This window comes from Pollicipes pollicipes, unplaced genomic scaffold, assembly GCF_011947565.3.
Source record: "Pollicipes pollicipes isolate AB1234 unplaced genomic scaffold, Ppol_2.1 Scaffold_5724;HRSCAF=6776_pilon_pilon_pilon, whole genome shotgun sequence".
NCBI classification, from domain to species: domain Eukaryota; kingdom Metazoa; phylum Arthropoda; class Thecostraca; order Pollicipedomorpha; family Pollicipedidae; genus Pollicipes; species Pollicipes pollicipes.
Genome location: NW_023596746.1, coordinates 10441323 through 10585501, shown reverse-complemented (window position 1 = coordinate 10585501; position 144179 = coordinate 10441323). Strand labels below are relative to the sequence as shown.

Below are 144179 nucleotides of genomic sequence, written 5' to 3'. Positions count from 1 at the left end.
GGGTCTGGGGTCTCTTCGGAGTCTGTAGACCGAGGGAGCGGCTCAGTGGTGCCAGCGGTGTGAGCGACACACTGTCATCACCTTGTCTCCCCACGGCCGCGCGTGACACAGCCTTCGACCCCCCGACGACATCAAGGCCCCGGACAGACGTGGCCACTACCACTTGGCAAACTTTTCGTACGAAAAGGCAGTTTTGGGATTGAAGCGGGCCAGTCCATCATTCTGATGAACCAGTTGACACAGATACAGCCAGAGACAGAGGGAGCCAGAGGAAGAGAGGTATATATATATATATATATATATATATATATATATATACATGCTTACCCAGGCTCGAAATTTATGCATTCACACTTCACAGGTAAACACAGGAAATGCTGAGGAGCCTCCGCGCATTTCGATTAGTCCTTGTCTACTGTGCGCCAAACACCACCTTTCCTGTAAAGTACACAAAGTGGCGCCTCCAATCCGGAGGTATCGGCTCGATGTACGGAGTGGGTTGCAGTTGACCTGCCAATTTGCACACACACGGGCTGTTAGAAGTGGGCTGCCCCGGAGGAACGTTAGCCGGTCACCGCTTTTGAAATTGAGCAGACCACGGGCGCTCAGTTTTCCCGTGAACATTTTCTCGTCTTTTGTGCTGTTTGGAGGACGTTATTTAATTTGTCATTGGCTGAGCGCCTGTTAACATCACGTGGAAACCAAAACAGCTGTCACGTAAACCTGACTCGAGCATAGCGAAGCCATGAATGCGAAGCCATGGATTGATCATTAGAGTCAGGAGCGTAGTTTCTCAGAATGATTTGGGATAGGGGTAGGGGCAAAGCTCAGCAGTGAAAAGAGGCAAAACTGACCCCGGAATGCGCCAGCAAATGGGCTTCTCTCTGAATTAAGCCCACTTTCTTCTCCAAGTTGGAGAGTTGGAGCCCTCCAACTGAATAAGAAATATACCCCTAATTGTAGTTCTTGGGCACGCCGACTGCTGGGGTCATTTTGTCCCAAACGGAAACAAGTTTTCTCTGAAATGTTTGGAATCTGGACAGTTGATATACACAAGAAAGGTCCTGAGCTCTAGGTTTCTGGCATTGCAAACCATAAGACTGAGCGAGGTAACCATGAACACAGCTTCAAACTTTCGAGTCTTGTCAATATAGCCAAGCCAACGCCTCCTTAATAACATTGGTTAAGCGCTACCTATTGCCATACGGAAGCTCGATTATTGTCAGAATGAGATCTCCCGACTTGATTGTAATCAGCAAAATCCAGCGGACTTATTATGGCCACCCCAGCCTCGAATGACCCCTGTGTGCGCCGGCCAGGTGAGCAGTGACATCGACACGCTGTTCCGGGAAGAGATCCCGCGCCGGCCGCGTGCCAGCAAGCCGCGCGTGGAGGACCCGGCCGCCTACGACGTGTACGTGGTGCCCGGCGCGCCGCCAGCGCCACCTGTCGCTGGCCCGCCGCCGCCGGGCCTGCCGTACGGGGCGCCGCCGCCGCCAGCCCTGCCGTACGGGCCGCCGCCGCCGCCCACGCGCCACTACGTGCCGAAGCCGTTCGTGCCCAGGGAGCGCAAACAGGTGAGCCACGCCGGAGTCCGAAACGGAGGGAAACGGGGAGGTAGGCCGGTCGATGTCAAAAACGAGCACCAAGGGACGCCCAGCAGCTCAGAAACATCGTGACCCACGCTCCTTCCAAAAGTGTCCGTATGCCACTCAGGCCAAGCAAACGAACGTGTGACTGCTGTGGAAAGCACTACCTGCTGCGCTGCAGAGCAAGACGCTGCGCTACTTCGCCCGCTCGATGACGGATCTTTCAGACGGCTGTTCTGCAGTCCCCTCCCTGACCCTGACCCGGCATACCCGGCGGTGACAGGTGCAGAAGCTGCAGCCGAGCGGGCCCGTCCTGTACACGGCGCCCGAGGGCCGCTACAACGAGCCGCGCTACGGCGGCATCAACACCCAGGACCTGAGCAAGATCCCCGGCTATCCCGGCAAGGACTACCCGCTCTACCCGGCGGTCAGTGACGGGCCATGCCACATCTCGAGATTAGTATGAGTGAGACTGATGCCCGTCCGATGATAACGTGCTTTGGGATAGTGCCATTTGACCACGGGCTCATCGCCATCGTTCCGTGTCCACGCGTTCATGAGGTTTGCCGATACTCGGATGGCGTAGCTCATCATGGGTGGAAGGTTTCTGATGATGGGGGATTCGAAATATTTCAGAAAGTTCACATTTGATCAAAGGCTTTGCATGCATATTGCACACAATAAACGTACCGACTTTCTTCTTAAGTTCCACTCAGAAGTAATTTTTGGGCAGTTGTCAGCGCTTTCATGAATGAATGGCTCAAACTATAATTCACCCACCAGAGCAACGTAACAAGAGAAAACCAAGCTCTTTTGAAATGCAACTTGAGACGAATGTGCCAGTTCCTGTTTATTTTATCTGGAACGTGCTAAATTTTCAGTAATATCATCCCAACACGGACACTTTCAAGAAGCTGGAATACTACCGCTTATGCGTTTTGCCGTCGGTCGGAACCCTGTTGATTAAAACACTAGTAACTGGAAGAGCCACAGCCGCATCTTCTCCCATAGGGGCCTTGCTAAAGCCAAAGCTTTACAGATTGTGGCAGTGCAATGATAAAACTCTCGGCGAGAGGAAATGTACCCACTGAATTGAAAATGCGCCACGACTTTCTGCGCCCTGACTAAAACCAAAACAGTTGGCGGGCCCAGTCCCCTTAAGTGTAGCACATAAAGCTGTCTAATAGCGCTATACAGCGCCGCCGAATTATAACTCGCAGCTGAGCCCAGCAGGCATCTATATTCGCAGTGAGGCTCCCAATCTCCGTCCTTTTCACGACGGGACCACCCAGCATGGCGTCTTGACAAGGTGGCGTTGCGTCACAGGTGCCGGAGACCGGCTTCACGTGCGACAAGGTGCCTCATCGGCCGGGCCTGTACGCCGACCCCGAGGCTGGGTGTCAGGTACGTATCTGTGATCACATGGGCAAAATCTCCTGTGCAGGGGGTGGGGGCGGGGTGCTCCAGTCCTCTAACTTTGAGAGGACAGTGGGTCAAATCTGGGGAGAAGCCAGCTTTTTGTGGTATGAGGACAGGTTCTGGCATTTCCTCCCTGCCTGGTTCCCCAACCTATTGTGCGGAACTACATCTATGTGTGATCCCATCCCCTAGCGGACGCCCAACGCCACAAGCTGTACCTATGCGGGATCCCATCCGCTAGCGGGCGCCGGACGCCATGTGTAGATCTCCGACACTGACATCAGTGTGGCAAAGGATTGCCATCAGGGCCTCGCACATGTCAGTGATTCCCGCGGTCCGCAGGCCGACTCCGGCCACCAGCGATGCGACCCCAGCGGCCCAACGACGATCCAGGCTATTTGTTTGCCAAATGCCTTTGATGTGTTTACGGCCCCATTACCCAGGAGTATGGGTGTTCCGTTGTGAGATGTGCTTCCTGACACGCCACCGTCCGACCCAGTGCGTACGGGGTCCGTGTTGACCTCGCCCGGCCGGTCACCACAGGCCTACCACGTGTGCGAGTTGGACAACCGACACGGGTACGCCGGCGCCTCCTTCCTCTGCACCAACGGCACCGTCTTCAACCAGTACGAGCTGACCTGCGACTGGTGGTACAACGTCAACTGTGCCGACTCAGTCAATCAGTACCAGTGAGTGTGCCGTTGGCCGATGTGGGCCCGGAGCCTTTCACCTGGCGCCGGGGCCCGATCTTTGCAGCCATTCACCCTACTGCCAAGGCAACACTGGTAAGGGCGGCGACATGGACCGGGCACCAAGGCTGGAGGGGCAACGGGCGGACTCAAAAGCTGAGCTTCGACTAAGCGTCTCCAGATGGCTCTGGCGCAGTATGCATAGGTGTACGGCGGTTAAGCGGCGTCCGTGCTGAGCGCTAACGTTACAGCGGGTTATCGACCCGCTGGACACCGACGTCACAGCGAGGTATCCAATAGCTGATCCCGTCATGTGCGGACAAGAAACAGCGGCTCGAAGCTCGAACCCATTCCTAATGCACGGTTGCTGCTCGGCTTCACCTGCAGGCCGTACCAGACCATCCCCCTAGTCGGCTTTTGTCAATTCAGACTCGTGCTGTTGCCTACAGACGCTGCCAACACAGGTTCTCACAGTCATGTTTCGTGCCCAGGGTGAACCTGGATCCGTACAAGAACCCGTACCTGAGCACACCGGAGAAGGAGGCGAAGAAGGCTGCTCTGCAGTACGGCGCGCCACCGCCGAAGTACGTCTAAGCGCCGCCAGGAGCGCTGCTGTAACCAAGATAGGAACCGCCTGTCTCCAGGAAGAGTGTGAAATCAGGGCCAGATCAGGGCAACTTTGAAGGCGAGGGATTCCGTGTTCTATTATCGTGTTTCCTCTGCATTGCTAAAAAACTTCTCCTATCCATGTTTACACGGAACATCAAACTGCTGTCAAAGTGGCTCACAACACCAACATATCCGGGATAGCTTCACCCTTGCTTGCGGCGCTACGACTGTAATGTTTGTAAGACCCACGGCTTTCTTCATGCCTGTTGCGCTTGCTTGAGCCAAGCAAAGGTGCGGATATTTACTGGTAGCATGTGGTTCAGTGCTATTTATGGTAGAAACAAAACGCAGAGTGCTGTTTATTGTGGCAACAAATACATTTCATTTTGTCCACTTCGTGCTGAGATCCACAAACGATGCTGTAGACCGAAGTTCATAGCAATCATCAATAACTTAGCAGGGCATAAGAAATGCAAGATGCAATTGCGATAATAGTCGTATGTAACTGCTGCGAGCAAACGACCTGTAGCTAAGTATCTGCCCTTATGCAGCCGGTAGGTCAGCAAGCGGCCGAGCGGGTTATGAACGCAAGAAAACGTTTAAGGGTCACAAGCCGGCGCGAGGACCCAAGGCACTGACAAGCCCGAAACACTAGTCCGGGGCCTACCCAGGGACGGACGTAGCCCGCACAGTACGAGAACTGAGAACAAAAACGAGAACCCAGCAGCGGCTTTGAACTCGCCAACGAGCCGTAAACCGACGACTGGTGCACGAGTCATCAATGAGTGGGATTCAAACGGCCCCCCGGTGTATTGATGGTTGGCCGCGTCCGAGCCCGGCAGTTATCAAGAGGCACGCACGGGGCACCAATAAATACCATGGCTTCAAAGCATTCAAACTACCGAGTTCAGAATGGACATTTCATTGACCAAACTGTTGTATTACATTCGCCCTTGGCATGGCTCCTAAACATCACAACAGATGTCAGCACATGAGCACTGGGGCAATAAGGCAGTCATAACGCCGCGCGCCGCACACGCCTCACAGAATATCAACCTCACGTCCGCCAGTGTCTCCACGTATCCCACACCGCCGCGCCCGCGCCAGCCCGTCAACGTCCGTCAGCGTTGGGCCAGGATAAGATGACTAGAGATGGTTAGAGTTAGCCTGCCGACCTACCGCCCATGACAGTTCAATGACGTCACCGGCAGACGTGAACGGGTGTCTGCGGGCGAGGCAGGGTCCGGGCTATAGCGGCGCATTTTGGATTTTGTGCCGTATCACACCATGTCCTCGGCGTTTCGGACGGCGCGCACCTCGCGTGACCAACAAACATTGCCCACGTGCCATTCTCTCCCTATCACAGCGCTGCCAGCTAGCGCTACGTTTACCCTGCGCGTAGTATCGCAACGCGTCTGGTGGCCATACAGATGGCCTAGATCAACAGGTCATCAGTGCTTAGGCCGAAACATCGCATCGCAAGTCATCGCATCGCAGTACAAAGGCCCGCACCAGCCACAGGTTCCACCCATCACGAGCTGCCTCGCTGTCTTCCCGTCACACCGCCACCCCGATGCCCGCAGCACGCCACGCCGGCGACGTGGGTAGGCCCTGAGCATGACCCGTCAGCCGGCGTGTCGCTGCGAGCGCAAGGTCGGTCCCGTGCGGGGCGCCGCCGCACCCGGCCCAAACCCCGCCCACAGGAGCACGTTCCGACGCGGCAGCTCCGGCGAAACGTACACCATCACGGCCTGCATGGCGTGGCGAGGCGGCACTACACAGACCGGCCACAGTTCCTGCGTAGGCACGATAGTTCCAGGCGACAAGTGGTCCATTCTACATGGGGTCGCCCATGAGTGGACAGGGATGTCAAAGATCGATGACGCGTAATCAAGGCGTCACAAGGGGAGGGGGTTTCGGGGAACGGAACGTCACGCTCAGGCGTGGACGCAAGTAATGCTGAAACCTCCCTCAAAGCTCGCCAGCGTAACCACGGGGGGTACGGGGTCAACATCGATTAAATCTGCATGACGTTATTTACGAACGGCCTCACAATAACCACCATCGACCACGACCGCTGCTCCGTTGGACGGAGACCAAGGCTGGTACTTGATCAACAGGCCTTCAATCCAAAGGACACACCTCCCCCGATCCCAAGTAGAAACGTGCGCTGTTCTGTGAGTCCATTCTATGTCTCTCGCCTACAATGCCCTTCGTCTTTGGTCCAAACGCTCTTGTTCCACGGTACACTCCACACGCACAGATGATTGGTGAGCGATGCCATTTGCAAACACCATGAGATTATCAAAAGTACGAAACATTGGTCTACACGTTGTTGCACGTCGTCACGAGTCATTTCTCACAGAAAAATATCAATGCGATGTCATCTGTAAACGACATGAGATGCTGGAATGATCGAGCATTGCACACCAGATCAGCCAGACAATCACCACAGCCCCACTCGCCTCACTAGACCACTGCATAGGGCTCACGCAAATGTGTGTGCTCCAGCGGCAAAGTTTCGTACAATGCGTTGCTCTAAACAATACTTGTTGAACCACAAGACAGGGCGGAACTATTGAATAGCGTTTACGTTTGAGAAGTTTCCATACGGGATCTGATATAGCGGCTAAATTTTCACCCCTGGTTACGCACAACTCAACTGGTGGCCGCTGTAGCGATTACGCAGGTACCTGAGTAACTGGCGCCTGGCGAACGTCGAGTGAGTGGGAGGACATGGGACTATCCACTCCTTATAGGTGTACGTGGTCGACATCAGTGGGAGCCAGAGATGGGAGGGAATAAGACCTCCAAAACTTCTCTAAATATATCTTTCTACGAGTGCTAGACTGATCAATCTTCAAAAGCTCAAAAATAGCCAGAGCATAAAGCATTCTCTTTCAAGTCAAAACTTAGTCCAATCGTCCCCAAAAAATCGCAAACACCGGAAAGATGATCAGTTTTGAGCCTTTGTACAGCCGTTACTTGATGTACTAAGCCGTTGTCGTAGTTAACCCAGCGGAATCTGCTGTTAATCATCTCCTGTTGGACCAGTATTTCGACCCACACTTTGAAAATCATTACAACATACACCGGAAGCTCCCAGCAAAAACGACGTCATCACGTGACCGAGAAGTTTGAATGGACTCTTCAATGATTTGACCACACGATTTTTGGTCGGCCCCATCTCTTTGGCGAGTTCCAGCTGGCCCACTGTACGCCCAGACTACCTTTGGCCGATGGATCATTTTGTACCCGGTTGTTCTAAAATGGCACGATTTTGATAGCCGTGCATGCAATGCCCGGCGGAGAACAAGTCAACAGATGGAGCGATGTGTGCGAGAAGAGATAACTACCAACTGGCTGCCATGCCTGTGACTGAAGACCGCCTTCAGCATTGCTCTATTAGAATCAGCATGCACCCGACCCATACGGCACTTTCGCATCGCAACATACATTTTTTCAGCCCATATTTCTGCCACCACTAAAGGCCTTTGCGTGGTTCGAGGAACGAATTGCGTTTACGCTAAGTTTATATGCAATGCTTGGTTTGATTTCGGAAATAAGCCCCAGATAGGGCTTGAGTCGCTGGTCGACGCCATCTAGGTACAGAGTGAATACTGACGGACCTGTGCTCAACTCATTTTTTTGCCGGGCTCAAGACCGGCTCACTTATTTTTGGATCCGATTCAGCCAATGACCCATACCCGTTCCAACTTTCCTGTTTCAGTTCAGTTCAAACCAATCGCTTGCGCTGAGCCATCTGGCTCATGACTCACGCGGCTTGCAAAATAAAAAAAAATCTGATTCAGCTCTGGCTCAATGCCCTATCCTTTAGCAAATGTCGACTGGCCACTCTGAGAGCTCTCTTACACACGTAGGTAGTCACAAGTACGTTCACACGTAGGTAGTCACATTTCCACTAGCTGGCTAGCTTGGCTGAGATTTGGCAAACTTTAGATCAGGATCAATAACATTGTGCTTGCTTTTTAGACAATATAACAAACGCGCCGATTTAGCAAAAACGCAACTTTTACCTAATGCCAGATGCTGCTCATTTTGACACTCTGAATTAGTTTGTTAACCTGCCTGGGCCGTGCTGTTTCCTCATGTTTCCATACTTATTTGAGCCACATGGCTCACTGACACGACAGTTAAACACATGATCGGATCACAATGCAGTTCGTGAAATTTATGAAGAATATGATTCCGCTCATGGCTCAAGGTGACATTTTCCCTAACGAACTGACTCGGGTCGCGGCTCACCCCAAAACGACCGGCTTGTGAGCCAATTCACGATTCAGCTAAGTCGAACACAACTTTGGATACTGAACATTCAAGTGTTTGTGCGCGCGTGTGCAGATGGTTTCAGGTACAGCGCAGAAAACGCACACAAAAGAGTTCTTTAAGTCGTCAGTCAACATCTACCAAAGCACAGTTCTTACAAAAATCCACTCAACGCTCGACAAGTTTCTTGGAAATGTCATTTTAGCTGCACCGGTGATGCGTCAGCTGTGTTCATTATCGCTAGCAATGGGGCTATGTCTTACTGGCTGCAAAGCTTCGATGATTTTGGCACATAGCTTTTGCCACGGGAGAGGAAACGAGCGAAGGTTAGTCAGGCCTGGCCCATCCCTTGCACGGGAAGTCATAAAACAGGCCAGACCACATTCCTTTTAAACAAATCATCCCCAACAGTTAAAACATACATGTCGCTAATTTAGAACGGAAGTGACGCACTTATTCAGTACTTTTTGATATCACACCATCAAAGCCAGCGTCGAGTCCTTCAACTAAGTTGCCCCCATGCAAAGTACTCGCATACATTCAATTCCTGTTGGGCCAAAGTATTGACCATTCCAACTATTGGGAATTGGGACCATTCCTCATGGGAGCGGCAGCGCGATTGAGCTTCATATAGCATGTTAAGGTTGGCCTGTGCAATAGCTTAAAAGCAGAACATACCAATCTTAATTATTTTGTCACGTCAAGAAAAACTGGTTAAGGACAACCGAAGTGACAATGCAGCTACGAATATGCTCCTTCAATTGCATACGACTTGCATTTACCCATGCCGCCTCACAGATTACAAGGATTTGCGATTTCAAGCTTTACGAAACATGAAACAAACAGCAGGAAACGGACGAAAAACGACAGATATGAACGTTGTGCCATGCTGAACGCATCGGCATACACATCAACAAACTCTGGTGCCTCAGTGCCATCACGACCAAACGACAAAAGAGGAAAAATGGTTAAAAACCCCGCTCTGACGTCCACATGAGTTGGTCCAGCGTCGCCTGGCGCGACGAGGCTCCAGCTGACCAGTACCCAGACTTACACAGACGACGACACCTCCGCCGAGACTGCGCCTCCACGTGTCCACCTGGCTCGGTGGCCCCGACCGGCGACCGTCCACCGGCCCGCAGACAGCGGGCCCACGCACAGCACAGCCACAACTCTGGCCCACGAGCACCGCGCGCACCACCGTCTCCACACAGCCACATCCGCCGAGAGAACATTTATTCGGAGCCGACGCCGCGGGGGAATTTGGGCGATACATCTAGACGGGACACGACAGGTCACGTCAGCGCTGACCACCGACGCCGCGACCACACGCCTGGCGCGGCCGAGCCACGCCTCGGCAACGACCCGTCCTGCCTCACCAGCCACGACACCGCCACCGCCAGAGACGGCACACACCGGGCCGGGCGGGCGGCGGGGCCGCCGAGGCCGCGGACCGCCGCCCCACGGAGGCGCCCCTCCCTCACGCCCTCCCCCGGTCGGGTCACAGGGGTCTGTAGACGACGGGGCACCTGGACAGCGGCGTCACCAGACGTTGTCACCGTCTCACACGCGTCCGGACGGGTCAGCACGACTGATGACGGCACCAGGAGTGTGGGTGTTTGTGTGTGACCACGTCGGACCGCACCGACCGCCGACGGAAACACGGGCAGCGTAAAATAGTCTGAACATTCAAAACACAAACAACACCGAGAAAATATCAAAACCTGCTGTCCCTGCCAGCAACAAGGCCGGCAGTTGCGACAGCCTGCGTTCGGTTTCAATTTGGAAGTGGATGGATGATTCCCGTCTGTACGGCGCACCAGTGCACCAACTCCGCCCACGGCCGGGGCCAAATGAACCCAAATGAACCCACTACACTGTGGGAATACACAGACGCGGAAAGCAGCGGCCAGCCGGCTAGCCGCCTCGACCCCCCCCCCCCTCCCCTCCCCTCCCCCGAGACGGTAGTCAGCGTTCTACACAAATACGTACCGCGGCCCTGTTGGAGCGCTGCGTTCGACGGCTCCGGCCGTGGTCGCCCCCCCCCCCCCCTCCCCCCCCGTCACGCAACGCCCACGATCGCACCTTACCCAGAGCGTTTGTACACGGGTTCCGCTGAGCGTCTGGTGACGTCACACCGACGCCAGACCCGTGGCGTCGGTGTCGCGGAACTGCGCCGCGCGGCGCGGCTTTGGGCGCCGCGCGGCAGCCGCGGACGAGCCCGAAGTCCTGCCGAGAGCCGCTCAGACGCCGCCTCCCGGGAATGGGCGCGTCAGATCGCAGCCAACTGCCTCAGTACGGCTTGGCGATGTCCTTCATGGAGCGCTTCGGCTGTACTTTGAGGCGTTTGGAGCCGATCATGAAGCTGTTCATTCCCTGAATGGCCGCCTCGGCGCTGGCCGGGTTGTCGTACGAGACAAAGCCGAAGCACTTGGACATATTCGTCTGCTTGTCGACGAACACCTTCGCAGAGATGACGTTGCCGAAGGGGGAGAACATGTTGGCAAGGTCGGCGTCATTGCACTGCTGCGGCAGGTGGTAGATGAATAGGTTGCAGCCGTCCGGCCCCTCCACTTGGCGGCCCAGCGGCGTGTTCGAGTTCGCCGGCTGCGCACGCGGGAAGTTTGACTGCTGGCCGCCGCCGAACGGCGGTGGGCTCGAAAACGAGCCGAAGTTGCTTCCCGGCGTACCATAGTTGTTGCCCGTTGTGCCAAAGTTGTTGCCCGGTGTGCCGTAGTTGCTGCCCGTCGCGCCGTAGTTGTTACCTGTGGCGCCGTAATTGCCGCCCGTCGTGCCATAGCTGCCGCCGCCGGTGCCGGGATTGTTGTTGAAGTTGCCGCTGCCGAAGTTGTTGGTGTTGGGCGGGTTGCCCGGCGGCGGGCCCTGGAAGGACGGGCCGCCGGCAGGCCGGGTCATTGCCGCCGCCTGCATGATCATGGCCAGAGCCGAGGCCGGGTTGTTCTGCTGGTTGAAATTGCCCTGCTGCTGGCCCTGCTGCTGGCCCATGCCGTTGTTGGGCGGCGGCATGCCGAACATGTTGGGCGGCGGCCCGCTGGGCGGCGCCTGGCCGGCCAGAGACGAGAGCGCCGACGCGGCGTTGCTCAGCTGCTGCAGCAGCGACAGCGTTTGCGGATTGAACGGGTTCATCATGTTGGACGGCGCCTGCTGCTGTTGCTGCTGCTGCTGCATCGGCATTTGCGGCTGCTGCTGCTGCTGGCCCCAATTGTTGTTACCATAGTTGGGCATCGCCTGTCGGCTTCCGCCCCCTATGGGCGGCCCGAACGGCGGACGGCGCGCGTCCCGGTCCCGCTGTGAGTCGGCGAACTTGACCACCAGCGGCGCCGAGCAGCCCTCCATGGTGCGCGAGTGGTGCAGACCACGGATGGCGGCGATCGCGTTCTGACGCGACATAAACGTGACAAACGCGCAGCCCTTGCTGTTGTTCTTCTGGTCGCGCAGCACGGTGCACTCCTCGATCGGGCCGAACTTCTCGAACATGGCCCACACGGCCTCGTCGTCGGCCTGCTTCCCCACCATGCCGACGAAGAGCTTACGCTCACTGCGGTTCTCGGCGTCCGCCGGCTTCATCTGCATCGGATGGTGCATGCTGGGCAGCGTGCGCAGGTTGTGCAGCTTGTTCTGCGCCTCGAGCGCCGCCTTGCGCGTGAAGAACGTGACGAAGCAGCAGCCCCGGCTCTGGCCAGTGGTGCGGTCGCGCAGGATGTTGATCTGGTACACGGGGCCGAACTCTTCGAACACCTTGCGCAGCTCGGCCTCCTCCATGCGCCGCGGGATCTGGCCGGCGAACATCTTGATCGTGTCCGGGTCCGGGTGGACCATATGTTGCGCCGCTTGGCCGCGCTCTCGCCGTTACTGGTGGGCGGGTCGCCGGCGGCCGTCTTGGGCGCGTCGTCGGTGCCGGCCGGCTCGGCCGCCTTGGCCAGCAGGCCGCCGCTGCTCGGCTTCGGCTGGTCGCCGCCGCTGCCGGTCACCGTGCCCGCCTTGCTGAGCAGGCCGCCGCCGGCCTTGCCGAGCAGGCCGCCGGGCGAGGCCGGCTCGGCCGGCTTCACCTCCACCTTCGACTCGCCGCCGTTGTTCGCCGTGCCCGCGTCGCTGCTCGCCATGCTTCTCTACCGCGCGACCAGTCTTCTGAGAAACTCGGCGAGAGCCGCGCTCTGACTAGCTTTGACTTAGGACTGGAAAACAAATACATGGCATGTGAGTTTACTGATCACATGAAGAGTGCTTGAGGTGCCAACAGCACATGGAGGTGCTGCAGAAACATAATGGATGACACACAAACTGCGAAGTAATGACGACGCTAAGGCATGTGCGACATTTAGCTAATAAAACTTAACAGTAACAGTCTTGTACACATTGCCCATATCTATACATAGTATAGCTGAACTCATCACAAATACAGAATGTACAATGCTGCATTACATTGCTCACTATGATCAATAATGTGGCTAATATCTGTAATTTCACAACTGCATTGGCAGAGTTGCAACTACATCCAACCACACTGACCAAAACGCAAAGACTTGTGTTCAGGTGGGTTACAACAAAGTTCGCAGAATAAAATGGCCTGCTTATATAAAGACAGATGGTACATTTCCTTCAACAGATGCATGTAAGCGCTGACATGGCATGCCTGAAAAGCACAATATGTGGAAATAAAGTGCCAATGACTTCAATAACAACTCTGGTAAAATAGTATTATTAATGTTATCCATGTTGCTCTGCCAGATGACTGAAATTACAGGAGAAATCATGCAGGTGTGGGCACAACCCACTTTTATTCCACAAAATTGACTGCATTCATACAGTAATATAACTTCGGGTAGTCAGCATCCTGACAAACTTGCACAAGTGATTAGCAGAGAATTTGCCTCCCATTGAGGAAGCTAAGCCAATGGATCATTAAAATGAAAGCCAATGTAAGTAGACAACAAGCAAGAATATAAATGGAGAGAGAATAGAAGTAGACAACATAAGTGCAAGAGCAATGAAGAATAGCTACAAACAAATTTAGCAATTTGACACCATACCACGCATATTTGCAAAGGAACGCATAGCACACTTCTCACAAGCAACAACACCTTGAAGATCACAATGTGGCAATCTCCCACAATCAATTTTAAAGAGAAGATTAGTGCCAACAGCACACCTTATACAGCCATGGTATGAACTCAGGGAAGGCTTCAACTTCAAATATTTGCATCATGTATAAATTATGTTTGCATTGACCTACACTGTGTGTGTGTGTGTATTCCACATGACCCAGCAAGCCTCTATCAGACTTGGCTTGTGGGGGTGTGGGTAGAACCCTGAAAAGGAAGGAAAGGATTTATTTAGTCAATGCTGTTTCCCTACATGCATGCTATCAGAACTGTTAGTATAAAACTGACAAGGGCTACTCTGCCCTGGAACAACAGACAATATGCTGAAACTACAAGTTTGACATATATTTTTGGGCATACTTTTCTATCTTGTGATAAGATGTGACCTGAGCTGATTTCAACTTTATCAAACATATTTAGATTGTGACTTAACACAAAAGCAAAACAAACAACAAAATTTGGAGGGTCAGTCCAATGATTTTAGTTAACATTACTGTTGAGCTAGCAATGGCTAGAAAAATGCATATTATCAATTACAGTGTGATCTTGTCACACAGCCATAGCAGGAGCAGAATCTAACTGATCTTTTCCCTGGTGCCACTTCTACATAGTGTCAACTATCAGCGAATGTAGTGCATGGTTTCATCAAGGTTGTTGAAACAGCTGCATGTCAGACGTGAATTGACATGCCGCAAGAATTGTGGCAATCTGAATAAAATATACAATGATGACATAACATTCTGCTTTCCCGTGATATCACAAGACAGCAAACCACAGATTACATGTATGTAAGGATGTAATACTTCTTGCTAGAATGTAAACACTATATATATATATATATATATATATGCATGTATATATATATATATATATATATATATATATATATATATATATATATATATATATATATATATATGTATATAAACATGTCAATATTAACACCCCAATGTACACATGCACTTACATTTCCCTATTCTCCACTTCCAAGAAGCAGTTGACCAAAAGATAATGACTTGTGGTTCCAGGTGGTTAGTCTGAGAGGGATTTAGTTTAAAAGCTTAGGCTGTCAATAGAGATTCCTTCCACCTGGTAGCTGATCATGACTACCATGCTCAAAAACACAGTCACATATTGCAAAAATCATAAAAATAGGCTGTCAATAAATTTTATTCTGACAACCATCAGAATTGGAAAATGGGCCCCTGCCAAATTCCCTATTAATGGGCAGGTTCAGGATACATGCAACAACCTTTGCTTGGCAGGTCAGGGTGTACTTTCCTACCTAACGTTAGAAAAAATCATTGTACACCATTCGTCGTGTTTAAGGCAGGACATATCGTAAATAATCTCAAAACAGGTAGAATCATACTCCTACCTTCGAATTTCAATAACTTCGATGGCGGGCCCCCGAGCGCCGCGCGCACCGCACCGCCTGGACTCCCCAGCGCCGTTTCTGCGTTGCTGTTGCGTAAATACAATACTTCTGCTTACCAAGAACTGTACAAAATGTACGGGACCAAAGTAAACCATTCGTCGTGTTTAAGGCAGGACATATCGTAAATAATCACAAAACAGGTAGATTAATGATCTTAGCATCAATTTTTTTATAATTACGATGGCGAGCTCCCGAGCGCCGCACACACACAGCACCCGCGACACCGGCGCCATTACTGCTCGGGTCACAACATTACTGCGCATCAAGCAGCATCAAGAACCATAAAAATGTACCGGGACGATGCTGGGTTGAAGGGGATATAGGGTGGGGAGGTTAGGTTAGGTTAGGTTAGGCTAGTTTAGGATATGTTCTGGACTACTCTGGCCTGCATGTTTCATAAATGTACCTAAACTCGATAAGAAACAATTTTGGTTGCTTTATTATTGTTACCTTGGTCCCGTACATGTTTTATGGTTCTTGATAAGCAGAAATATTGTGCTTTCGCAACAACGCAGAAACGGCACTTGGAAGTCGAGGCGGTGCGGTGCGGTGCGTGCGGCGCTCGGGAGCTCGCTATCGTATTTATTAAAATTCGAGGGTAGGAGCATGATTCTATCTGTTTTGAAATTATTTATGATATGTTCCGCCTTAAACACGACGAATGGTTTACCTTGGTCCCGTACATTTTGTACAGTTCTTGGTAAGCAGAAATATTGCATTTACTGCAACGGCAACGCAGAAACGGCGCTGGGGAGTCCAGGCGGTGCGGTGCGCGCGGCGCTCGGGAGCCCGCCATTGAAGTTATTGAAATTCGAAGGTAGGAGCATGATTCTACCTGTTTTGAGATTATTTACGATATGTGCCGCCTTAAACACGACGAATGGTGTGCAATGATTTTTTCTAACTGTTAGGTAGGAAAGTACACCTAGACCGCTTGGCACATACTCTTTAACTAACACCATGACTAGAAACTGATTTGAACCAATGTCACAAAAACTAAATAAAATTAAAAGAGATCAGAAGATAATGCAAAGAAGTAAAATACAAAAAAAATGTAATATGACTAGGATGAACATTGGAAAAGAACATTAAAATATTCTCACCTATTTTATAAAAACCTATTGTCAGCAATTCATCTGCAAATGATCATTACAAATACCTCTTACCACTCATCAACTAGTAGCACTGCAAATGGAAATCAGCATGGATCACTGTCAATGCTATAAATGGTCTCATCACATTTTAATCATGCCAAATGTAGGATACCCTTATCGTCAGAGTTCTTACGAAGCTTTTCTCATATGACACCAAAAATATTCAGCATATCTGCAGGCACATTTGTTAGGCAGCCAATGTCTGGCATACACTTCCCTTCAGCCCAAACATATAGAAGCCTGTCACAGTGGGTCCCAGCCAGATAAGAATGCCTAATATAGTAAAGAGGCAATGGCATCACTAAGTGGCCTATTTGATGCATTAGAATAAGGTTGATGTGAAACATTCTCATAAGCGGCGACAATGCTCTCTCCCTCCCTCCGCTTTAAACTCCCAAGAACAACTTTAAACTCCCGTGACGTGACATGACGTGACCGTGATGTCCAAAGCCATCTCAATCATTCGAGTCGTTTGAAAGCCATGCAAATATTGGCACGTAACTTTACGTACACCTGCAAGCTAAAAGATGATACTAGGAAATAATTTAATGCATTTAATGGCACGTTTTGGAATCATTTACTACGTTTAATACCGCGATAGGGTACCGGCTCAGCATTGCGCCACTTTCCCGCGACGAGCAGCGAAACAACCAGACCGGACTTACATGAACTCCTTGCAAATGTTGCACACGCCTCTTCCAGTTTTGTTCAAAATGGTGATACGTTACGTGATACGCGATACGCAACACGATTAGCGTAACAAGTAGCCTGAACATCAAGTCCACGGAGCCCCCTCACGCATGCGGACTTCGCGGCGCAGCCCAGGGGACGCTGTGTACAAGGCTGTATAAGAGGTAAGATCATCCGGCAATTTTAACGCCCCATCCGCAAACATTAAAGTGACGTCACTGGTGATCGCTGAGGCCTCAACCAGCCAGGCCTCAGTGACCACCAAGGAGCAATCTGAGCCAGGCGTCTCGCTGTGACCTCAGCAGGCTCCGCAAAGATCCAAGGCGACCGTCCAAAGACGGCCACTGTGACCGCAGAGGACTCCTTTACAGTTTACCTCATGCGTTCCAAGGTGATATAGGACCGAAGGTCAAACACATAGTCCGGTCCACGCATCTAAAAAGGTCATTGCCGCCTCAACTAGTCCTGCGTTCGTAAATCAGCGCCGCATGATAAAGCGGCCAGATGCCCCATCCCTCTTCTATTTGTCTAAGGCAGTGTGGACAGAGATCGCTGCGACTCGCTACTCTGCAGTCCCATCACGATGTGATTCTCAAACAGCTCCGTGCTGACGCCGAGGCACCCCAGTTGACCTAGTCAGACAGTGGTCACTGGCCAGACCTCCAGTCAGGTGACACTCAGGGGACGATACCGGCGCTGGGTCCAGTACAGCTACAAACAACATGCAAGTTAACTTACGGTCCATTACGCGCTAACCACGCCCCCTCACTTCTGTCACAAGAGGGCAGTGCGTACACTCCCTGGAGTTTCAAACGCATCCTATCGCAAGCACAGAAAGCAAACATCAGGTAAACGCAGAGGTAATTTACCGAACGTCAAAACGAACCACTGCGCCCAGTTTAATTTGTCCACCGTGATGTAGCGACGGAGCCGGCAAGGCGGCTGCGGCGGCGCCGGAATGCACCAGTGACGTCATCGTCCAGTCCTGAGCTGCCCGGGATCTCACTTAAGGACAATCCAATGATAGCACCCCTGAAGGAACACGTCCCGAGCATATTTAGTACGAATTCTTACTAAGAGGGGAGCGCGGTTACTTCGTATTTAGTTACGAACTAGTAACTGATTACTACGAAACCAATTCGTAATTAACTAATATTTTCGAGGATTGTTGACCAGTTACATACGTGCATGAAGTTCGCAAAACGCTGGATGAAATGTCCCGCGATTTTCGCTTTATCTTCGCTTAATGTTTTCGTGACGTCTTCAGCTCCTTTACATTAATCCCCGGAGGGCCGCTAGGCGCCGGACGCAAAGCTGAAGAGCAGCCGGAGCTTGTGGCGGTTCTAGAGTGGGGGGGGGGGGGGGAAGGGGGTTGTTAGGCAGTGTCCCTCCTTAGACCGGAGGGATCCAAAATATCATGGTGAAGGGGGGGAGGGGGCACCAATCTCGGATCCAGACGAGCTTTATTTTTGGGGAACCAGATCTCAGGGGCAAAACAAATGGCCCCACGTCTTCATTCCCTAGAACCACCAAAGTCTAGGGGCACCAAAGCCGTGGGCGTATGGACAGGGAGGGGGGGGGGGGGCAGGGGGCCATGCCCCCACTTTGAAAAGTGGGGCAGCAATGTTAAATGCCCCCCCCCCCCACACACACACTTTTCAGTTAAGGTTGCATTTGGCTTATTTTTGCACCACATTCAACATGCATGCCGATTTACCTAGTCCACCAGCCATCTCCCTTAAGATGCGTCATCTTTTTCGTTTGCTCATCAGCCATCACTTAGTGTTACCGTCACAAAGCAAACGCCGCACGGTCTGGAGACTGCAACGCCGGGCGCCGAGGGTGTTGTTGCTATGACTTGCGAGCGCGCATGTTCAAGACCATATTACGCGGTTTTCTTATCAGTTATCAGTTCTAGCAAGATCTTGAGCATTTCAAGACAAACATGGGTTAGCCATGCTAATACAAATCAGGAACCCCATTTCATTTACAATCTACTGTCAGGGAAAACTCAATATCCCTGGAGAACACAGAAAAACACGCAACTGGAGTCCTTGTGACAGTTATTGAGCTACCTTCGGTGATCAGGGATGTTGTTGCATCAATGAGGATTCCTGCACTAATCCGGGGATAACTACGCGGGTCAGAAGGCCTCCCGTGTCAAGGATGGGAACAATATGATATGATATATCCTTCTAATGGCCCCTGGATCGACCAGGAGACCCCCCCCCCCGTGTCACCAGAATGGTAGCCAGAAGACACTCGCGATGGAACGCAATGGCCCTTTAGCCGTTGACCGGAAACGGTAATGTACCATTGGTGTTCCACTCAAAAGGCCCCTTGCCCAGAAGGAAATAAGGGGTTTCATTATTGTTGAGCAGAGTAGGGGTCTCATTATTGATGAATAGGGTGGGTCAAAATGAGCTTGCAGAAAGCGAGCGGAGTCATGCCATGCTTGCCTGAGGACGTTGTTTTTCAGAATGTATTATTGAAACAAATTACATCAAAAGGCTTGAACATGCCCGCCCGCAACCTCGAGAGCAAGGATAAGGATGGTCTGTGTTGCAGCTTTCGTAAAACCGAAAAATTTCGGCCACTGCAAGTGCCATCAGACGTCGGGCGCCGTGTCAACTGTCTTTTAAACAGATAAACAGCTGCAAAAACACGAAAAATAGAGATTCTACCTTCACTATTTCAGTTCAACCACCAGCTTCCAGCGCCACTTCGCGGTGCTTTAAGGGCCAATCCGTCCTTTTCATTAGGCTAAAAATTGCACACGTGAAATATGCGCTCGGACTGCCCTTTGAATGTAAGATCTGATGTCATGAAACGCTCAAGGGTAATTTTCTAGAAACGTCATTTTCGTCCACCCGTTGGCCACAACTTAGTATTAACTGCATGGCCGACGCTGCGCGGCCTACGGAGACTGCAACGCCTGGGGTCGAGGCTTGTGTTTCTGAGATTCTCGAATGTGCACGCTCAAAACTGCGTCACGTAATTTGTGTTACCAGTGGATTCAGATTTTTAAGGTAATCATTTCAGAAGCGTCCCCATTTTCGTCCATCGGTGGGCCACGGCTAAGGGCTAGCTACTGAGGTAAGGTTCAGCAGACTATGGAGATGCAACGCCTGGTGTCCAGTTTTTGTTGCTAATATTTGCGGGAGCGCATGCTAAAAAACACGTTACATAAATTGTATCAGTAATCGATTCTGACCGAATGATGAACATTTTCAGACAAACATGGCTTGACCACGTTGATATGCATTGTTGACTGCTCGATCTGCAATCAATTTTCATCTTCAAATTTGGATCAAACATATCGGTCTACAGTCTACACTCGCACTGTCCTCAATGTCTGTGGGACCCAGATAAAACATTCTTACAAAGGTTCTGAATTCTATTGGTTTAGAAGGAGTCAACTAACCATTGTAAATTAAGAGCGCAGTCGTGACTGTGACTTGTTTCATGCAGTCGTTCAACGCCTGATTTCTGCAATTTGCTGATCCCAAAATACAAATATAATTGAGTTTACGGTAGCTCCTGGTTTCTATTCTGGTTACGAGGTCAAAATAGCAATAAAACGAAGAAAACCGTGACACTCATTAACAAATGAGCTATATCCAGGGACATTTTTTGGGGGGGGGATCACCATAAGATGGGCTTTTGTTAAGCTTGTGTTCCCCCTTGGCAATAGCCCTGGCTACGCCGCTGCCTACACACAAAAGCAGATCAAGTCGTATGCACACGTGGTGGGCACTGAATTGTCCGTTGGACCAATGCAGACAGCTAAGGCAGACAGCTTTCCGGAGGCTATTTTTCTGAGCTGGTGTGGTGTACGGGAAGATGATTCGGGAAAAAGATGCTGTTATAGGTGTCCAACATATATTTCATAAACCATGCGGTAGTAAGGCTGATCCAAAAGTATGCAACAAAGCAGCCATACGATCAGTTCGCAGTCAGTCATGCGGGGGACATTCGGGCCAGGGCAGTGGCCACCGACGGCGGACGGGAGCAGGGCCCAGATAAGGAACATTTGGCAGATGGGCCTCATTATGTGATCTCGTTCTTAAAAGAGAATCTCCAGTCTTATGGCTTTTTTCACATGGTTTCTGGCAGTTTTAAGCTCCCAAATTTGTTTCTGCCTAAAACGCTGCTACAAGTCTTATCTCTTGAAAAGCAGTCAGCGAAATAAAGGCGCATGAAAAATATGTCGCACTTCGATCCACTTTCAAAATTCTCACCAGCCTATATCCAGGCCGTATTTTGGTATCTACACTGTGCCGGCAGATACTTCCTCAATGACCCAAAATGGCTACCCGCTCGTGGAATTTCGCCTCTCCAGGAAATACAATGTCACAATGGACAAATAATCTTGGGAAGCTGGAAGAAGCCTTATTTGCCAAATGACAGATGAGTCGAATAGGCAAGATTGTGCACCAGTGAGAAACAGCTCTAGATGCATACTTAGCATAGCAGCCATGCCATGTGGACAGAGAGCGATAACAACCTCCATGCCTAACCCCCCCCCCCCCCCGATCATTGGGACTCGTTTTCCTGAAAAATTGCTGAGGTACACTCTGGGCTTGCTTCCCCACCCACACTTTTTGAAACGTTATTACGCCTATGACCACAACGAGCCATAAACCTTAATTCTCAGGGGGCACCAAGTTCCAGGGACCCAACAATATTGTGCCTCCGACCCTGACGAAATCCTGCATTGTCCACTTCGGCTGGGTGGCACCAAACCTTCCTTTTGGGGCACCAAAGACAATTATTTTAAAGAGAGCTACATGCATGAAGGACATAGGACAAGGACAGTTCAAGAGCCAAACACCTTGAATTCAAACAGGGACCGAAATCCGAGAGCACTGCAGTTGCTATACCTATAAACCTGACGAAGTTATGGTCCGTCCTTTTTACGAAGCGCATTAACAGCCTTCATTTTCGGGCATCATGACCTTTCTTGTACAGATACACAATCTACGGAGTACCACGAAGCAGTGACGGATCCAGGGCGGGGGATGGGTATGGTGCGGCGTTCCCAAATTATGTTTGGTAGGGTGTACAGATGTAAAAAAAAAACTTTAACGGGGATGTCGAAACCTGACGTCAAAATGGGCATTTCATAAAACCAGCAGCATCACAGTTGAAACGCATGCGCAAAGGACACACCGTGACGTCGATGTGCATACATACATATATATATATATATATATATATATATATATATATATATATATATATATATATATATATATAATTTATATATACTTATACCGGCTATGTGTGTATATGTATATACACACATATATAAATATATATCCAGTATGCAATATGCACCTAAGGCGTCCTTCCCGAAATGCATTTCACAAATACTAGATCCTTTTCCTTTCCAGACCGCAACCAAAACACCGGCACAATGTTAAACGTCGCATCAAATTCTTCCGCTTAAAGAAACTGGCGGAATCCTGCTGACTATCTTTGAAAAAGTGTTTATGATACTCCATTAGCATTGTTGATGTCCTGAAACCGTTGCCGGGTGTTTCTCCTAGATGATTACATCCCTCTTTATATTAATCAATGTCCCTAATAACTTGAGTTCAGGCGAAAAGTGAGAGGGTGGCTGATTAATGCCATCATTCATTTATCAGGCGCCAGTTGTCCAACAAGAGAGCACGTTTCAATTGGAGAGCACTGAATAATCGGCACGTTGCCAACATGACGCCCTCTTTTCGAAGAAAAAAACTCACTTAAATTCGACAGATTCTAAATAATAGGTATTCTCTCAATACATCTCTTCTTCAAACGAAGGTTTATATGCACGTCCATGCCATATCTAGTTCCAGAACCAGATGATAAAGACGTCACTGTCTGGTTATGTATATAGGTCCCAGCCATGAATATCTTAAAATTTCATTTCTGCTCTGTAAGGAGCAATTATCAACGACTTTGCGTGGCTGTTAGAGTTGCCCGCAATCCACCACGTGAAGGTCGCCACGACGGATTGCGTCTGCTTTCCTTAGAAAGAGCCCCTATTTCAGCGCAAAGCCACGCCAGCACAGGAAAGAGAAATATCTAGCTATTCCAATCTGACCATCATACCGGACAAAACGTCAGACACCTTTTCGCTGAGCACAACGGCACTGCTCCTAAGGGCTACACGAGGCACATACGAACAAGCCGAAATGTCTCAATGACCCATGCAGTGTCGCATAACGGTTATGTACAACCGCAATGTGGGTGCAACTGCTGGCCACAGTTCTGCGTCAGTCTACCGTCACCAGCAGCCGGCCCACGAGCCAAGAGGTCCAAGTAGCAACATCTGAAATCGGACGGACGAGCTTAGCAAACAAACGCGCTCGAGTGGATGAAAACTGACAATAAACACACGCGTCCTGCAGACAACCCGCGTTTTTATGCAATTTTCACGTGTTTAGCAGGCGCTGGATGACGTTACCACCTCGGCCGTCGCTATTCGCGGCTATTTTACAGAAACGCATGCCGGGCAGATGATCGGCGCTGTTGCTGGCAGACAGCCAGCCACGAGCGCTGCACACTGTTCACGGCTCCAACCAACGAAGGCGACGGCCCTGACAATCTTGGCTGACTTCCAGAAAAAAACTGTCTAACACGTGAAAATATATCTGCTTTAAAACGTATCCCGGTCTGCAATGACTTAAGTCCGAACAAACATGAACTGAAGCTTACGGGGCCTTCTGTTGAGCCTCTGCACTGTGAGTGACTGACGCATCGAGACTGTTCTCTTCAGAGAGGAGTGGTGAGCTTTTTGTCGGCAACTCTGTCCACATTGTCCACTGTCCCCAGCCCTCTGACATCTGTTGTCACATGTCTGCTCTGTCCGCTGGGCGCCACGTCCTGGTCCTGGATCATCTGCTCAAACATCGGCGAGTTGGTCATTGTGGTCATTGTCGCGGCTAGCGCTGGGGTCACCAGCATCATGCAGCATCACCAGCACAGCTATGGTCATGCTCATCATCCGGGTCAGGGCTTTAAGACTGTCTAATCAAAGCAAAGTTGATGTTACGCTGATACCATCGTTCTTTCATTGATCGCTGCTCGCACTTAATCCAAAATTTTTACCCAATTCTTTCAGTGTCACGGCTCGAGTGTATTCTCGTCATGGCTCGAGTGCCAAGCATTGCTTTGCGCATCAAGGTGTGACACAGGCAACATGCCAATTTCGCCGAACTTTCGAGGGAAACCTTCGTTCGCCCCATTTCGTGCAACGGTGCGTGACGGACAATGACAAATAAAGAGATGCACGTCAGAGAAAAAGGATCAGGCGTAGGATGCGTACTGAAACGCCCAGAGCTAATAAAATCCAGTGATAAAAAAGTCCAGAATCGCAGCATCCAGCATTCATAACATCCAAAAACCGTCCAAAACCCCTGGACAGAGGAGAATCATTAAGTCCAAGCTGGCAGTGTCTAGTGTTAATAAAGTCCAGTGTTCATAAAGTCCAGCGTGCGGGAGATCCATGGGTTGTGATACCATCTACTTCCTCGAAACCGTTCACCTCATGGTTCGGATATTGCCCGATAGAGGGCTACCGGAGACGATTTCGCCCGCCTCTACCGACGAGTGACGTCACGCCGTACAGTACTGCCCAGTTAAACCACTGCACATGGATATGGACAACGTTTTGTTTGAGCGCACATCCAGCTGCTTCCGAGCCACCCAGGTCGCGCACTGCGCGCTGCGGGGAGAGCCGGTAGGCGGCGCTGGCTGTCTGTGCTGCAGGTTAGAGCCGGTAGGTAACGCTGATTAGTCGGTCGATAGGTGACGCTAGTGGACGGCCGGCCGACTGCTGGCGGATCTGGTGATCGTTGCCCGGTCCGCGCGTGCGCAGTCTGTATGGGACTGGCTACCACGCGATGCCGGCAGGGATCTGGGCCGGAAAGTCTTCAGACAGAGCCCGTAGACGCACGGCGTCACACCAGCTGCGCAGGAACCCAGTGACCTGTCGTAACACGTCGACAGTAGTGGCGGTCTCGCATTTACCCTGAGGACTGTAGCGCCGAACTGGCATATACAGGTCAGAGGCGTGTTTCCAGAGGACGAGAATCTAGTTTCGTCACTTATGAGGCTCACCCAGCTCGCCATGACGTCCACGGACGCAGCCATCCCAGCGCCCACCATCACAGCTTCAGCCCCAGTATCTGGCGTGCATAACACAGCCGTAGAGCTCGCTGGGTGGCTGAGCGTCCCATCCACCCACAGCGTGGCTCACGCGGCCCGTCGTTCCACGCTGAGATCGGCAATGATTCGCCGTATCCCCGATCGTACCCCGGCTGCACTCGCTGGCGCTGCACCACGCCCCGCGCCTCGCCTGCGGCGTGACCTCGACTCACTCCGGCTGGGTGGCCGGTCGCCGGCCGCGCGGTCACGTGACCTGGCGCTCTGCCAGCCGCGACCGTCGCCTCAGGCGACGCGAATGCGCGGCTGAGCGGCGCACGTCGCCGCGAGGTGACCGGCAGTACCACACGCATGGAACGATGCACCCACAGCTCTGCTCTGCGATGGGCAGGGTCTCCAGACGCGTCAAGAGCCTGAGTCGGCGGACTTCTGGCGCCACGCGCCGAACTCCTTGAGAGACGCAAAGGGAGGTGGGGCGCCGAGCTGGCGCTCGACGGGAGTCTCGCAACTGGCGCCGCCGCTGCAGCGACGGCCTGGGTGAGCTGCCTGCCCTCGGCAACGGCCGCGTCGCTCCGCGAGAATGGCGGCCGCTCCTGACCGGCAATGAAGGAGACAGAATGGGGGCCGCCCCTTCGCTGCGCCATCTGCTCGGACTGCTGCATCATCAGCGCCGCCATGCGCTCGAGCTGTAGCTGCCACCCATCACGGACAAGAGTGGCCCAGCACGGCCGCGTATAGGTCGCTGCGTCTCAGAATCGATGCGATACACACAACCAATTGTACTACCGAACGCGCCATGCTGTATTCTCACCGGCCGGATCTCGGCTCGGTTCGTCCATAATGACACTGCGGCGATGAGCACGCGCGGGCGCCTCGATTAACACTGCCCCGCGGGCCTGGGCATGAGTCAGCTGAGACCCGACAGCTGCCCTGGCGGGTCACCTGACCCGGCGCCGGGAGGCCTGTATCATGGTAGGCCCAACCATTCCAACTCTGAAAAGAACGTGGGTCGAATCCGATGAGAAACCACTTTGCTGATGAATTTCGTAGGTAGGCTGTGAAATTTTTCATCACCCAGCTCCCCCACACACCCTCGTTTTGCAGACAAGAAGTTTGGAAAGGAAAATATTTTGAAAGACCATACGCAGTGGTCATTTTATTATCCATAAGAAACGAGAACACAAACCAACCTTTCTGAAGCTGTTGGTAACATATGTCGCTCTCTTGAGACACACAAGGAGGTGCCCATGGTGGGCTTTCTGTAGGCTTGCCGGCTAGATGCGCTGCTTGGTAATTTGGGTTTAAACGTGACCGAAAGCTCAATTTCCGGCCTTTTGCAAACCGTCTCCTTCTGTCGTTTCATATTGCCGAAATGGTCAGACCATGTAAAATTCGCCTGGAAAGTCACCTTAGCCCATCTGTATTCATTTTACACGTGTATGAAGCTGGAACTTGTTTATTGTCGCGGAACAGTTCCATTCTGCAAAATATTAACTTCATGCTTACCTTGTATTCTTTCGAATATAACAAGGGCCAAAATTTATTGAAACCAAAATAATTTCTAGGGTGTGCTTTATTGATCAAAGCTAACTGCAGTCCTCAGGTTTCACCGCAGTTTATTGATATGGAGGCCAATAAAAAGTAAGTGCCAGTGTCCACTTTAAACTGTGTTTGGAATGCTTGGGGCGTAGCTTCTCAAAATGAGTAGAAGGCTAATTCAGTAAAAAACAACCTACCCAAAATATGCCAACAAACAGGTTTCTCCACAGATTTGGACCACTTTCTTCCCAAAGTTGTAGGAACCGTCGCTAGATCCCAAAGGGGGGGGGGGGGGGAGCTGATCAGCCAAAATAAAATATGCGAATGCAATCATCCAAACGCGATTGTTACCCACCGACCGCAACAATAACTTTTAGCAACATCAGTGCTCAAATGACTCGCCAAGCACTGCTCGACCACACCACACGCCGTCTGGTGGAAACGCATGAGACCCTGGTGGCATTGGACAGACCGGCTGACCATCCGCGGCCCAGCACACGGGCAATCCGTGTCTGCTCTAAATGTCAAGTGGGAATTCGATGGAGCCACATCCCAGTCAGTGTGCGAGCAGACAGTCAATGAGGAGGATGTAGGAATGGTTGAAGAAAGCCTGTTTGGTACAAAATGGTACATTTGAGACTCTCTGTGGCCAACTCAGCGCTTCGTACTATGGCAGAATAGTATGCCGTCATCCACTAGCCTGAGCATCGACTACATCGATGAGACAGCAGAGATATCGAGAGAAGAGAGCAGACGGGTCGAAGCTGAGATCAGCCGGAGTTGAGGCCGACGCTCTCGCCTGCTCCAGTTGGCGTTCGTGTCAAAGTTGAACATCAAACTTGCCTCACAATGGTGGGCGAAAAAGTAGTAGGAAAAGCTATGGCTACTCGAACATACATAGTGCATGCAACAGAGCGACGCAGACACGGACAAACGGTGCGTCTTGCACTGTGCAAGGAGAAGCAACGAGGCAAAAAAGCAGCTTGAACGCACAATCAGCTCCCCGTATGCGAGAACACCTACCAATGTGGTCTCTCGACGACGCACGCCTGGATTCGTATCTTCGAGCACGTACTTCTATCGTATCGACTTCCAGTTTAGACCTGGGCGGTGGCATCAAGACACAAAACAGTCGTAAATGAGTGTGAGGAAATGGTGCAGCGGCGTTTTCGAGAGAAGATGAGGTCATTGACCGATCAGCTGAGATCAGGGCAAACCGGCATATCAAGCGACAGCAACACGGAACGTCGTGGGTTCCGAGATGTCAGCAAGCTCAGTGATGTGACAGTTGTGGACCCGAGTCTTCTGCATAGGTGCGCCGTTATCTTGACTGTTTTTAACAGACTTAAAATGGTTTTCGCTGGTGATCGCACGGATAAAACCATATGGGAACGCCTGGTATGAACTGAAAATGCCTGCGGCCGAAACGTAAAACTTGTGCTTTTGCCTATCACCGTTCATATCGGTACCTCTAGTTTCTATTGCGTTCTTGTTGGTATGAGCGCTTCTTTTCCCCGCGTCACCTGTGACTATTATACTTGGCTCTTCAAATAAGTACACCTTTCATCGTATGCACATATAGTAGCATACCAACCATGTTTCTGTGTCGCAGGCGGCTAGGTGCCGCGTCGGCCCGGACGCACGCTGTGGCTGTGCGCCTCATAAGCCATGGTAGTCCCCGGCGTCCCCGGGAAGAATCTGCGCAAGGCCAGAATGTTTTTATCGCCCTGGCCACCATATTTTGATTTTTTCATCAGCACGTGTTTCATGGTATATACATAGCTGCATGCGAACCTTGCTTTAGGTTCACAGGTGGCTAGGTATTGCGATGTCGCTAAAGGGAGTGTTCTACACTCATATGGGCATTCAGCTAAGATGGTCGGTTTGAAGATCATTCCGTGTAATTTGCTGCCATGTCCTTCTTAAAACCCTCTGGTTTCTGAGCCCGCGAAATTGTGCAAACTACTTCGTGCAGGCTATTCAAGGTCACCCAGCCATGCATGATGCAATGAAGTCACTCAAATACTGACACCCCATTGGCCATGCAGCGTTCAAGGACAAGACAAACATCGTCGAAATATTGGTGTCTGGCGTCCGTGAACACGATCTCGGGAACCACCAGACTTAAGTTACCTCTCAACCAATGTTGCGCATTAATATAAAGTTTTAAATTCGAAACACGTTTTGTGCTTCGTAGTACAGGTTGTTGAAATGTGGTGCTAGATTACGAAAATAAGACTCGTAATCGAATGCCAAAAACGGTACCATAACCGAGAATGTGAATACAAGTGAACAACTTGAAATCACGAATCAGAATGCATAAAACCGCGGGGAAATGTCAAAACACGCGCACACAACGATGTATGGGTTCTGGAAACGCTGCATCCATTTCCACAACACTTCTCGAGAAATTAAAGCACCACAAGTCAGCCCGTCCGTTACGGAGGCAATCCCGCACGCCCAGCTTGGGAGCCCTCTGACGTCATACAACCGTTCAATGGACGCAATCAAACGATGACGTATTGAAGAGCATATTTACTCAATAGTAAAACTGTGTTGTCTGGAGCAGCCTTTTGCGCTTAACGGTATACCAGTAGTTACAAGTGAGCTTATATCATATCTGATGCTTGCCTCAATATCTTCGAGCGCGAAGCATTCCCTTTAACCTCGCGCTGTTGCTATGTGACCAGAAGACTTCAGTGGTCCCCAGGAATGATCCATCAATGGCCAGTCCACCATCTGACGTTAAAACCACTTGTTTTGCGCAAGCCTTAGTGCCTCAAACAGTTAAGTTGAATAGCGTTGACTTCGCCTCTACTTTGGCAGACCGTGCTATGTGCACACTACATTCATAACTCAAGTGGTACTGCCCCAGCTCACTGGATGTCAAAAACACCCCGCACCCGATTTAGCCCCCACCGCATCAACCTCCGGGCTACGCCACTGCCACCTGGCCCGTTTTAACCAAACTTCCCTTGTGCCAGTCATACGTTAGTGAATCTTGAATTTGTACACGCGAAACGTTTTCTTTCATGACCGTAAACTCAAAGGCCTACGCAAATGCATTTGTACAGGTACTCTGCACCCCAAATCCTCATGCATCTTCTTCCCATAGGTGCAACAACGCGCATTATTACACACGCGTCGTCATAGAAAACGCCTTCTGCGCGCAGAAAATGCAGTTCCTGACAATTTACGCTGAGAAACTGCGCCCCCAAAAGATGGAGTAGCCGGTTAAGCTCATCGTGTGAGTGAATCGTTAAAAAAGTGATGTCGTTACAGGATTCATGTTCACGTGCCCGCATACGCGAGCACTCTACTCAATGTGCTCGGCATTTGAGAGCATGGAGTTGCGGGCAGGGGTCCATTAATACCACCTCTAGCCGACCTTTCGGACCAGGGGCGTCGGTCCCCAAAAGGACTGTGGGGAGGGCGGACACTAAACAGAAACAATGATGAGCCTGTCCAAAATTACAACAGCATATTGTTTTCTGGCCGGCAATTCGAGTTTAAATTGTGAGGGGGGGGGGGGAGGCCTGGAGCCCCCAAATCGAAGAAGAAACTTCACCACTGATTCGGGTCCTCTATTCGGGTTTTGAATGTCAATTCCGAGAGGCCTTTCGGACCCCTCCGAACACACTGGGGGAGGGGGGAGGGGAAGGGGCCCACGTGCTCTCCTGTCCACTTGCTTGCCTTCCTGACTTGAAAAACGTGTGCGCTCATAAGTCCCGAAATGTCACCCACGGCAACGGTCGTAGCTTTTAAGCCATTCCGGAGCGTGCGCCGTTCTAGGCAGCCCCTGCCAGCTGCCTGGCGACGACGGCCTGGATGCTGCACGGTATGGCGTCACATCCCGCTTCTCAGCGAAGCGACGTCGAGGATGATGTAATTGTTGACATGAAGCCGGCCGGCCGTGAAGCTGCAGCTTACACGTACGCCGGCTTTGCCAGGCTTGCCAAATTGGTGTGTCTGCTCCTGCAGTGAGGGCGATAAGCAATCATGCGGAGACTATGGCAAGACAGGAACTGCAAGAGCGATGACTTCTGGCAACCGTACGGCAATGAGTGCATTAAAGTTATGATTGTAAGACGTGAGTGTAACTTGTGTTGGTATGAGAGTAGGAATGCAGCTGTTAACTACCTGAAATGAAGCAATGTGGATAGCTGGGAAGCTTTGATGCTGGGTGAGTGCTAGGCGCGAAAACTGTTTCTCTTCGTCAAATCATTGTTTCATGTACGCCGTCGGAAAGACGAACATCTAGAAAAAACTTCAGCCGCACATGCCAGATTTGTTTTACATTAACAGACAGCATACAACTCACGTATAAATGAAGAGTTTGCGAATGGTCACTGCGTTATTTTGCCGCACTGTTTTGTTGAAGAATGGAAACAAATCGGCTTAATTCTAGCTCTCAAATGCAACCAAGTTATTAGCCGTCTACCGACCGACCTTGCCGGCATTCACTTCGACGTGAATCTTAAACAGAAAAGCTACGAAAACCTACGATCGACAAGAGCTGACTAAACCGATAACGGTATTCGTCCGATAATGACTACCTAAACAGCACTAGCCGTGCCGAACATGCCTAAAGCGGATGCTGCGCTGCGGCGACTACCAGCCGGGGGTTTCCGTGGCAGCCTTTGATGGTCGCACACATCAACTTGCACTCTTTACTTCACGTCCACCAACGTCTGAGGCCACATAACATGGATCTTACGTCGATTACCGAAACCTGGTTTCGACGAAAGACGCCCAAAAAGTGATAATGATTCCCAGCGACATCACCCTCTGTTCAGACAGAGCGAGGAGTCATATAAGAACAGGGCTGTATTCTCCTTTTAAGTTGGAGGAGAGGGGGCCTATTTCATGAAACTAAGAAAAGAGTACGTTATATCATGGAGATACCTGCTTTTTTAAAGCTCAGTTGGCGCTAGTTTTCCCTCGCTCAGCCTCCCTCCAATCCTATTTTGCAAATCTACCTCGCAGTGGTGGAGGCTTAACGACCGTGACGTTCGATGGACTCGACACCAGATTACTCCAGGGTCAGGTCTAGAAGTGAAGGCCCGTTTCCCAAACAAGGACCAGGCCGAGGTTCGCAATTTCTATTGGTAGGGGCGCCTGAGTCAATGAGGGGGTCCCCGTGTCGGTTAGGGAAACACAGTGCCCAAAGGAGGGTCCTATGTCGGCAAGCGGCCCCGAGTCGGCCAGGGGAGCATTTGGTGAACAGCGACAAGAACGAGACCTCGAATATCAAATGACCTTTTGGGAAAGTCTGGGTCTCCTGACAATGAAAGTGGATACGAAAGTTTACTAGGAGAGGCCACAATGAGAAAATGAATGGCCCTTTGCCAGTCAGGGCCCCCAGCACCGAACGGGGGGTTCTTCACCCCACTCCAGCCTGGGCCCCTTATGCCGAACTGGACTCTCTGTGCCACTTATTGGACACCTGCGCCGACGAAGAATCTTCTTGCATCAATGAGGGCCCGCCGTCTACCCGGGGCCAAATGCCCGTATCAGGAGACCTCCGGCGTCAGGCAGGCGACCACGGTGTGATTGATCCCCCAGAGTTCCGCATCGACGGGAGGTCGCGTCCCCGTGTCGCCAGCATGGCAGCCGGCAGGCACCCCGCGCTGTAACGGCATGCCCGTTTAGACCCTGGCTGGAAAATATATGATCCCCTAATAGTTTACACACTGGCCCCTTGCCCGGAAAGGTAAGAGGTTTCCCGAGCGTTCAATGGGGCGGATCAAAATAAGGTCAGGATTGAAATGGCTAACACAAACAAGGACGTTCATTCTTGCTCACAATTAAAATCCAGATAAATCTCTTAACATTGTTTTGAACCTGCTTGCCCACAGTCTTGGAGCATGAACGCTTATGTCAGGAGGTGAAGTTTCTGTAAGCCGTGAGCGGTGTTGACCGCTGCAGCTAACACCGGGCGGCGGGCGCCTGGTGTACGAAAACAACCGTCGTGAAATAATGCCACGGAAAGTCATCCAAAATCAATTCATACCATTCAAAAACTAGACTGGAGTGTATATCACAGCGTGCAATTTTGAGGCCGTCCTTTGGACAAGTAAGCAACAACAGGAAAACAAAAATCAGATTCCGCCTTTATTTGTTTATTCCCATGGCAAATTCCAGCACCGGTTCACGGTGCGGTCTGTATGCTAATCCGTTCCTGTTATAAACATACAAAGTGCATAGTGAAGCATGCTTTTCGGTCACCTTCTAGACGTACGAATCGACATATTAAATTGATCAAAGATACCTCTCTGAGAAATACCATCGATTTGTCATCTTTCGCTGGCCGCCATCTGGCATTAGCCGCGGGGCGGTTGGGGCGGGGCGCCGTACGGTTTATGGAGACTGCAACGCCGGATGCCGGGTATTTGTTTCAAGGCTTGCGACCGCGCATGACCAAAATTATGTTATGCACTTCTTCAACCACTCGATTTCGAAAAAAAGGTTAAATTCCCACCAGGGTGGGCGCTGGCCATATCAATGCAAATTCATGACCAATTTCCGATCTACAATCTACGTTCGCTACCGTCTACGTTCACAATATCCGTATAATATAAAACAATTCCGGCGTAGCCCCCAGCTCCATACAACAAACTTTCACTATTTAGTAAATATGCTGCTCAGTACGTCATCGTTTATTGGCGTTTGCATGACGTTTCATGGCGTCATGCATGACTGGATGAGCTTGAGATGGACTGCACAAGTTCACGGACGTTAAGCGCAGGAACCAGAGGGTCTAGGCCTTAAAAGGGGCAGAGCTGTGAACTGCACTGAAAAATCCTGAGAATGCCTATATCAGTGTAAAACCCCACACAAGTGTGAAACAATCCCTTCAAGCAATTCAATGTAGTGCTGCGTGCGTCTTCTGGCTAAGGCCCTAGAACTCGTTTTCCGGCACCTCGCTATCAAGGTATGGTTGATCACGTCGTTTCATTTACCCTAACTGGAGATTAACGCGCGACCAAAGCGATCCCGTAATTTGTCGTGCAGAACCATAACTTCGGCATTTGTGACCACGCACACGAGATGGATCAGCCAGGCGCACCGATTGCGGTAACTACTTCACAGCCGACGTACGCATACGCCGCTGGCAGCAGACCACGGACGCCGCGGAAGCCAATGAAGTGGACGATAGCTCAAACAGACGTCCACGGAGCGTGGGTGTGCGCGTGTGCGTGTGATTACTTATGCGATTACGCTTCTTCACACAGACGAGACGGCACTGACAGTGATTGCACTTTCGATGGTCCGCGATCACTATGGGCCGAACAGTGCTTCAAACGCAGCACCTGTGCAGCGCCCGATGCGCCTACAACAGCGCAGCAGACCGCACTCAGCAGCACTAACGATTGCGCCGTTTGACGCATCGTATTGGCGTAACTGGTCTTTATTGCGTGGCGGTATTGGCATAACGGTCTTTGCATTGGCATAAATGGAATCCTTGCACGATTCCGCACAGTCGCGTACAAACTGACAAGCATACCATTGCACCTCCTATTGGAATGGGCCTCCAGGACTCAGACCGACACGTAGCCAACTTTTGGTGCTGGTGGTCTCGGGCCGAAATAGAGGCCCCCATTATCCGAAGGTGTCCCCATCGGTGCAAGAGGTCCTCTGACTGACAACTGAGGCCCTGGCCGTACGGACCGGAATCCTCAACGCGAGCTACGATCAGCCCTTTGGGTACCTAATCGTCGGTCCCGCTGGGCCCTCGGGACCTAAGGAAGCCACGGCACATGCCTCCTGTGCCCCCTCTGCCTGCGTCACCGCTGGGTTCAGAGCGGTTCAGCACGTTATCAATGACGCTAGGCAGTAGAGAGCACCTGAGATATACACGCCTGGCATAAGGGAGCTGCGTATTTATTTTGCTTTAGTTACTCTGGGATCTCCCACCGGGACCATGGCAGGGCGGAAAAGGCCCCAATCTGGTAGCATACATTTAACCAACCTTTCGCGTATGTTTTAAAGTATTTTGGTTGGACAATATCTCTAAACGGAAAGGAGTCGCAGATCGATCTTTCCTCCCCTTCCGATCGTCCCGTGCTAAGATGGCATACTGTAGAAAAAATGAGGTAACGTTGCATTGGCAAGGCCGTCCCACCCTCTCTTAGTGTGTTCTTCCTTGCTTCAGAGATGATTCGTGGAAGCTTGCATAACACAGCTTTAAGAACGTGCGGTTGCAAGTCTTTAGAAGCAAAACCCCTAAAGCCTGACATGAGCTTCTTTTGGCGGAACGGCGTCGACCCTGCTGGTAATACCAGGCGACGGTCAACGGATGGACAAAAATGACCACTCTCTCGACCGCCAACACTCCAAGCGGGGCGAACTGTGATACACCAGGTCAGCCGGTGCAGTGTCCCTCCGCTCCAGCAATATGCAGCTAGCTGTTCCGGCGAGACCACAGCTCTTAAAAAGCGACAAAATCCCGCGGCAAACGCCGATGAGCAGAAGTACAAATAACGTTTAAAGTACATCACGAGGCAAAGTACAGATTTCAAAGCCAACGAGCGTACACTCAAGTTCTGTATTGTCAATACTACGCTTCGGCTGCATAACAACACGGGGGTGCAACAAGTCTGGTGCAGTGTCAACTGAGGAAAATGACTTCCACGACCATTTATCGCAGGGTATTGCTTCATAACTTAACGCAACGCATGTTGCGCGTTTTAGCGGACGGATAATACTAACAAAAACATCAACAAATGCACCATTCCTACGTGGGCAGCCCGCTAACAGAGAACGGACCTCATCCTGACAAGCACGGGGTTTCTATGAACAGATCAGCCTGGCAGGTACGCCGCTTCCACCAGCGGTACATCTACCGTGTTAAACTGTGGTAGATTACATTGCACACGGGCTCGACGCCTGCCGACCAGCGGGCTAGCGCGGCACGGCCCCGACCGCTGGCGGCAACTACTGGCGCTAGCCGCTGGCGCTAGCCGTTGGCGCTGGCCGACGCGGCGCTACTGCTGGCCGCCGTCAGCTCAGGCCGGTGCGGGGCCGTTAGCTGGCACGTGCCTCCCGCATCAGCCGCACCGCCAGCTCGTAGAAGGTGAAGTGCAGGCCGGTGGTGGCCATGGCCTTGATGGAGGAGGGCATCAGACCCTTGTAGATGCCGCGCACGCCCTCCTGGTACGCCGTGGACCGCAAACAGTGTAGCAGACCGCGGTACTCACGCACCTGCAACGGCCAGGCGTTCGCGTGAGACTCGCACCGCTAGCGACACGCATGGAGCACCCGCATAGCCACCCGCCTTGCTTTCCTAGCCGCCTCAAACTGCATTCCCAATTACCCCATGATGTCGCTGTGTGGTGCAAACGTGGTGGCGGAGACCTTCCACGATGGTCGCGATTTGTTTCGACACTATCTTTCCCGTTAAACCCATATAATTACAATAGTTAACTCGTCATCTCGCTTGCATGTTTGAATGAAGCGTGATGCGTGATGCCTGTTTACTTGAATTCGTTTGCATGTACACGTATTTTTCGCGCATTTTAATCCTTAGTTTGATATTCACCGCATCGCAGTAATGACTAGCAATTGCTCCCCGTTTAATCCCCTAAATGTTGGTGTCCTGTAAAATTGTCGCTCGCTGTTAAAAACCTGAAAAAATCAAGTATTTTCTTGTTTTGTTTGATTTTGATTGATTGATCTGATTGATGATCTTGATTCAAAAATCATCAGCAGGCAATTTTAAATTGACTTCTGCTATTGGTTTCAATAAAGACACGGTGCCAAAACATCAACGCATGTACATATCTTTTTTTCTGTTTTTTTTCCCTCTCCGAGGAATGAGGCTATTGTTACTGTCTTATGTATGCGTAAAACGGTCTTATTGCACCTGTGTCCTTGATTTAGTTATTCTCGTGCAAATTTCTACAAAAGGGAATGCCGCGACTTGCGTTCATATTTTCCGGCAAGAACACTCAGTACCGATAGTGACGGATGGGAACAAATTAATAAAAAAACGCTAAAACAGAACAAGCACAGATTGCACACGTGGGGGGGGGGGGGGGCACACGTGGGGGGTGGGGCTACGCCACCTACAGCATGCCATGGTTCCTGTGTCCAGACACACTACGAACTAGGAACATAAATGCCTTCTCCATGCATGACCTTAACTCAGAGCATATCCATAACTTTATCCAACTTTTGGCAATTACAGGCAGTCTCTAAGTGGATATTATTCGATGCAATCAGCCTGTCACACGATTAACGATATTTAGTCACCACCCATTTTCATCACAGCACAACAAACTCCGACACCGGCAGGTTTGGCTTAAGTGGGCTGAAACGTGACATTCAAATCACAACTCGAAGTTCCTGAGCGGCAAAGAGACTGGAAAAGAACAGAGACCACGGAGATCACGCAGCCCCTTTACCGCACATACACCATGTGCGTCTGTCCCCCGCGTCTAACCTCGATCTCTTGCCCCACCACCCTGGCTTCGATCTGCTACCCCGCCGCCCTGGCCTCGGTCTGGAGCCCCGCCGTCCTCGCCTAGGTCTGTAGCCCCACCGCCCTGACCTCGATGTGCTGCCCCACAGCCCTGACCTTAATTTGCTGCCCCATCACCTTGACCTGGATCTGCTACCCCAACGCCCTGACCTCAATTTGCCGCCCCCTCACCTTGACCTCGATCTGCTGCCCCACCGTCCTGGCCTCTGTCTGCTGCTCCACCGCCTTGTTCTTGGTCCGTAGCACCACCGCCCTGATCCCGATCTGCTGCCCCACCGCCCCGACCTCGATGTGCTGCCCCACCGTCTTGGCCTCTATCTGCTGCCTCACCGGCCTGACCTCGACCTGCTGCCCCACCGCCCTAACCCAGACCTGCCAGTCCCAGCACCGCTGCGACCCCGCCCGGTGGGACCCAGTCACAGCCTGACCTCGCCGAAGCCGTGTCGGTGCTGCTGGAAGCCCTGGACCTGGATGCGCTTCTTGGCCACGTCCAGCGGGTAGACGGCTGTCTTGGCGGCCAGGCCAGCCACCACGCCGCACAGCATGGCCCGCGTCGTCGGCCGATCCTGCACTGGAGTCAGGCCGGCTCGCGTCAGGCCAACTCAGTGCGCCGCTTACACTCACACTCCGATGACCTCAAACTCCAAACCATGCACTCATGTACACTGTAAGCACAGGGCGCTGATGCGTCACCACAGCAGGGCAATCCAGCCGTGACTGCCCAGCCGGCCGGCACGGAAGCGTCCTGTCTCCACCGACCGTCACGTCCCTGCCGCACTCACACAGGAGCTGGCGGCTCAGCAGCTGGTTGCAGGCGGCGAACGCGCCGAACTGGAGTGCCGTGTACGGCGCCGTCTGCAGCATGGTGGGCACCAAGCCCTTGGCGAAGGCGGTCGGTCCCTCGTTCCGCAGCATGTGCGCCGCCGCCGCCCGCATACTCCGGTAATACTGAAACGGTCGGGTCAGGTGCTTAGGAGCCGTTCCGGTCGGGTCAGGAGCTGTTGCGGTCGGGTCAGGACTCAGAAGCCGTTACGGTCGGGTCAGAGGCCGTGGAGATCGGGTCAGGTGCCGTTATGGTCGGGTCAAGAGTCGTTACGGTCGGGTCAGAAGTCGTTATGGTCGAGTCAGGAGTCTTTAGGTCGGATCAGGAACTCAGGAGCCGCCACGGTTGAGCCAGAAGTCGTTACGGTCAGGTCAAGGGCCGTCGCGGTCAGGTCGGGGACCCAGCAGCCGTTCAGGTCGGGTCAGAAGCCATTACGGTCGAGCCAGGAGCGGTTTCAGTCGGGTCAGGAGCTGCTACGGTCAGGTCAGGAGCCGTTACTGAGAAGGCGTGGGCAGCTGCGTGATCTGTTAGGTATTATGTGAACAGTGTAAATGTTTCTTATATATCTTTAGATGTTCGACCCCCGCAATGAGTAGAGCTACTCACGAATGGCTTAAAATGCTTCCAATCATTTCGGCGAATGTAACCATCCAAATGCTTTTATCGATCGGACATAACGCTAAAAATGACGCGTTTTGCTGGCAACCGAATTGTTGAACAACACAGTTAGGAGATTATGTCTCATATTCCAATAAACAAATGCACCACTGGGGTAGGCGAGCATGGAAACTTCATCACAAGGTCACAATGTCCTCAAGAGGCCTCGTGCGTTTCGAGCTAGATTCCGCTATATTCCCGCAGAACGTGCCGAGCTGTGGCCGGGTGACCTGCCGGCCGGCCGGGGCGGCCGCCGGGGGCTCGGCTGGCGCAGCGCCAGCCAGGCGGTGCAGCATCGGAGCCCGGCCAGTGCCAGCGGCGCGAGACGCGCTCCGGCTGACCCAGGGCCGCCCAGAGACGGCGGCGGCGGCACGGTGTGTGGACACGCTGTCGGTGGCCAGGGCTTCAGGGCGGCGCAGGAGATGAGGCTCAGTGACCAGACGGACGGCCGCGGCCTGGCCAGACAGGTGAGTGAAGCTCACTCGAGAGGGAAGCATGCTGGGGACGCGAATGTGACAGTCCGTTAGAGTCGTCAACACCCACCCCGTGTATCCGGCTCACAAGGAGTGGCACCTTTCGCTTAACTGAAGTGAAGCATGTATGTAAGTACATATATAACATTTTCACATGTCGCGAGGACGTGAAGGGCTTTAGAAGCCATTCGGTTACATGAAACTTTTTCACATTTTTGTTTCTGTTCGAGTACGCGGTATCTTTAAGCCTGCCTGTGCACAAATGACCGGTTACCGCCAGATTCATCTTAATCTCCCGCCAGCGTCAAAAATACACGTTTATGCTATATAGTGACTCAATCAGGGGCGGCGCATCGGAATGGTAGGGGGGGGGGGGGGGCTTTGTCCCTCCTGCCTGCCGGCAGGGCGGGGGACGAGGAACAGTATGCCTTTTCCCATCACTTTGTGAGGCCTCCTTTATACGAGCTGAAAGTTTTATAACTACACGTCAGTTATCATAATTCACATCCAGGAGGCTCCCACGGCTGAGCTCGCACGACATTGGGCCGCCAATACCCTTTATGGATTCAGTAGCGCATAATCCCCGGGATCAGGAGGCCCTACCAGGAGGCCTCTGCTGGCTGGGGAGACACTCCTTGTGCATCAGCAAGCTCCTGCTCTTGATCGGGCTGCGCTAGGTCTTGGAACATATATTGAGAGATCCTTTTTTGGATCAGGAGGCCTCTTTGATATATCAGAAGGTGGCTGTTCCGGATCAGGATGCCCCGCTTTAGGGCAGTGATGGCATTTCGGAGGCCCCCCACGCCCTTTATGGGGCACAATAGACCTGTTTCGAGATGGGCTCTTTGCTGGATTGAGAAGCCCCTGCATCAACAAGAAAGCTCCCGCTCTGGACTCCTAAACCGTAAAAATGGATTCACATAGAAAGTGATAACGTTAAATTTTGACAAAGGAGAGGGTACGCGTGTATTTGATGCTCACCTGAATACAATACTGCCCACGACAGCCACCTGTGAAGAGGCTCCATTTTATCCCGGACGTTCCCAGGAAAATGTTTCCCCTCCTCAAAATCCGTGGCTCCATCGCTGGCCTCTGATAAATAAAGAATATGCGTGTCGCACCTGTTGGTGGTTGTAAAATAATCAATTAGAGTACCAGTTCCACACCTGGTAAAAACAATGCTACGAGCGCGCGCCCTTTGGCACGAACATGGCATCCAAAACGACATTCTTGCACCCTGGTTTGGAACGCGACCATCTCAGCTGCTGCCTTGTAACCTCTGTAAGGTGACACGTAACTGGCCCGTTGACTGGTGAGCGCGTACATGCCCGCCAGCGTAATACCTCGTTCAGCCGACCGCGCACGTGCGCAATTACAGATCTTCGCCACGTTCTCCGTGAGTCTCATCATGTTCTCCACGGCGGTGGCTAACGCCGTGATCGGCGTGTTCACCGACCAGGTGACCTCCGACCCCGGGGAGATGCAGCTGACACCGGACCAGGTCAGTGACCCACGCATACCGAACGCAGGCGGCACAAACGACCGGCAGCAGCGTGGCTCTCCATGTCTCTCCAATTTTCTAAAAATGCGATCTTGTTTCCCGACGTTACCCCACACGCCCATTTTTTTTTCACGTTTTCCCATTCCAAAGTGTCATTTTCTGGTAACGTTAGCGGCATGTTTCAGTTTGATCCCTTCAATCTTGATCACCCCAACACAGATTTCAGAGGCGCGGCTGTCCCTTGCGTGAGTGCATGAGCCACCTTTGGCCGCCGACCGCGCCATCTGCCGGCGCCGCCGCTCACTAGCGCTGCCACCAGGTGTCGTCGGTCTCCTCCATTCTGTACGTGGGCAACATGGCAGGCCACCTGCTGTCATGCGGCCTGTGTCCGTGGCTGGGCGCGGCGCGCCTGCTGCGGATAGGCCTGCCGCCGCTGCTGCTCGGCTGGCTGGCCACCGCGCTGGGCGCCCACTTCAGCGTGCTGCTGGCCGGCCGGCTGCTGGTCGGCCTGGCGCTGGGCGTGCTCTGCGGGCCGGTACACACCTACGTCGGCGAGGTGGCCTCGCCCGGCGTGCGCGGCACGCTCGGCACCGGCATCATGGTCTGCTGCACGTGCGGCATCCTGGCCACCTTCGTCGGCGGCTGGCTGCTGCATTGGCAGGTGGGTGCTCCAGTGCCGGCTGCATCCTCCGATGGGTGCTCCAGTGCCGGCTGCATCCTCCGATAGGCCCTCAAGCGATGGGTGGATCTGCTGGTGCGTTGTTCGTGCCTTCGTGGCTGGCCGCCTCCCAGCGACGGGTGGATCTGCTGGTGCGTTGTTCGTGCCTTCGTGGCTGGCCGTCTCCCAACGACGGGTGGATCTGCTGGTGCGTTGTTCGTGCCCTCGTGGCTGGCCGTCTCCCAGCGACGGGTGGATCTGCTGGTGCGTTGTTCGTGCCCTCGTGGCTGGCCGTCTCCCAGCGACGGGTGGATCTGCTGGTGCGTTGTTCGTGCCCTCGTGGCTGGCCGTCTCCTAGCGACGGGTGACTACCAATTGGACATGTAGTACCCCCGTAACCGGTGTGTTCACTGACAACACGTGGGTCCCAACGTTACAGGGGTATCCAATGGTAACGACAGCAGGCTTCCCCGTAACAGCTAGGCCTGCCAGTAATGGCCGACTCCCCACTGGCACGTAAATATGCCGCTGGCAGACACGCCGATTGCCGGCTACACACTGGTGATAGTAAGGGGCTTTAGTAGCAGCGGGGTCCCCCAGTGGTGGGCGGGTATACCCGATAGGCCTACCCTGCATCTTCAGATCCACCCGTAAGTAAAGGTGAAAGTGGGTGGCATAAGATTTTCGACGCGAGATTTGGCCATAACTTCCTGCCACCGGCCAACAGATCACATAAATACAGGAAAGCATGGATTTCCAGGACTCCTTCCGAAGGTCAGTTCTGAACAGGCACTCCGGTAGCACCGAATGCAACGAGGGCTAACCCAGCCAGCACCTACCCAACAAACGAGCCACGCTCCAGAGCCGGCCCAATCACTTACACTCCAAGGTTGACCCAGCCAGCCCACCCCCAGCCACCACCTGCCCAATCAGCCACACCCCAGAGCCGGCCCAGCCAGCCCAGCCAGCTTACCCCCAGCCACCACCTGCCCAATCAGCCACATCCCAGAGCCGGCCCAGCCAGCTCATCCCCAGCCACCACCTGGCCCAATCAGCCACATCCCAGAGCCGTCCCAGCCAGCTCATCCCCAGCCACCACCTGCCCAATGAGCATACACCCCAGAGCCGGCCCAGCCCAGCTCACCCCCAGCCAGCCACCTGCCCAATCAGCCACACTCTAGAAGCCTGCCCCAGCCAGCTCAACCCCTCCTGCCCTCACCTTTCGCAGACGGTGTGCCTAGTGGCTGGGCGCCACGCCGGTGGTGGCGGGCCCTCTTCACGTCTTTCCTGCTGCCCTCACTCCCCAAGTGGCTGGGCGGGCCCAGCCGGGCCGCGGCGAGGAAGGCCGAAGAGGGCGCTGCGCTTCTTCCACGGCCAGCACTTCGACACGGCCCGGGAGATCGCCGCCATACGCGCGTCGCTCGCCCACGATCACGCGCAGGGCGCCTCGCTCAAACGGGTGAGACGGGCTTGGCCGCGGCCGCCACGGGCTGTTGACACCGCTTGGCACGTTCAGTGCCACTTTTTTCGCATCATGCGAGGCCAATGTCTCCGGGCATTGCCAGTGCACGGGCGGGACGTGACCGGACACCTGTGAGTGCCCTTTGGCGAATGTCGACCACAAAGGCGCAGTCAGAGGCATGGCAAGGGGAGGGGGCGGGATTGACAAAGGGCGCCCTGGTGATAAAATGATCAAAAGCCCCCAAAGTCGCCGGATGTGGCCTACTTGCCAACATGGGGCACGGTTTCCTTCGATTTATTATCATTTTTGCCATCTTTGAACGAAACAGAAGCCAGAAGCCCAAAGCGAGTTCACTTCTACTTGAATGGCGGAAACAATAAGCTGAAGAAATCAGGTGTTAAACTACTACACATAATAAATCGCCGACGCTGTTCATTTTACAATGGTTCAGTGGGTTCAATCCGTGCGTTAAGCAGGTGGTCGGGGCGGTCACTTCAGTCGTGCGATTTTGCGATTGTGGCGTTTGAATCTGACCTGGAAGACCTGGAAGAGTACAGACAGAATCTCTTTTTTCGTGTTGCTGTAACCATCGCTACAGAGGACAACCTCAAAATTTTGGAAAAAGATAACCCCAGTGCAATCTTTGAATGGTACCAGTGGATTTTAAGAGAATTTTGGAGGAATTTCTTCATGACGGTTGTGCTCGCGCGCACGGCGCGCGCCACCTGGTGCGGTCAGCGTGCGACCTGTAGCGGTCAACGCCATTCAGTTTTTACAAAAACTGCAACCCCGGCCATCGCTGATCTCGCTCCTGAGATTGCGAGGAGAAAAAACAGCGGCCAACATCGTTCAGTTTTACGAAAACTGCAATCCCGGCCATCGCTAGTCTTTCCCCTGGGATTGCGAGCGCGCAGGCTCAAAGCTTTTTTGTGTAATTTGCTTTACCAGTCGCTACTGAAAATAATTGGCGTTCTCAGGCAAACGTGGATCAGGGTTTTTCATTTTTGATCTGATTCCAACCCATGCTTTTGAACACTAATGAAATCTTTTGCTTTTTCGGGAAAAGCGTCCCGTGAGTAGAGCAAAATGGGATACATTATCGTTGCCGGTCAAGGGCTGAGGGTCATCAAGTCCGAGCGCGGGGTGCCTTCTGGCTGCCATTCTGGCGACACAGGAGCGGGTTCGGACACGGAGCCGCCGGTTTGGTTTCGTTTCGAGGCTCTAATTAATAGGAATAGACGGCCCGAACACAGGCCCTCTAACTGACATTTCAGGTCGCGGTACGGTAAGAAGCACGTGACCCCTAAGCCCCTCCCCCGCCTGCGCCGCTGGTTGAACAGAGTGCCTTGCTGGGTGCCGGCGGGCCGATCTCGGCCATGAGGTCATGCCCACACCGAGCTGCTGCTGCGGCTGCTGATCGTGAACACGTGTGCGTGTGTTTGTGCGTCCACATGGCAACATGTCCAAGGGGCCGTGGGTCCACATGACCGCATGCCAGTGTGGTGCCGCATCCATGCACCCCGATGTCTGAGTCCACGCGCCCAGGTTTATACGTGCTCGTGGTCTATGTCCCCACGTGTGCTCACGCGATGCCGGTCCGCAGAGCCGGACAGCGCAGCGCAGCACAGTTTGTTTGAGCATTTGGCTGGCACGGTCCCGTGGATTTGAGTGCGATGTCCCGCCATAGCGTCTACCACCGGCGCGACGGGTTACAGCGCTGACGACTTCGTGCACTGCACCAGTGGCGAGATGACCCGAACGTGGATGTGACCGGCAGAGCGCGGCGCGTCTCCGATGCCACTGGCGGCCTCTGCTGCTGGTGCTGGCCAACTACACCTTCTTCGCCACGTCCGGCGGCGTGCCGACCACCCTGTTCGCGCCGGTGCTGTTCCGGCTCGCCGACCTGCCGCCGTACGGCGGAGCCGCGCTGGTCGGCGCCGTCCGCCTCCTCTGCGTGCTGGTCTCGGCGGCGCTGGTCGACCGGCTGGAGCGGCGCTGCCTGTTGCTGGCTAGCGGCCTGCTGGGCCTGCTGGGCTGCGCGGCCGCGGCGCTGGCGCTGTGGCGGCCGACGCCGTTCGGCCCGGCCGGCCCGACCGTCTGCGTGACCGCGCTGCTGGCCGTGGTCGGCGCGCTGGCCGTCGGGCCGCAGCCGCTGGCCGGCGTCCTGATGGCCGAGCTGCTGCCCAACACCGTACGCGCCTCCGCCAGCGGGCTCGTGCTCTTCTACTTCGGCCTGCTCAACTTCGCCACCGTGTACGCATTGCCGTGGGCAGCGCGCGAACTCGGCATGGCCGGCCTGTACGTCTTCTTCGGCGGCATGCACGTGGCGCTGGTGGCGTTCTCGGTGGTCGTGCCGCGCACGCGCGGCCGCTCTCTGGAGGAGATCCAGGCGGCGATGAGCGACGCTCGGCCGCGCGACGAGCACGCTCAGAAACGGAACGAGGCCACCGCGGGCGACGACTGTGAACGCAGTGCAGTTGGGCCGACGACGCAGACTTGAATCCGACGACCTGCAGTGAAGCCGACATCGTCTGAACGCTAGATGAGACTTCGACCCTAGCCCTCACGACGTCAAGCGTGAGACTACCGACGTCACGCGTGAGACTACCGATGTCACGCGTAAGGCTACCGATGTCACGCGTGAGACTACCGATGCCACGCGTGGGACTACCGATGCCACGCGTGAGACTACCGATGTCACGCACGAGACTACCGATGTCACGCGTGAGACTACCGACGTCACGCGTGAGACTACCGATGTCACGCGTAAGACTACCGATGCCACGCGTGAGACTACCGATGCCACGCGTGAGACTACCGATGTCACGCACGAGACTACCGATGTCACGCGTGAGACTACCGACGTCACGCTGAACCCCGCGCCTCGTCGCACGTCGAACCAGTCACGACTGGCATGCGTTTTAGCAGCATCGGTGGCTCTTGCAGCCCCCACCGGGTGTCTCTCGCCAGCTACGCCAGGCGACCGTGTGGTGGACGCGGTCAGCGGCGCTCGGCATCCTGCCTTCTGAAGGGTTCGCCGCCCGCTCAGCCGACTGGCCGCTGTGAGGACCAGCCCGTACACGGGTGCCACCCAGCCCCCTCGGACCGGGCCCGGACACCGATTCCGGCCGCCCCGGGCGCCGGGGGACGCCAGCGCCACACGTGTCGACGGTGACTTCCAACGCACGGGGTGAAGCCCGCTTTCGCGGCCAGGCTGTTGTCAGGCATTCCTTTCTATGGCAGTCATCACACATGTTGGCTGGAATGCGTAACAGCGGCCTGGCCGCCACAGCCACGCAGCAGCGCGGCCAACACTTGTGATCTTGATCGTGAAAATATTACTGTTTATGGAAAAACTAGATATAGTTCGACCAGTTAAGATTGTTGCTTATATCTACACTGCCTGTAGTTGCACGATACGTTAAAGGGCATCCCTGGTCATCCCTTTTCCACACGCATCGCGCAGGTACAATACATAAAACGTTAAGCGTAATTTTATGTGCCGTTATATGTGTAATTGCATATCAATGCAATTGGCATACATGCGTAATTAAAGGTGTAATATATGCATACATATACACACGATCTCTAATGAGAATAGTTCTGGAACCGTGATCGATGATGAAGGAACTGAATAAACAACGAAGTGCACTCGGGTATCGTTTTGTCCAAAATTGGCATGTGTCATCGCATACGTGCCGCACCTGCAAGTGATGCATTCTTTCTCTCGCACATGCATACGCCTGGGGCATTCGCACCATTCGACTCACCTTGGGTTCACCTTGAGCCACTAGGCGTGTGCGGACGACGTCCAAGGGGAGCGAGGCGGCGGAGGCCGCCACGCCGGAAGCGCCACCGGCCACGAAGTGCAAACTCAGGGCCGTCCCGCCAGATGGCTCCGATGCCAGCTGGTGCAGCTCGCGCGTGAAGTATTCGAAGCACGCAAACTGAGGATGGATGCACCCAGCGGGCCAGGTCAAGTGGGTTTCCTTTGCTTTCTTCCTGTGGCCCCCCTGTTTTCATCCTTACTTTGGCCGGCAGTAAGGGCGACAGGTACTGCAGGTGCCTGTAGCACCTGTACATCTAATGTACAGGTGCTACAGGCTGTAAGCACCGGTTCCGGCCTGGCCTGCTCGGCCCTAGAAGCGAAATCAGCGGTCCAACCGATGATCTGCGAGATTAAGTCCACGTGTAAACATACGTGTCTAGGTCCTTGTAGCTTTCTTATGTTTCTACGAGCGGCAGTACAGGCGTGTTGTCGTACTGCGCATATGAACATATCTCTTTTCCCACAACAAACCACTCATAATATGTCAGCACAGGTAGTCACACGAGTACGTTTGTAAGCAAGTCAAATTGACGACGTACTCATAAACTTTGAACAACAAGTACGACTGTTGGTTCAAAATTTTAAGTGGCTTGTTGTAGGGAAACCTATTGGATTGGGACAAAAGGACTGGTGACATTCACATTTCACTTGTCGAAGCGGTGTGCAAATTTATCATCAAGTATCACAGGATAAATTGGTGAGATGCATTACAGAATGATCTTCTGTGAGAACGTGGTGTATTTCCTATGAGAAATGGTCGTCTAATAACCAAAACTAATACAACTAATGACCAAATCGTCTAAACCACGTCCACGTGTGTCGGTCCACGTGTCCACGGTAATTACGCATTTTTGATGACCTCCGAAAAAGGTCATCACCGAAATTTAACGTCCATGGTCCAGCCAATGATCTGTGAGGTTCAGAGAGGTGTTCTGAGACGTCAAACCAAGGATTTTAGAGCTCGAAAAGCAAAGACAGCATCATTTGAGGGAGTACACAGTTGGTCCATCGCCTACGTATTCTGGGAAAGCAAACCGAGGATTTTGGGGTTCGAATCACAGAAATAGTATTATCCAAGGGAGAACAAAGTTGGTCCACCGCCTAGATGTTCTGGGAAGGTAAACCGGGGATTTTAGAGCTCAAATAGCAAAAACAGTATTAGTTACGGGAGAACATAGTTGGCCCATCGCCTTGGCCTTCAAGGAATGCAAACCGAGGATTTTAGGGTTGAAATCACGGAAACAGTATTACCTAAGAGAGAGCACAGCTGTCTCATCGCCTGTCTACCCACGCTGGTGACGCCCCACCTCCAAACCTTCCCACGCCTTAACCTGAGTAAAGCGACCGCTGCCGTGGCTGCACGAGCTTCCCAGGCCCCTGGGGAGCCAGACGGCGCGGTGCTCCCTCACGCCCAACAATACGCCGGTTCCGCTCCGGTAGCCACTGACCCCGTGCCATGAACAGCCGCCGTTTGGCGTGGGGCGGCGAGGATTCGCAGGCGCGCTGCAGCGGGCGGAGGCCGGCCGCGGCGCCGGGCCTGCTCCGATGACGGGGGGCCCGACGGCTTCCGCCGGAGCACCGCTCAGCGTCCAGTCAGCCACCCCCGGCCCAGTCAGCGGCCCGGCCCGGCGGCACACCGGCCGGAAGGCGCGGGCGCCCCCCCCCCCCAACCCCTCCCCCGGTCGGCGCCGACCGCCACGCGCCGCCGCCGGCCGAAGCGGCGCTCGGTGAGGAAGCGCGGGTTTGCTGCCGTCACAGGCATGCTGCTAAATTACACAAGTATAGAGACGCCTGCACTAAATACATGAAGACAAAAGATCGTGTCCGTGTAAATTTGGGTCTGTGGGAAATATAAAAAACACACGAGCCGAAAATGCGTACCCACTTAACACGTGCCTGGGTTAAGTACCTGAGCACCTCAAGCATACTGTTTTGTTTGTGCTACGCCTGGTATGCGGCATCTACACCTTGCATTATTGTGCTTCATTCACGTCCTTATTTAATGCACCTCTCATTTGGCTATTAGCCACATACCCGTAAGGTGGAACTGACACAAATTTGTCAACACTTTCAAAACAGTCGATGACCAAAGTAACATGACCTATTTGATTCATGTTGGGTTGGAATCACTTCAACGTTTATACTAGCTTTGCTCGACTTTACTTAGAATCTTGCCACGCCGCATTACATTATTCACGGCGGCTCAAACATTATAACATCCGTGATAGACAGACAGACAGACATCCGTCCACAGCTCCTCTCAATTATTCCGTCAAACCATTTTAGTCGGACTGATTAAACAGTGACCGCTGCATCGGTCCTTTCCCTGTGACCCCACCTTGTTCAGTATGCGACGTACCGGCGGTGGTGCTATAAATCACGCACTCGGAGGATTATTTCAGCCGTAGTGTCATTGTTGTGACTTGAGAGGTCACTTCTTGACCCAGACCCAAAACCCGAAAAGCTACAGAGCCGGGAGGCAGCAAAGAATAAGCTGGAGCCTAGCGGCGAACTACTTTTTATGCCTTGGTTTTGAAAGTATTCTGGCGAGAGTATTTCGTACACTGTGCGCCAACCGACTAAGATCATTCTCGTGACCTTACAGGTCACCTATTAAACAGGCAAAACAAGCAATCGGATAGCTTAGTCAATGAACACCGAAGTTTTTCCATCCTGTAACTTCATTAGTTGGAAAGATGGCAGGGAAGGGACGTTAGCGCCTCGTCGGGCGAGTGTTTTGACCATGTGTGGCGAGGGTTGATAAGCAGAATATTGAGGTACTTGAGCCCCGGCCATTCCAAAGTCCAAAATAATATGCACCCTGTTACATTGCTGTCACCGTTGGGTAGGCAAAACATCATCATATTACGCACTTGCATCCCTCGTTGGCGCTCAGAACGTGGGAACCAGAGGGGAGGATGAATGACGAGTTCTCCAGCTACCTGTAAATCCAACACGGGCCCCACAGGACTTGAATGGCCAGTAAAAAAAAAAAAATGTTACACCGCCCACGCTCCCTCCCCCACACCAACATGGAGAACTTCCGCCGTGCCTGCTGAAGCTTGGCTCCCACACATTACTGATGAACAGTGCTGATACACATATCACAAAGAACGTTATCGGCAAGTCGGCACGTTTCCGTTCTGTCCGACACAACAGGCGTGAGAGTTACGATCAATCATCAACAATCCACTGCATGCCTCTCTCCAACAGTCCAAAGAAGAAACTATCCGACCAAACACGTCAATTCCAATAAATCAGACATCACAAGCCATCCAATGAAGACATCGCGTGCCAAAGATAAAGCTGTCGCCAGACATTTCACGCCACTGAATCCGCGCTTCCATCGCCTGCGATCGGTCATCAGGTGGCCGAGGCGCCTCCGCGGGCTGGCCGCCGGCGGGGCGGGGCGGCGCGGCGCGGCGGGGCGGCGGGGCGGGGCGCGGCGAGGCTGCGCGTGCCGTCCGTCTCTGAAGCGCACCGCCTCTGCGGCGGCTCCACCGCGGGCTGGCCGCCGGTGGGGCCGGACGGCGCGGCGAGGCTGCGCGTGCCGCCCGTCTCTGAAGCGCACCGCCTCTGCGGCGGCTCCACCGCGGCCCCGCCCGATGCCCGCTCGATAGCCGCGGCCGGCGCGTGTGTCAGCCGGCCTCAGGATCATCCTTCGGGGCGGCGGCAGCACCGTTACTACCGGCATCAGCGTCTGCGATCTGGACGGCTGCGGCGGCGGCGCGGCCCGGCCAATCCGGCTCATCTCGCTGATTAGCAGGCCGGCACAGACCGCCGGCCGCCGACGCTGCAGGGCGCCCAATTGTTGACGCAAGCTTTCTGAATGCCTTGGCTGCCATGTAATTCAATTTCACCAATTATGGGGACCACACATACCATTTTGGCGTCTCACAGGCATATCTACCGCTCTAGGTCCAAGTTACCTTTTGAGCCATCATCCAGTGCTGTCGCTTTTGGCAAGCGATACGCGATGCCACCGTAACCTGGTGGGACCAATGTGACCTCCCGACAGTTCTTTTCAATATAACTTCGCCCAATTTTGCATAGCTGAAGCCAAGTCAGTGCCCGATCTTTTGAATGTAGTCAGTCAGATGAAATCTGGAAGGTCGCTGACCTAAGGTAGGTCAAAGTCAGGCCATGGCTGTCAACGAGGGCAAGGTCTGAGGAATCGGTCAATCTGATACGACAACGGAGTGTTAGATGAAGCGACACATCTTTGAGACGGGCTCTTTGACAACTATACAATTCCATTTAGGATTACTTGTTCCATTGACAATGGATTAAGAACAAAAGTCAAGTCGAAGTCTAAACAAAACTGTTTTTTGCTAGGGACTTTACTTTGCAGGATACCTTTTGACGCTAATTTCGAGTTGATCACCGGAAGGTGAAACAATGCTATTTGAACATAACAAAGGTCAGAAGAGGCCAGTGACCTGTTCTTTGGAAAATACAAACTAGCGTCATCCCTGACGCTTATTGAAATACAAACTCAAAACAGCCTCGAAGGTTTTTGGTCACCTTGGCCTTCTCAAGAGCAAATAAGGTCACTGGTCTAAAATGAACACCAGTGACCTTTTACTCCGCAGAGGTATCCAGGTCGACGGTAGTTGTCTGTGAGTAGGTCTGAGGAAACTTCGGACACTGACCGGCAGTTTGACCTTATTTGACCCACATATCGCACCCTGGGGACCTCAACATACGCGGGCCTATCTATTCCGTGTATTCCGTGAGTCTATCTCTCTTCGCTATTGAGATCTTACGAAGGGGCATATTGACCCCGCCCCACCCATCCCCACTCAAGTGACATCCTATTCAACCGGGCACCCGGGCGCGCGTGCTTTTTTAGAGCTTGATAGACGTTGAGCCCGAATGTTTTAGATGCGAAATCCTCGCATTGTGCACCACCTGACAATGACGTATGCCCGTATAAAATTCAGCAGACCACATAACAGATGTATTGGGCTTTCCCGCGGGTTAAGCAACCTGCAATGCCATCTAGAGACTAAGGTACCCAAGCACGACATGAGCGCCGTTATGATGTCCTAGCTTCCTTGGCTAAGCTCACCATCCGTACAATTATAGAGAGGCTATTCAATTATCACAACCCATTACGCAGCACGTGGCGCAGGTAGATCTTCACGTTAACACAAATGCCCGAGAACAATAAGCAGAGCATGGTGCACGTCAAAACTTCGGAGCAGAGCTGCAATGCATAGCTGATGCGTGCGTCTGTTTGCTTAGTTCCACCACCAACACCCAAAACTATTACTGCTTTGAAATGTCGAAGCATGCCTTTAATGCTGCTTGGCACGGCCCGTGTTGAGAACGAAATCAGGAGCGGGGATTTCGGCCAGTCGATTGTGACAAAACATAAAACCTAAGCCCGCGTATTTCGCACTACATTGCTGTCATGCGACAGTATCACACAGCTTTCGTTTCTGGTTTTTTTAATATGGCCCAGTGGTCTCTCTTTGAACCAAGTTTATACACCAGACTGCAGACTGAAATTGGCTACAATATCGAGGTCACAGCGTTTCACATGAGTTTGTGCACAGCGCCCTGCATGACTACATCCTGCGGGACGAGTACTGGAGAAACATCAACACGACCACCTCTGCCATGAAGAGCGCACTCATCACATAATTTGCCACGCTGATGCGAGACCCGTGAAAAAGCCCACAATAGGCTGACCGGGCGCTGACAACCTCCCCATTAAAGGCACAATTCCAGCGGTTTGCGGACCGATTCATGGGCTATCAGCAGCAGCACGCACTCAGTACTAGCTGGAGGGTTTGCACGATGACGTCAGCCGCGTCAACAACCACCAAGCCCATAGCCATCAACACCGGTGACAGCTTCAGCACCAGCCGGTAGCCGCTGGAGGCCTGGAAGTGATTCCCCTTCCCGCAAAACCCCAAGCCCTAAGCTCGTTGACCTTTATGTCGGACAGCTTAAGTCCAGGCTGCGGCGCACGGTGTGCGGTCCCGCGTCCGCGACGTTTGACCCGCTCTGGGACCTGAGCCTGCCAATCCCGTCCATGACAGGCCAGGAGCGATTAAAGGGCAGCTTTGGCCTTTACGCCAAGGAATACGTGCTTGCCGGAGAAGAAAAGCCAACGTGCTCCATACGCCAAAAGCGTCACAAGTGCTTCAAGAAATTCCTGATTCAAAGGACCCCACGTACCCCGCAGTGCACCAGAAAGGGTTCTTGCTGCAGCAGGATGAGGATACAGAGACATTCTCAATACCATTGCTGACTTCGCCATGCTCTGTCGATATGCTCTGCCGCACTAACAGGTTGCAAACATAACCTGTGCGACGCGACCAGCCATTTTGGCGTGGTGTACTCGGACCACTACACGACCTATCGCAAACACCCCTTTTTGGGAGTCTGGTACGAGTATGATGACTCCAGAGCCCCGCCCAGCCGTGTGACCCGCGCCAGCAGGTGCAAAGCACACATGCTGCTTTCCGAGCTGGCCAGTCGCTGCCCTAACGCTGACCTGAACGCCATGACTCGAAGGGCCTCGAGGGCGTTGCCCCACCTCTAGTCCCGCCGGCTGACCGCTTTTGTAATGCCGATTTTAGCAATGCTTATATATATATATATATATATATATATATATATATATATATATGCATGTATATATATATACATATATATATACATATATATATATATATATATATATATATATATATGCATGTATATATATATATATACATATATATATATATACATATATATATATATATATATATATATATATATATATATATATAGATAGATAAGTCTGAGACCTGCATGCGTCCACTACATTTCGAGAACTGCCATCTAAGAAAAGGTCCCGCACGTGCCGAGATCAGCTGGCATTGACTGCGGCTAGCAACAGTGGGATACGCTGCGCAACGCTGTCAGGCGCGGCCGCGCTGTCGATTATTCATTACTTGACTGATTGACAGTATTGGCTGAGACCACCTTGTCTAGATATCAAACAGCTCATTGCTGAGGCGGCGCCGGGCTGATAAAGACGCACTGACTGGTGAAACCCCGGCACAAGAACGCAGTTTTGCTGTGGCAGCGACAGCGGGACGTGGCTCCTCAACAATATAAGACTAAGCCAACGGTCGTGACCAAACGCGCAGTGTTTCACGCAATCAACAGGGACAAGCTGGGATGAGGAGTCGGGCTCATCCCATCAGATGGTGGCAGTCGACAGCTGTGAGGGCGTTACAGCGTCCGGAGGCGTGAGCTGAAGCACAACAGCCGACACGGCTCACGACACAACAGCTCTTTTCCGACGGGGCGTGACATGGCGCGGCCCTCAACCCCAGCCAGTTTGCGTGACCTCTCCGGATTATGCCGCGGCCGACACGGGTACACACTCTTAACACGCATGCCAAGAATTCACGACTGGGTCTGGTCACTCGAATTACGCCCCGGGACGAGCAGAAGAGAAGTGAATGTTTCATGGCATCCACCAGACATCGACATGTCTTCCTAATCAACACTTAATAAATACGGAACAACTGAAGTGTGGTAACATGGGAAGCTAGCACTCACATCCAAATTCGTAATTACCGACACATACTAACTGATTCGTGGCTTGTTCGGCTGCGCAGTGGTGTATGACCATTTTAACCGGCATACCTACCTATCCTTGAACACGACTGCGCGAGCGAACAATCCACGGAAGCGGATCTTCAAAAAAAAAAAGAAATAAAAACGTAGCTATGCCGGTTAAAGTGATCATACATCACCGCCCCGACGAACAAGCCACGGCTCAGTTCCTGCGTGCCTGGAATTTGAGTGGAACGTGGACGCGAAATGCACCACGAGTTATGCGAGAGATGAGCAGTCCGCAAATTGCGCAACAGAATGTCCCACTGTTTGGCAGAAGCTCTCCGCACATCGTTTCCTGCAAGCGATCCCGTTACGTTCTGCAGTATGCATGCGGTACGTCTGCCGCATTCTGCTGCCCGTCATGCTCCAGCGGTCTCCCCACCTATCATCTCCACTTCTGAGTCCGGAGTCCGCAGACGAGATATTGGCTGCTAATTTTGCTTCTCCGACAAGGGCATGACGTGGCTACCAGTGATACAATACTGATGCTGAATCTGCTCGCCGCTGTCAGTGCACGCAGTCGGTGTTTAAAACTGCGGTAGTCAGCTTCACGAACCGTGGAGATCAAGCTGCACTATTAAATTGGATAGATTTTACAATGGCTGAACGCACCGCAGTTCGCATTTCAACATGATCACCAACGTTGAAAATAAATACTGATGATTCCAAGGACTTTGAAAACGCTTTCAAAAAGCTGCGTACCATGCTTTTACCATTACCATTATCACAACCATTCAAAGTCGATAGCAACCATTCATTCCTAGCATCGATGCAAATATTTGTCTACTGAAGCAAGGCCAGTACCAACCATAAAAATATGGATGGTAGCCATTCATTTGAAATGCTAATACTTGTACAGCATTCTCACGCTGTTTTTGCAAGGAGAGACAAGTGGTGCAATAGGGACACAGACATACATAATTTCATAGCAGCACTTTATAACCGCAAATGCACCTCAAACATTTAAGAGGCACAGGGTGCAGAATACTTAGCTATTCTGTGCACGGCAATGCAGCAGACGGCATCATCATGATAATCCCACTTTGACGCCACAACCATGGCCTGTAAAAGAGTGCAGCGCACATTTGTCCCATAAAACATACAACGCATTGTACGTAATAGCACAACGAAGCAGCGGGTCGTATAAGAGCCTGAGTAGGACAGACATCGCGCTGGCTGACCTGCACAGTGCCGTAGACTACCGACAGCAGCTGGGCCGGGACGTGCCCCTTCCAGAGCGCGGAGGCACCCTCGTCCCGGACCACCTGGCCCAGAGCCTGCAGCACTCCGCGGTACTTGCTGTTAGCGGAGCGGCGCACTGGCTCGTGCTGCAGCTGCGGGCGCGGGTCAGGCCACGGTTAGGGCACGCGCCACGCCACAGGTCAGCAGACCAGGCGGTCAAACGGCAGGTCTCGTGCGGATACGAGCGGCGAACATTAAGCCATCTCGCGCGACGTATGGCTGGCACACGTTTCAACATCACGATCTCGCAGCAAAGGCCCTAGGACATCGCAACAGGTATGACAATTTCGATAAAACCTTTTCCAGGAGCCTGATCACGAACCACATCAGAAATGTCATAGCTTGCCGTAGAACCATTCTGAGCCTTATCCATGAGCCTGACCAGGAATCAGACCCGAAATCTCACAGACTGCCGTAGTGTTTCTAGGCAAGGATCCTACAGTTACACTGACCTGGAACGTGATTGGATCCGGATACTTCGAGACTTGAAACTTAACCCCTCAATATTAAATCCGGGGCCAACGATGACCAAGAGACACATCAGACCCGGGTCATGACCTGACATAGACTAACCTGGAGTCTGATCAAACAGAATCCGCAAGCAAAGCCGTCTGGGGACTGACCACGCCCGAATCCTAACCAAGTGCTGACCTGGAACCTGATCTTGAGCACGTCCAGGGGCTGGCAGCAAAGCCGCGTGAAGAACCCAGAAGAGGCGCCGGCCAGGCCATGCTGCCAGCTGCTCAGCTGCGCGGCGGACGGATCATAGCCCACCATTCAGACCACCTGCAACACGGACACGGACGGGTCATAGCCCACCATTCAGACCACCTGCAACACGGACACGGACGGGTCATAGTCCACCATTCAGACCACCTGCAACACGGACACGGACGGGTCATAGCCCACCATTCAGACCACCTGCAACACGGACACGGACGAGTCACAGCCCACCATTCAGACCACCTGCAACACGGGCACGGACGGGTCATAGCCCACCATTCAGACCACCTGCAACACGGACACGGACGGGTCATAGCCCACCATTCAGACCACCTGCAACACGGACACGGACGGGTCACAGCCCACCATTCAGACCACCTGCAACACGGGCACGGACGGGTCATAGCCCACCATTCAGACCACCTGCAACACGGACACGGGCGAGTCATAGCTCACCACTCTCCAGCAGTCATCTACCACCACATGGAGCACAGGAACAGACAGGCTGCCGTCCATCACAATTCAAGATTTTTGGCAGCAAATGACGCCTGATATGAACGATTTCGGACGCCTAGTTTAAGGCTCCCCAAACTTACGGTGCCCTTCTGAAGGGCACATTGCGTTTTCAGTTGCTTTGGGTTTCCCTGGGATTTAGTGAAGTCATATGGGTCTCTATGACGTCTTTTGCTCTGACACCCAGCACCATTTAGAGCAACTGCAACACAGGGCCGGACTAACTGGACCTAGTCTTCGCCACGGGGATGAGAACTTAAGTCACTTCGGCGGTTGCACGCGTAGGTTACTCCCAAACCAAACAAGCAACCGCGCCTTCGCACTGCGGGCGCGCGCGTCCACACCGCCAGGCACCTCTTGAAACGACGCGTCAATTGCGCCGCAGCCGTCATCCAACACGCTGGGAACCCGGTGCTGGTGGCGAAAGCCAGCGCAGCAGCAGCCAGCTGCCACGCCATCCGTGCTGTCACGGCACGCCGTCAGCGCAGACCGCAGAACGTCCCGGCCAATGGGAGGCCGTCCAGCCGGGCGCGAGCCGGCGGAGCAGCACAGCCGAACAGGTCGGCTTCCCCGCTTCTGAGGCGCTTTGTCAGGCTAGGTATACTGTCACGCATAGTCAACCTTTGCATCGCACGTGTGCAACTGAGTGCGGTGCAGCGCGGCAGGCCTTTGCTGGCCAGCGCCACATATGCGACGCGTGTCATCAGCCAGCTTACCGCGGGACACATTCAGCAGCCACCAAGGCCATAAAACGGGCGAAGCGCTCCGACCAGTACAAAACAACGGTTTAAGGTTTAAGGACAGCGGGTTTTAAATTACTGATGCCATATGCTTGCTAAGTACATTGCAGACATGCAAAGGAGAGGCGCAAATCCGCGGACTCGATGGTATTCACTGTTCAGTCTACTCTTAAGGAGTCCGCCCTCTTTTCAAAGAGCTGACCCGTACATGGAAACTCCAGAAACATTAGAGGATGGAATGCACAAAGCGCGATAACCAACACCAAAAACTACCAAGATTCCCTCGAGCACCGATAACATACATCATCGAGCCTTCACACTTCATACATAACAGCCAACATCACAGACGTCATGCAAGTGTCTTAGCTGTATCCAGCAGCTTAAACCAATTTTTGTTGAGCGGAAGATGAATTGCTTTTGCAGCTGTCGATGACAGACTTGATAAAAGTTCAGTGCAATGAAAAATGTGAACTCGATTTCACGTTGAACATGCTTGGAGTACGCCTACCTGAAAAAGGCAATCGTGCACACAAGAAAGGCCTCAAGCCTATGGTTTTTCGGCGATGTGAGCTCACAAGAAAGACCTCATGGGAGCTCTTAAGACATCAAACGATCATCAGAACATAGCACGAGAGTACTCGACGTGCGGTGTTCGTCAGTGGCCATGAACATTGGTCTGATGGTCACGACTTACCATGGACGCTGCCTTGAAGCGTCGTGCATTCTCATAATGTATTCTTATGACCGCCTCACGAGCTCGGTTAACCAGTGCATCATAGTGAAATGAAGGCCAATATTTTCAGCGTAAGGACCCCTAGTGCCGACAAAGCCATCGCCTAGATGTAGCACCACTCCACTGTTCTGCATCTACTACTGAGACAGAACATGTTGCTAAAAGCTATTGCGTAGGACACAGACTTTCATGGCACGTTGTTTCCTCATCTACATAAACGTCCGGAGTCCGACCGAACGAAGCAATGACTCCCAGCGCTGCCGACGTGGCGATAACCACAGTCAAAGGGACCTGAGTGCCCTCCACCATCGCAACAAACGCAGCTCGTTGACGAATGCGAAGTCAAGGTATCGTGTCCGAGAAAAAGCTGATTTCCTCACGGCTGCGCTCTTGATCCACAAGGAACATTTTGCTGCTAGGGCCACAATAGCTCCGCGGCAGTAATGCATTCTGAAAAATTAACGCAACCATTCATACCTTTTCGTTTTTCATTTCGGAGAGGATGAGGTGCTTCAGAACGAGATACGAGCACAATTATGAACCTACCGCCAAATATAATAAAACACATTTAATTGACATGTGCTCTGTCATAAAGGGACGGAGACAAGTCCCTTACATCTTGCGGAATTAAGCATGACACCTAAGACGTTACGCAGAAAGCAACATTTCAAAGTGCTCAATACCCACCAACCACGCCCCATCTACCACCTTCTTTACACATTTGACCGCAATAGGAACTCATAAACAGGTCGCTGATGCTTAAACTAGTGCCGAAGCCGCGACACCCTCCAGCGCTGTGATGAGACAAGCTTATTTTCGGCACAACCCCGGAACTATGATGTGCATTCCCCCACAAGCGCTACCTTGTTGAGTCCACTTGTATTTAAGCAGGCGAGCCAGCTTATGCACAACCACTGAACGAGCGACGGACCCGGCTCTCACGACCAAACGTCGCTCGCATGAGTAACGGACCGGTGAAGCATTGAGCCAGACATATTAAACGTGATTGAAACGGATCACACATTCACGGATGATACGAGCCTCACGACAATAAGTGAGGTACACCGGACACATGGGTGCAAAGTATTACCACTTTGACCAGCTCACTGAAGGCGCTCGGCCACAACCGTCTTATCGTGTCACGTTGGTCCGGGATGGCTTCAACATCCGATTAGTTCCGATAGGAGCGGCCATGAAATACTGCGAGTTCACACGACGTGTGAGTGAAAGTGCAACCCCTGCCAAGTGCACACAAGGTCGTGGGCCGAAATCTTGAACATTCGGCATTTTTATCATGCCCGAAACGTAGCGTGCCTAACCGTTTGCAGCATGAGTTATGCCACGCATCAAGACCCCCGGCCGGTCAGCAACGAAGGGACGACAGTGGTCCTGCTCATGCAGGCTCATAACGTGAGTGGAATCCATCGTACAGGAGCGCCTGACTCACTCTGAGTGTGCGATGGAGGAGAAAGAACAGCGAGAGCATCATTTTGATTGCTTGTGCCGTTGCTAGTGTCATTGAATCGGCTAAACAAACACACACCGGCAACTATCTCTGAGCGTCAGCTGCCGGCGGAAAACGCACCACGCTGTACAACAATGCCACTCGGCATCAGCGACGGACCGGAAGGCAGGCCGCTGTCCCGCGCTGAAGCGTTCGCGCACTGACCGGTCGTTTGAGAGCGTCGTTGAGCAACAAACTCACGACCCCCCCCCCCCCCTGAGCGCGCCAGTGCTGACGATACGCTAGCCGAGGTGTGATCAGATACCGGCTGTATGGCCACCAAAGGATGATGCGCCAGCCGAGGTGTGATCAGATACCGGCTGTATGGCCACCAAAGGATGATGCGCCAGGGGAGGCGTGATCACATGCCGGCTGTATGGCCACCAAAGGATGATGCGCCAGGGGAGGCGTGATTACATGCCGGCTGTATGGCCACCAAAGGATGATGCGCCGGACGAGGCGTGATCAGATGCCGGCTGTATGACCACCAAAGGACGATGCGCCAGAGGAGGCGTGATCACATGCCGGCTGTATGGCCACCAAAGGATGATGCGCCAGAGGAGGCGTGATCACATGCCGGCTGTATGGCCACCAAAGGATGATGCGCCAGCGGAGGCGTGATCACATGCCGGCTGTATGGCCACCAAAGGTGCGACACTAGACGCCGCAGGCACCGAACAACCACCCAAACCCAGTGAGAAGTGGGAGGGACCTTTGCACCTCGGCCCATACATCAGCCAGGTGCTGCGAAGTATATTCTATTAGATGTTCATTTTCAGGTGATCTCCACCTAACTCTCAAGGTTGAAAAAGCCTTACGATCTTAACTTCGTCTCTGCTGTCAGCGTACCCTAAAGCACCAATGGTCAACCGATCACTTGATTGCAATTTGCGTGGCAGCACAGCAGACAAAAACGTACCAAGTCTTAAAGGAAGCAGGCCTGACATGCCTAGATTAAAACAAATCACTAAGATAGACAAAGTGCCCGACAGCACGAACTTTTGGCTTCCCCTGGCAGTTCAAGGCATCTGCTAACAATAGTGGCTAAGACAATGGAATACCAAACGCCGGGAGGGCAACAACTTGTCCAGGGTTAAGGGGAGGGGAAGGAGAGTCCGAGGCATTTCAGTTCGTTTCTTGCTTGGGTCACTAAGCTTTAAGCTAAATTTGTCCAAACGTAGTGGGTGTTGGGGGGGCTCGAGTCCCCGAAACCCATAACGTGGTAGCTTCCGGGCCTGTGCCTAGTGTGCAATGAAAACCCCATCCTTAATTGGTATCATCAGCTCGCAAAAGCGCAGTCTTGCTTCAGATATTCCCAAATTTCGCATGCCAGGGATCCGGAACGAGGCTACATATTTCAACCACGTATGCATACATGGTTGAAATATGCAAGCCTCGTCGCTCGCACTCGTTCCCAAGAGACGCTTGCCACGGCGGAGTTCTCACCCCACCGTTAAAAAAAAAAACACGGAAAACGACGTCAGAGTCTAGAAGGCGGCATGACATTTGGCGGTGGAGCAATCGTCAGATTATTTCAGCGCGTATGAAACGAAACCCAGGCCAACCGCAGGGGACTGCGTTTATGCACAACAGGCTATCATCCTGGGCCAAATGCAACTGCTATACGTGGCTTGAACAGGGACGTAGTTCCGCAAAATGAATTTTGAGGAAGGGGGAAGAGGACTGCACAGTAAAAAGTGACATATTTCCATAACACGGCAAAAAACGCTTTCTTCAAGGATTTAGCCCGCTACCTTATCAAAGTTGGAGGGAGGAGGGGGGGGGGGGGGGGGCTGTAGCGAGAAATGTAACTTGGGAGGGGGAGGAGAGGAGCTGAAGCTTGTCCCCCATTCCAACTGAAAAGGAAGAAGCATCCCTGGGAAAAATAATTGTCGTTTAGAGCTGATTACCTTCAAAATAAATTGGGCTGATTATTCGACTATGTGACAACGCGGCATTCAAGCGCATCGGCGATGCTACAAAAAACTTTCATGACGACTATACTCGCTTCAAATTTATTGGAGAAACAACAAGCTCTTAACTTAATATTTCCGATTCCAACAACACATTAATACATCAGCACTGAACACCCTTACAGGAGATAAAACAAAAAGGTGCAATGTTGGGCCCATTCACTAGGGATACAACGAAACGCACAAGTCTTACTAACTTTGAGGGTTACTCTGTAGTTGCCCTGTGTCATTGAACCTGCTCCAGTCTCGATCTCCGGGGCGGCCCTGAGGCGTTGGGGGTGGATGGGGGGGGGGATCGGTTCATCAGTGGCCCTGACGCGGAAGGATCAGCCCATCAGTGGCCCTGACGAGGGAGGGATCGGTCCATCAGTATCCCTGAGGCGAAAGGGATCGGTCCACCATTGGCCCTGAGGCGGAAGGGATCGGTCCATCAGCGGCCCTGAGGAGGAAGGGATCGGTCCATCAGTGGCCCTGAGGAGGGAGGGATCGGTTCATCAGTGGCCCTGAGGAGGGAGGAATCGATCCATCAGTGGCCCTGAGGAAGGAGGGATCGGCCCATCAGTGGCCCTGAGGAGGGAGGGATCGATCCATCAGTGGCCCTGAGGAAGGAGGGATCAGCCCATCAGTGGCCCTGAGGAGGGAGGGATCGGCCCATCAGTGGCCCTGAGGAGGGAGGGATCGATCCATCAGTGGCCCTGAGGAGGGAGGGATCGATCCATCAGTGGCCCTGACGAGGGAGGGATCGGTCCATCAGTATCCCTGAGGCGGAAGGGATCGGTCCATCAAAAGGCCCTGAGGCGGAAGGGATCGATCCATCAGTGGCCCTGAGGCGGGAGGGACCAGTCTGTGGCCCGGCCGGGGGTGGCGGCCGGAGACGGCGCGGTGCGGAGGCCAGTCGCAGTCTGAACGGTGCGCCGCGCGCTCCTCCCGGCCGACCCGGCGGTTCGCATACATGTGATCGGAGTGGACGGCCCAGCAGCCAGCCGCCGACAGCCGACCACAGACGAGGTGAGCCCGCGGCGGCCGCCCGCTCGGCCAGGCGCAACAGAGCGGGGACGCCAGCCGTGTCCGCACGCAGACCGGGCGCGGACACGGCGGCTGGGCCACCGCTGCCGCTGACAGTCACCTCCCGAGGGCCCGGCAGGCGTGACATCACCTTAGACACATACTTAAAATGAAGCGCCGGCATCGCAAAACGGCGCTTGCATTGCACCAGTTTTCAATAAATACTGGTGTGGTGGAAAGGAAAATTTGTGTGGTACTGGTGTATCGCAACGGACAGATGCAGTCAATTATATGAACGTAACTGAAATTGGTGTATAGTAACGGATAGCTGCAGCCAATTACATCAACGTAATGCTGCCATTCTGTCACTGACGTTTCCCAGGAGCTAGGCCCAGCCTGCCACAAAACAGTCGCATCAATTCTTAAAACTCCTCTCCAACCGAAAATATGTGACCACAAGCTTACCGTCTGCCACTGCCGGGTTTACTCGGGGGTCAGCAGCGGGTTCCCCGAACACAATCAGTTTTAGCCGAGGTTAGGCTCGGCCTCAGCGGAAGCACGCCGTGGTCAGACGGCGCCGCTGAGCGGCGGTGACCGTGGCCGCCTCCGCCGGCCTCGCGCCGGCTGCATCAATCCGACGAACCGGTCCCTGCAGGGCCGCCGGGCTCATGGCAGGGCGGCGCCCGGACGACAACAGATGACGCCACGGCGTCGGTCGCGGCGACGGCCGACACAACCGCGCACGCCACGGCTCCCTGTCCTCAGACCAGGCCGACTGGCCCCTGACTGGCTGTCCCAACAGAGGGGCCGAGCTTGCCGTCCGCCCCTCTGGGGAGCAGCTCTTGCGGTGCATGACCGTGCAGCAGTGCCGGAAGCGTAAGACCGGGAGAAGGTTTCAAACCTGTACTGATAGCGGACGGCCGTGTCCTCACCCGGCGTGCGAGCTTGGTCCGGGCACAGCGGGCCCAGATCAGGCGGACGCTGGCAAAAAGGCCCAGTCTGGAGGGCCTGTGGCCGGCGCGTCTCCGGAGATAGATCACAGGGAGCCGCCGACATTCTCCCTTGAATATTCCGGACGCGCCGCGGCACTTCAATCGGACGCCGAACATGGCGCGGCACGCACATTGACGTACCATGGCACGTCAATGGCACGCGCGCTGACGCATGCTGGACGTCCAGTGCCACCGCTGGTGGTGGGACGCCGGCGCCGCGACCACAGCTGGTGGTGGGACATGACCACGCCGTGTGTGACACTGAGAACCATGAATCAACTTTGCAAGGTTTACAAAACCCTGCAAGGCGGGCGTCACCGTGCTTTTATGATACGCGACGGGTCAGACCTGCACCCAGGTGCCTTGGCACACTGCTCCACTCAAGGAGCTGCATGCAAATGATGCAAGTACTCGGCAGCGAGTGCACACCAGAGATGAGCCCGTGAACGAGCATAAAAACATTCTCTACAAACGGGAAATATAATTCAACATGCCGTTTAGTGCCAAAGGGCGAGCAGTCAACACGAAGAGCGCCCCAGTATGCAGCCGTTTTGGCGTCGTTTGCTCGCCACAGAGCGGCGCCCCGCGAGCGGAGCGGCAGCCTTTGTCGGGCGCACCGGCCACCGGGGCCCGGGTTCAACAAACAACGGCCCATACCGTTCAGTAAACTGTACCCGCTAAACAGAGCCTCAGCACCGGCGGCTGAACACGGCCGAGCGGGAGGTCCCTGCCGCGGCCGTGCGGCGTGCCGATACCTGGCCCGCCCCCGGGATCCCGGTCAGGCCCGGTCAGCGTTGCCAGGCGACACTGGAGGTGATACGGGCCTTGGTGGAGGGCGGATCTTTATCGGGGGACTCCTGGATGAAATGAGGTCTCGCGAGTTGTCTCCTGGGGGAGTTCCACCAGTCAGCGTCCAGTGTTTGAGCGGAAAGAGGGCAGATGTGTCCCCATAGTTCACTATTTTTACCAGGGAGTCGCCAGGCACTGTGATATGTTAGCCAAACTGCTACAAAGAAAAAGAACAGCAACTATGATACGCAATTTTTATCTAACATTTACGTGCCCTATACAGGGCGTATGCATTGAAGGGTCTAGGGATTAAGTAGAAGAGTCATAAGAAGAGTATGAAAATAATGGTTCCCGGATCCCCACGGATGGAGCCCGAGGCGCTAACGCTCGGCCACTGCAGGGGGGGGGGGGGGGGGTACATAGGGGAGGGCGCCTGATCCGGAACATGGCCACTTCACACAACTTATGATAAAGTCATTGTACTTAACATGTGCTTGTCCATGCCGTTCCCACCCTAGCCTGTATTTATTAAATTCTGCAAGAGCACGATGTTCTAGGCTGAGTGACCTTTCTGTTTGGGGAGTTCAGCCCCAAGTTGGGAGGTTCTGGTCAGCTTGTTAAAGGAGGAAGCGGGGAGGGGGAGGGGGGAGAACTCAGTTTCACGTTAAGGAATTTCGAATGTATGTGCATGTGAACATGATTATATGCCGCTTGCCTCAAACTTGCCTCCCTTTCTGAAAGAGCTTTTCTTCTCGGCTCTGCCTTATAAGGGCCCTTAACCACCTTCATCCGTGTCAAAAACACTCCCAGCCGCTGTTTTCGTCAGGGTCGCTTCGTGCCGGCTCCCCGTCAACACCTCTCCTGGACCTCGTGCTCCGCCTGAGCCGCCGCCAGACACCTCCCGGCTGGCTGTCGCCTCTGTCGGACGGCCGACACGTGCCGACGAGCGGGCGGCCGGCGGTCGGGACGGTCTGCGGTCGGCGCCGCCCGGCACCGAGCAGCGACGCGGGCGCCGGGCCTCTCCGTGTCACCCGTTGGCCTTGCAGACGTCCCGCAGAACATGGCCGAACAGGCAGGGCCGGCACCGTCCCCAGGCGGGGACAGCGTGCGGGACGCTTGCACTGCGCCGCACGGGCCTCGAGCGCTGCCACACGGGCGCTGCCGCACGGGCGCTGCCGCCACGGGTGCTGCCATACGGGCCATCCCGCACGGCGCTACCGCACGGGCGCTACCGCACGGGCGCTGCCGCACGGGTACTGCCGCACGGGCGCTACCGCCACGGGCACTGTCGCCTGCAATGACAGCTGAGGACACGTTTACGGAGACGGCCGAGGCAGCGAAATTACGGCTCAGCGAACCGCACTCCCGACTCCCTACGGAACATCACCGCCAAAGAAGCATCTCGTTCGGAGGGCTCGACGCATGACTAATGCTCATGTCGACTCTGAGCGATGTTCAATCATGACCATAACCATGAGCTACAGCAAAAAGTACATCAGCCATTGGCGGAAATTCCGAGCAGCACCTTTATCGCCCTGAGGTCGCGGCACAGGCCGATGATAAAAGACGCCCGAATCAGCTAACAACCGAAACCAGGAGAGCAAAACTAAATAGCCTGCCGCTTCCTCCATGACCAAGGACGACAGTGGAAACTGTGACAAAGGGAGCGACACACGACGGCCCAATGCCGTCACTAACGGGCGTGACGACGGCAGGCGTAGCGGCCGCAGTCGGCAGGACCGGCCCACCATCCATCCATCCATCAGCCATCCCGCCCGCTTCTTGCTGGCTACCGGCGGCCGACGCCTCTGTGGACGTCGCGCTCCGGCTGCGCCTTGCCAACCGACGGCGGGGCACACAGTGCCAGGCAAGGCTGTGCTGTCTGCAGACCCGGCTCGCTGGATCACATCGCTCCCGCGCTGGGCCAGATCAAGCTGGCCGCTGGATCACATTGCTCCGGCGCTGGATCACATCGCTCCGGCGCTGGGCCAGATCTAGCTGGCCGCTGGATCACATTGCTCCGGTGCTGGATCACATCGCTCCGGCGCTGGGCCAGATCTAGCTGGTCGCTGGGCGGTGATCGATTGCCCGGGCGCATTCATCACATTCGCACCGCGGCTCTGCTCGGACGTGTAAGGAGGCAGACACTCCCAGAGCGGCGTGACTCTTGACCTCAGGCCCTTCTGTGGCTTCATCGTCTTCCAGCAGAGCATGAATAGGTAGTCTAGTGATAGAAAAACTTAAATCCAAGCCTCCATCCAGCAAACAGTCAAAGCGCAAGTCACCACGACGTGCCGATAAAAGAGTCCCAGCTCCGATTCACGACGTGAACAGAGCGTTCTGAATAGTTCTAAATAGACCACAAAAACGATCCTGACACGAGGCCAGCACACCAGACGTTGGCCAAACGTTATGTGCATGCATATAACAGTTTGGGCGCCCGACCACATTTTCATTTTAAACAGCTCCAAACACGGTCATAATCACCCAGTGTAACAGCAAACGGTATGCCCACTCCACAGTCGACGGGCGGTTAGCAGGCCATTGGAATACAAATGACGTTATGAATACAGCCGGCAGCGGGGACAAACGCGTGTCTCCCGATCCGGACCGGACCGCGATTGGCCCACCCCGGACGCCGACTCGATCCATCGTCTCCCGATCCGGACCAGACCGGACCGCGACCGGGCAACACCAGATCCGGATCCGGTCCGAATCCGGTTCTGCAGCGCACGGACACCTGCCGAACGGCGAGAGGCGGGCGGCGTCACGGCGGAGTGTCTAGAGCCGCGCTAAACGCTCCGTGTTCCGCGGGGCGTCTGAGACAGTACCGGCCGCTGGATTCCAGGAATGCTGGCCAGGGCGGCAGTCAGAGACCACCTGGCCCGGCAGGGGCGGAGTCAGCACCTGACCATGGGCCATTACCTCGGCCAGCCCCAGTAACACCGAGCGCAGTCCCGGGTCCCGACCTAAGCTGAGCAGCGCCGCCGCGTGAGGCAGCCGCCCACCCGATGCCAGTCGTCCCTGCCGACAGAGTCGGCCGGCTAACCCACCGAAATTTACGGCCGCGCCAATTAAAGGGCACGCCGTTAACGATCGGCGGTCAGCGCGGCGTAACGGGCGGCGCTCACGTGGCGCGCTCCCGCCGGCCGTGCACGGCTCGCCGATGGTATCGGCATGCCCCGGACGGCGCGGGTCCGCCGCCGAGATGGGTAACGGAGCGAGCCGAGCCCCCAGGCCGCCACGTGCACCTCAGCTGCACCGGCGCGGGAGGAGCCGCCGTCGGCGGCCCTCTGAACCAGTGCGGATCACCGGAGAGTGACAAGGTGATCAGCGCGGACTGAAGGCAGCTGTGCGGCGCAGGCGGGAATTACGCGGCCGACTGTGAGCACGGGCCAACCTCGCGCCTGGGAGGGGAGGCGTCGGACCGCGCGGCTTCTCCGGCCCACGTGGCGTCGGCTGGCAGCGGGCGAGCGCGATCTCCGGCGCCGCGCCCCGGCCAACCGTTGCCGGGTGAGGCCGCGCCTGGTCACGGCCGATTGGCGGTGCGCTCCGACGCGCCGCCGGAACCGCGCCCGAGAGCACGCCGCCCAGCCCGGCGGCGCCGTCTGCAGGGCCCCCGCCGGCGGCGGGGGCCGGCCCGGCCGTGCGGCGCAGCTGTGCCGGGACGCCGGTCCCGCACCCCGCTCCAACGCGGCGGCTCATCTGTCACCGCGCTCGACGACCGCTCGTGATCCCTTTGACCCGGCGGTGCGTGTTCAGCGCCGGCAGCGGCGCCCAAGCACGGCCGCCCTGCCGCGTCCGTGTAGCCGATTCCCCGGCTGAGGCAGACGGGCCAGAAAAGGTCACAGTACGTCCACGGCAAGGTCCAGCCAGCGGGAGTGACGAGCGATTGCTGAAGACGGCCAGGTCAGCTGACGACTCAGCACGTCCGGGGTGGGGTCCGAGGGCTCGGTGGGCGGAGGCGGCGGCGGTCCCGGCGGGCCGGCGCCGTGGACGGGCCCATGGGTCGTGAGGACGACCCAAGGCCGGGGCAGCGGAGCGTAGTCACACGAGACGCCGTCGAGTGCCAGGCCTCCCGCCCGCCCCCGCTGTTACAGCACAGGTGGGCGCTCGGCGCGACGGACTGCCAGGCCGGCCGGGATCGTCTGTGAGGACACGCCCTTCACCTCCCACCGTGGAATTCATGGCGAGATCACAGCTGTCTCTGCGGCGTTTACGTCCATGACGGGAGCGATCCATGTGGGCGATTGTGTGATGCATCCACGTCAGTAGTGCGATACTGCCACGAAGAGACCGTGCCGGGAAGACGCCCAGCACTACACGAAACGTGTCCTCCGACAATACAAGCCAGCACCGAAATTAGCAAGAATACCAGAACGATTTAGATCGCACCTCAGCGCCGGCCTGAAAATATTGATGGGTTGTAGCGAATGTCGAATTACCATATTTCTGTCCTTCATTTTATCGCCAGAGGAGCAGCGCGTCGATTCACGCGCCTGATAAAACGGCACAGCCTCGACACGGCCAATAAGCGAGGCGCCCCGTACCAAACGGTCCACAGACTCGTCCTGGAGAACGGCATCTGGACAAGCGAACGAGTCGCTGACCGCATGGCTGAGGCGTGGGTCTGCGGACCGGGGCGATCCCTCCCACACCCCCGACAGCGGTCCACTCATGCAGCACTGGCCAGGCTGCCGGGGCGGGGGAGACAACAGGTCCGCCGACCCGACCTCGGCCCGCTGACCGGGTCAGAGGTCACCGACCGGCCGAGTCAGGCCGGAACGCCTCCCACCCGCCGGTCGACGGCGTCGCCTGTTCAGGAGCCGAAACGTGACGAAACCGGCCTGTGCGTCATCACCCGCTGCGGGCCGCAAATCCCCTCAGAGGAAGCGATTTCCTCCCTGCGGACCTTGAAAATGGCGTGATTAAAGCGGGATGTTAATCTGGTCAGAGAAGTACGCGAGAGCGCGAGGGTAGGTTCGGCCACCACGAAACGCAAGGTGGGAGGTCTTCTGCCGATGTGGCCCTGTCGAGCGAGCCCTGCACTGCCCCACCAGCCGGTCACGCCAAATGACGAGCCGCTGCGATGCCATGCGGGATTGTTGCATCACAGAGAGGAAGCCAGAGAGCCGAGACAGCGCCCCTTCCGGACGTGGTCCGTTCAAACGCGTTAGGCGACACAAAGGTGCAGGTCTTCGCTCGCACATCAAAGTGAAACTCATGGCAACGGGAAGGATCGAGTGATCCATTCTGCGAATGCTTAAGCCTGTGGGTTTATCAGCATACCGGTATTTCCGCTGATACCAGGTCAACGATCTCACGGAAGTTCGTCATGTCACCTACCGAGAATTACTCCCGGTAGCGGCACGACGGGGGCCACGTGGTGTCCGATTAAGGAATGAACTCCAGATTTAGGCGGCATTACGCAGGCGTGTCACCAGTCAAGCGCCGTAACAGCCAGTCCAGCGCCGTAACAGCCAGTCCAGCGCCGTAACAGCCAGTCCAGCGCCGTAACAGCCAGTCCAGCGCCGTAACAGCCAGTCCAGCGCCGTAACAGCCAGTCCAGCGCCGCCCGTCGTAACAGCCAGTCCAGCGCCGTAACAGCCAGTCCAGCGCCGTAACAGCCAGTCCAGCGCCGTCGTCCCAGCGCCGTAACAGCCAGTCCAGCGTCGTAACAGCCAGTCAAGCGCGCGTCGTAACAGCCAGTCCAGCGCCGTAACAGCCAGTCAAGCGCCGTAACAGCCAGTCAAGCGTCGTAACAGCCAGTCAAGCGCCGTAACAGCCAGTCAAGCGCCGTAACAGCCAGTCAAGCGTCGTAACAGCCAGTCAAGCGCCGTCGTAACAGCCAGTCAAGCGCCGTAACAGCCAGTCAAGCGCGTAACAGCCAGTCAAGCGCGCGTAACAGCCAGTCAAGCGCCGTAACAGCCAGTCAACAGCCAGTCCAGCGCCGTAACAGGCAGTCCAGCGCCGTAACAGCCAGTCCAGCGCCGTAACAGCCAGTCAAGCGCCGTAACAGCCAGTCCAGCGCCGTAACAGGCAGTCCAGCGCCGTAACAGCGCATCGAATAACATAGACACGAATGGTAACAATGTACCGGATAGCCCAACCGCGCATGGTAACAACGGTCTGCACAACCCAACCAGCCATGGTGAGAATGGACAACGTAACCCAGCCATGCATGGTAACAATGGTCTACATGACCCAACCATGCATGTTAAGAATGGACTACGTAACCAAACCATGCATGGTAACAATGGACTATGTGACCCAGCCACACATGGTGACAATGCAATGCGTAACCGAATCATGCATAGCAACGGTGTATGACTGTGTAGTAAAGCAGTGTCAACGTAACCGTGCGCTCACGTTGGGTAACAATCCACACAAATGACAGCAGTCACAGCGTACGTAGTGAATGCAGACGGTAACAGTCGTATCATATAATACTGAACGACCACCACACAGCACAACAATGACGACAACCACCACACGGCAATGTGTTCATGTAGGAGCCGTAGAACGTTCAAACACGGCACGAGCATAACACCCGTCCCGCAGCTAAACTGTGTACGGATATGGCAATGGCAACAGAGGTAAACTCTACCTGAGCACAGGTCAGAGACAGCTCGGACTCAAGGGGCAACGGCTCACGGTTGGTAAGATCCCGCAATACTCCACCCGATAGACAGCATCTCATATTTGATTTATAAATTCATATCGTAATTAAATGTGCTGACACATCCGACGCAGGGCATTTCTTGGCCCGCCTGCTGGATTGTGGTCCGTCACCACCGGGATCACCCCATGCGAATTAATACCAGCATTAGACATTCCCTCTTCTCAGCGGGGCTCGTTGTGCACTCCGCTTGAGGCCCGTGAACAGCTGACCGTGTCACTCCGCCAGCCCAGCCCGCGCCGCGGCTGACCGGCGGCTGACCGGCGGCTGACCGGCGTCTAACCGGCGTCTGACCGGCGTCCGCGGCTGACCGGCGTCTGACCGGCGCTCGCGGCCGATCGGTGTCTGACCGGCGTCTGACCGGCGTCTGGCCGGCGTCTGACCGGCGTTCGCGGCCGATCGGTGTCTGACCGGCGTCCGCGGCTGACCGGCGTCTGACCGGCGTCCGCGGCTGACCGGCGTCTGACCGGCGTCTAACCGGCGTCTGACCGGCGTCCGTGGCTGACCGGCGTCTGACCGGCGTCCGTGGCTGACCGGCGTCTGACCGGCGTCCGCGGCTAACCGGCATCTGACGGGCGTTTGACCGGCGTCCGCGGCCGACCAGCGTCTGACCGGCGTCCGCGGCTGACCGGCGTCCGCGGCGGCCGGGCAGGGCCGACGGGCCGGCCCCTCCCACGGTCGCCGTGACGGCAGCGATACGGGCCCAGACCTGGCGTCCCGTCAGAGTGCCTCCCGCGATACCGTGTTTTAACGGACCTCGCCACAGAGTTAGCTTATCTGCCCGTTTGATTTGTGGCCCCGGTGTGTGGGCGAGCCTGGTGTCGGCTCCCAGCATGCCGTCCTCCTGGGACATGGTGGGCTGGGACGGACGTGTCTGCGGCCGCTGGTCTCCTCGCACAGCACGGCCCCACTTGCTGACACGTCACCCACCGACCCGCCGACCCTCTGACCCGCTGACAAGCCGGCCCGCCGCCCCGCTGACCAGCCGACCCACCGACCCTCCGACCCGCTGACAAGCCGGCCCGCCGACCCGCTGACCAGCCGACCCACCGACCCTCCGACCCGCTGACCAGCCGACCCACCGACCCTCCGACCCGCTGACCAGCCGGGCCGCCGCCCCGCTGACCAGCCGACCCGCCGACCCGCTGACCAGCCGGGCCGCCGCCCCGCTGACCAGCCGACCCACCGACCCTCCGACCCGCTGCCAAGCCGACACGCCGACCCTCCGACCCGCTGACAAGCCGACCCACCGACCCTCCGACCCGCTGACAAGCCGACACGCCGACCCACCGACCCGCTGCCGAGCCGACACGCCGACCCGCCGCAGCCCAATACTCACTCGACAGCGTCAGTCGACGACCATGCTCGGCAGTGACACTTGACAGCGACAGTATTTTTTTTTTCTTGACAATGCTGCGCGGAACGCGCTTCATGGAGCGCTAGCAACTGTTCATATAAGCTGCTCGAGGCCACAGCGCCACCAGGGAATCGAACCCGGTGGAAGCCAGACGCGCCCCCGAGTCGGGCTATTTCATCAATGGTCACACCCTATGGCGATGCTGGACAGCGACAATGGACAGCGACAATGGACAGCGACACTCCGCTGCGACACCCGACAGCTCCGCACCGGTCGTGGCACGCCCCCAGCTGGATTATACGAATTGCTATGCACTAATAAACGTCAGGGTATTAAGCGGCTGGCGTGACTGCTGAGGCCAACAGCACCGCTACACCCTGCCTGGACCTGGCTGGAACGGGGAGCACTGAAACTGCCGTCCGGTGGAAGCCGAGCACTCCTCTGGACCTCAAAATCTCAGCATGTACCACTTACATTACACGCGATGCCATTCCAAACATCTCCCCCCAGATCGATAGTTCGGTTTTCCCCTGACATGACCAAGGCGAGACAGTTAACCGGACATAAAAATGTCGCAACCACGACCGCCGTACAGTTGTGTCCGTGTATGTGGCTTCGGGCCGAGACGCGGGGACGGCCGGTGCCTGGCGCCGCGCCGCCTCCAGAGACGCGGCCCGCCGCCGGCCGTGAGCGATGATCCAGCGGCGGCGGCCGTTCATCTCAGCCGGCCGCCGCTGACGGGCCTGAGCGGCGTAACAAAACCTCGCCGCCGGCCGCCCGCACGACCTCCTGTCCAGATCATACCGCCTGTGACCAATCATCGACGCTGAAGTGGCCCGTTAGTGCACGTGGCGCCCCTCACACCTGCCGCTCGCCCCGCCCCGCGATCGTCACCCCCGCGAGGAGCGGCGATCGGTGCTCACATCCGACACGTTTATGCCCGGCGCGGGCTCGCGCTCTTTTTCCCCACTTGATGGTACGCTCGCAAAACCAGTTGACCTTCGGTACATGTATAGCACCAGGTGGACAGTCTCTTCGAATGCGAAATGGCCAGAGTACAAGAACATAAATTTGACATGATGGCTAAAGGTTCTCCCTGAATACAGATGCATATATAAATGATACAACTCGGGATGTTATGGTAACGAAATAAGATGGCTTAAGAACACGTGACACGTGAAATGAAAGTCAAAGTGATTGGACCATAGTGCTTGATGGCTACCAATACCAAAGTGCTTGATGGCTAATCGGGCAAATGTGAGATAAGATATGTGAGGCATTCTTGACTCACGTGAGTGAAGAACACAAAAGAAGCCCATCATCAATCACGCCAGACCTCTAAAGAAGTGCTCCCTATGGGGGGCGGCGGTCGGCCACGGCTTTGTGACCAGGCTTCAAATCATCCCGATTGGGGCCTCACTAGTTTAAGGCTGGGTGGACGGCCATTTCTTAGTTTGCATTATAAAGTAGTGTATTGCGTTAACGTGAGTTGGCAGACTGAAAGAAAAATGCACGCGGAAGAACGTAAAACATAAGATATCTTGCAACCTTTCCCGAGGGTATTTTTCGTAGCAGAAACACAACGAAGTATTCGTGCACGGTTTAATAAACACCGTGGAAACGCACCTTTGTGGGAGCTGAAGTGATGAGTTGTTCAATGTGTTTTTAGTGGCAGTGTCTCCGCAAAATCAGATAAATTTCTGGACACCTGCGTTTTAGTTCTCAACATTTTTTGACTTGACCTTGCACAACCCGGCCAACGCTTGTTGCTCGAGCATAAGTCCGAATTAAATCGTTAAAGGCTGTCCATATAACCAAAGGCTGTACTTTACGGTTGTTTAACCAAAGCCTCCTGATATATTAACTGTCGATAACTCAGCATAAGGTCGCTGAAATCCCAACGGTATTGTGTATAATTTCAACAGTGAATCTAATCTGTGGCACGCCCGTTATTTACGGAAGTGGTAGGAAGGTACTAAAAAAGCTTTCCTGTACGTGTTCTCCACCCCCACACTTTGTGGTGCAGGCACTTAATACACGCCATTGTTTTTTTTTTGACCATATATGGTGCGTTTGGGTTCCTAATCAAAGCACCTTGACGGCTTTCAGATTAATGCACATTTTTCAAATTCGTAATAACATGCCGGAATTCGGATAATAGAAATGCTGAAAACCCAGGCCGTGCCTGGGTTCCCGTTAGGACTGGGACTGGCGGGTCAGGGTCTACGCTGGGACCCGGACTGGTGCGTCTGGGTCTACGCTGGCACTATGACTGGTGCGTCAGGGTCTATGCTGGCACCCGCGCTGGGACCCGAACTGGTGCATTATGGTCCATGCTGGGACTCGGACCATTGCGTCAAGGTCTGCGTTGGCACCCAGACTGATGCGTCAGGGTTTGCGCTGGCATCCGGACTGGTGCGTCAGGGTTTGCGCTGGCATCCGGACTGATGCGTCAGGGTCTGTGCTGACACCCGGACTGGTGCGTCAGGGTTTGCGCTAGGATGCGTTTAGGAGTGATCCAGACCGGCTGGAGCCTCAACTATACGTTTGCCACTCCCACGGAATACGATGAGCGATTCAGCGGTCGCTTACAGAGCGGTCCATTGGGGCTGACAACCTTTGCAGCGGGCATGAAGTAACACAACTGGTTCGGCTGTGTTGTTCCGGTGATGTTGGTGCGGCGTTGTTGGTGCGGCGATGTTAGTTCGATGGTGTTAGTTCGGCGGCGTTAGTTCGGTGGTGTTGGTTCGGCGGTGTTGGTGTGGCGGTGTTGGTGCGGCGGTGTTGGTTCGGCGGTGTTGGTTCGGCGGTGTTGGTTCGGCGGTGTTGGTTCGGCGGTGTTAGTTCGGCGGTGTTGGTGCGGCGGTGTTGGTTCAGTGGTGTTGGTTCGGTGGCGTTGGTTGGTTCGGCGGTGTAGGTTCGGCGGTGTTGGTTCGGTGGTGTTGGTTCGGCGGTGTTGGTTCGGCGGTGTTGGTTCGGCGGTGTTGACATGGCGACGGATGGTGCAGCGGATCACGCGGCCGAGATGTGAGCCACGAAGGAAAAACAGGTGCAAAAAGAGGCGCGTTCTACCAGCAGCGTCATCGCCCAATCAGCTGAATGGCGCCTCCGTGGCCGTGCCATACTACCGGCGAGCCGCGGTTGACGGCGGGTTGACAGTGTGCCGAAATCAAAGGACAGCTGGCTGGCGTGCGAGATAAATACGGTGCCGTAACCGAAACGTCAGTCTGACCTGTAGAACCCACTCAGTGTAAAAGTACCATCACAAACACAGCGAACGAGCCCGGTGGCTTTGCAATGAAATCAGCCAGGGCGATCAGCGACTAATGCTCATAATTATCATCTTTTATCAAGGAATGGACCGTGGCAAAAGGGCCTATTATCAGGTTGTCGGCTCATAAATCGCATGCGGAGCGTTCTATACGAGATGGCTTGGTTAGCCTGAAGCCTCGCAGCACTATCTCCTGAACTGCCAGACGTACTTGGTGACCAGCTATCAAGAACAACCGGATGTACCCGGTGGCCAGCTATCAGAAACAGCCAGATGTACTCTCACCAGCCATCAAGACCAGCCAGATGTACTCGATGGTCAGCCATCAAGACCAGCCGGATGTACTCTAAGACCAGCTATCAAGACCAGCCAGATGTACTCGGTGGCCAGCTATCAAGACCAGCATGCAACTAGACGGCGTGCGCACCCGTCAATGACGCTTCAAATCGCAGTGGCGGCATAACACGCCAGATCTGGCTCGCTCTCCAGACGTCCTGCAGCCCCGTGCCACTGCTGGCCACGGCACGGCTCGTCTGCCGCTTCGCCGCTGCTGGCCACGGCACATCTCGTCTGCCGCTTCACCGCTGCTGGCCGCGGCACGACTCGTCTGCCGCCCCGCCGCTGCTGTCGGCTGGGAGGGTCCAACGCCGGCCGGCCGTCGCCCACGCTCGCCAGTATTTGCACAGCCGCACCCCCGCTCTGCACGGCGGAGCCATACTCCCTCGTCGACCGGCCACCGAGGGCTGCCCCCCCCCCCCCGGCCCCCCCCCCCCCGGCCCGGGGTCGCGGGCTGCACCGGCGCACACTCGGAAGCGACGGTGGCCGGCTGCACCGTATTTCCTGCTGAGAAAGGTGATGAGCGGGCAAACACGAGCCGAGCGTTGAACTGGAACACGCCGGGCTTTGTAGCATTCCAGCCGGGCTGAACATGCGTTGCGATTGGCCGGAGACGGGCTTTGACCACGTCTGAGAAAATATCCCCCGCGCCGACGGCAAACGACTCTGGAATTTCTTCAAAGTTATGCGGTTAAAACTGTTGGCGACCGCACATACCGCGACGACTTGAAGTGAGCCCATCTTATCCTCACGCCTCTCGGCAGCTAATGCGGACTAACAGGGCGGGATTGCCCGGGCGTTGTGAGGCATGTAAGCTTCTAAGTGACAGATATCTGGACATCTCACAAAAATCTGCAACTCGCCGACAGTCTGCAGCAGACCGAATGCAGAGTAACTTACGGAGAGATACGACCAATAACTGATTTTAAGGCATTACACTTGGCTTGAATTACAGTTTCTAACTTAAAATTAAACGCGTCGTATCAAGAGTAAAGCAGCGTGGCCTGTTGTCATAACTTGACACCATCGTTGACACTTGTCAACGTGTAACACAGTCATTAACACTGTATGCTCAGCATTGTTTCACAACATAAAACACTAACAAACTAACAAATTATAGACAGCGATCAGGGATGGCAAAGGCAAGATTGCGGGGTTGCGCGTCTCGCATTCCTTTTATCTATCTCATGTGATCTGATGGGGATTTGCAATATATCTTTAGGACTGGTTTATATTATAGGTAGTGTTGCAGACTATGCTGATTTTTGTAACCTTATCAGGATTATAATCTGTCTTGCCAGACATACATGCCATACATGTCACTTTATTCTGAAACGAAGAATTTCAGAAACATACCAGTAAAACTTTTGGTGGTAAATCGAACATCCTACTCGCAAATTTTGGGAAATTACTGATCACGGACGAATGGCGTGCATCCAATCGGACGCCGGGTACTGGACAGGATCGCACAGGATGGAGCCTGCCAAGACCTGGCAATGTCAATCACGAGGCAAATCAATTAAGAATGGTTCAGTTTTTGGTGACCATGCCCAGTGTCGGTGTAAGCGCCAATTTTGGGCGGGTATAATTCACAGCCGACTGGGCTGTGACAACTGTGCTGATCCCATGACCCCGTGTCCCTCCGATTTGCCTCCTGTCCCAAGCGGCTTCAAAAGGATCCCTCAGCACTTACTGCAGAGTGCCAGACCGGTTCTGCCAGGTCCGGGGGAGGGGGGTCTGGACTGCGGGATACACTCAGCATCGAGCTGGCACTGGCGTTTTCTGCCGTCGCTATTATCTGAAGCGTCGTTGATGGGTGTGGGGTAAGTTTCGGATTGCTGACGGGCGCCGTCTGGATTGATGCTGCCCTTGTCAGCTTGCTACCGAAGGCCTGCTGCTGTACGAGGACATCAGACTTTTTATGAGCTTTTTCAGACTGATTATGAGCAGAAAAGCAGGTCGGACGAGGGATCGCAACAGCACGACAACAGGCCTAAAGAGGGATGGCAACAGCGGGACAGTAGGCCGGAAGAGGGATCGCAACAGCAGGACAGCAGGCCCAATGAGGGATCGCAACATTTTCGTAGAAAACGCAACTTGATTTAATCACAGAACCGTACATGTCATGGAGCCGCCCGTTCTTTCAGAATTGTCATACCTTTGAAGCTTATTTTCCACTGAAATGACAATAAAATGAGCTACGATAAAAGTTAGCATAAAGTGAGCCAGCATACTGGTGACATAATCAACGCACAAGAGTATTTCAAGTTTAAATATTTCCACCATCAAAACGATGCGTTCAGATTGTGCATCGCGCAAAACTGGTATCCTAGTATTCTTAAAATGGTTTTGTCCATCCCTGGCAGTGGAATTTGAATTGACATCGATCACTCCATTGTCTGAATAAATCGGCTTATCCCTAACGGTCTGACTGATCGACTTCTAAGGTTGGCGTCGTCCACATGCACTAGCTTCTGAGCAGCCCCGAAGTTATGACCGCACACAAACAAAGTGAAAGTCAGATCTTGTCCGACATAGCAAGCAATTTTTACACAGCTCCGTGCCTCCGAGAGCACAGAATCACGTCTAGCTTACCACCGCCCCAGACGACATGTGCTGCTGATCAGTGGCCAAGGCTGGGCGGCGACCATGGCTGGCGATGTTCGGAGGGCTGGGGTATCCGCGGGCGGATCAGCTGCGGCGCGCCCGGCGCCGCTCCGTGACGCAGACGTGACGCAGACAGCCTTGGTAAGACCGGTCACGGGGCCAGGCCATCTCGCCGATCAGACGATGAGCTGCAGGGCGTCATTGTCGGCGCCAGAGCCGCCCCCCGCCGCAGCTCATCTGCCCCGCTGATCACGGCCCACCCCGCGTCACATCGGCCGCCCGGGGATCTAAAGCCGTCTGGTATCGGGACAAAACGCACGGTGGTCACGAGTTCCCGATAGCATCGGGTATCGGGCCATCACCATGCGACCCACCGACCGGGCGGCCGCGGGCCAGCAGAGGATCCCGCCTGTCCGGGAGGGACAGACAGGCGTGCCAGTGGGCGGGCGCACGTCGGGGACTAACCTCCCCGCGCCCAGGCACCAGTGACGATCCTACAGCTTTAATTGGTGGATGTCTTCAATCAACAGTCGTGTTCTCCTCCTCCCTAGAGTGCCAATTTCAGTCCGACACCGGCTACCGCTCCTCGGCGTTAAACCCTGACGGCCGCCGGGGACACGAGCTTTGGGGCCAGGCGCCCAGATGGTACCAGTTCAGAGGACCCTCATCCAGCCGCGCTAGAAACAGATCCAGCCGTTCCCCGGAGGATACAGATGCGGCCTCTGTCCTGAGCACGCCGATCTAGCCGCTCTCTAGATACAGGTCCAGCCGTTCTCCAGATACAGATCCAGCCCCCATCCAGAGGACACAGATCCAGCCCCTGTCCAGAGGATACCGATTCACCCGCTGTCCAGAGGATACAGACCACAGACTACAGATCCAGCCTCTGTCCAAAAGATAACGATCCAGCCCCTGGTCGATCGGCCACCAAGGTTCTGCATACACGGACCATGCTCCTGGCCAGTTGGACCATTTCCCCGCTTGAAAGCTACGTACACAGCTCGTTACCACTTCCGCTCACATCGCCTCGTGTTGCTTGCTCGGTGAATGCTTAACGGGATATTTAAAACAATATGTTTGTCGGCCCACGTCGCCTTCGAAGAACGCATTCCGTCGGCACAGTGTGCTATGTAAAGATAAGGAATTGAGCACAGGAAATGCGCAAAACTGTATGCATTTCCGACGCGTTAACCCATCACGGCCTGTCTTCAACACGGTCAATAGCTTCGCCAGTGGTCATGCAAACTGCCTTGCACACAGGCTACCCAGATGCCCCGTCTACTTCTTACGAGCCGCCTCAGTTATCACGAGCTGTGGACAATGTGGTTCTACATTTTTCTGCGCTGATAATTCGCCCGTTATGTAAGACGAAGACATGCAGCTCCAGCCACGAAGAACATCCTCACAAATCCAGATGATTGGACCATACCTGATTTGGTGATCAACAGCTTCCTTTTTCTTCTCTCCAAACGCCGCAGTTCTCAGAGATTCTTCGAACTGGAAAACAAGGAAACGTCTTGTGTCTTGACATCTGGTTTGCGATCATGTCGATCACTGTTGTGTCATGCGCTCGTGCCAGTGGTGCTGGAGCGCATGAGGAAAAGCGCTGGGACGCTGACTGGTCATCCAAGCCATGGTTGAGCGAAGACCACCCATCGTGCGTGGCGGTCATCGTTTAAGTGCGAGCGACATTCAATACTTAAGGTGTGGACGCGATTGACGCCATCTTGCGACACGAAGCCGGCAAAGGCAGCATGGTCCATCACTTTTTGCCTTGTGACGATGCCCGTGCTGACCGGGTCGGGGCTATAATGGCGCAGTCAAAATGGCAATGTCCTGCAGCCCTGGCGAGACGGCGCAGCTGATCGAAATCGTAATTATCATTCCCCTCGAGTCTTGTTATATCCCTCCCGTCGGATGTCCCAAATGACCCTCTACACGCATGACACGATTAGGCATTTGCAAATCTGTTCAAAACAACCTATGTGGTTGTGTTCCAAGTCTATATTTACACGGTCAACGCCTTGTAATTGTCTTCCTCCCAGCCTCTTTGCCTTTTGGTAACTGCCCATTGCCGGCTGTTCAAGAAGTGTAAAGAAGGATAGACAGAATGTCTAACACCTTAACTGGACAAGATATCCATCCACAAGTCTGTCAAAACACTGTTCCTTACTGCGGCAGACAAAGGACGTGGGAAAGTTATGCGACTCAGTGCTACTTACCGAAATTTTGTGGTGAAAAATAGGTGTTTCAGTCCCAAAAATATTTTTGAGAGGACAACTACGCCCGAAGCGTGACACTGCATCCTGCGATCGCCATGGCTTCTCAAACGCCATCCTCGTCTTTGATCTTCTGGACGCGGACTCATTGGAATGCGCTCTACCCGAAAGGTCGCCACGTAGACGGGTTTTTGTGATGCCTGCCCATCTTCGCGTTTTGGGAGCCCATTGATCTCGGGGTCCCGATGATTTTACAGTGCCACGCTCCCATTCCATCGGCTCGACGCGTAGTTTCCATACCGCCATCGTGTTTAAACTAGCTTTTTAAGCCCTTTGAGTGACTGCTGCAGACAGCGCGATTTGGCGTGCTGTGCGCACAACGACAGGCCCCGCGTAGCCTCGCGGATCTTGGAATTCTGCCGGAACGTGAAAGACGCCGAGAGCTGCCGAGCATGCCGGCAGGCCCAGCCAAGAGGTCCATTCTGGGCGGTGCCCGCATAGTTTTCCTGAACATACGATCCAGGCGGGCTTCGCCCCCCCCCCCCCCCCCACAACAAACACATTCAGACCGGCATAAGTAAGCCGGGTCCGCCGCTCAGTTCTAGAAGTGCTGGCGAACAACGCACACCCAGAGCTGACAGTACGCAGATCTGTTTCGGTCGGCCCTGGCGGCATCATCGCTGACCTGCGGTGACTCATAATTGTATAGGTGGCGACAGTGTCTTCGTTGTACATGCTGCCAAACTGAGAATGAGGTCCGTTGGACAATATACGAATGTCTGACGTCTGCCCGGATGGCACTGCTGCCCTGCGCTGCTTGAAGAAATGACGAGCTTAGGTCACCATGTAGGAAAGGCCTGCTGTGCACTAGGATACTCAAGCAATGCGCGCCGTTCGTGTAATTACTAGATACTTTCAAAGAAATTACTTTTTCTATTGAAGATGTGGGAGCTAAGCCAGTGCGAAGCCGGCAAGCAAATATGCATTACACATAGACCGCATGGTGGGTGCATACACCTGCATATATACATTTCCTACCTTCATCTCATCCCTAAATATAACGCAGGTTTATCGTACACCTTTAGTTTGATTTGACATCACATCGCGTGCAGCCCTCCGAAAAGCACGAGCTAGGACCCACCTGTGGTGATAAATCTTACCTGTTTTTAAAAGATGGACACAGCGCGTGCATTATGGAAACGTTAAACCTGCGCCGTTGGTTCATGGAAACTAGAAAAGCTATATATATATATATATATATATATATATATATATATATATATATATATATATCTTGCACCAGCGCGCTCCCGTCTCCAATGTCCGAGAGCGCCTCCGCAGGAAAATTCAGCGACGTCAAATGTCGTCAAACGAACATCGTCTTGTAACCTGGTTTAAGCAACGCTGATTACGTATTGCGCGTTCAGAACCAGTTTTCTATTACTTGCGATGAGCGCTGGTGCCCGCCGGCAGGTTTCCTTTCATCTCTATACTCCGCGCGACTCGTTACACCCTTTCAGCTTGATGTTTGTGTCACGGACAGCCCTTAGCACCGTGCCATGAATTGTGTGCAACGTCGTGAGTCTAAATGGCCGAAATGTTCGGGGTGTTCGAGGAATGCTTGTGATGCCTGGTGTTCATGGTCAGTAATTCTAACGTTAACTGTGGTGCTGGTTGGTGCAAGTGTGCCTCTGTCCTGCAAGTGGATGGTGATGCTTCCAATCATGGATGGGGTGGTGTTCCCACTGCAGGCACTACTAGGAAGACCACATCCTTAAAAAGCACATTTACAGTAGTACATATGGTTAAGTCACCTGACTTGGTTCAGCACATGGCTGGGCTACTGGCCATATCGCTCTTCAAACATTACAAATGCAGTTATTGGGTTCTTAAGAAATTACACCATTTTACAAAATGACCACTGGGCTGCAATTCCAGTCTTTTTTTTTGCATTAAGGACAAAACACCTATCATAATATAACACCTTTCAGTTGATATATGTATGATTGTGCATTTGCTACTTTATATCATTATGTATCTTAAGCTACTTCATTATGAGCAACATCATTGTCTGCTACCCATATATGTGCAAAGGACAGGTTCTGAACATCCAGTTATGTTAATATAATTACAGGCTTGTTCAGTAAGGAAATTTGTTGAGCAATGTAGCTCTTAAAACATAAGGAAAAGTGGAACCCACAGATGATGGAGTAATGACAGAAGCAAAATGGGCATGCAAATCTTGGGGGTGCAGATGACATTTTACTCCATTTTTCCATTATGACAATAGACTCCATTATGACAATAGACTATTTATATTTTTCTAGCATGTTAGGAATGCACCTGCATACCAACCCCACTCCATAAATCCATATATAAGTTCCATAAATCATGACCTTACAGTGATCACAAGAATGGTCTAATGGATGCTGGCAAAGCTTATACCTTTAACTGTAGCTTCAGAGGAAACATGCTATTGATTAGACCAAGCACCAGAGTGGTGCATACAATGCCCACAGCACAGTTTCATTAACAGTTAAGTAAATGGAGGAAACCAAATAACAGCACAATGCAACAACAATTAAACACAAACCATATAATAGTTTAATGGGCAGAACAATATGATGACATGTCCATGAAGTATTTGGAGGCCAAAACAATGCTCCTGGATGGGGATGAGCCTGCTGAGGAAATGCAGATCTAGAGCAAATGATTCTCAGCAATGAGACTGTGATTGCCACAACACAGTCATGCAGCTCGCAGTTCTTCAGAGATGGTCTGTGAAAATCCATCTACTGTGTTGGATGCCCGCACCAAATTGGTGTGCTTCAGCGCATACTTGCATGAGCCAGAGACACAATTTGTGGTTTATCAAATTATTTCTTTTAACATTTTTGACATTTAACATTAACAGTTAACATTTTAAGTTATTTGTCTGAACTTACTGTTGCAACATACTACCTCCTTAATACAATGGCTCTAAGCCCTTAAATTTGTGGTGACCATGTGCCCATATCTGGGTGCTCAGATTTACAGACTACACACACTGAAATAGTTGCTCTTCTTCCTCATGTTCTGACATGCCCTTTTTGTAGTCTGCTGCAGGGGAGGTGGGGGGGGGGGGGGGGAGGAGCAACGGCACTTGCTTCTCACTGCTGATGCTTAAAAAACATGCCCATAGATGCCGAATATGTACACATGCAATAGGAACAAGTGAAAATAGCACACCGTGAGACAGAACAATACTAGTTAAAGGCTCGTCCACACTGTCAAGATCATTAGGACATGAACACATAGCATACCTCACAGCAGCCAACGAAAGTCACTGCTCATTCGCACATTGCCAGAGCATTAACACACACGATTGACTAGATACAGGTCCACTCAACACACGTAATTGCACAAAACGCACCTCTTTCCTGGACGAGGTAAAAACAGCAACACGTAACTATTCCTGGCACAATACCCAGATCTAATGCGAAATCACAGATTTTCGATTCCGCAAGCTCCACGAAAACCGTTTAACCACCGCTTTCAATTGCCGCCACTATCGAGACATATGCGCCGTTTTCCCTTCAAATACAAGATACCATATCCCTTTGAGCTAGTAGCAGCCATATAAAGGTTTTATGCCCAAGCCGTGGGATGCATTCGCAGCGCATCAGAATGTAGCATCGGAGCGGAATGTACTGCAGCGCACCAATAACATTTTATTCTTCGTGAAGTCACGTAGAATCTTGGCCGGAAGTACTCGCAGCGCAACATGCCTCTCTTTACATCTTCATGACTGTCTTGACAATAACTACGCATGCAAAGACGATATTTTTTTCCGCGCACGCTGTACCATGGGCACCCCTAACAATGGAAACTGCAAATTATGCTGCTTGTAATGTATAACACACCTTGGTATCACTTGCGGCCGATTTTGGATGGGGGTGGCGGCACCTGTGGAGGGCAGAACGTGCCCTCTATCGTTGGATAAGGAGGGGGGTGGGTGGGGGGGGGGGGGCGTAACTCCCCCTATCCTGACAAGACTTTTTGCAGAAAAACATAATTCTTCACTCCGATTTTTACTATTGGGTCATATTCCCAAATTTTGCCATAATGAACGCACCTCACATCGGAAGGATTATATTGTTACAAAGCTCGTGCGATGATTCAAGGCCTCTAAAACATCACTCTGCAATATTCTCCCCAAAATGGCCTAGCACATTTATTGTCTTCCGTGCCTGGATTTCAAATCCGGATAGGTGATGAACGAATCATAACGTGCCTGCAGCCTACGAATATAAGACGCTTTTTAAGGATAAAAGTGAAAAATCATTTTGAATTGTAGTGCATGTGCTATAACGCAATACCTCTAATTCCCCTGGTACGACTGCCATTTTTTGTACGCTCTCCGTCAGTGATCATTACTTGCTATCACCACTTCCACCGTCATATTTTTCAAGAGGCTCTGCAACGCAAACACAAGCCAGATCTGATAAGCAAACAGATCGGCACATGATCTGTTTGTGCCCGCATACCGTTTATAGATGGCACTGTAGTAACATCCAGCAATGCTGCGTTGCAGCGGAGGTGCTCACGGCTGGTAACATATAATTTAACTTTTGCATCGCTCTAAATAACGTTTGCTATCCATTTTGATGTACCTGACGGTATCAAATCAAATGATCTGGTATCAAATAAGATCCCTGTCTAATGATACTAGTGTTGGAAGGGTAAATATTTCCTTGTCATGTCAAATCGGTCATGTGTGTGCTGGCTTAAAAGCATCATATAACAGTTTAAAAGCACAACCCTCGAATCTGGACGATAAATAGACTGCAATATCACGCAGTTCTTTTAAGGTGTAGGTGAGATCGTAAAGTTAAAGCCGAGTGTGGGTCCATAGTAGCATATATAGTAGCATATGGTAGCAGAGTGTGGGTCCATAGTAGCAGATATAGTAGCATATAGTAGCAGATGTAGTAGCATATAGTAGCAGAGTGTGGGTCCATATAGTAGCAGATATAGTAGCATATGGTAGCAGAGTGTGGGTCCATATAGTAGCAGATATAGTAGCATATGGTAGCAGAGTGTGGGTCTATAGCTCAAAATCTGGCTGGACCAACGTCGCCAGCGGTACCCCTCAAACATTGGTGCTGAGACTAATCCTGTTTATTATTTTCGTCGATTACCAGAAGTGCGAGGCGCGGCCAAGATGTTTACGAATGGTACGAAGGTGTTCTGTGATGCTCTGAGGACCCTGACCGCTTCTCCTCTCCATATTGACCTCGATGACCTGATCACATGGTCACAGTACGATTCCTCTCATTCAGCACATCCATGCGCAAAATAGCGCACACCAGCACTTGCAATCCGCGACCGACCTACTTGCTGCACAGCGCCGAAATCGCAGGCGTGTCCGCTGAAAAGTACCCTGGAATTTTCGTGGAGACCCATGCAGGGTTCAGACCTTGCATGAGACCGTGCAGAAGGCGTAGGTGGTTCTTAAGTACACCCAGATGCTGGCAGTCGTGACACTGACATTTCTCAACATTGGAGTCTTCACGCTGCTATTGTTGTGAGGACCACGATACTCCCGTTTTGGGGTAACTATTCGAGGGTGTGACGTCATCACCTGGGGTCCGTTCGGCAGGCTGGATCAGGAGAGGCTACAACGGGTCCAACGGGGAGGTGCACGTCTTGTTCGAGAGGAAGGGCTCCTCAACTGCCTTCGCTGCACTACCGACGTCACAAGGGAGATACGGTTGCGGTGTTCCAGATGCTTCACGGAGACATGCGTGCCGGAGTTCCTGACGTGACACGGCTCTGAAGTGAAACAACGGCACCAAAGTAAACTGTGCAGCGTTCAAAACGGGACCCTCGTCCGTCGGGACTCATTCAGCTTCTGGGTCGTAAATGATTGGAACGCCCTTCCACCGACAATTTCATCGCCATCCGAAACTGAAAAGTTTAAAACTAGGCTCGACCCATGCTGGACTGGCACCATGTGCGACAGTCCGCAGTGACCACATCGTCAAAATGAAGCTGTTTGGCTGACTGAACAGGATCTCGAAAAGACCGGGATCCGCATGCCGAGTGCTCTTTTAATTCCTAATCATCAACATTAGGTAATGTAGTTAAGTTGATAAGTTGTAGCTCAGAATTTGTTGGGAACTGACCATGTAACCCATTTTTCTATCTGCAGTTCAAATATGATTTCTGGACTCACCTGGTCCTGCTGCACGTTGCCGACCAGTGTCCCAAGAATATGCAGTCAGCCTGTCTAGATGCTCGTACGGTTCAACACACTGTGATTTGGTTTACCAGCTCACACAATAGAAAAGCCGCGCACAACGACATCCACAGCACTCACACCACCGCTCGTGCGAAAGCAACTGTGGTGCGACCGCTGGTAAATTCTACGCCAGAACGTGAATTCTGCTGGATAACTGGCTCGAGCCCAACCAGATCTCACTCACATTCTGCAACGTCATTCAAGAAAAAATGCACTACATGCTCCGCTGGGCATGATCTGGGCTCTACCTGGTCAATACCACAGCTTAATCCATTTCATACAAGAATATCGGTCCTGGCAGGGCCGTGGCCCGCCAGGACCGGGCTGCGCTGCTGTAAAATCTGCCCAGGCGAGGCCCGACAAATTGCTGGTGTGTGTGTGTGGGGGGGGGGGGGGGGAGGGGTGCATCCATGGTCTTGGTAGGTGGGGAGGGACACAGGTTTGACAAACGACCTCTCCTGGTGGAAGGTCCGTTCCCCCAAAAATATTACCAGGCATGGTTCACCTGATTTTGAGGGGCACGATTTTATTCTTTTTATTTTACTATGTACCGTCTTTTAGATAAGTGTTTAAATACGTAATACAAATTAGAGAAGAGTTTAAATAAGTAATAGCCTCATCCCTCGGAGAAAAAAACAACGGAAGAATGGAAATATAGATGCGTTGATACTTCGGCAACATGCCTTTATCGAAACAATAGCAGAAGTCTTCTGCTATTGTTTCGATCAAGGCACGTCGCTGAAATACCACCGCATCTATATCTCCATTATCCTGTTTTTCTCCAGAAGAATGAGGCTATTACTACTGTCTTATCTATGTGAATAACGTTCCTAGCAAATGCACTTAACAACTTCTGTACCGCCTTTTACTGAAACAAGCTAAAAGACGGAGAAAGATGCATTTCTGTATTCTGACGGAAGACAGATTTTACAGAAAGACATTTAAGAAAACATTTACAAAATGCATGTAAGCAAATGAGGAATTAGTTAAACAAGCCGAATTGCGATTTAGTTAAGCTGAGTGTTTCGCATTTATATGGGGGGGGGGGGGGGGTTGAACTGAAATTACCACGTTGAAGATCATTTGGTGCAGTTCATAGCCTTGCCCTTCCGAAGACCTAAGCTCATCTAGTTGCTGTGCTACACACTCACGAAGACGTGCAGACTATTTCGAGAAGATTATTTCAAGTTTCCCTAGGTATCAATGAAGCCATAATAACGGCATCCAAATCCGGTCATTCTATCATCCACACGGCGATCAAGGCCAATGCAAACATAACTGTCAAGTCATTCACATCTGGCGTTCATAAGCGTGATTTCCAGATGTGACGGCAATCTCAACGTTTTTACTTAACAGAGAAAATGTGTTGTCTAGAGCAGTCTTTTCTACTAAAAAGTATACCAATAGCTACAAGTGAGCTTACTTCATCATATCTGAGGCTTGCTTCAACATTTTCCAATGTTCAACACTTACTTTAACACAAGGCGGATCAAGATTCAGTCAAAACAATGATCACATTGCCCAGAACAAAATAGTACGGCAAACAAAGGGAGTGTAATGACTACCACGACTAGCTAGAAATACCACGACCGAGGTGGGGAAGAAGCGGGGACCAGATACAGAGCAAGGGGCCGACGCGGTATACACCCGGCCTGGCGGCGCGGCAGGTCCGCCGCGCTCCTCACATGGCGCCTGGTGAGGGGGTTCTCGCTCACGCACTTTCGTGGTTCTTTTAGTTCGGTACAGTGCCACCATGGGACGTCAGGATCGAACGAGCCCACCCTTTCAAAAAAACCTGTACTGCGCCGTCTTATACGTGACGGAGACCAGAGACACTACTCTAGCGCGACCCTTGCTCCAAAAATGCTCGGGCTACACTGTTTTACCCAGCGTTGATGTGTGTTACGTCTCTCCAAATGCGCACGGTGTGCTCATCGTGACGCTCTGACCACCAGATGCGGTTGTCGGAGCGCCTCCAGAGGCTGATGGTGCTTCTTCTGTCGGTGCTTTTGAAGGCCGGCTCCAGGAGCGTCACGCAGCAGGATGTAGACCTCCAGCTCCAGCTTCTAGAGGACTCCTACCGCCAGGAGATTGACAAACTCAGGGCCGCATCTGGCTCAGCCGAGTTCAGAAATATTCTAGGTACGCCCCAGAGGGGTACTCGTACGGGCACGCGGCGCTCCTGGTGTTATGCAATGCATGGGTGAAGATGTTTAACGTCATGCGAGTAGAGCTTAGATAAGAGACGTTTGAGCTCCCCTGACCAGCAATATCGACTGTCGTTACAGGTCCTGATCTGGACAACCCGTTTGATCTGGACGGCGAGCTCGATGACGCCGATCCTGAGGTGTCTCCGGGCCTATTTGAAGGCGACATCGCTTATATACCCAATGAGGTGGGACGCAGTTAGATCGCTTACGATTATTAGACTTTTCACTGAAACGAAGGAACAACGAGCTTGATGTTCAACCAGTGTTCTAATTGGTCACGCGTCAGTAACAAAACAACGCCTGAATCGCCATCTCGTTTGGAGCACCCAGACCAGGCAGGCCGGTCATTGCGGCTAGACCGTTTGCAGGCGTCATGTTGTGGAGAGGTGCTGCAGCCTGACCCGCGATCACCGTCGACAGAGTACAAATAATAGGGTCGTTTCTCAATGAGCAGCACATTTAGAGTTACGCATTATCAAGCTTAATCACCAGATCTTCTTTACATCTTCGATTGCCTTTTCGCATAGTTAAATAGAGACATGTCGTGCATTTATAATTTGGATAGTGCAGTGGCAAAGGAATTTGTAACGCCGAATGTTCAACAAAACTTGTAAGAAGGCAGCACGCTGTCAATGAGAATCACCGAAAAATTGCGGCTGGCATTGGAAGGGGATGTTTGAGGCACGGCGCGCTTAACCATAACAGCATGTGAGATGATCAACAACACCTAAAATGTTTTCGCCTTAAATCACTAAGCGTGGCAGGACGGTTTGCAGACAGCGATATGTCAACGTATGGATCGCCGAGAGCAACGCGTGTACGGTGTCTGCGTGGCTGTGAACAAGCGGTTGGACATTTTACTTATATTTCCAGATAGCGCAGTTCCGTGTCGCTCTCAACACGGAGATATTTCCCACACGCAAGTGGGATACCAACGTGGTGCCATATATCATCAGCCCCAAATACGGTAAGATTGGCGTTGTGATCAATGTTCCCGGTATTTGCCGTTGCTCTTTCGCTCACCTCCTGGAATGTGTGCAATGTCTATTTTACAGGGCATCGTCGAAGAAAGACAATACACGGTTACTTATACGGGTTCCGCTCTACAAGACGCAATGTTTTATACACGTCAAAAATTGACAGCGAAAATATAACCATGACAACACATAGCCTGCCTTAGCGGAAACCCTGACAAAACAGAGTTTAATTGCTTAGTGTGAATCGTGCATATCGCAAGAATTTATGTGAATTTTTTATTTTTCAGCGGCTCTGATCTATGTTTCTCAAACCTCATACCATTAAAAGAAACAATGTCATCATAGTGCATCAAAGATTTAGCCCTTGTGACCCCGTGTCCAAAACCTTTTCGTCTCACTGCATATGTTCGTGAAGATGGCTTGTTCCCTGACAGTGGAGATTGGTTTCACCAAACGCCATGAGATGTGCTGTGTTTTTTTTCAGAAATGAAGCAGAGGATGTTTATAGAGGACGCCCTAGACATACTTAGTTTTATGACTTGCATCAAGTTTGTCCCCTGGGACGGCAAGGTTAAAGATTACCTGGTTATATGGCCCGTCAAGAAGCCTGCTGGGTAAGTCAGCTGTACCAACCCTCAGCGTGTTGGCCGGCACTGAAGGCGCGCTGGGAGCCCTCAGCGCTCTAGTCCGCTTGGGGACACATCTGTTATTGGCACAGGCTGGCCGTTCCTTCAGTCACATTTCCGCGCTCCCTTGCTGGTAAGTGGCTCAACAGGCAGCGTGAATTGCTCATGCGTCTGCAGTCTGCGCCCCAATGAAACATGCTGCCATAACTCGGCGACCTTCACCCGGTTCCCATCGGTGATGATCGTATCGTCGCAGCAATACCTTCAAATAACACTAAAAAATAACGGCACTCCGAATTGCTGAACTGACGAGCTTTCATAAGCTCCGACAGGTACCTAAGCCGTCAGCACACCACAGACGCGAGCCATCACCAACTTACTCTGCTTAATACTGCTTAATATCATTTGTACCATATACCAGGAGATACTGGTTTAAACGATTTCATAGGGCAAAGCTTGACTTTATTTCCACTATTCAGTGCTTCAAGCTGTGCTGACGATCAAGATATACGCAAGACAACAACAATTACGAGATTGACGGATCGTAACGGAACACGAGATCACAAATGAAGAAATTTGGGCAAAGTTATGCAAAGAGATGCACATGAAACAAAGGCAGGTGATTTCCGAAAATCCTCCGAATCTATGCAGACGTTGCCACTAGAAAGATGCCAAAACAGCGAAGCATCCAAACTCTCACATCTTAGAAACCGATACAGAGTTCTACGTTAAGGTCTGCATGAGACACAGGCAGCTAAGCCGATAGTTTACAATGACCTATACCGATATAAGATTGGAAAATTACGTACTATGAACATCAGACACCACGAAAATTACACGAATCTCACGAACATCACTGGTATTCAGGCTTTCGCAACCCACGCTCCCAATACAAAGTACTGTAAAGAGCTGCCCGAAACACAAACGGCTTAGACAAAACGTTTTAACTCGCGCACCGAGCATCACGAGAAAAATAACTTTGCCAGCTGGCATCAGTGCTCATCACAACAAGCGTAGAACCGTCTTTAAACGTGCTTAACCTTGTTATCGCTGCCCAAACCAGGTCCATGGCGCGCTTGTCTGCTCAGCATCGGACGAAGGCTACGTATCGGCAGCATTAGAAGATCTTGATGCCCGTTGTTTGTAGCTGTTTTTAAGCTTTGCATTTGGAAGTTAGTATTTGTTTCATTATGCTCCATTGCTGTGTAGTGGTCCACCAAGGGCTTTCCAAGTGGTGTTTACTCTCTCTGTAAACGCGTATCTCCAATTCGCTCATTAAATCGGCCACGAATGCTGCGCTTTGTTACTCCTACATGAAAAAATTCATAGGAGGGATTACAGGTGGTCAAACCTGATTCAGGTGTTCAAGTCCCTGCTCAAAGGACGCAAAAATATCCTGTATATTGCGTCCTCCCTCGTGCATCTTGAATAATCGGCTATGAACAATATAGCCAATGTTTACTTCTTGACGTCGCTTAAGCATTACTAACGGGTATAATAAAGGCCGACAGCTCAGCGTAAAAGCTCTGACCTCATATCATGTGTCTCGTTGTGTCCTCAAGACTGTGAGATCCGCCGGCGGCACCTGACGCCAGCTCGTGCACACTCGCCAGGTGCTGGTCGTTCATCGGGAAGCTGGGTGGCGCCCAGATTGTCTCTCTGCAGCCGCCGGACAGCAAGTCCAAGCGCTGCTTCATCTCCATCGGCAAGCCCATCCATGAGATCATCCACGCGCTCGGCTTCTTCCACGAGCAGTCGCGCTTCGACCGCGACCAGCACGTGTTCGTCATCAAGAAGCACGTCATCCCACGTGAGCGCGCCAGCGAGAAAGCCGAGGGGGCAGCGGGCGCGTCGCGTCTGCCCGCCTCAGCAGCTAGAGCGCGGGCATTGCTCCATCCCCAACGACGGCCGTCACTGGGTCGCTCGCTGCCGGAGTCAGGTTTGGAGCATTGTGCTCGCCTTACGGCGGGAGGCCCGGGCTGGCGGCCCGCCGCACCGAGGGTGCGGTGACGCCACGCCGCCAGCGTCAGCAGTCGGCGCTCCACTGATGACGCCAGCCGAATGGGCCCGCACCCCACCACCCGTCATGCGCTCTGTCTGTTGACACTCGGCGTTTCTATTGTTGGCGGCCACAATGTCGGCACAGTGTTGCATCTTGGCGGACATTGATCTGCGGTGCGCCGGCCCCCGCTCCAGTGCGCGCCCCCGCGTGGTGCCACGGCCCCTCTGCTCCCACTACCTGCATCCGTACTGCTTTCAGGGGTAAGCAGATCTCGCCTATCATCATCCACAGGGTCCGATGTCTTATCCGCCCACTATCAATTCCGCAGAATGCTCGGCCGCAGGGGGTCCTCTTTGATGGAATGGCTCTTCAAACCTACAGCGTATAAAGCAGCAACATATGCTCTACGTGACATATGCTGGAGAGCGTAACCGTATCAGTCAAATTTTCTTCAACCAAACCTTTCTAGCCCCTATCCGGAGCAGTGGAGAACCACGTTTCACTTAGACTCGTCGTCGTTGTCATTTGGGCTTGACGAGGCATTCAACTGCTTAGGCTGTATAGCGTCGCCTGCCCCTCTCACCCTGACAGGAGGGGCGGGCACCACGGGGAATCGAGCCCCGTATCTTTGCTCTCCCCGACGTGCAGTGATTTACGCAAACGCTTTACACAATGCACTTTGGGAATCCCTCCGCTTAGATCTGTAATGCGGAAAAGTGAAATGTCAAGAGCATTATGATAGCCGTTGTTCACGCGCAAATAAAATTTGTCACTCAATGTGAATGGCAAAACAATTCAGGCGTTCAAGACTCATATCCATACTTGGAGACACATTTATAGTGAGCTCACAGCATGCACAACTGACAGCGGGCTTGCTTCCCTGAGCAACGGAACCGACTCCCTGACCAAGTATATGAGGACTTGTTTAGTTCTACGGACGATTGTGTCTGCAATGTTTCGGGATGCATTCAACATCATTCATTAGGGGAGGGATGGAGCCCAGACCTCGTCATAATTTCCTCACCAATTTGACCTCCGGCTGGCGTGCTACCTGACGCGACAACCTGAGACGCATGTGGAAGATAGGGGCGGATTTCATCTCTAAGCAGGCGGGTCGCTTTGTGCTCTTTCGGGGGTCTGGGCACCACCCATCCTCCAATATTGAGTTCTTCAACGTTCTTCTGAGCCCCCTCCCAATGCGTACGAGGAAAACAGGAGTACTGAGTCAATGAAATGCAGGAAGTGCTCGAATTGCTGGTGCACTAAGCATCTAAATACATAACTACCATGTCATCATCATCACGTGCCATTATTATCTTAATAAGATCGGCTTGAGATGGAATATCCTCAACATCAAAACAATTTTGGCACCGACGGGATAGGTATCTAATGACACTTTTAACATCGGGAACGCAAATCAAATCAAGTGACCAAAATCCGGGATGAAACCAGGATTTAGAAATACGTTAAGTCAACTATACTGGCTCAGCTTTTAGAAAGTGGCCCCCTGTCTGTAAGCCAGCTTTGCGTGCAGCAACATGGGGTCAGTCGTCTGCAGCCTTGGCGGACATTGGTCGGCAACCAGTTGCCCCTTCCGCCGCCGTCTTTATATACACCTGCGTGCAACGTTGTCGTTGAAAATGTGTGAATACCTCCATTTCATGTGTTTCAAGAAACAGTCGCAAATACATAGAGATAGCATTAACTCGAACCTGAGATAGGAGCTTCCATAACGTGTACCGGTCTTCCACGATATCGCCGGGCGTCGAAGCTGATAAAGCATGCCAAAGCAACGTAAAAAATGGCCAAGAAACGCCATTTGGGGTTTTCTCATGGAACGCGCCCCCGATCTGTTTACTGAGCCAGGATCAGTGATTCTCCGAGTTTAAATCTTTCGGTGCCTGGAATGCTGTTACGTATTCATAAGCCCCAAAGAAACCATCCTCGTCGCCACTGTGTATGCCATATCTCTCTAATTATCTCTCTAATTTCATTGCTGTCTGTAGTCAACGCTGCTGCCAGGGGTGTCACCGCGGGCTTCTGTGAGGTAAACGAGGTCTAGGCTGAAGCTGTCCCTCTCTCCCCCCCCCCCCCCCCCCCGGTTCCCGCGCCACTGGCCCCGACCCATCATGGAATAGTGCATCTGTGTGCTGGTGCAGTTCGTATTTTACAGAAACAGCCAATGAGCATCCGAGCGGTATCTGGAAAGCGTCTTTGTGGCACTCCGCGCGGTGTGTTATGAAAGCCGTGGCTCTGCCAAATACTTCGATTAACTTCGTCAGCGTCGTAACGCGCAACTACGGTATGAAAACTTCGCCACCCACTTTTGCGAAGCCAGTTTTCCTAGTGCAAAAACTACTCAAGAGTCTCCATAAGGCTGAGAGGACGTTTCCTCCCGCAGATGATTTGAGAGACGCCACCCAATTCCGTCATTCTCCTTCCCTGTGGTGAAGCCCGGCCCAGCAGCAGCTTTGCGTGATATGATACATCTCGCATTCATCAACAGGTTTCTTGAACAACTTCGCAAAGCACGCTGCTGAGAACACGACGATCGGGTACACGTACGACTTCACCAGCGTGATGCACTACGGCACACATTTCTTCAGGTTAGTTTCAACTTCAAGCCTGCGGATTTCGAAAGCGTCTCTATGATGATTGGAAAAGCCTTGCAGCGCACCCGGAAGGCTCATGATGAGCTTATCCGGCGGCCTGGTTTCCTAGTGCCGCCCTACGCTTGAAGTGAGTCACCATGTTAAATGTAGCAGTGGTTCGCTATGTATCACCCAAAGCAAACGTATAGCAAATTAACCCTACCATAAAGCCTGCTCTTTCCAGTGCCATAACTTTGCTAAGCGTTTGCACCCCTACGCGTTCGTTCGTCATGAGTAGAAGTGAACTACTGCCTTGTTTATCATAATGGCTTCTTGTGGGCACCAGTAGTCGCACATGTAATGCAAGGATTATAATAATCTGACATACGGGGAAACCCGCTGGAGCAAAATCGACGGCAACAATTTTTTGCTTTCAGTTTTCGTAAAGATGTGATGCCACGCCTCACATTGCGCCTCATTTATGCACTTGCATCATCGTAAGAACCAGTGATATAAAGCAAAGGTGCACAATACATGTCGCAGACGGCGTCGCGAACAACACCCTGACCATGCCGATTCCGTCGCAGCATTGACCGTAAGGTGCCGACCATGGTGCCCCGAGTCAACAACACGGTGATCGGACAGCGCAACGGCATGTCCGTCAAGGACTGTCTCAAGGTCAACTCCTACTATGGCTGCATGGATGCGTCCGCGTACGACCGCATGAAGTACTCCAGCATCTGCCGCTTGATGGGCATCAGGAACGACGACACCACCTTCAACAGCCTGTAGCCGGACGTCTCTTGAGCTGTTTGGCCGGTGCCGCGGGTGTCAACACGCGGGCCAAGTGCAGTGACAACACGCGGGCCAAGCCCCTGCTGCGTCTGCCCCAGGCGCCACGCTGGTCGCCGGCCTCCGCGCCCGCGCCGGTAGCCGTGCTTACTCCACACACAGCGCGTCAGATGCAGAACGGAACCGAGCTGCGGCGTCGGTGATATGCGATGCAAGCGGTTCCTGATTCTTGATGCAGCGGTTCCTGATTCCTGATGCATGTGGCTCCTGATGCCAAACTTGTTGCCGTGGCAAAAGTGTGAAAAATTCGCGATACCATTCCGTAGACGTTTGCTGGCCCGACAGAGCTTGAAAGAAGAGTGTTTAAGTGCATGCGTGAACTGTGTTTCGCATGGGAATGAGATCGGACACGGTTATGTTTACGTATCAAAATGTGGTCATCATAACATTCGTATGACATTTCGCAGTAAGCATGGTGCACGTGCAGTTCATAAACTGTATAATAGAATACAATGTAAATAGCACCGCCACATTTGATCAACTTACTTTTACCATCAAGATCCACGCACGGAGTATCTCATCTGTCAGCAAAACCGTCCCAACAACCTAAGCATCTGAACACGAGGCATCAGTATATTTTTTATCGGCTACCGACAGAGCTGTTTTCGAATCGGCATCACACAAGGTAACTTCAGCTTTGACTCATATGGTAGTACGCACATTTCAACATGCTCTCAAGGGCACAGGTATGCATGAGTTTTTGCTGAATGCGATTCCAGTAATGGATTGTTAGCCTAAAACGCAAAACTGTATTCAGTGACGTCGGCGTTGGTGCGGCTGCCGGAAGATATTGTCCCATATACGCTCATGCCGATTGGATTTCAACCATTACTAATGACAGCCCAGGAACAACTAAATGAGCTTCACACTTTGTATTTTCGTCCCATAAATGTAAACGGAACACGTCTTTGTTATGCTTTTGGCGAGCGTCAAAATCATATTGGAGAAGTTGGCAAACTGGGCCTTCAAAGAGGAGTTGACCGGGAACCTCTGTGGTGCACTACCAGTGGCACGCCCACAGGCACAGACAGGGGTACCAAGGGCGCCCCCCCCCCCGCCGCTTAGGTCGATTTGAGGCCTGATTTGAGGGCCAGTGCCCGAGGAGCTCGCTGCAGGTCACATTAAGGGGGCTCAGACCACAGGACAGGTCACTCAAATGGATGGATAGACATTTAGATACACTATTGAGGATCCTCTACAATGTGGCTTTTCCCGCACTACCGTCACATACATTGCACAAGAAAAAACACATAAAAATTACACGCATTTATCAAAACGAGACAGATATATTCATCTCGAACCCAGATAAGCGACCGGGCTGTTCTTAAAGGCCAAGACGATTACAATGAATGACAGGCAAAAATCTGACAGTTCTGAGGCCTGAGGCAAATGCCAGTCAGAGGGCTCCTTGTGCTGATTGAGGAACCCTGAGTTGATATGGGTCTCTATGCTGGTCAGGATCCACAGTACACGCAGTCGGCTATGTGTCAGTGAGAACCTGACGGCTCATTTCCCAAGCAGACAAAGCCGAGGCCAGCAATTTGCATCGGCTGGTGCCCCTGCGTCTGTCAGGGACCCACGATGCCCAACAGAGGTCCAGTTTGGGGACGCAGATTGTATACAACTGTTTGTCCCGGTGTCAGGGACCAACGGGGCCCACGGCTCACAGCCTATGAAGACTGCAACGTCGGACATCAGGGGTTTTGTTTCTGAGACCTATGAGCGCGCAGGCTCAAACTACGTGAATGGTACTTGCTCTATGCGATTGTAAATGAAGATTACGCATTTTCAGACGAACATGCCCATGTTTAAACAACTTTTTGATCCATTTTGATCTGCAATCTACGCTCATGGAGTCCACGAAGTCTCTGTAGAATCCATGCAATTCTGGCGAAGCCTCTGAGTACTTTCGGTTTTGAAGCAGTTAGTTGAACCATTGTAAAATGAAAAGCGCCGGTGTTTTATTTCATGCAGTCATTCAGTGCCCGGGTACTTCATTTTACTGACTTTAATATATAAAAACAATTTCATCTTGCGGAAAATCCCGGCTTGTGTTCCCCGTTACAGACAGTCAACATAAATATACAACGAAGAAAAACGTGCTCCCTCGAAACCACGTGAGCCATGTAGGTGAGCTTGTTTTTTGAGACGTGTCGTTTACCACCAGGGGGCCCTTGTCAACCCTGTGCGCCCCCCCCCCCTCTCACCTGCCTTACCAAGGCTCTTGCTGCGCCCCCGTGAACTACATTCTCGAACCTCGCAGTGTCACAATGGCTCATGTGGATGTTACAAAAACGCATTCTTTGGTAGATATTGTTGTGTCTTTACAAAAAAAGAACTTGTCGATGCTTGCTCTGACATGTGTCCCTCTCTACTGGCTCAGCCTGTCTGATTGAGGCCATCCGATCTCTGCCAGTGGACGGAGCCGACAACTTGTCGCAATAATGGAGGCTTAGTGCCAAATACGCACATGATATTTAACACAGGCACGCAGCACCGGTATCGCAACAGCGTAAACTAAGATACGTCGCCACCTAGTGTTGGTTTGGTGTCATGCGTGGTCCACGACGAGTACAGGGTCGTCCCGTGTCAGGTGAGGAGCGTCACAGGCGGGATGCAGGCTCGCACGGTGTTGTGCTGGCTCAGCAGGCGGAAGGAAGACGCCTCGATAAACAGGCCGACCGGGCCCGCGGCAGCTCCAGTGACGGACCCTGGTCACCCGCCGGCCGACTCGCTGCCCACAGTCGCAGGGTAGCGCTGCTGGTCACCACCCCGCCCAGACGTGCCGCCGCCCTGCACCGCCAGTGACGCAGGTGAGACACAGGCGTGACTTCGGACGTCCTGACAGTGCACGGACACAGCGGCGACCGGGCCTGGCTGTTACACGGGTCAGTTGGTACGGTGTCCATGTCACAAAAGTGTTAAATTCGGTGGCCACAAAAGCGCGGTTGCGCTCTGCGCCATAATCGGATGAATGCATAATGTTGTACTGAATATAATGTAGCATATGGTTTATCCCCAGCGGTTAAAATAATGCACAATGGCTTGGGCAGCCTGAATCTAAATAAAAAATGTCCTCCAAACATTTGTGTTTGAGCTTAAAATGAGAGGGCCCAGCTAACAAGTTGCACAATTAAAAGGCCATGCGCGGAAGGATTGCTTCGAAGTGACAGCAATGTTCCAAACGTCACGTAAGCATGAAAGAGTAAAAGAAGCCTACCATGAAGCTATGCAAGTTAGGATTATGTATTGGCATTACAACGAGCTCCATTTATCTTGAGTCAAGTATGAAAGTTAGATCAATGTAAAAACAAACCGCTTTTACCAGAAAATGTGTGATATCTCTCGCCCTCATTCGCCATTTTTCATGCGCGGAGTGACGGAGCACAGCGGTCGCCTGCCACCGTTTTATAGCTAAAACCGATAAAGTTTCCCAAAAAAGAGCATTAGTCTCAACGATTGCTCATGGCTTGGCTCGTGATTATTCATAGGTTTTGTGTTACTGGGTTAATGGTTAATCACCCCACTAGGGCAGGTTGAAAAAAACTTTTTTTTTGAAAAGCAAACTATTTTAGCTTTACGTGATCGCATTTTCGAGACCATGCCACGCAGCAACATGCCATTTAAAGGATGTGTTCTATATTTGTCTGGGGTTTTGAACTGAAAGAGCCGTATTGAAGACCTTTTGATGCAAATGACGGCCATGCCCTTTTTAAGGCTTGAGGCCCTGTGGCTCCTGGGCTCAAGCCGCAAAGATGTGAGAGGGTAATTTGGGAGAGTATTTGAGGGTCACCTTGGGTCACCTTCATAATGCCATATTAACGTCATTCAAATTGTGCCATTTCAAAGGTCATCATCTTGAGTCACCTTCATGGCGCCATATGAACGTCATTCAAATTGATATCTAGTAAGTCATGCGGTGATCAGGGCCCAGAAAAATATAATGGTCGAGCCATTCATATCTGGCGTTCACGAGCAAGATTTTCAGATACAACGGCCATCAGTTGGCTCTCGATGAATGTTGTAGAAAGTACGATGACGTAATCAAGCAATGACCCATCTAGGAACACATTTACTGAACAGAGCAATTAATACCGCGTAGAGCAGTCTTTTCTACTCAAAGTACACCAACAGTTATAAGTGAGTTTGTTTCATCATATCTGGTGCTTACTTTAATATCCTCGAATGTGAAACATTCCCTTTAATATAGCCGTATAGGTGCGTTTGATTATAAGTTGAATGCTAACATATCTGCTACTATCGAATTGTTTTGACCATATATTTATGGCGTTCGTTGACATGCACCCCGGTAGCTGGCTGAATGCGACGCGTTCGGGTAGGCATCATTCCCCCTCTGAGATCTCCAAGACAGAACGAGCTGGAAATCTCATATTTGCAGGTCTTTAGTCACATTTGCACTGATAGGTCTGCACGCGAACTCGCCAGTGACAAATTCTGAGGTCCACAGACTACCATATTTGGGTCAACTAAGGTAAAAAATGTCAAAGAAGTGTCCAAAGTGCCCTCAGACCTCCTTATGCAACCACGCTTAATGACGATACCCCTTCTAAGCAAGCGTTCAGTGGTATTCATTTAAGGTCAGTGGCCTGATTTGTCCTTCACAAGATCAAGAGGACAATCATCTTGGATATAACTTTCATATTTTAATTTGCGATCGGCTATTGGAATTAGTCGTAGTCCTAACTAAAATTATCAAGTTGTCTGCCAAAGTGGTCTGACTTCGTTTGATACTTCCTTGTCGTATCAGAATGAACGAATCCCATGTAATCGTCTTCCCTGACAGCCATGCTAACGAATGACCTTGGCTGACAGGCATGGACTTGGACCTTAAGCTGGCATAGTTTAGGGACCCTGAAAGGCATCTATCGTTACCAAAAGCTCGGTTATTCAATTACCTATAGCTACAAAAAGTTGAACGCGGATACGCCGCGCCGTTCAGAAGTTATTTGGAAAAACCTTCGGTGACCAACTTGACCTCCAACCTAGCGCGCGTGTATTAGTGTCGGTGTGCCGTGCACGATGGTTGGATTCGTCCGTTGCCGCCTGCCGCACGCGCCGGACGTGGATCGCCGTGCGGTGTTCTCCCCAAAAGTGTTCCTATCTAGAAAGCAGAAATGCTAGAGACGTGTTTTAAAGGTTAAAATACGTGCAATGAATACCCAGGGGTCTACCGAAAATGTGGGTACAATTGCACGACCCGCCAGAAATATCCCCAAAAACTAGGGGGGAGGGGGAGTCATTGCTGCTTTATTGAGGAGTTTTTGGCGCTCACTTCAAACTTTTTTCCACAAGGACTTTTCAACAAGTTCCTCATTTTCACTTCCCGAAGAAGGTCAGGGATTAGCGACCGAATATGGCCTTGATCAACCCGTTCATTTGAAGAACATGCCGCCAGCTCTTGACGCTAATTGCAAAGTCAAACACCGCAATAATCTCAAAAGGTTTTGGTCATTTTTCCCCTTTAAAGGTCAAATAACCTCACTGACCTGATTCAAAACGCTTAATCTTTTGCTTAGAAAAGGAATCTAGGGTAAGGCTGGCTGTGTGGCGTGGGCCTGAGGGCACTTCTTAAACTGACGTTGACTTTGTTCGACCTTATTTAGCACAAAGATTGCAGCTTAGGGACGTACATTTTTTACAGATGAGATCGCATATAACTCTACATTTCTTGCGATTTCGGTGTACTTATTTCTCAGTTTTGGAGATCTCATGGAGGTAAACTGACCCACCTCGCCCGAGCGCATTGCATTCAGTTGGTCATCCGGGCGTGAGCTAAATCCATGCTCATATCTGTTCCGACACTTGGAACGATCGAATTAGGTGGGGCAATAGACGATGGGATCGTAAAAATGTAACTATTGCGCCACACACAGCACCAGCGTCTTCGAAGTCCACATATGGTTAAACAACAAAAATCATGACAGCCGCAGTGGCCAGATATGTCCTCAACTACGTGTCAGGCAAACCCAGACATAACAATTACCCAGCAGCCAACACAACACAATGCCTTGCGATCTTACATTCTTCTTATATTGTTTTTTATGTTCGGAAGCATGCCTGTGCTGCTTGTCTGGAATATTGTGTGCCATTTCTTTTCAGTCGTGCGAGATGCTCTGTCATTTGCTGCTGTCGCTTTGGGTGACGACAAGTCTGGTGTTGGCACGTCCACAAGACCTCTCAATTCTTCCTCCTGGTAAGACAGCGGGACAGTGCCCGACCTGAGATGGAGCTACTACTCTCTCCCTGGAATGTGGGTATGCGCATCAAGCCGTGCTACGTGATATGTACTCTACTATTCCAAGGGAATATCAGTCGTAAGCGTATGACATAGGATACCATCAGGGAGGGTGCAGGGGCAGCTCACCCCGACGATGGGAAATGTGATATTAGCCCCATAGCGTTTATATAAAGCGTTGTCGTTGCCTTGCCTTCAAATGTTAATTTAATGCCGTCATAGGTAACTGATCTGAGCTCATTATCGCTTACAGTCCTTGGTAACATGGTTCCTAGCTGCGCAAAGGGTTATTCGCTCTTAGACTTGGTAAGTTGCTTCTTGACCTTGGCATAACGTATCTACCCTGAAAGGTCACTGAAGGTCACTGTGCATAGTCAACCGCTACCTCACAGTTTTCATAATATGCGCTATACCAGCACAATTTTTCGTTTTTACTCCTCTTTCAACCTGCAGTGTCTCTTTATGACCTGCATGCAGCACCGTTTCACGAAAGGCTGCCACAAGGTTCTGACCTAGGTTGACCTTAAACACAACTGACCCGACAACTGGCTGGCCTAGGTCTGAATGATTTGTGATCTGTATGTACCTTCCGATCATTCTCCATAAAAGGTCGGCACATGTCGATGATCTAGATTCCTGAAACACCGCTGGCATAAAACTGGTCAATCTAGGTCAAACACAAGTGGTATGTAATTATGGATTGAGTACATAAGTGTGATTTACGGAACCATTCTGTTGCTAGCAGAGAAAAAACAAGGACAATTTTCGCGTTTGATTGGTTGCAAATTTGAAAGAGAAGCGATAATTATCCGAATATCACCTTAACTTGAAATTAATAACCAACAATGGCAAACACCTTCACAGCTCTGCATACATTCAGCTGTACTTCATTTGTCCCTTGATTTTTTTTCATCCCAAGATAACAAAGAACTGGTACCCACTCCGTTCTCCCGTCAGTTTTAGTTTGACCCATCAATACGCTTGTCAATTCCCCATAACTGGATTAAGAACATAGGTGACCAAGAAGCCATATGATATGGTAAAGCAATGTATTACGCAGATGGACAAATAATCATCATGTATGTAGAAGCGAAGACATGCAGGGAATTTATCTGACTCCTCAGGCAACAGACGCGCGCAGCAAACACATAGCTAGGTCCTGAGCAGGACACTTTGTATTTCAAGCAAATGGCTTAAAATGCTAGCACGTAGAAGGTAGTATGGCACTGGACCATCTAGTCCATATGATATGTTACTAACACGCATCTGCTTTGTAGAGCACTTCCCGGACTGAATCGATCCGTGAGTGGCGCTGGTTCTGCGGGGCGGATAGCACTGGATCAGCAAATCAATGACACAGGAAATGTGGGAAGCTTTTACGTGTGTAAATTTGTTTCGTAAGGAAATTGGTCATGTTCCGCCACGAAATGCTTAGTCCATCAGCTACCACAACTCGCGGTAATTCCTCCATTGACCCGGCGTAGTGACTGCAGGGAACCCAAATTATGTTTGCTACTGACACTCACCTCCAGCGCGGTGCGTGAGCATTGTAGTGGTTTGTTTTGGTCTGAATGACCGTAGCCCCTGAACTATCACAAGAATGATATGCCGTTACATTGCCACCCTTCACCCTTCCATCTGTATACAGCTTCCGGTCGTGATGGCCAAAAGCTCGCGTTACGGGTCCACTCACTGATTTGTCCACGACTGGTCAGCCGATTATGAGCAGTCGCATACATATACTGATTTTCTTTGCATCACTACGCATTAAAACGCTGACATTAATCAACAATAACGTAAGCCCGGATGTTGACCCAGCAGCACGGCAGCAAACCATTTCTGGAGACATGAAAAACTGCATATGATAAATTCTGGGTGTCCTAAAAGACGCACACAGCTCTTAACTTTGGAAAAATACTACGAAAAAAGATTTTAGCATCCTGAGCGTAAATTGGACGCGGGAACTAAGAAATTTTCCGATGGTTGTAATCGGTTTGCGTTTTAGTTTTTATAGTCTTTTTTGCTGTTGAGAATAAGGCTAAAGTAACGGCAGGTAATTCACATTTTCGCCCCGTGGACTCACTTGGCTGGGCAAACAGGAATATAAAACATAACCGTCATGTCTGGCAGGATGCCCCTGAGCCCTCTTGACACCCGAGAGCTGACATCGCGTATAGTCCAAGAGGCACATCGCTGCCAAGAGTTGGAAAAAACTGTCAGCTTTTAATCTACAGCTTTCCAGGTACCTGCCCATTTCCTGAACGGCCTCCCGAAGATTGTGCTGATGAGACGAGAAAAGCATAAAAATGGTTTACATCCCACACATTATAAACACTTTCCTATATCTTAAACTTATGTAAATCACATATACCGCCCATATTTACCAGTCGCACGGAGACCAGTACCACGGAATATCTGTCTACAGTGCAGGGTGGAGCCTTTGGTCCGAAATGTCTGAACGCTCCAGACTTCAAGGTAAATTTAGACTTCTAAGAGGGGTTTTAGCCCTTGGGGGCGTTATGGACGAGGGGTTCACACGTGGGAGCACGGGTTCGTATCCCGGCTACGCCATGGCCGCGACTCCTAGCATAGCCACTGCCATCGACGGTGTTTCATAAGTGTGTCACAACGACGTGCATTGCATTGCCTTTTTTGAGCACAGAATGGATGTGCAACCTCGCATGCGACCGATGCAATATTGCAATCACGCCTGAATGTTGGCTCGCAGGTACGTTTGACTCGACGCACAACCACTTGTCAATAACAAGCCTAATTTAACGGCCAAAAATGTCGGTGTCGGTGAAGCATCACGACTCTCCATAGCCAGACTGTTCTTCCTTCCCGGCCAAAGTCTCTCACAATAACGCGTCTGAGATTGCAACTCTGGCGGCCATCTGACGCTTCGTCTCTTTTGCCCGCAGCCCTGCGTCAAAAGATTCTCTCCCAGTACGACGTTAAAGTCAGTAGGCGGTGCTTGACCGGCGGCTGGCACCCGGCAGGCCGCTGTAACCCGGTGGAACCCCGGATGATCGCAGGCAGACGGCACAACCGCCTTCGCATGCCCCCCACGACCGCTCCCCCTCGAAATGACACCACGCGGCTGTCCTCGATCGCGCTGCGGCGCACACGAATGACTTTAGGCAGGTATGCTGCCAGGCCACTAACCGCCACCGCGGACTAAGCTCAGCTCCGTGGTCTAACGATAACTGCAAGTATTCCGGCACGGTTCGCGCGACTAAATCGCTACTCATAATGCTGGACTACTCTGCTGACTTTGAATGGCATTCAGTGGCAGCACTGAATGCCTTTGTGAGGCGCTCAGCCACATGTAACACCAGTGACATCTAGGTTACTGAGCATATCAAATACTAGGATAAATACAGCAGCTCTTAATGGCATGTGCCGTATTTTCGCCACCAGCAGCATTACTATCCTTGCCATAAATACAACTTTAAAGGCATTGCACAGAACGTCTTGGATGCGCTTCATTTGAAATCCATTTTCCCCATACTATCATAGGGGTTGCTTGTTTAGCCAAAGGTCTTTCTCGGGCTGTGTTTGCCTGTAAAATACGTTACGAAAGAAAAGAGTTACGACACATACCAAATGCGAAATTGAAACATATTGTGACCTATACATGATAAGGTTGCGAACCGGTAACGCACGACTGGTAGTGGGCCACATATCTATCTATTAATTTTAATATATGCTAAAGTCAGCTAGTTAATTTGGCAATGGAACCTCCTCCTGTCCAGAGGGAATCGAGGACCCAATTTTGGCCAGTACACAGAACTAAAGCAATGAGTGGCATTTTGTGTTTCGTTTATTTTACAGACCCTGAGCAAACAAACACAAACTAAATTTTGCCATGGAAATCTACTGGCTTATCTTAACGTTTGTTCCCGTGGGCAAACCTTCCGTGATTTCTGCTATGGAATGTCGACGATATCAACAATCACCTGTCACGTGATGCTGGTAAGACGTGACGAAGCGTCGATGCATTGTGCTATTAGTGACAAAATAGCAGACAACCGCACCTGACTTAAACAGTTCATGGAGGCGAAGAAGCGCCCACAGCTTCTGATATGTGCTTACTTGGAGCGAACACTGATTAGCCCGGTGTACCACCCCCAACACGTACTTTAACAATGGCTTAAGAGTGGTTTGGCTGGTTTGATTTGGGGATTACTGATTAGAAAAAAATATCCGCAGAACACCGCTACGTGCTACTTACTTCACTTTCATTCAATTTGTCAGAAAAGAATAGCTTGTTTAATTTCAGGTCGCATCTGTTTCCTAGCAAATTTATTTTTAAGTCATCAGACAGGTCTGTGCACGAAGGTCTCAGGTGCACTAACACGCTACACTAGTTCCTAATTTCACGGCTGAAAGTGGTTCACACTACACCTGCTTGTATTAGCTTAAAATATATTCACGTTAATTGCGTCATGGATGTAACACAATGGCAGCAACTTATCGTATGATTTTCAATAATCCGCTGACGCAGGTTTTACGATGCTTCTTACATCGTCAGCTGTGCAATTTGCTTTTGTTTTTGACAATTTCCCAGCCCGGAGCGTGCTGGTGCCGCGGGCATGATCCAGCGCGTAACCTATATTAGGTGATGACTGGCAATAATGCGCTAAACTGACGGAATGGTTTGAAGCCAAGACTGAAGTAATGTCTATGATTTATGTGCGAAAGATTAGAACTATTTCACTTTATTTACTGACGTGACATACTAGAGATGACGCATAGTTCACGCCAGCGTCTGCTGGACCAGGCACTGCTCACTATCGTTCTAAGGCGACAGCTGTCACACATTTCTTGACGATCCCACTCCTGCACGCTAAGGTCTATTGTGAAATACGCTTTATGTCGAAAATGGTAGACATCATCTGTACATCTGTGTTAGATACACCTCAGCCGTGTAGTTTTTGCAAACAAGTGCAGGGGAGGGGGGCGAACAGAGGAAATGACAAAACATGCCGGCACCACATGCCAACAAACTAGCTTTGCCTCGAATGTGACCCAATTTCTTCTCAAAGTTCGGGGAGGCAGTGGCCCTAGTTGGAGGAGGACAGAGGGGCTGGGCCCACTTCCCAATTGAAAAGGGAACTATACCCCTGATACACCCTGTTGGTCCATGATAAATGATCACTGAATTCAAGGATTCTCAACGTTCGTCTGGCTCCTCACGACGCCGACATGAGCAATGATCATGTGGCCCAGCATCCAACACCCTTGGACGATCCCCCGTGCAAGGCGTGGTATTGTCCTAGACTTTGGAGTGAACGTAAGACATGGAACGAACGGGCATGTGCCTATAAAAAGGCTGCTAAAATGGTATTGTAAGCCTATTATGAATTTGATAGACATGTTTTGGATATTTACTGTCAATGCAATCACATGAAGACGATTACTTCCCCTTTAAGTGTTGAGAAGATGCTAAAATTATATAACAGCATGAATTACTTTTAAAACACATCCAAACACAATCCCACGTGAAAACTGTAAACAACGCTCAACAATCGTCACAAATGCACTCCGGGGAAGTTTTCCAGACGCCTCCGTTTAAATCAGTGTGAGGGATTCCTTTCGTTTTGGTGGCTTTGAAAACCCAGATTATCCAAGGACCTTTATATCCAAAGATGACCATATGGAGGTCACAAGATTCAGACCTTGGCAGCACACATCATGGTTTTGAAATGCTCTTCTGATCCCGTTCTGCCCGTTGATGCGGCTTGTTTAGAGCTTGATATAGCCGGGCGGGCTATCGCACCAATATCCTTCCCTCACTGACGGGGCATGACATGTGGCGGGTCACATGAGCCGACGCGTACATGTCACTGCACCTGTCACTGCCCATCTCATAGGGCTTTCTAAGGGCTATTTAAGGTCACCTGGTGCATTGCCATATCATGCTTAAGTCTTGGGACAACCGGAGGAATAAAAAAGAGGTCACTTAGCCAATTGGGCTGAACGTGACCGGCCAGAGGATGAATTTATCATTGATCAGCCACACACATGTGGCGCAGGGAATAAAAGCTTTCCAATGTCTTTTTCTGCTTGCCTTCAGTTCGCTTGCTTTTTTAAATCTAAGGTAGTCTGAACCCACCCCCCCCCGCCCCCTGTAAGACGAAGTTGAAGAGAATACAGCGCTAGAACCGACACGTACGTATCAGAAAACATTCGGATAAGTACAATGCGGCCATGAGTTTAATCGTATAAGCTCCAACAATATCAAAACCGCCCACATACAAATGAACTTTTAAGGTGTCACAACACAAAATTGCTTGTTAGCCTCTATGCCCTACCTAATAACCTGGACCTCAGATATGGGCACCCCAGATAGCCTTTTTGCGCGAGTTGATCTAGCAGGCAGGTGCAGGAAAAACAGCTCACTGAAATATGGGAGCCTACTTTTGCTCAAAAAGCTTTCCGAATCATAGAATCTGCATCTTGCACGCTCTAAATCGCTAAAGAAAGCGTCTGGAAATGTCGCAAAAAACCTTGATAGGAGAGAGGCCGGGCGTGTTCAAACGCGGCATGGGTTAGACGTCGGACGATAAATTTTTGCTGCACTCGATCGACCCGCACAGTGTGGAATTCGACTGCTCCCGCCCCAATCATGTTCCAGTTCTCTTAAACAGGGCCCAAGCTGGCATGTGTAGATAGCGGAGCACGTCCACTTCATTTAGCCTTGGAGTCAGCTTGAGAGGAATGAATCATCAACCCAGGGATCGATAAGCCGATTGGAAATACTTCATGCGTGGGGTTAGAAGGTCGGTATGGTGTCCACAACGACAGTCCAGTGTCTAATCTCTCACAGGTGTTCCAACTTTATACCACTGCCAGCCTATTTTTCTAGACGGACGCATGCCTGGGGGTCGTCAAAAGCGATTATATACTCAAAGTACATGGCTCAAAGTGGAACACTATCTCAAGACTCGAATTACACACGACGACCACCAGAGGATCAACTAACCAACGCGTCGCGTGCATAAAAGCTCACCAGACCGGTATGATAGCACCACAAATTAGGCCATGGTCGCAGTGCTAATGTCTTCTGTACCCCATTCCATTCACTTGTATTGCGAAAGCCTACTTTCTAAATATTTGTAATTAGTTTGGTCAGAAAATTGCATTGAATGACTTCCAACGCTGATGCAAGCCGTGTATGTTTTTACATGCAAGCACTTAACACTTACCCACCTACGTACGCAGTTAGTTGCTTTCTGTTTAATTACTTTCTACTTACTTTGGTACTCACGGTTACTAAACCAATAGCCATGAAAAATGCTCCACACGGCAGCGTTTTTTCTTGGTGTAAAACTACACGCTTTTGTTGGCAACTGTGGTATATAGTAATCACTAAGGTAACTATTTTGCAACAGCTGTGGATACCAAGTTATCAAAATTACCTTATAGAGATAATTATAAGGCATGTGTTGCCACCATCTGCACTGCTGAGCACGCACCAGAATAGTGTGTCCTGAATTCAGAAGTGTGCCTCATTCATATAAACGAAGTACTCGACAAAGGCTGCGCCAGATTTCCACAGCTTATGAATATCGCAACATGGTGACATGGGTTTTGTTTTCTGAACCATGCCAAATGCGCGGGTGGAAAGGTGCGTTTCTTATCTTCCTAGGAACATGGGTACCAAATTACGGATTAGCTATGCCATGCAGAACAGAAAATAATGTGCTGGGTAGCAACAAGACCTTTTACAGTAGCCAAAATGTTAAGTAAAACTTTCCAACCACAGACGTGACACAAACTGTACAATTACAACAAAAACAAAGTCCCTCCAAAGTCCCTTCCAAAGTCCCTAATCGCAGTCCCGCGCGCGCCATTTCTTAAAAGTAAATTCTAGAAGCTCAGACCGAAACGCAGCACAAAGCTGCTGTGCGGAAGAGTCCTAGTTCAGGTGCATGCCTTCGGCGGCAGCCAGGTCACAGGCGTGGAGTGACTGGCGGCCGGCCTATTCATTCGACGGTATGGTAGTGAAGCTTGACCAAAATCGAAGTGAGCGGACGAGGGTGATGTACTGCGGTCGGTGCTGTTCGCATGTGTTATGTTTGAACAAAATTGGTCACGTCGCCAGGTAACTGATTGACATCCCAGTCGATTGTTCTCCCACACTGACATCGTGTGCGGATGAGGGAAGTAGAAATATCACTGGTGGGTGGTCACAGGCAGCAAGTTTTGCGCCGGCCAGGGGCGATTAGATCAAACAAGGCCATGTCAGACGATAAGACATTTTCATTGCCGGCCGAAGGCGCTCCCGCGATGGCTTCGTATGTGCAAGGTCACACAATCCGAGCACAAGTAACAATATTTCAAATTGGTCGCCGGATCTGCGCAAATTGCCGCCCCGACCAGCCCAAAAGCATTAAGTGATATGCTGTCAGGGGGGGGGGGGGGTTAGGCCTAAGACAATCAAAACCAGAAACAGACAAGTGTGCTGCACTGGCAAGTGATGGGCTTATACCAGTGCTATCGAATGCACACAGCCACAATCTGCGGGCTCGATAATAATTATTGTCTCCCGGACCGCCGTACTATGGCCATCACTCTACGGGCAGGCCTACCTCAGTTAGCTTCGAAATGAAGGATATCAGACAAGGAGGTCACGTATCACCAGTTGACTTTAATTCCGCTAGCCATAGGAAACTGCAGTGATTGAATCGTCTGCAGCACTGATTAAAAAAAGGTTCCATCCTCGTAATTAGATATCTTTCTGCGGTCAGCGTGCAAGCCAAGTGGTGCTTGTTTCGAAACCATAACCGTGAAACTCAGCGTCAACCATATAATCTTACGACGAAAGCTTAACGTTTCGCAATGTTTGCCACAGCCAATGCGAATCTGAGCGTAGGAACTGTCCACCACCCGATCCGACTTTTCCTGCACCCGACCACCCGACCTTTCCTGCACTTGTTACCGGCCGCGGTGCTCACCAGCCAGAGTAAAAAAGGGTACAAAGTGGCTCCAACCCTTCCCGCCACCAGTGGGTCAATTAGAATTCAGGCCAGCTTACCCACTATGCAAAAATGTAATCAACTTTGCTTTTGAGACGTGCTATGAAATGGGAGGAAAATATTCGTTTTTATTTTTGCGGGCAAGCTTTACAATCTGAAGGATAAAAAATGTATTTCTGGAATGACAAAACGACATATTTGAAATGTAGAACAACCACTTATAACAAAAAACATCTATTTTCATGTAATAATTGTATCCGACTTTCTTATGGGAAGGCAATGGACCGGAGTATCGCGATTTTTAATCCACAGGACCGATTTTGGCAAGATGCAACACTTGTGACAGAATGATTTGGCGTAACTTAAGGCATAGAAAAGCGTCACTGGAGTAATCAGAACGCTAATACGTTGGATACATCTGTACATGTGGATCCTGCTAACTAAATTTAATGGTTAACCGTACCAGTGAGGGTTTTAAAGGAAGCGTTCAACATTTGTGTGAAGTTTTGAACTGAAATAACCATATTTATATATTTGTGTTTGTATTTGTGCTCTTATTTGTTTGCTTTAAAACCATTTAAGACGTGGTTTTCAGGTCTTCGGCTGGGTACAACGTTTGCTAGCTTCGGTTTGTTAGATCACTCACTCACTCAGTCACTCGTTACAACGCATTACCAAAAATGCTCTAAAACGTACTTTAAGATACGATATTACCAACTCGACTGTAAAGTAGGATGCCGCAAAATACGATACGATAAGATACAGTACGATGAAATACGGCACAATAAAATATGATGTTGAAAAACGAGCTAAGTAGAACAATGGATTTAATAAATGCTCTAAACTGACAACCAAATTTGCCAAACCCAGCGCACACACACGGAGATGATTGAAAATAAATTGCAGGTACAAGCGATCCGCACTGGCTTGCAAAGCTCACACACATACATACACCTGACGTATAATCACACGGGTAACCAGCATGGCTACAAACTAAGGCGCATGACCTAACATTTGCGCTTTGAAATGCTAGTTTTCAATCCCTCAGAAGTCGAAGATGAGGACACAGTGATAGCTGAAGTCAGTTGGCAAGTTGCCGCGGCACAATAGGGAAAGGCTCGCTTGATGACTTGCAATCGGCACCTGAGCGGGTGTCGAATCACTGGCACAGAGGGGCGCGTCTCCCTAAATGAAATCGGAAATTGTTGCTTAAAGAGATTGGACAGCCGGGGCGGTTCTTTGCATTTTAGGGCTTTGAATCATTGCAGCACGTCCCTCTCCCCCGCTAAGCCATCATTCCAGGGCGGGCCTAGACATTCCAGAGTCGGTATTATATGCTGACTGGGACAGAGGCACGCCAGGGACAATCCTGGCGGCATAGTTTATTATTTTTTGAGTCCTCAACACCTGGCAACTGATCGTACCCCCACCGCGCAACAACAATCAGATACGTAAAATCGTAGATTTTTGTAATAATTTTGAAAACATCAGGTATTGAGTAATGCCTGGAGCGGTACAGTGATATTATAATTTTGTTACATTTTTTGCACGACATTTTGCGCGAAATGATTTTCCCACGAGAGCATCGAATCACACCGAGAAATTTGATGTGCCATAAAAGTGAGATAAACTATTCATTCATCGTAAAGCGGAAGCCACAATTTTTATCTAAATTATGCTTTGAACCTATTAGAAGAAAGTCGGTTCTGTCCTTGTCCATTTTCAGTGAGTTTACGCTGAGCCAAGCCTGAAGTTCGCGAAATTATATTTATAGACGACATTTTAGTGCTCCGAGGCTGCTTTTCGGGAGAAGTGACCTTTCAAGAATTTTTCAAACGACCCTTTCAAGAATTTTGGACAGCATAACTGAGAGATGTGGACCTATTTTAACTGTCACAGTTGGGACGCCTAATTTCAAGACGGGTGCCACGCGCGCAATGTTCCACTCGTCGGGAAGTACCCGAGTTGTGAAAGGGCAGCTGATGGTCAGCAGGAGATGAGGACCGAACACAGGGAAGCATCGGCGCGCCGCTTTTATTGATACGCCGTTCAGACTCACCGCTCTCGAGCTGCTCATCCGCCGGATCTACAAAGATATTTCAGAGAGACTAGCGGACTTAAGGTAAAGGAGGTTGTACCCACCGTTGGCGGTCTGGGTGGTTTCCGTCGCTTCCTCTCAGTTTGGTGGCGATGCGAAACCCAACCATCAAGAATAGACGGTTGAACTCGTCAGCCAGGTCAGGGTTTTCCTCTAACGGATCTTTCCTTAAGGGATCATTCATCTTGTCCAATCTTAATTGATCAGGAGAGGTCCAGTCTTGAAGATCATGTGGTGCGGTTCACAGCCATGCCCTTTTTAAGATGTGAACCTCACTGGTTCCTGAGCTACACGCCCGCGAAGATGTGCAGACTATTTGGTGCTGACTATTTTATGGTCTCCCAGACACCCATGACGCCACATAACGTCATTCAAATTCTGCCATTCCTTTGGCCATGCAGCAAACAAAGCCAAAGCAGACATAGTTGTCGAGTTGTTCACATCCGGCGTTTGTGAACACGATCTCCATACATAACGGCCGTTGATCGGCTCTCAGTGAATGCTGAGCATGGCACCGTGACGCAATCAGACAATAGTAAACTGAGAAGCATATTTATTGAATAGAGAAATTGTGTGGTCTAGCGCAGTATTTTCCTTCTTAAAAATATACCAACAGTTATGAGTGCGTTTATTTCATCATCTGATGCTTGCTTCGATGTCTTAAGAATGTGGAATTTAATGATACCGAGGTTTTCATGAAAAAACATTAGTTGTAAGCGAGTTTATTTCATCATCTGATGCTTGCGTGGATGCCAATAAAATGTGGCACAGTGCCTTTAAGACGATCGGGGTTTTCACAAAAACACGATTTATTCAATTTTCTCAATGTACCATGGTTTAATCACCCCCCTCAAGTGTAACTCAGACACAGTTTTAAACATAAAATGAGTAAGATGTTTTTACTCCGTTTCTTTTGTCTACGCCATCACCATAAATTGTTCAACAGGATATGCCACCGGCCAGCCACGGCAAAAATGATAAATATTAGGACTAAGCGTCGATACCGCATCGCTCCCTGCCAAGAAAGGTGAAATCAACTAAATCCGTTGAGCATATACACAAACATCGGTTGGCATCTCCCTTGTCAGCACAGTTTAAATGAGTTTAATAGAGATGTTTATGAACCATGTAGCTACAGTTGAACGTAGCCAGTTCCAAGAATGATGGCCGACAGCCCCTCAAAACCACCACCAGAGCTAGTGTACCTAGCTTATTTTTTTGTATGCTGAATATCCCGCCGCCGCTATGAATTCGATTATGCTCTGATGTGCAGGCGAGCGGGTGTTTATGCTGGTAAATACTCATGCAAATATCAGGATAGACTACATCGTGCTTGGAGCGAAGAACACCGATATATGTTGTATACACAGACGCACACACACACACACACACACACACACACACACACACACACACACACACACACACACACACACACACACACACACACACACACACACACACACACACACACACACACACACACACACACACACACACACACACACATACACGTACAGGTATGCAAGGACACACACTGCATGCACAAGTAGGCTTTCACTGTTAATACTAAAAGCACAAAACGTGCACACAAACACACACACAAACGCGAATACGTATATCGCTGATCACAAATATGTTGATCTGTGTTAAATGGAAAAGTGGCACACACTTAACTGAAATGAGATAAAGGGAGCAAATTACACTGAGGTCAAGATAAGCAGCAGCATAAACGTCCAAGCACAACGTGAGTTACGATACATTTTCAACATAAACTTTAAGAAAGTATTCTTTGACATGTTTCTTAAAGGATACTTTTGTCCCCATGCACGTCATGGATATTTGGAAACATTTTGCAAACCAAACGATGGAATTCCAGGCCCTGGGCGGACTACATGGCCAGGAACAAGCTTTATAGTTAGATGCAGGAAAAGGAATTTGTTTTGGACATCCTTGCTATTCATTCTGAGAATGGAATGTGCCAATATTTTTCCAAAATTTTGCCGCAAAAATACTTGGTATCTCTCTTTCCTTCCATTCCATAGTTCGTCTCAATAGCTAAGCTGGTTAGAGTACCTTTAGTCTGATTCACGTACTGGCAGTGACGAGGGTAGGGTCCAAGCCGGTTTATGCATTCACTTGTGGGCCTTGCGCCAAGCGTTGGAGCGCGCCAAGCTTTCACCGTGAAATTCTACCGTTGACCCGGAGCTCCACGATCCAGTGGAGGGGCGAGGGTTCAGGCAGCCAGCGCCACTTGCTGTAGACGCTGATTTCAGAACTGTACCCAATCGAAAGATTAGGATCAAATTGTGAGAGATAAACAAATCAAATGCTGAGCCCGATTCCTGAGCTTTATTTCGTATATTCCCCTCGTAAGGGCCAGGTGGTGATGGCTGCCTGTCGCCCGCTCGCTCGGTATGGGAACAAAATCGATCACACGGCAGCATTCCGGTCAAGCTTCACTACCACACTGTTGAACGTATGGGCCATTCATCCACTATTCCACCCCCTAACCTCTGTGCTGCTGAGGGCATGCACCTGGATCAGGACTGGTCCCCACAGCACCTTTGTGATGCGTTACAATATAAAGTTCCTTAATGGTCTTTTGACAAATAATGCGCACTGGAGCGCGAGCGTACTTTCTTTTTGTTGCAATTGTATTGTAATATGGAAAAAACAGTGCATACAACTCGACACACAACATAACGCCACGAGCTACCTGAGGCCCAACTTGAGGACGAGGATGCAGCGGCAAACTTTTTCTCATCTGCACTGCCTCGATGCGTTCGTACTTTTCGCAGATGAAGTGGAGGTTACCACGCCCAGCGTGCTGACTACTTCCAGCCTTCCTGGACCTGGGTCCGGGTCTGCTGTCACGGAGTCCGCCACCGAAGAGGCTGAAGGAGCCGGGGCATCCGAGACTACAGAGTCCACCGATGAACCAGAGCCGCCCGGAGGGACCGAGGCGTCCACGGAGTCACCCGAGGGGGACGAGACACTCACCAGGTCGCCTGACCTAGCTGAGTCACCGGCGGGTACAGGGCCATCTGAGGACGGCGAACAGTCCAGTGGAGCAGAGCGGTCCGAGGAGACCGCAGCCCCCGACGAAGCCGAATCCTCAGAGGTGACGACAGCTCCCAAGACGGCTGGTTCCGCCGAGAAAGCTCAAACGCTAGATGCAGAAAGCCGACCAGTGGAGCGGCAGGACGTGGGTCAGGACGAGGGCTCGGATGGTTCTCAGGACGTGGGTCAGGACGAGGACCCGGATGGTCCCCGAGACGTGGGTCAGGATGCCGGACAAGGCGTGGGTCAATTGGCAGACCGGGCGGAGGCTATTGCCGATGACCATAGCACAGCCCAGGCCGCCGAATCAGAAGCGTCACAGAGTCAGGACGGTTGGCGAGACGCGAGCCAGGCTGCCGCGGCGACCGCCCAGGAGACGAGCACTCTTGCTACAGCCTTTTCCATCGGAACGCCGCCACCGACCGCCTCGACCGACGAGGCACCGTTGGCAACGACGGCCTGGCCCAACAACGACCCGGAACCGACCAAAGCCGAGTCGGCCATCGCACCTCCCGCAACGGAACCGGCGCTGGTGACCGCCGAGCCGGAGCCGGAGCCGGAGCCGGAGCCGGAGCCGGAGCCAGAGCCGGAGCCGGAGCCGGAGCCGGAGCCAGAGCCAGAGCCAGAGCCAGAGCCAGAGCCAGAGCCAGAGCCGGAACCGGAGTCGGAGCTAGAGCCGGAACCAAAATCGGCCGAGCCGACACAGAGTCCTGCGAGACCAGAGCCAGTGCCGGAGCCAACGTCGGCCAGACCGACATGGAGTGAAGCCGACGGACAGCTGGACAGGTCCCTGGAGGTCCTGGACAGGTCCCTGGAGACGGAGGCCGAGACATCACATGCTGAGGGCCGGAAGTCACAGCACGGTGACCAGCTGCGGAGCGCGGGCGCTTCTGTGGAGCTGGAGCCGCTCGCCAAGGAGGAGACGCCCGGAAGAAAAGGTGCAGTGGCAGGTCTGCAATGATAAATAAATCTTCGTGTGGTCATGCATCTGTTTTGCACGTGTTTTGGACATACTCAACCCTGATCTGAATTCACTGAGACTAATCACATTTATCAAGTATCGAGTAAGTGGCTGCAAATAAGGTGATAGGGCCCGCGAAGCGATTTCAAGATCATGTCTATTTTGAAAGCCTTTTCTTTCTCGTTCGTACACCGATTTGATGTGCCATACCTGCCACCGTAAACAACTGATAACCTCGTGATAGCACTGTCTGTGTAGGCTGCCGTCTAGATCACGATATTTTAGATGATGTTTTGCTGTGCGCCTCCAGAACCCGAGCGTGCGAGCACGGGGACGTCTCCGGTGGAGCTCAACCTGGACGAGGTGTACCAGAGGGGCGTCAAGGCTCAGCTCACGCAGAGCCTCGTGCTCGCCCGGTCCGTGGAGAACACCATGCACGAGGTGTTCCTGCGGCCCCGTGAGGTGGAGTACCGGCTCGGGCAGCACAGGGTCACCACCTTCATCGCCGATCTGACGGTGAGTGCATGTCAAGACAAATGGCGTACCGCGGGCCCGCGGCACTCAGTAAAATGCAGTAAAAGAATGGCATAAATGCGTGCCAAGTGTTCGGAATTAATGGAACTACGTCATTACTGCGGGCGTACCGCGGGGCCGCAATTACTGAGCCCGTGGGTCCGCGGGCTCAGCAAAATGTAATAAAAGAATGGCATAAATGCGTGCCAAATGTTCGGACTTAATGTAACTACGTCACTACGTATAGACAATTTCATACTACAGTAAGTAAACTTTGGAAGAATAACGGACCCAGTAAAGAAAGGATTGCGAGAAAAAGTACCATCTGATCAAAGTATTGGTAACTATAAAAAAATTGTACTCCAAGTGTGGGCTGTTTGACGTAGAGTCAAAAATATAAGTCGTAGAGAAGAGCCAAATAGTTCAGCATACTTTGGACAATTCCAAATGGAGCGTTTGTCTACAAGCCGCCTCCAGTAGCAAAGGACATCAATGCCAATCAATGATACAAGTTGTGGCGCACTGCAAACGGAACTATGCACGGCCTCAATGTGCACAAATTGAACACAATTGCCCCTCCCCTGAAGCTAACGCCACGCCAACCGAACATCGCCGAGCATGACCAACATCAGTGCAACATTCCTTTCATTGCTTTGCCAGCACGGCTGTTTGCAGTAAAGACTACCCTTGTGGCATCCACACATATACCTTATCGCATAGTATGTTTTGGTTGTCAGTGTCAGCCGATATGGCGCACAACGCGGTAACTTTTATCGAAGTAGTTGGTGTATTGAAATATATTTCAAGCCTAAATTGTGAACAAAATCAACAAACAGGAGCAAAAGCAAACTCATGCACGTGTTGAATGGTTGCAATGAAAATGCTGCGATGAAAACGCTGGTGACGTGCAAGTGAGGTAGAAGTCGCTCAAAATCTTGACACAATTCTTCGTTGTGATTCTTGGGTTAAGTGTCAGCATCGAACGGCTCTTATATCTTGAACGTTAAATGTGACTTATAGCTTGTTAAATTTAGTGATGTGCTGCATACTCCAATGAAAGCTTGACCGCACATGACCCGAGATTGGCTACATTTGCGGAGTGTGAGAGGCGAGCACCTACTTACGTGAGGGGTCCGATGAATGGCAGCGAGGTTAAAAGAACGGAATATAAATATCTCTTATATGTAAAGGTACGGTAAATATTTCATGCACTGTCAAATTCATCACGTAGCGCGCGAATCCCGGCATGTTTAAATCATGTGGTAAAATTACATACCATCATCAGCAATGTCCAGGCATGGTCCGATGGACGAATCGCGTGGAAAATGCACTGAAACAACGGCAAACTATACACGGAAGATAGCTGTACACAAACACAAGTAAAGAATTAACAATAACAAACAATGTTATGTCCCTTTCCAGGTCAGCGGAATGGACGTCCTGAAAGTTATAGAATCAAGCATGGACATGGAGGACATGGTGATGAACGTTACAATAGATTTTCCCGAGATCAGGTCAGTAGATTCCAACTTCAAATGAGGTTGAACTTGTACGGTCGACTAAAAGTAACATGCGTAAATAGGCCTGCTATGCCGTGAGAAACGATAACATGCACAGGAGTACGATAAGGTACTATAAAATATCCAAGTAGCTGGGAAAAAGTAACAACGCAGGCTGTGAAATGCCTGGCGAATCAAAGTGCACTATGTTTATTGATAAGCGTTGAGATATGGTTTGCTCGGCAATGGATTACACGCACACACACGCACACACACACACACACACACACACACACACACACACACACACACACACACACACACACACACACACACACACACACACACACACACACACACACACACACACACACACACACACACACACACACCACACACACACATATACATATATATATATATATATATATATATATATATATATATATATATATATATATATATATGCATATAAAGGATAACGAGCTGGACCTCTATGGCCTGTGGTGGTGTATCATTGTCATGATTGCTAGATCCTGGCTGAACTGTTTATATCTATTCTCACGACCTTCATAAATTTCCTTGAGAAAACATGAAATACCACGCCTGTTTCGGGCAATCCCTTTTGAACACATCATGGCAAAGCCGCATGCCCTACATCAGCACTGCGTGAAGCAACCCCGTCCATGTTCGCACGAATCTGCTCGACAGGCTGTCGGGCAACTTCAACGCCTCCGGCTCCATATCCGGACTTCAGAAGGAGAGGCTGGTGTACCTCAGGACGTCGTTCCCCAGCTACGGCTTCGGCGACATCGAAGCCGTGATCGCCAATACCACAGGTCTCTATTTCGTACCACGTATTTGCGCCGGCACAATGTGACGGCCTGTTTACACCCTGCAAACGTGCGGTACCTGCGTCATCCGCTGTCCGGTCGACACGTACTGCTTCGCCTTCACTACAACACTTCGTCTCGTCGGACCAACGCGGCGGCGGCCGTGAGCTAGTTTTACTGCCGGGAGGGACTAAACGACTGGCAAAACCTGTTGACAGCCCCATGTTCCGAGCCTATGGGACCGATCGCGAACCGACCGGTGTGGGACATGTTGATGAATTTTGACCTGCACCGTCTTTCATAAGGTCACTCCTGGAAAAGGTTACTCTTGAGCCAAGGTCACTCTTGATAGGTCATCAAACACGCTGCATCGATGAGCAAAAGCTTCGAGCGGATCGGTCTGATACTTTCGGAGCATGGGGTCGTGTGCAGGCAATTTTGGTGGTCTCGGACGTTTCTGGTGACCTTTGACCTCACCCAAGGTCACCATTTCCTGCAGAGGTCAAGAAACTGCTTTGTGAGCTACCTACTACGAGCCACAATCAATTTATTGTTTCCTGGTCCCGAAGTATCTCCCTCTTCTGAGCAACACCCACATTGGTTTTCGCACTGCGTGTCATGCAACTCCACCACGCAGCACTACTTGCCGCCGCAGCCGGTGAAGGGGTTCTCAATGACACACTAGCCTTACATGCTTTCGCGTCCCCTCTGCCGGTGGTGGTGGTGATGTGGGATTTCGGGCCCGCCGATAGCAGGGTCATATGTCGGATGTCTCACTGCCCTTTCTCTCGTGGTGGAAACCGCAATCCAAGCGGCGGTGCCGAGCCGTCTTAGATAAGTAGTCCCCCCCCCCCCCTCCCATTCGCCTGCCTTCAGTCGGCAGTCTGCATCAGGGTTCCCATGAAATAAAGTAATGTGATCCAACATTACCCGGGTAGAGCGTCACATGAAACCTGGGGCGTAATACACGGAAATATGCTCTTGCTGGGCTACTTAGTGCAATACCTGCAATCTTGACAACTTAAATTGGCAACCTTACCATGCATAGCGAAACTTAGTCCATAAAAGGGCATGCAAGCCAATGAGCATTCTACAATTGTCTTGAAGTCATTTCAACAACGCAAAGTGTCATGCGGTTAAGCAAAGCAGAGGTGGCGTTATGCCATTTTGTCGACGTTGATAGGCGGACGAAGACGGATGCATATAGGGATCCCTGGCATTTATGGCAGTTTGCTCCACATCGAGCACAGAGGCCGCACAAAAGCCAGTTACAACTAGGGGTGCTTATCTTTGCGAAAGGAGGTCCCAAAATAAGGGATGCGCCCAGATGAAAGTCATTATGCATTTGCCACTAAAACAGTCATAGAGGTTGTTCGGAATTGAATGTGAGACCAAAACTATGCGAATGTGTGACCGAGACATGGATTTGTAGTTAGGGTGTAAAGCACAAGTACCCATAATGTGCATTGTTTGCAATGGAAGGAACGTTTCAAGCTGATAGGATGACTCAACAATATACTGCCGACAAAATTGACATCTTTTCCGGGCATTGGCATGTTGACTGGGCTCTGTCGTGAAGTTGCTACCTGAATTCAGGCATATTAGACCATTATTACCACCCACCATACCAGCGGAGTAGACAAGATTCTTGACCCCAGATCTTCTGCCAAGGAGAGATTGTCGACCGTGGGGCATGGACTGGGAAGATTTTGTGGTGGTCAGTTCCATAGGCTCGGAGCATGGGGCTGACTGAAGTCAATTTCTGTGGTTTTGGGGAATTTAAATATCTTTGATCTGGCCCCATTTCACCATCTTCTGGAAAGGGTAAGATATCGACCATGGCGCATAGCATGTTGAATGTTCTGCGACGATTGAGTCCATTGACTTGGAGCATGGCGTTGTCTGCGAACTATTTTCTAGTTTTGGGTTTTTTGGTGACGTGTCACCTGACCCAGGGTCATCATGCTCTGGACAGGTTAGTTTATCGATCATGCTGCATGGTTTGATGAAGATTTCGTGCAGATCGGTCTCATATGATCGAAGCAGACCGTTTGCACTCCAGGCACAAGCGTGGGGGTATGCGCAAGCCAAGGTGCTGTCTGCTGATGATCGAATGAAACATGCCCAGCCCTGGTCCTAGCCATGCAACGAATGTTTGGCTGTTTCGTTGTGTGGCATTGAGCTCTTCCGGCCAGTCATGTCCATTTCAGGGCTATGGGATGAAGGGAAGTGGATAGCGGCAGGATAGAACTACGCCCAACTGGAGGTCCATCCGTCAAACTGAGGGTCCATCTGCTGAGACCTGTTCCGCGCAGTTTGTGCTCAGCACTCAGCCACCGCAGACCTGTGCGCACCTGTGCGATGAAGACATCAACCCGTTTTCTCCACATGTGTGGGTGTTTCTGACAAACTGAGATGCCCTTACTAACCCCGACCGGTCCGTTTCAGCGGTTGCCCGAGCTGAGCTGGGGCACTCCGTCAATGACCGGAAGCTTGCTGTCGAGCTGCTGATCTGCGACGTGGCCTTCGGTGACCCAGAGGTCAGGCTGTCCAGCGTCAAAATACCGCGGGCATTGGAGAAACTCGACTTCGTTCGACTATTCGGAGAGGCCGTGCGCAAGGTAAATGAGACTGTTTTATGTCAACTGTTGCAAGCTTTGAGGCAGTGTGAACACTGTGCATGTGTGAATGTGTGTATGACTGCGTCACTGCGTGTGGGTGAATGGAAACTCTCCCACCTTGTACGCGGTGCCCGTTTACAGTCTCCATGTGCTCGAGATGCAGTGTGTTTATTCGCGGGCATCTATACGCGGATGCGTCTTCGTTGCATGGAATGTTCCAAAACTTGCAAGGACACCTACAAAGCAGCTGAGCGTTTGATAACAGCGTCATGTTTGGTAAGAATGGGGATTCTTGCACAGGGCTGATTGCTTAGAGCGTTTTTGGATGACTTTTATGCTGTGACATTTTATCCGATGTATGCAACATTTCCAGCGTTCCCTTCGTCACCGCACTGTGGCTCGGAGTAAAGACGCGACTTTCAATTTGCTAATCCGTTAACATCTGACCCCCAAGGATCCGTGGGCTTATGGCCAGGTTGTGGGCCAGACTTGGCGGGCTTTTGCAGGTCACGCGTTCAACAAACAAAACCATGCATTTTTTTGCCATTCCTTAAGTTTAAACCATCCAAAAAAATTGATGCCAAACACAACATCATTATGATTTGTTTTCAATTTTAGGAAGAGTATGAGTGACAGAAACCCATGACAAACATGCCACACCAGCAAACCAGGTTTTACGGCTTGCACAACATGAAGAAAACACCTCACCGAAAAATTCAAGAAGGACAACCCATACTTTCAATGCTTGGCCCGTTGTCACTGATCAAAATTTAGAGGGGTCATCAACATTAACACAATTGCTCACCACTCTTGGCTCGTAGACCATACTCATATTCAATATCAATAACTTGTTAAATGTACAGGAAGCTGCGAGTCTTTTATTACACTAGCCTCCTAAACTCGTCAATACTGTCCGCAGTTCCTGGCATGTTGCATGCACGATAATAGTCTAAATTGAAAAGTGGTAATATAGAGTTTGTATATTCATGCCTGAAGAGCAATTTACGGAGGCCCTTGCGTGTCACATTTGCTACGATTGAGTAAGTTGTTAAATGCATTTGCGAAAAACATTTTGCACGTAAATAAAACAGTAGCAATAGCCTTATTCCTCGACGAAAAACCAGGGGAGTGGAGGTAAAGATGTGTTGATATTTCCGCAACATGTCTTTACCGAACGAACAGCAGAAGTAAATTCAAAATTGTCTGCCGATGTTGTTATAGGGCATTGATCCTACTCGATTCTTCACGTTTTTCTTTTGATGCAGCGAGCCACAGCTTTTACAGGACACCAACATTCATCAGACAGTAGTATTTAGTCTTTTCCGAATACAAACCAGGAGAATGGAAATATAGATGGGTTGATATTTCGGTAACATGCTGGTGACATAGTGGCGTGTTTCTTCCGTCAACACAGGTTTATTACTTTATATTTAAATCAAACAATGACTTGCAATAATTTCAACCCAAGAAGTTCGTCACACATCCCACAAGTGCCACACAACTAGCCGCGACCGCACCACACAGATAACAACGCGCACAACAAGCCGTCACCCCACACTCAGACTCGCAGCGGTGACATGACCAAACACGGTTTCCTGTAACTTCCGTAAGGCGGCCAAACAACTAAGGTTTAACGTCAACTACGAAAGCAAACTTTCAAAACACCGGAAGGCTACACGTGCCTTTATCGAAACAATAGCCAAAGGACTTCTGCCATTCTTTCGATAGAGGCATGTTGCCAAAATATCAACCCACCTGCATCTCCATTCTCCCCACTTTTCTCCGAGGAATAAAGCTATTACTACTGTCTTATCCGTGTCATAAGTAAACAAGCATCACACATCATGCATGAATTACACATGCAAACTTATTACATATATAAATATTATAGCGTGATAAGCATACATCAATTACACGTTTGCTTAAATTCGTTTGCATGCACACCCATTTTTTACGTCACGCTATCGAGACGTCTCTATGGCCTAGTTGGTTGGGTCGCCCGCCTCCGGTTCGCCCGCTCGTGGCGGGCGAGATGGGTCCGAGTCGCGTTAAGCGCTGGCCATTTGCCTCTGACTCGAATGGTCGGTGTGCGGTGGCGGCGGTCGCGCTAAGAGCCATGTGACGCCAGAGTGTGGAAAGGATAAGACCGAGCACTGCGGAATGTCGAGCTTTAGCCGGAAAAGTTCGACCGTTGTCGAGGTATTTCACGATCAGGTGGTGCGGTTAGGGTTCACTCAACAGGGACTGCTTAGCGTGGGCGCTGATCCCAGACATCCGTTCCATCGAAAGGTTTGAGCAAAATCTTAAACCGTCTCCACGCGGCGGAAGCTTGAACTCATGGTTCCCTGTTTTTCCGACAGATGATACTGCACCAGATGACTGCTGAAATCGAGCCGTCCGTAGAGGCCTCTCTGCACGAGGCAATCACGAAAGAGCTGGACCGAGTCACGCTGGACAGGGAAGCTATCGAGGACCACTGGCGCCAGGCGAACAGCGACAGAATCTAGCCCGAGTCAGCTGACCGCTTCACACCACGACTTCTCGCAACGAGACGGCCATACCCTCGGACTTTGGCAATGAACAGACCGAGCTGGATATTGGGCCTTGGTTTACGTGGATCAAATGGGCGGCCTTGTTGTCCTGATTGTTGGCAAATAGAGCCTAGCAGCGAAATGTCAAAACATCCTGTAGTTTCCTGTAGCGGTAAACTTATGTCCTGAGCGATAGGAATAACTTCGGCGAAGATATTTGGGGCGTCGTAAGTGGAACTGAAAAGTTAGAGATAGTCTCTCACGCAGGTATGGTGCGTAGCGCGTGACAGGTTCAGAGGGGCAAAGTTTTGCTTATCGCAGGCTGAGAATTGCCATGCGTTTCAAGAAATGAAGAATTACGAGTGAATTCCATGAAAAAGTCACGAACGAATGACTTGTGCTGATCATGGATGACGCAGAAGTGCAGATGACGTATTCGGCAGAACGTTTACCTCACAGTTCACGCGAGGTACATTACAGAGACACTGCCAGTTTGCAGGTGGAACTCATATCGCTAACGAACGCAAGCAGATTAGCCGTACCTGATTTGGAACACAGGCACAGCTTTCGCAGAATATTTCCCAACGTGCTCGACTTGCTATTTGAAATCAGCATTATGGTGGACAATATTTCATCACACCTCCTGCTTGTCACTGTCGAAACACATGTTTTCTTCGACAATGCTTGCTTTGGTCTAATCCCCAACGGCAAACAGATTTGATTGGGTCACTCAGGTTTCTACTTGAGTTGTTTGTCACACAATCTGAAAACATTCAACAGATTCCTACGCAGCGTAAACCTGGCTACGTATAAACGGAACTGACGTGGAGAACGCGTCGCCCACAGCTTTTAGAGGATAGGAACTGCCCCCCCCCCCCCGACCTAAGAGAGACCCGGGGTTGTCAAATGCATGCAGACGCAATTCGATGAAGTGAGGAAAAACCAAAAATCTCGCGAAAACCTGAAAAAACAAAAGTGCCAGTACCCGAGTTCCTAATAAAGATGCCTCTACTCTGAAGTTAGAAGTGTTCACAGATATGGCAAAGGGTTATGGAGTCGAACATAGATTTAAACGATTTTCAAATATTTGTCTTTGCACGTCGTTGCCCTTGCTGGTGACCTCAGTCCATTTCGATGCCTTTTTAGTCACTCATAGAGTCATAGCGGTGAATTTACCCTTTTAAAGTAAGGAGGCGCTTTTTAAAGCGTCAAATGGTGTTTTAGAATGAACTGTGGCAAAGGAATTGCTCATTGCCAGTTTTAGATCACCCAGATCTACTTTTTAGAGACAGAATAGAGTTGCACTCATCGGTACGTAAATGAAAGACATTTTTGCGATAGTCTTACTAGGCGACAATCTAGCTTAAAAACTTTTACCTGATCTAGTGACTTCTGTCCTTCTGGTGGCGGTAATCACTCTTCTACAGCTCTGGAACTGTCACTAAACGAAAGACTGTCTTTCCCTTTGTCAAAAACGTACTTCCGTGTTGACAATGATTAGGGGTCAAATCCACATCAGGTGAAGGCGGGATCAGGTAGAGCTCGTGCCAGGTCATTAAATATAAATGTCCTGGCCTTCCAAGCTCAAATGACTTGTGGTGACACATGTTACGCGATGATATGATGTCTGTGATAATCCGGTTCGTATCCTCGGTTTGCATCTTTCGTTTTTACATGTTTAACAAAAATGCACAGCGTAAAATCATGTCCTGACACCTGGTTGCACATAATTCGTGCCTGTAACCTGTTGTGTCCGTACAGTACCACTGACTCTGCTTAGCACACTGCCAGAGCAATTTATGCCACACCAGAACAGTCCCAACAAGAAATAAGACTGCTAGCCCCTCCTGTAAACAAAAACGGACAAAAGGAGCAAGCGTTGACTAATGCCACACTCCGGAGTGTCCTGGAGGCGCATGAACGTTTGGATTTATGTCTGGTAAGTTCGTATTTCACGTGCTTTGTTCTTCACACTCCAGTGTGAGGACCACATTGTGCAGCTCCTACAGCATGGAGAAACAAAATCCACGCAATACTTTATAGCCGCTATGAACTGCGCTACACAAATTATAGAGAAAAGAACCGTCACCGGAGTGTGTTTGTTTTTGGCAATGCCTTGGGCAATGCTCTCAGCCATTTTCGCGACGTGGGTGGACACCATAAATTACCACTAGCCCTGAGCATTGCGTACCCCGGCCGACGCGGGCGCCGCGCCGAGCTAAGGTGACGGCCGCCGTTTGGCGCATGGGGGGGGGGGGGAGCAAAGTAGTCTTCAATGGCTCGAATCAATGCAGCTGTAAGGATCAGTGAACATTGTTTCGTTTAACAGCGCTGTCTTGGGTGGAACAAAGCGCCTCATTGGCACACTTTTCTACTCGCGTTGCTTCTTTGATGGAATACGCTCAGATTCCATTGCATGACTTGGCGGGTTTGCCTGCCTGGTTCATCTAGACCACGACCCATCTGGACTTCCAGCGAGACAGAAACGTCGTGCATTTCTGCCGGTCCAGTTGCGCCGTCATCTAGCCTGTCCGCACCACTGACATCGTGGTCCGGTGGCACGTTTACTCAAATTAACTCATCCGCATTTTCTGGGAAAATCTCGCCAAGCATTTCGATTGCTTTGCTCGCAGATACACGATGCTGAGCTGCAATCGCTCGGAAATAAACAATGGCTTTCGACTGGTCTGAAAATATGCACCCAAATATAACATGCGTTCTGATCGTATGAAGTACAAAAGCAAACTAGTTAATCGACAACGTGAAATCTTGACGAAGACACACAGAGCAGCCAACTTTCAACAGCTTGCCGTATTGGTGAAAGTTTATCGTTCAATCTGCTTTGCCTATGGACCCTTACATGCAGGTGGCACTGATCTTCCAAAGGTCAGGGTCACGACCCTGATATATAAGCGCCTGCATGCAGCGAATGAACCTCTCTTCTCTGGCTGTGATTGTTGCTGCGATGCGGGGGTAGTCCAGCTTGAGGGTGCTGCACTCGCGGTATGATAATTATTGCAACGCATTGTCAGGCTCGGTAGCCTCATTTGCCCTCGTATACGTCTTTTATATTGTTTTAAAACAATACTTGTCTGAGGAGCTCGCCATATTGCGCCGAATATCGTTGATCGTTTTGACGTAAGGTCGGTGGTTTTCATACTGCAGATAGAGGAAACGTTTGGCGTGATAGCGAAATTTGGCTTTGACATGTCCAATGTCAAATTCTCAAATTACTTTTAATCGCATTTACGTAACGTAAAGACCCGCATTGTATAGCGATAAAAGGTATGCGCGGCTCAAAACCCTGTCTTGGTCTCAGATGTCACAAATTGACTCGACAAGTAAACGAGCATTGTTGGATAGCTTGGGCGATGATCGCTGCATCGGTCTTTTTCCATCATCCCACCGTCAATGGGGTATGCATGTGTATATGCATGTGTACACTATGCACGCACGAAGTATTTGTATAACGCATGCATCGTGTAGGCGTAGTATATATACTAAGTGTATAGTTAAGCACAGAATGGATAAAGTTATGCATAGTATGTATATATTTATACATTGCAGTGTATATGTATAACAGCTACCGGCAGCAAAACTGTATACCATACATTCCAACGCACATGTCGGCTGTGATGATGTTTCCGCGATCTGAGACACGTAGTTCACCCGCGCCCCAAATTAGGACATCTCCAAAACCGGAAGACAGCATAAAACGTGTCATCTTTTACACAACCACTTTGTACTGTTACGGCTGGAAATAATATCAAATGATACAATTTTATGGTTTACGGCATGACATGATGAAGGCAATATTTTAATCAATAGGTGACCTGGGCGTGCTCAACAGGTAGCAAATATGTGACCTGGAAGGTCACCTACTGTTGTAGAATCAAAACTTCGGATATATTTTGATAGCTTAGACCACGCGCAACACACTGTTTTAGTTGGACCGCGAGAGACACGCGCAACACGCATTACGCCCGAGTTCAAAAGTTGTTAGGAAGACCGTCTTTTCACCTCGTCGGACAAGGGTGTAAAAATGGCCCCGTCAGGCGAGGGTTAATGGTCGAGAAAGTTAAGGGGCCAGCCCCCTCCCCCTCCAAGTACCTACGCCCGTTCGTGGGTAGACGTTTGCATCAGCTATGCCGTAGTAAATGAGGCCGGCTGGAAACCATTACCAATAACTTTTTTACCGTACATGTGCCTTGCAGCCAGGGCTTCCATATCGCTGTCAGCTTTCATCACGCGTCACAGAGCTCATTGATACCTTGGGTGCTTTTATCAATCGTCTCGCCACCGAGTAATCTCTTCTTCTCCATCTCTTTATTGTTCAAAGGAGGTTCTAGGATGAATAAATCACTCCATGTTTTACTTTGGCGTATTCTTGAGATTTGTAAGCATACAGGTTCTAAGCCAGTCAGAAAATGAAAATATATGTACAGAAAACATGGACACAGAACGAGCATGGTAAACCAATGCTAACAATGACATGACAAATTATCATTAAAAAGGATGCATGGAAAGGTCGGGTCTATGCAGGTTTTTGGGCCATTCAATCCTCTGGACCTTTATGTGTTGTCTTTGAAAGATGAGTTAGAATGTCGCCATAATTTTCTTAAAAATGCATCAGTACCTGTTAAATATTTACGCAGATGTAGCATGACACAATTGGTGTGCCATGCGTTCACGATCTCGTGCAACCAACGTTTTTGTTAGCTCACGCCGCCCGTACGCCATTCTTAAAGTCGTATGTTGGTAGAGCAAAGCATAAAATGGTATGCAAGACCATTCCTGAGGTAATCCATTAACAAGTCTTCATGGATGAAGTACGAGGCTCCACGCCTTCACGCCCTCGATAGGCCTGCGGAAAAAGGACACCTTGAGCCACGATTTGTGATGCGTTGGATGTGACTCGCCACCGTTTACCGTCAGCCAGTCTCGCTTCCACTTTTCGGAGATTTCGTCAAGAGACGGAAGCAAACAGTGCACTTGAGAGTTGCGCACCGACAAGGGGGAAAATTTCTCCCAGCGGGCGACATGACGCGACGTGGTTCTTGTCACACAAAAGGTTGCCTCGCTTACACCACGGTGGCCCCGCTTATGACAGACGACTCTGACGCACTAGCATGATCATTGCTGACCTGTGAGGACTGCGGAATAGCCACAAACTGTATCCTAACAACAGCCCGGATGGACTGACGCAAGCTGCTCGCCCGCGGAGGTTAGCTGCGCGAGTCCACCGCCGAGTCGGGCGCGCCCACCGGTGTGTGCCGACTGCGGCGGGGCGGCCGGCTTCAGTGGGCGGCGAGTCTGCGTGGCGGGCGGCGAGTCGGTGCGGCTGGCGGCCGAGTCGGCGAGTCGGTGCGGCGGGCGGCGAGTCGGTGCGGCTGGCGGCCGAGCCGGCGAGTCGGCGCGGCGGGCGGCGAGTCGGTGCGGCTGGCGGCCGAGTCGGTGCGGCTGGCGGCCGAGTCGGCGCGGCTGGCGGCCGAGTCTGCGAGTCGGTGCGGCGGGCGGCGAGTCGGTGCGGCTGGAGGTCGAGTCGGCGCCACAGCCGCAGCCGTCACGTCAGCCCCTTGAGTGGGCACAAGTGGCTGTTGATTGGTTGCCGGGTGAGCTGAAGCCGCCGCCGCTGCCCGACTACGCTCTGCAGCCCAGCGTCGATAGCAGCAGGCCAGCAGCACTCACAAGCTGCCACCAGCTGAAGAACTTCACGGGCTGGCGAAACCCTGCGTACCCTGAGAGCCTGTACGCAATGAGAAACGAACTGAGATGAGTACAGATTTTGATATACGAATATGCTGATTGTTTGGGTAAAGGTACATGTAAAACCTTTACGAGATGTCAAGTGTATACTTCACGAAACACCACAGGTCGTTAGTACTCATGCGTCTTGCATTCAACAATAGCTCTATTCAGGCCATATTTGCAATTAAAGCGACACAGAAAAATTCGGGGTGTAAAATTTTCCTCCAAATTTTTCGCCTGACCTGTTGCGTGGACATGTCGACTAAACATGCATAGAGCGTTCACCACCAATTGATTGGGCGCAAAGACATTCTATGTGCTCCGCGTTGTGATCGACGATCGACGATCTATGTCTCCAATCCGTGATTGCATGCTGAGATGGCCGTCAGCTGGGCGGAGAGCACCCTCATTTTCTGACTGGGTTGTCACCTGATGACCTGCTGCACTGGGGTCACGCCGGCACAGCTCAATGGCGCCGTAACGACGCTGTTGTATCATCTCACGGCCAACAAGCCCGCTCAGCTGGTCACGTTGCTACGATACTATTCCTCTCTCTTGCTTTGACAACAGCTCTAGGGACGGCGGCAGACACCGCTGGCGCCTCGCCTTCGTGCGGGCAAAGTGGTCCAGATAGCCACATGACGGTAGCCAGACTTAGTCGCCGGTGCTGACGGGCCTGACTTTGGACTGGGCAACTTCGTGGTGGTCAAGCCGCGGGAAGCGCCGCCAGGCGTGGGAATGTATCTCTGCAAAATCGACATCGACAGCTTCTTTGCGTCCGCAGCAAAGGCGGATCACTTGATCGAGGCCTGCATTGTCCTGACGCCATGAGAGACAAGTGCTCAGTGCTTAGAGCGGCGTCCGCTAGCCGCGCTCCGCGACCGCGGCCCAAAATGCTATACTAATTCACGTGCAAACAGTTGTTCGGGTGAGGATACGACTGGGATTCGTGAAAAGCTATTCGGATTGCAGTTGTTGCTGTAGACTTTTTGCAACCACTCAGAGTAGTTCGTGATGAAAGATGACATTTGTGGTTGCATGATGCAGTTCCGAAAAGCTTGGACGTTGATGACAGCGATGGTTGCAAGTGGAGGCCTCTCATTACGGCTGAGTTAACTATGCTCTTTGATTACCTTTTCAGTGTTTTTCTCCGATGCCATAACCCAAGTATGATAGGAAGAATGACCTTATATTGATCTCCATGTTCCCTCACGCAGCAGCATTTGGCGTAAAAAGCATACCACACTTGGGCCCGGGTGCCACTCAGCCACCCAGTTTACCAGTTGGGAACTGGGTGACTGTTGAATTAAAGCCCGAGAAAGTCAGTCTCGAATAGAAATTGTAGCAGGTTCCTCGGTCATAAAAGATTATTTCACCACCTCCGCCCCCCCCCCCCGCCCCCATGTGGTGCCATATCCCTTGCCCTGATGTGGTGAAAGCCGATGCGACCCTCCCTTTTTCTGGGAACCACGCTATAAAGTGTGGCAACCGTGCGCAGATTGTTGGTAGCCTCTGGAATTCTTATTGCGCGTATTTTGACGCTAGAAACGTGTGTCTAGCCTTTCCAGGTCCTTTTTTGAGAAGCAACGACTTTTATGAACACTGCGTGACGATCCCCTGCCGGCGCGGGCGGCGACCGGCAATCGTTATTTTGTTTTGAAACGTCTGGAGAGGAGAGGAAAGGGTGTCGACCGCACCCCCTCCTTAGAAGTCGGCGTTTTAAAACATGGGGAATGAGAGCGACGGACGTCGTACAAAATGATGTGTGACGGTACATGAATGTAAATGTAAAATCATTCTTCCCACCAAATTTGGTTAGAATGCCGGAGAGGGCCATGGGCAGACAATTAAAATGTTTATTCAGTACAGTCGTAACCATTTACGACCACCGTCTTTATTAGCACACAAACGCTTCGCAACATTATACCACGGATGCTATTTAGCACCAAATGTTACTCTGAATGATTGCAAAGCCCACACCCAACCAACTGCAGTCCAAAGCAGCTTTTCAAAAATTCCAGTCGTGTTGTTTTGTCCTAAGAGCTGTTTGCACGTAAATAAGCAAACCAGTTTGACTCACAACCACGAGTGTTACCAAACCAAAAATCACCGAGGTGAAATGTTTTACCACATACTAGGATATCCCTTTTTACAAAAGCTCATATGCGGGGAAAAACGTTTCACTTCTTCGTCTTTTGCTCCGGGGAAACACATTTTTACCGCTAGCCGAAATATTTTACCAATTCACGCGCGGATAGCCGTTCCGACACAAATAGAAATGGCATTGGTGCCGGTAATGGACTTTTGGCGCTCATCTGCACTATTTGGCGCTGTATGAGGACAAATGCCCTCGGGCGAAAGTCCACCCTGATTTGGCGCCGGTTTTGGCGCCGTGCGAGGATCGAATCGTAAAAAGATATGTTGTGTCCCAACGAACCACTGTTTTGAATGACAGCAACCGTCTTTGAAGTGCCATACTAAACAGCATCACTTTAACACATTCCTCTTACTTTTGCCACACTCGTTTGGCTTATGAGATAAGAAAGACGTTTGTTGGCGCTCGCCTTGGGCTTTGACGCCGTAAGCGTCCAGGATACCTTTGTGCTAGCATCACGAACAAATTCCATTTTTCTATTCAGGTAAAGAAATTAGTCAGCATTAGCGTGCATAAAGCATATCAAATTATGCTGTCCTTATTCTAGATATTCTGAACTATTACGACGCATTCATGTGCTCTCATATTCTTGTAGCACATTTTACATTTTCGAATTCCAAGTTTTCCATGAAGATCCATTGGGATCATACAGCTTTCATTTGCTCTTACGAAGCATCTTCAGTTTTAGGTTTCGGTACCAAAAAGCGTAAGGATAATCACAGGCCAGAAACTGATATTTTCCATTTCATGACAGAAATGCGTCCAGTCTGGGCGCCATGACAGCGCGTTCTTCTCGTCCGCGTACGGCGCCACTGAGGTGGGACAAAGCGTCATTATGCTCTGCTATGCTGATAGTCCGCTCACAGCGCCTTCAGAGAGCTGCATTTGGCGCCGTATGTGGAAAACACCCGAAGGTATGTTGTTGGAATAAATAAGTGCACCTAAAACAGCACACGGACACCAATACAACTTAGGCATTAAAAAGAGGATGCTAAGAGCATGTAAATGCGGGACAACTTAGTCTTTCGACTATCAAAATGTGTCAAAAATGGATGTTTTGTATTTGTGGAAACGTTTAAGTCCAATCTGAGCGCCATTGCGGCGATTGCGGCAATATTCCATGCGTCTTGCGATGCCATTACGTAGTCTTGGGCGCCATCCTGTTGACTGTACACTTTCAGCACATTCAGAAAACCTAAGGCTTGCATTGCATGAGGAGAAAACAGCAAATGCTGCCACCATGTATTCTTTTTGAGCATTCCGGGCTCAGATGTTCTTTCAAATGTGTTCTCTTTGGGCATTCCAGACTCAGGGCTTTCAGATTTCTTCCCGTTGGACATTCTAGCCGCTGCAACAGTATATTGATTCTAGATTGTTCCAGCAAGAGCTGTCTTTCCATAAAAGTACGGGTGCAGCACCATTTCAACCACCCATGGATCACATTTGCTGTTGTGATATTAGCTTAAGAGCAGGGGTGTAGCTTCCTATTCAAAGTGGCTTCAGCCCCCCCCCCCCCCAGCTTTGAGCAGAAAGCGGTAGGGGAATCGTGGGTTATCCTATAATTCTTATCTCAGAAAGGACCCTCTGTTACGCCCAAATAGTCCCTGTTTGCGAAATGTTGGGCCTAAGAGCAGCGCCCCTCGCAAAGTATCGACCTTGAATGAGAGCCCTCTCGCGTCCAGGGGCCTCTTCAGTAGCGTAGCCAGGATTTGGCCCAGAAGGGGGCCAAATCGGGTCACAAGGCGGTCCTCCAGTCAAGAGACTCCGTAACACTTCGTCGCACTGTTTTTTTGTTGCTTGTTTTTTTTAAAAGCGTCTTTCTCCGAGAGCATTGACATCCGAACAGCTCTCTCCTAGGACCCAGACGTCTTAAGACAAGCTCCGGTGGAATGAATATCTAATAGAAATAGGGTCATGATTTGTTTATCCGGGAGAACGTTTTCGCTCCAAGATCCTATTTTGATGGCTAGGAGCCGTTTTACAATTTAGAGGCTCGGTAGGTGTCTGCAATGGCCAAAATTTAGCTGAGGGGTCCCGCGACCTCCAGGAAGGAGAAGAGGGGAGGCATGGATCCATTGATCTCTTCTGGCGCCCGATGGTGAAATCCCCGTTGCCGCTCGTCTTTGCTATTTCGTAAGTCGTCGCGATTGCGACACAACATCACAACATCACTTTGTGACACAACATCACAATCCTTTTCCTTTCATAAACCAGTGTTTGTTGTACGATGACAGTCACTTTAGTTTCTGTCTCTGGTAAAAATCATGGGTGTACGTAGGTAATGTAAATGTCGACTCGTTTTCTGGATTACAATGAGTCATGATAACCACGTCAGTCAAGCAATAACAGCAAGTCAGTCAATGACATTAACGGTGCTTTGTGTCGCTGATGCAACATGCCCCATGCACCTTGGAACATGGCTTGACTACTCAATGATAAAAACCGCGCTTACACATTTATAAGCGCTCCTTGCTTAGGGACTACGTACTGATGTGCTTCGAAATACTAGCAGCCCCCCACTTATCTTCAATTGAACCCGCAAAATTTGCCACAGGGGAGCACGGAATCCCGTGAATCCACTTCGTTGTGCCATACAACACATCCGCGTTCAAATCAGTTAAGGAAGCTATTATAAATTAAGCGTTGGTACTGGGATCATTCAAACAAGCATGAATAACTATCTCATTCGCCGTTTTAAGACTGCAATAGATTCCAGATTCCACACTTTTACCGCATCAACAACAACTGGGTGGGTTACTGTCACCAAGTAAGACAATCGCTGGTACTCAGCTTGAATGAGATTCTTATCTAAGTTATCCATACCTAATCTTGATCCTGAATATCCTGACATCAGGCTTTTGCGATGAAAAACCAGAACGGACACCAGCAAGGCAGCATCCAACATCCATGAATACAGTTCCAATTGGCAAACGATAACAACGTCGTCTGATGTTGGTCGATGCTTGCCTGTACATCACCACAAGCGCCTTGCCGTGGGGCTGGGGGAGGCTTAGGGATGGACAAAGACCAAGCTTTACTCTTTTCGACGATATTATCCAAAGGAATTCTTATGACATATTAATAAAAACATAGGTCGAAGACATCAGAATGTCATGAGTTTTAGTTGAAAACGCACAAGTGCTGATAAGCGACCTTTCGACCATGACATTAAAAAGTAAACAAGAAGTTATTATACTCCCTTTAAAATTAAACCCGTAGCCTAGAATAAAAATGCAGGCAAAAAAAACTTTCGCGGGCAAATAGACAAGAAAACCACGTGACAAGGCACATATAAAGATCGTAGGGTTAGTTCACACTCATAAATCAACAAGCCGCCTTGCGTTGGGTTGAAGTACTGCTAGTCAATTAGCCCATCCACTGCAGGAGCATTTGTGACACAGCTAGCCTCTGAGACGATTTTTAGAGCCAGGGTTCGTGACGTCAAAATTTGCATAGCTGCAGGCAATTAAGCATCCGAACTTTGCTGTCCAAACAAAACATATTTCAACGTCGCTGACCGTTAGTGCGTCAAAGTCAAGCAATAGCTGCCAGCGAAGGCGTTTGTTAGGACATATTTCAAGGTGATGCGACAACGGAATTTTAACCGATGCCATGCAACTCTGGGTTGTTTCATAAACAACAAGAGAATTGAAATAAGGGACACAACGGCAACGGTAACTTAAGCACGGCATCACCAGTTCCAACCAGAGTCTCACCATACGGTGCAGCCAGGACGTGCATAATTAGACGAAGATCTCGTAACTTCTCTGCCGTGGCACGCATGAGCTAGCAAACCATTCATCGTGGGTTTAGTCTCCGACGCTGACCCGTGATATTAGCCGTTATTTTTGGATAAGCGATTAGACGTCTTGTGGTCCGAGTGACAAAGAAAAAATCTAAATAAGATCAAGACACCAGAACAGTTTTTTGGCCTGCGATATCACGTAGTCACTGCGAGAGGAAAGCGTACTGTGTATGTGATTGGAACGGCTACTTGCGATTTATAGTTGCAATTACAAAGTCGTTGGCCGTTCCTGTGATATAAAAAGTCAGGTTTTCAAATAAAAACTGTGCGTAACGTCACACGCAACTGCCGATGCATTTCTTTGGCGAGTCAAGAGAAGTAATAGGAGTGTCATTCGATTTTAAGACAAAGTTTTCAGAACCATGTGCTGCAGATGTCCTGTTTCATATTTCATCCCATCCAATGATTTGATGTACTCTCCTGCATGACAAAATAACATCTGCATACAATGAGATATGCAACGCGTCACATACGAGGCAATATAATACACGGTGCGAGGCATACATTGTTATTAAAAGACACCGTCCAAAGCCATTTACTGATGTAGCCTTCGAAGTCCGCTGAGCGATGGAGCTCTCGGAGTGCACTGAGCGATGGAGCTCTCGGAGTGCACTGAGCGATGGAGCTCTCGGAGTGCACTGATCGATGGAGCTCTCTTCATCTGCTGAGCGATAGGTCGTGACGCTCTGTGCATGTTCCGGGTAGGAGGCCGTGTGTCGTGGTGCGGTGGCGGCCCTGGATCGGCCTGGGTGCTGCACACAGGCGTGTCGGCTCAGAACGTTCTCCGGTGGTTCTCGCCGCGGCCGCCGGAAGTGCGCGGGCGGCCACATCTCGACAGCAGACAGCATCTCCCAGTATAGCACCCGGACTGTTTCCAGAGTCGTCACCACAGTACAGTGTGTGCCAGGCCACGCCATCTGCCGGCCAGAACAAATTAACAGGCTGGATTCGTTATGTGTAGCTCGTCGAATTAGATCCGTTTTAATTGCATTTGCCAATGACATTTCAGACACCAAGCCGAAAATAAATTGGATATTATAAGGACATTTTCTAAAGGTTGCTATCGTTGCACTGATTCGGTGCGGGAGGCTAAGTAATATTTATTTTGCCAAGCACCTCGATTTCTGCGATATTGTTATCTGCCTCCGACTTAGGTGCACTTGACTCTGACCATGTTTGTGACGTCTGTTTGGGGCCGCCTCTCTCACATGTAGCTGGTTTATCTGTCCGCACACTGCAATAAACCCGAGCATATACACAAACGGAAGAGGACAGACATTAGCTATTAATTAGAGGGACTTTGAGATGGCGTGCTGCCGTACTGTCTGGCCCGTCTGACCGTAAACAAATGATCTAATAATGTACACTGACGGCCGGGTCAGGGCGGGCTGAGTCAGCCAATCTCATGAGGTCAGTAGCGTGTCAGGGCGGAACGGTGATGCAACGGCGGGGGCGCCGCGGGCTGCAGCCCCTCTCGGCCCGACGCGTGCTCATCAATAGCTCGGCTCAGCGATCCGCCGCACCGCGTGACTGCAGGCCGAACCCGTCTGCTTTCATCGAGCCTGACGCCTGCAGACACACACGCCCCGCGGGAGGGGGCGTGGTCCGCGCGGAACTGCGGTCGGGAGTGGCGCCGGGTGCGTGTTGAGGTTGCGCTGGAGCGACGTGGGAATAGTTGGGGCTGAGACGTAGGGCGAGCAGTGTGCCATTGCCACGGCAGGAGACCTGCGTGAGTGTTCCATGTACCCGATAGCTGCGGTATTGGGTTGCGTGATTACCACACCGACGTCTATACGATAGATCATCTCGCTCAAGCGAACAGGCCATACCGCCCCACTCCCTGCAAGTCCTGCAAGTGCTAAAGAATGCGCAAAGAACGGATGCCGACAAATCAGCTTCTGATCCGCTTGTTCCCATGCTGTGCTGGTGTGCTGCCTCGGCGCCTGCCTGGTGTCTGCACGGCAGGGAGATCACGGCAGCTGCCCGCTGGCGGCGCGGCGTACTGGCGCCGCCGCGCGTCCGACGCCGGTAGCAGCAACACTGACCGACCGCAGATGTAAGCGGCATGGCGCCGCGCCGGCCGCCCCGCCCAGCACCGCCTGGCGGCCCCCACCGCCCGCTGGCAGAGGCGCAGTCTCGACGGCTGGGGGCCTGGCCCTCGTCAGAGCGCGGCGCATCGGGCCCGTCCACCCAGCACGCTCGGCCGCGCCACGCGCTGACATCAGCAGACGGTGTGACGTCATCCGTAGACAGGCGCGCATGTGTCCGGGAGAGCGGTCGGCCTGGCCCGTGTCCGGGCGGCGGGAGAGGAGCTATAGAACGGCGATTACGCCGAGTCGGCAACCAACTCCTGCCATGCGTGCTGCAGAGATAGCTGTGCGTGCATTCATATAATCTAGCGTTATTTTGTGGTAAGGCGCCGACGACGCGCAGATGAAAATGTTTCTTCTCCTGTACTTGCACTCGCTCATTCATATGCTCATTCATACGCATTCGCCGGACCGCGGCATTCGACGACCTGCAGAGCCTTCAGCAATTTTTGAAATTCCAACGAAGTTGGAAGATCCTGCCTGTCGTACGCTAACGAGTGGCTGATTAGCTGTCCAGGTCACGTCGGTGACATGTCGACATGTCGACGTGTCAGGCGCCCGATAGTGTACGCTTTTCTCAGAATATGCTTTCTAAAAGCCTCCCGTTTACCTCTGATTCCATTTGTGTTGGCGCCCATGCTGTCATAAACGTGGAAACAAATGCAGTTAAGTCAGGCTGTTCAAGACAAGATAGGATGAAGTGCACCAAACAAACAAATATAGGGAAAACGTCTTTGAACATTCATGATCCCGCCAAGTGTGTCTTTTGCCAGACCGAAATATACATAAGTTGTTCGGCGCGATTGCGAGGGGAATCACGCCTTCTAAGGCCTAGTCCCATTGGCCATATTCCTGGCTGACGGATGATGGCAAGTTGGACAAAGACAGTTAAACTGATACTTCGATAACGGCCTGAAGCCGAAATATCAACACATACCTCCTGCTGTATTTTGTCTTGTCGTGGTCCTTTAACCGAGAATAAGGTCAGTTGTAATGATCTGAAATATCATACAATTTGACAGCTAACATCCGCCGCGCCTGTTTGTTGGTGGACCACGTGAAGCTCTTGAGGTAACGGCTGGCGTCTCACGCTCACAAGGTAAAACATGACGGGACGTCACAGGTGACATCCAGCGATGGGCCGATTGTTCAGATATGACTCAGTTTAGGGGGGGGGGGAATGGGAGGCGGGGGGGGGGGGACATTTTTACTATACCCACTATTATCGCTCGCATAGTTGGGCGTGTCAAGACTTTATGCTTAATCACAGAACCATGGTCTGGGCGATAATCTTATGCCATAAGACTACAAACCAAATCTTTTGGGAAGAAACAACTGATGGTGCCGAGTGGTTGTCCTCGAGCGTAATGCCGAATATTGATTATATTTAACAATATGCTGCGATGCAGTGTCAGGTTTCAATGTTCATGTATTCGGTTATTTGTTTTGTATTCGTGTTCACTTCCACAGATATCCGCTGTACAAGCACACACGTGACTCTGCCCGTGCCGGTCGTTATGCAAAATACCGGTAGTTATGCAAAATACCGGTCGTCGTTATGCATTAATTATTTATGCTTAAAGGGATGTTCCACATTTGAAGACATTAAAGGAGACATCCTATATGATGAAATAAGCCCACTTACGATTATTGGCATGCTTTTAACCCGAGAACACTGCTCTGGACAACACAATTTCTCTATTTAGTCAATGCATCTTTGAATACGTCATCGCTCAATTGCGTCATGGAACGTTTGTATGACGTTGAGGTGCTGCCAAACTAGCCGTGCGAAATTGCTAACCTGACGCTTGTAGTAATTCATTCGCTCGAGAGGTGGCCAGAGTGGCGCTGGAGGTGTGGCCGTGTTGGTGCTGAACCAAATATCTTGACGTGATCGTGTTTTGGTATTTTGTTGTGGTGTTCTTGCATCTTCATCGATGAGTTAAAGTTTACTTGCATTCACATATTCGGTTTGGGCACTATTCTTAAGTTATTTGATGGCAAATCTTATTTCCGTAATGGTCGGTAAGGGTATCCAACTTCTTGAAATGTGTAGCACAACACGTGATTCGTGATTGAAACTTACACAGCCTGCACAACACTGGTTGAGAGCCAATTGATGACCGTTATGTCTGGAAATCGTGCTCACAAACGCCAGCTATGAACGGCTCGACGACTATGTTCTGGTTTGTCATAAACGTTATATGGCCAATGGGGTGGCAGGATTTCAGTGACGTTTCTATGGCGTCATGCATGCCTGAATGACCTTGAAATAGTCGCAAAGTACAGGGCGCTAACAAACTCAACGAACATTGCACGCACCACCACGGACATCCGTGGACCATCCGCCCTCTGAAAGAACATGCTTCTATGGACGGACTGGAGTGGTGACGTTTCAGAGGGCGTTTTTGTCGCCATCCATCAATCCGTGGACGTTCAGTTGGAAACGGTGTCCCCTGAAGAGCACGTACGACGGCGGTAGATGAGTGAGCCGAGCCGGCGCACGAGCAGCGTCGTTAGTCCGTGTGGTCAGCGTCACGCCGGCGGCACACGGACATCAACAAGCAGCCCAGAGTGGGGCCGCACGGCCGCTTGCACCGCACCCCTGGGGACCGTGAGTACGCCGCTGGGTGGGGGTGGGGCGGCAGCCGTGCACGGCAGGGCGGGAGCACCACCACGTGGCCCCGGGCCGACGCCGGTCGTCAACCTTCATGGTTGATTTGAAGGAGGAAGTGGATGCTTGCTCGTGACGTCATTGGCTTCACTTAACATCAGCACAACTACAACCCAGCTGCACAGACGTAGGAAGAAAGTGTTTGTCGTTCCCGAAACGATATTTCCTGGGATATCGATCATTTCATGCTAGGTTTATTGCATCAGATTTACAAGCCTATGTCGAACATCAGGCTATACGTGAATCAGCCGCAGTACGTGGACAAGGAAGTAAACCCTTGCAAGGGTAGAGACTAACTGGGGGGACGCCAGGGCTTTTGAAGTGTATCATAGGAAGAGAGCAGCATGCGTAGAATGCACGGACGTCTAGTTATGTTCTGTTGTGAGGGCCCTGTCCCCCTCGAATTCTGAATTGCCCCCTAGGCTGGCCTGGACCACCAAATATTCTTTTGCCTGAAATATTACAAAAGCAAAGAGAAAAGTTGGCAATCACACAACCACCACTTTCTTGATCCTAGTAGTGGCGAAGCCATGGTCGGTGCAACTGGGTAACTTGACCACCTTATTTTATCGAATTATTGGGTAACTAAAGACGTTGGCGCTGAAACATTTCACATTTGTTTTGTTTTTGCTTTTTCTGTTAAACGAAAGCCCAAACGCTTTTTCTACCCACGGCCCAAACATGATATTAGCGCCATGATTCACGCTTCTCGTGATCTCTTTTATGATGCATTGAGACATTTGCCCCCCCCCCCCCGCAAATGGTGGGATACGAACCTAACATTGCTTTACTTAAAGTTGAAGCCAGAGGTGTTTTAGTATAAATTCTCATGAGAAAACAGTCGGGCGGCGTATTATTTTGGCGCGGCGTCGTTAGTCCGGATTACTGGTCCAGATCAGCCAGAAAATGATAAACAATACGGCAAAAAGCATTTTGCTAACTAAACCCACCATTCCATTACTGTACCACACGTTCAAAGGATCCATTTTGCCTCGGTTGTGATTCAAATGTTACAAAAAAGCCTTTACCGTGCCATGCCACTACATGACCTTCAGCTTCCCTGTAACCGAGCTGACATTATCAGCCAAACGCCAAGTGGCTGTCTATGACGAGCCATATACGAGCATTTACTCTGGAAGGCGAGCCTGCCAACACGCGTTTTGCCGCATCACGAATGTGGTCAGTATAACTTCAGTGCTCTACAGAAGTCGGGCTTTCACCACGAGCGATGTGTCTACACGTCGACACATTTCTTTTTGCGAGCATTACTCATTGCATCCAACTGGTTCGGAGAAGTGCGATGTCTGTAAACTGCCCCATTGTCACGTGGAATATCAGTTGACTATCTGTGTCAATTAGTATCACCAGTGACCTAGAAAGCAATCAAGCATAGCTAAACTCGAATAAATGTATGAAACCATTAATTGGAACAATGGCATTGTGTTCGACATCCCTTATTTTTTTTCGGTGTCACATTAAGGCAACGTTTGAGCTTCATGTGGAATTCTGTGGCCAATATGTTCTATTTTTGTTTTGGCTAGGTTCTTTTATCGTTGTGGAAGTCCACGACACAAGAAATACAACTGCGCCTTCAATGTCAGCTGCTGGAACCCGAATTATTTTCACACTCAGACAAAATAGTTGGCGAATTTTATGCCATGTGTGGCGGGTTTTTAATGCAATGCCCCATCCTGCCCAGTCTTTGTCGAGCATGAGCAACACGCGGCTGGAAATTAGTGAACCAATGGTAGCATCAGGAACAAGAAAAATACATTCCTCATATGTACATGCAAGCCGCTGCTGCGCGCTATATCGCATTTTAGATAGCAGCAGGCTGTACTTCAAAAAAGCCCAACACCAATGAAGGCACAGAGACGAATGTGAGTGCGAGGTTCAAGCGCGCAAATAGTCTTGT

The 144179-nt window shown here is 51.4% G+C and overlaps 4 protein-coding genes and 1 long non-coding RNA gene across 5 annotated transcripts in view; 3 read left to right on the top strand and 2 right to left on the bottom strand.

Moving 5' to 3' along the window:
* The window catches only part of LOC119102491 (uncharacterized), a 3827-nt gene extending 2411 nt beyond the window's left edge, over window positions 1–1416 (top strand). Inside the window, exon 3 of the long non-coding RNA XR_005094698.1 lies at window positions 1320–1416. This is a non-coding gene — a long non-coding RNA (uncharacterized LOC119102491). The remainder of the gene's footprint in view (window positions 1–1319) is intronic.
* A 9243-nt stretch (window positions 1417–10659) lies between these two features.
* On the bottom strand, window positions 10660–17127 carry LOC119103803 (CUGBP Elav-like family member 3-B). Its single transcript, XM_037227456.1, has 2 exons — window positions 16974–17127; window positions 10660–12789 (listed from the first exon to the last, which is right to left on the bottom strand). The coding sequence occupies exon 2, from the start codon at window positions 12431–12433 to the stop codon at window positions 10886–10888; it is 1548 nt and encodes a 515-aa protein (XP_037083351.1). The 5' UTR covers window positions 12434–12789; window positions 16974–17127; the 3' UTR covers window positions 10660–10885.
* An 18101-nt stretch (window positions 17128–35228) lies between these two features.
* LOC119103640 (mitochondrial thiamine pyrophosphate carrier) lies at window positions 35229–84390 on the bottom strand. The gene is made up of 8 exons (XM_037227248.1): window positions 84305–84390; window positions 80103–80170; window positions 56103–56237; window positions 55391–55543; window positions 46522–46698; window positions 37960–38125; window positions 37606–37748; window positions 35229–35898 (listed from the first exon to the last, which is right to left on the bottom strand). The coding sequence occupies exons 3-8, from the start codon at window positions 56226–56228 to the stop codon at window positions 35722–35724; spliced, it is 942 nt and encodes a 313-aa protein (XP_037083143.1). The 5' UTR covers window positions 56229–56237; window positions 80103–80170; window positions 84305–84390; the 3' UTR covers window positions 35229–35721.
* A 4754-nt stretch (window positions 84391–89144) lies between these two features.
* Window positions 89145–96897, top strand: LOC119103639 (zinc metalloproteinase nas-15-like). Its single transcript, XM_037227247.1, has 7 exons — window positions 89145–89317; window positions 89464–89570; window positions 90259–90352; window positions 90847–90976; window positions 92602–92798; window positions 95497–95596; window positions 96169–96897. The coding sequence occupies exons 1-7, from the start codon at window positions 89161–89163 to the stop codon at window positions 96371–96373; spliced, it is 990 nt and encodes a 329-aa protein (XP_037083142.1). The 5' UTR covers window positions 89145–89160; the 3' UTR covers window positions 96374–96897.
* A 20584-nt stretch (window positions 96898–117481) lies between these two features.
* Window positions 117482–125944, top strand: LOC119103829 (uncharacterized). The gene is made up of 6 exons (XM_037227493.1): window positions 117482–117784; window positions 118106–118311; window positions 119731–119822; window positions 120519–120646; window positions 123089–123261; window positions 125622–125944. The coding sequence occupies exons 2-6, from the start codon at window positions 118228–118230 to the stop codon at window positions 125766–125768; spliced, it is 624 nt and encodes a 207-aa protein (XP_037083388.1). The 5' UTR covers window positions 117482–117784; window positions 118106–118227; the 3' UTR covers window positions 125769–125944.
* The last annotated feature ends 18235 nt before the right edge of the window (window positions 125945–144179 follow it).

Bases quoted from the DNA above. Each gene is read 5' to 3' on its own strand.
- LOC119103803 (XM_037227456.1), bottom strand. From the start codon at position 12,433: ATGGTCCACCCGGACCCGGACACGATCAAGATGTTCGCCGGCCAGATC.
- LOC119103640 (XM_037227248.1), bottom strand. From the start codon at position 56,228: ATGGTGGGCTATGATCCGTCCGCCGCGCAGCTGAGCAGCTGGCAGCAT. The intron at 46,699-55,390 runs GTCAGCCAGCGC...ATCCATCCTCAG, and splicing joins TAGTCTACGGCACTGTGCAG to TTTGCGTGCTTCGAATACTT. The intron at 35,899-37,605 runs GTCAGGCTGTGA...TGGCCGTTGCAG, and splicing joins ACCGACACGGCTTCGGCGAG to GTGCGTGAGTACCGCGGTCT.
- LOC119103639 (XM_037227247.1), top strand. From the start codon at position 89,161: ATGGTGCTTCTTCTGTCGGTGCTTTTGAAGGCCGGCTCCAGGAGCGTC. The intron at 90,353-90,846 runs GTAAGATTGGCG...GTTTTTTTTCAG, and splicing joins TATCATCAGCCCCAAATACG to AAATGAAGCAGAGGATGTTT. The intron at 90,977-92,601 runs GTAAGTCAGCTG...CACACTCGCCAG, and splicing joins CCCGTCAAGAAGCCTGCTGG to GTGCTGGTCGTTCATCGGGA.
- LOC119103829 (XM_037227493.1), top strand. From the start codon at position 118,228: ATGCACGAGGTGTTCCTGCGGCCCCGTGAGGTGGAGTACCGGCTCGGG. The intron at 120,647-123,088 runs GTCTCTATTTCG...GGTCCGTTTCAG, and splicing joins CGTGATCGCCAATACCACAG to CGGTTGCCCGAGCTGAGCTG. The intron at 123,262-125,621 runs GTAAATGAGACT...TTTTTCCGACAG, and splicing joins TCGGAGAGGCCGTGCGCAAG to ATGATACTGCACCAGATGAC.